Genomic DNA, 121,896 nt, shown 5'->3' with positions numbered 1-121,896 from the left:
TTTAATGTAGACATTCTTGTTAACAAATGTTGTGATAACCTTTTTGTGTGCTTTACTGGACAGTTATATATCTATTTTTAAAGAAGTTTAACTTCATATCTATTTTTCTCGTTGATGAATTTTTCTTCTTTAATTGTAAGAGTTTTTAAAATTATATTCTGGATGTAAATCCCATGTGAGATACAACAGAGTCTCTGCTTTTAACTACTCCTCTTCACTGGCGTCAGTGATATGGGAGTGGTGGTAAAAATGTAATTAGACCGCTGTCACCAAGGAGAAAGATGACTGTGTCCTAGACTGGGATAGGGATTCAAATGGAGCAAAATAGTTGGAAATTTTTAAATTACTTAAAAAAACACTTCAAGGGATTCTGGGTCTACTTGTTCCCTTCCATCTTTGGAATATTCATATATATTTATATATGTATATATATGTATATGAGGTTCTTATATATGTGTGTGTATTTATACTTAATATATTTTAAATTGAAAATGGACACAATGCCTTTATTTTATTCACTTATTTCCATGTGGTGCTGAGATCAAACCCAATGCTTCACACATGCTAGGCAAGTGCTCTACCACTGAGCCACGACCCAGCCCAGTTCTTAAATATATTTAAAAAGCGGAACAAACAAATCTTGTTATGGTTTGGATATGAGGTGTCCCCTAAAAGCTCCTGTGTGAGACAATGCAAGAATTTTCAGAAGTGAAACGATTGGGTTATGGGACCCTGAACCTAATCAGTAGATCAATCCAATGTGGATTAATTGGGTGGTATCTGTAGGCAAGCAGAGTGTGGCTGGAGGAAGAAGGTCGCTGGGGGCGTGCCTTTGGGCTTTATATTTTGTCCTTGGTGAGCTGAGCTCTCTTTCTCTCTGCTTTCCAATTGCCTTGTCCTGAGCTGCTTTCCTCTTCCATATTCTTCCACCATGATGTTCTGCCTCATCTTGGGCACAGAGCAATGGAGTTGGCCATCTATGGACTGAGCCCTCTGAAACCATGAGCACTAAATAAGCTTTCCTCCTCTAAAATTGTCCTTGTCAGGTCTTTTGGTCAATCACTTCTCTGCTGGTGTCGATTGGAGGAGGATGCCTCTGGAACCCGGGATGTCCTCCCTTCTCCTGGTCCTTTTTCTGAGTCACGGAGTAACAAGCCAGAGTGGTAAGTCTTGAGAGAGGAATCACCTTCTGTGGGTTCCATAAATCTTAGGGAATGTAATGGGCTAGATCAGTTTAGGTACGTGATGCCTGGGGGGTGAGTGTGCGCGTGCATTGTGTGTGTGTTTAAGATTCTCAGGGTTTTTCTAAAAGTGTTTTTCAAACCAGTTTTTTTTTTTTTTTTTTTTTCCACACTGGGCAGAGATATAATTAAAATTCAGTAAAAATTTCCTTCATGCCTGGCTCTTTTTTTCCTGGCCTCTTCTCCTAACCTATATTTGTATTTTTGAAGGTCATGCAATTCAATTCTAGTTACACATTCAATGGCTTTCTTACAGATTTGCATCCATTGTTGCAAAAGATGGCGGTGAGTGTTCCATTTTCTTTTAATCAGAATCCCCTCCACTGGAACTGCCAACTTTTGAATGTTATACTTGATGTTATCTCTTTGCCTTTTAGGAGGAAATAATAGAGGGAAGCTATCTGAATGGTAATGTCCCCACAACGTCTCCCGATCGCGTCTTCTAAGAATTTCAAACGGAATGTGGCTGTGATCTCTCTGGAAAGCTTCCTTTTAAAGTTGTCTTTTCGTTTATTCCCATTGTAGCGCTGCTGGATCTCATACAGTTTCAAAGGTAACCTGCCCTAACGGGGAGGGGAAGGGATGGAATAGGTTTAAAAAAAAATAATTTCTAAGGGAAGTCTTTTCATTGTCACATGTGATACGTGCCCACGGCAAAAAACTGTCAGCCAATGCGCAAGTGTTTTAAACGCCGCATGCTTGTCCCACAAACATTTATTTCTCCTCCTCTGTTGGAGCATAAGACCCAAACTGTTTCGAGTGCTTTCGACGTCGCAGGTACTGTCCTCACAGTGCCCTGTGAGGTAGGTCTGGTTGTTCTCCCAACTGGACAGAATGGAGAAACTGAGGCACAGGGAGGGTGAATAAGGCCACACAGCTGGGAAGTGGCGGGGAGGGAGGTGACCCCAGCATCGGGCTCCAGGGCCCTTCCCTTCACTGTCCTGCTGTGTGTGCTAAGCACTGGAGATACGGGCCTGGGAGTCAGATCGTGTTGGTAGAAGGTGAAAATTAATGAATAATTTTAATAGGTTGAGTCCTCAGAAGGAGAAGACAAGAGGGCCTTGGAGACTCACGACAGGGACCCTCATAGTGTTAAAGCGAATGATCCCCCCTAAACATTCCTCTCCCTAAGACAACTATCATTCATAATTCTGGATATATTCTCTCAGGCTAAAAATTTAATTAATTAATTGATTAATTTATCTGTCTGTTTATCCATAATAAAAATGGGATTATAGAAGGCTATTTGTGAGGTCCGGGGCGTAGCTCAGGAGTAGAGCTACAGGGTCCCCAGCACCAAAGCAACCACCACCACCACAAAAGACTGACCGTGAGCATTTCTTATGTGTGGGGCACTCTTTGAAGCACTTTATATGCATGAACAAATTGGATCCTCACACTCGTGAGCCATATTTCATGGAAAGGAAAGTTGGGGCGCCCCAGAGCCCAGGACACAAATCCAAGTGGGGAGCCTGCGCTCTGGACTCCGCCATTGCGGCCTCAGGGGGTACGCTCAGCCTCCGCTTTTTAAACCTAATGTAACAAAGAATCTCTCCCAGTTAATCTATTCAGACTGTAATCTGTCGAAGTGAATCGTTTTGGGAATTAGAATATTGCATACAACTCAGAAATTGGCAATCATCTCTGAGAGAATAAGATCCCAGCAGATTCCCAGAATTGGAAACTGCCAGATTAAAGCATCTGCTCCTTTCAAGCACAAAGCTCCTAGCATCCCTGGCTGGTTCCCACCGTCCTCTCTGAATGCCGGTCCCCAGGCACATGGCTGGTGCAGAGCTGCTTGTAGGGGCTCTAATTTTCTCCCATCTGTCTTTCACCGAAGCTCCCAAGCATGGACGGCAGACCTGTCCCACCAAGTGCTGGCCTATCTGAATTCGCGGAATGTTGCTTTCACCATCCCCAGCCTGCAGGTGTGTATCTGAGAGCCGTCTGTATACTCCGCTCTCAGTGCTCATTGCTTGCACACTCAGGGGCCAGGCAAGGTGGGGAAATGGGCCAGAGGTCAAGGCAGTCTTCACTTCCACAAGAAAAATGTTCTGTCCAGTTTTTCTTGAAGTGTAACACAAGCTCATTTGTCTTGCTTTCCCCTTCTCACCTTTGTTGGTGACGTGGTATCTTAGGGTGTAGGTTAATCTTCTGTAACAAGCAGACCCCACATTACGGCAGCTCAAACAATTTAGTTTTTTTTCTTTATAATATAATTTAGTTTATTTCTCCACAGCTAAGTGAGAGATTGAGAGAGGAGAGGCCACCAAGACCTCAAGCTCTTTTTGTCTTTTTGCTTGGTCATGCCCTAAGAAGTGGTTGCCCATGGTTTCCACCCCCAGGGAAGAGGGGTGGAAAGGGAAAGTGAAGGGTGAGCCTCTTCTTGTCTAAGGATGTGACTTGCAAGCTGTACAATTCCTTCTGCTTCTACTGCATTGGCTCACATGTCATAATCACATCTTCCTGGGAAGAAGTCATATACCCAGCTGAATCTTGAGGGATTCTATGGTTAAAAAGAATATGGAAGTGTATTAGTAAGCTTTCCATTACTATAACAAAATACCTGAAGTTGGGTACTTTATGAAGAGAAGAAGTCTGCTTTGCTCACAGTTTTAGTCTGAAAGTCCAAACAGCATGGTGTTGGATCTTGCAAGTGTCCCCCTGCCTGTGTCACCTCATAGTAGATGGCATCATGATGGCAGAAACATATAAGAGAGGGAGAGATCACGTGGTAAGACAGGGAGCCATGATTCAGGGGTTAGGCTCTCTCTCTTTTATAACAAGCCTTTTATTAGGATTAACAAGGGTCCCTTGAGAATGGCATCAGGTTTTTCTAAGGATAGTGCCCCAGTGACCTCCCCTATACTCTCCATCTTAAAGGTCCTACTACCTCTCAACCTTACTCCAATGGGGAAGAAATCATCCAACTCATGAATATTTGGGGGAAAAATCACAGCAGGGAGAATGGATATTTGGGTATAAGGATCAGGGGTCCAAGAAATAGTTCTTCCTTTTAAGTCTACTATATTGAAAGCAACCAACACCATCATGTTGATAGAAGCAGTGGCTATTTGCCTCAGGGAGCAATAGGGCATGGTGGAGACTGTGGAGAACTGTACGGCGTGGCATGAGCGTGAGCCCAGTGTGGTGTATTGGGTCTTCACCTTTGCACTGTGGATAGCACAAACTTGAGGAAGTATTCTTTCAGTATTCACAAACTCTCTCCCAGTGTAGCAAAGAAGTCACTCCTATCCTTGGCCAATGAATAAGTTTCCTTTCATCTTCATTGTTTCCATTTTGCTTGTTTTAAGAAAAATGAAAAAAATATCAATCAACTACATCCAGAGAGTGGGTGGTGAACTGTTGATGCTCAGATGTCATCTGCTTTTGTCAGACATGGCCACCGAGGAGAAGCCAGGTCTGCCTCCTTTCTCCTTGGCAATACTGTGCTCATGAGATGTATCTGTTTTACCCTAACTGATCCACGTATCACTTTTCTTTCCATGCACGTATTCTGTTGTTCCTTTAGTCTTCACTTAGCATCCTCTTCCTGCCAGGCTCTGTTTTAGACAGTGGATGCTCAGTGGAGAACGAGACAGTCATTTACCCCTGACGTGAGTCCTTCGTTCTAGGGGGAGAGATGCTAAATCAGTCGTTACTCAGTTCATTCCAGATTGAGAGCAGCAGTGAGCACTGTTGCGTGCTAGGTACTATTGAAAACACTTTACACACTTAATTTTAACAACCCACGTGGTAAGTCCTACTATGGTCTCTGTTTTCCAGATGAGAAAACTGAGGCCTAGAGGTAGTGTTGCTGATGGAGCAAACCCAAACACAGGGTGTCCAATGAAATCTGAGTTTCAGATAAATACTGAGTCATTTTAAAATGATAAGTATAGCCCATGCAGCTTTTGGGATATGCCTATACTAAAAAAAAAAAAAAAATTAATCCTTGTTTATCTGAAATTTAAATTTAACCGAGTATTCTGTTTTTCCCTGTGATCCTAATTAAGTAACTTACCCCAGGCCACACAACTAGGAGGGGTCCAGGGGGAGATTTGTATATGGGTTGTGGGGGTTTGGAGTCAAGTTCTTGTCTACATCACACATGCCCTTCCTAGAGTACCTCTGTTTAAAGGAGGTTTAGAAAATAATTCCCCCGATAGCACAGGAAATGTCATTCAGGACAGGCTGGTGGCCTCTCTCCTTGCCCTGGAGGGAACACCATGGAAGTTTGTTCACTGCCTGTTTCGCCCTGTGCTGCTGGCATGGGTTCGAGCAGCAGAGCATCTAGGGATACTCGACTTTATGAACAGACACCGGCTGCTCTGGACTCGAAACCTGGATCACCTGCAGGGACCAGGCAGGCCAGGAAGTGGGGAAATAGGGCTGGTGGGGCCTGTGTCCAGCAAGCAGCTGCCCAGGGTCTGCTGCTGGTCACCAGAGAGGGGATGTGAGCCCAGTGTTGCCTGATATTTGCACTTTCCAAGTGGAGTTGGAAATCTGGATTTGGGGAGGAAATTGCCTAACTTTTTTTTTTTTTTTTGGTACCAGGGATTGAACCAAGGGTTGCTTTACCACTGAACCACATTCCCAGCCCTTTTGATTTTGAAACTGGGTCTCACTAAGTTGCTTAGGGCCTGGGTAAGTTGCTGAGACTGACTTTGAACTTAGATCCTCTTGCCTCAGCCTCTCAAACGGCTGGGATTACAGGTGTACCCCCCAACATCCAAGCCTTCCTGACTTTTGGTTGTTTGTAGATAACAAGAAATTTTGGAGTTGAACAAATCAAACCCGTCTGTAGGAGGTCAGCTTGTGGACTTTGCAGGGAATCAGGGCAAAGAGGACTTTGCAAAGAGGGAATCAGCCTCTTCCAGGCTGGGCTGTTGGCCAAGGTGCTGACCAGGTGCTCCTGTCCATTGTCCTCACCAGCTTTCCTCCTAACTCTCCGTGTCCAGGCAGCCATGGAGAATTATCTGGAGCAGCGTTTGTACCAGCCCCAGAAACTACTGCAGGACCTGAGGAAGACTGATGGCCAGCAATTCCATACCGCCATGAAGTGTCTCTTAGAAGACAAGAAGGATCACTTGGTGAGTCGTCTTTGGCAGCCTGGAAGTGGAACTCCTGGGCCATTGTGATTTGTTGAGCTGAATGAAATTGAGCTGCCCCAGGTCTTGGCTGTCTTTATTTCTTCTTCCCTCCTGCCTCCTTCAACTCACTGGGAGCTTTAGGACCTAGGTCTTTTCACTTACTTTCCTCAGATGAAGAGTGTTATAAATCATATTCTTGTGCATGCTAAGAAATGAGGGGGTCCTTCTCAAAGTTCAGCTTGATAAACATCTGTGAGGAGTGACTACGCACCCGCGAACATAGAGATGAAAGGCTCTCCCTGTCCTGAAGCAGCTTTTTGTCTCTGGAGTGAAGACAAAATGCAGACACGCAATTTCCATAAAGCGAGGTTAGTGATCCGTGAGCATCACAGTAACAAGGCCCCTGAGACCCAGAGGGTTCTTTGGACCCCAAAAGATGACATGTAGCGTTTTCTTTATTGGAGACAGTTTAGTGTGGAACAGTGTTTCCCAAAAGGAGTTGAAGCCTTTCAACATTTTAATAATTACTCGTTGATTTAGTGGTGCTGGAGAAAGATCCCAGGGCTTCATGCATAATTCCTTGAGAAATGAATTTTAGCTTGAAAATACGCTATATAAAGGAATATTTGAAGTGTATCACAGTAAAGGCACCAGTGGGTTGGTGGTCCATGATATTGCTCAAAGTTTATTGAGGGATTTCTATGCGGGAGGTATCATTCTTTTTTTTTTTTTTTTTTTTTTTTGGGTGCTGGGGATCGAACCCAGGGCCTTGTGTGACTGAGCTATCTTCGAGCTATCTTCCCAGCCCTGGGAGGTATCATTCTAACGGGAGTTATCAGCAAACTTTCTGTAAGGAACTGGATAGGCAATCTTGAAGGCTTTGCAGGAAATACAAGCTCTGTCAACATTACTCAACTCTGCCATTGAAGAATGAAAGAAGTTATTAGAAATGAAGCTCTTAGAAATGGATGTGAACCTATTCCCTGAAAACCAACCACAGAAACAAGTAGTAGGCCTGTTTTGGCTTATGGGACAAATAACTTGCTGACCACCGCACTTTAAGGGTTTGACATACAGGGACGCATTGACTCCTCTCCAGGACCCTCTGAAGCAAGGTTCTAAGAATCTTGCCACTGTCGTATTCGGATGAGGAAACTGTGGAGAGGTCTAGCACTCTCAAATGACACAGCTTGGAAACAGGAAATCAGAGGTCCAAACCGTGGTTCCTAACTCCAGCTGAGAACCTTTCAAGCACCCAGAGAAGAACAAAATCCAGAGGATTACAAAGGAAGTAAATGCTATTGAAAAACATTGATCAAAATGGAAAATGCAGACACATTGGAGGACAGTCATTTTTATTTCTTTAACACATTCGATAACATGATTTAGCAGCAGATCTAATAACTTCCATGATTTTGTGTTGAGTGTAAACAAGATTTCGAGCTATCTGCAATAACTGTGATACTTGATGAAATGTGTCTGATTTCCATTGATGACAAAGTCAAAGATCCTGCTGCCACTGTGGCCTTGCTGCCTACATTTATCCCTGAAGGATATGCTACGTGTCAGTTTTGGGTTTGTGGAAATGAAGCTGCAATTTTCCCCACTGTTCACAGGTACCCTAAATTCTAACCACAGGCCCTTGGTCAAGAACCACTAAGTGGCTAGGCACAGTGGCACACACTTGTCATCCCAGAGGCTCGGGAGGCTGAGGCAGGAGGATTGCCAAGTTCAAAGCCAGCCTCAGCAACTTAGTGAGGCCCTAAGCAACTTACGAAGATCCTGTCTCAAAACAAAAACAAAAACATAAACACCACTAAGTGCACCCTTATCCACTATTCAGCCACCACAGCAAATGACTGAAGTCAGGAGGCAGTCAGTCAAGGTTCAAGTGTGGGTTTGGGCTCCAAGAAACACGTCAGATCCTAATTCTGTTGCATATTCTGTTTGCTTTTGTCACCTGTGTGATACTGAGGTGGTAACCCCGTATGGGAACCCGGTTGAGTGTTCACCAGCTTCCAGGCATTTTACATCTGCTGTCTTGCTCAGGTCTTACACAAAATCTGATACTATGTCCATTTTACAGAGGAGGAAACAGAGTTTTAAAAAGGTAAGCAATTTGCTCAGAGAAAAAGTGGGGGTCCTGGGATGTTCACCTAGGAATGCCTGACCCAAGGACCTTTGATGCTTATTCTGTAGGATCAGCATTTGATAAGGTGATGCCCTTTGGCTCCTTGCTTGGCACAGTGCCTGGCACATAGTCCGTGGTCAGCAAATGGTGGCTATTTTTGGAGGGTGCATGAGGTGATGGACAGAGGGATCCATCAGATTGGAAGGAATCCTTGTGAGCATTCCTGAGTTCTGTGACTTAAAGGATTTGTCCATGCATTTTGATAGACTGCTTTTCAGTATCTTCTAGGTCCTGGGCACTCCACTAGACACATGACCTTGGCCTCAAGGTCTTTCCTGGATCAGCCTTAGACACACATAAGGATCAAATGCCAGAGCTCCACTCCTGACCAAAAAAAATCAAACTATAGGTGGTGGTGCTGGAAATCAGTGCTTTTAAGTGTCCCTGGTGATTCTGATGTGCAGCCAGAGTTGAGAACTGTGGATTTGGAGGGAAGAGAGGCTAGCGGCATCTTTAATACATCATAGAGTCTGGTTCAAGATGCTCTGGAAGCACCCGGTGGAGGGAGATTTGACTTGAAGTAGGAAGTCGGAGGAGATCAGAGGAGACTCCGCCAAGGAGGTGATGACCGAGCTCTATCTTAAAGGATGAGCTGGATTTTGCTAGGGGAAGGGGGCGGGGAACTCCAGCTAGACTAAGGGACTGAGGTGTGACAGTCGTGGTGCATCTGGAGAGTGACAAATCACCTAGAGCAGGTGAAGCAGGTGACACCCTTGATTTTATTCTGTAGGTGATGGAAAGTTCTAGAAGCTTCCACATAGCAGCATGGTGTTTCCCCACTGTCATGGTGTGTGGTCCCCCCTAGGGCTTCTGAATCAAGAGGCCATCTCTCAAGACAACCCTGGCGTCTCTCATTGCTTTAGGACCTGAAGGACATCGTCATTGACTTGGGAGCGATTCGGGAACAAGCCTTGCAGAGCCCTGGCCTGAACCGCACCCTGTTTCTGGTCACGCTGGAGAGGTGTTTCCAGGTGTTGAACTCCCTGGAGTGTGTGGAGATCCTGGGCAGGGTACTGAGGGGCTCCTCAGGCAGTTTCCTCCAGCCGGACGTCACAGAGAGGCTGCCCCAGGACCTGCGCGAGGACACCTTTAAAAACCTGTGAGTCCTTCCTCCCGCCCTCTCACCTGCACCCTCAGGGGCTGTCCTGAGAATTCCGGGAGAGGGGAGAAGACAGGTGGACGCAGGTTGATACGTGCTTTCTGGAGCAGAGGCTTAAAAATCTGAGGAATAGGGGGGCTGGGGAGATGGCTCAGTCAGTAGAGTGCTTGCCTTGTAAGCATAAGGCCCTGGGTTCGATCCCCAGCACCCCCCCAAAAAAAAATCTGAGGAGCTGAGCTTTGATTTTAAACCTGTCTCTGAAATTTCAGTCATCTGAGTTCTCTCCCCGCCATCTTTGCCAGATCCACACCCTGCTTACCCTGATTCACTTTGCGTTTTTCTTTATAAGGTCTCATCTTTATTAATTGAAATATTTATTTTAAAAGTAAGTTTGATATCATTAGCATAAATGGGAATCCAGCATTCTTTGTCTTAAGTAATCATAAAGAGGGAATTGGATGAAAGCTACTTGTCACTGAGTCCTAGCCACGAATGTTGCTGTCCTGAGCATCTTAGTCGGTGTGGGTTGCTGTCACAGACTGGGTGACTCAGACACCAAATATATATTTCTCACAATTCTGGAGACTGGGAAGTCCACGTTCAAGGTATAGGCAGATTTGGTGTCATGTGAGGGTTTCTGGTTCCTAGAAGGCATTTTCTCTTCGTGTCCTTGCATGACAGAAGGGGCAAGGAAGCCCTCTGAAGTCTCCTTTAAAAGGGCACTAACCCTATTCATAAGGGCCCCACCTTGTGACTCTGAGGGGACCCCATGGGATTTGACTTAATCTGAATTTCACCTCAGTCTCTGGAACCCCAATTCTGCCTCTTCCCACTGCACCCTGCCATCCCTTTTCTCCTTGTGAGGATTAATTCCATCCCCATTTTCAGATGAGGAAACTGAGACTTAATGACTTAATGATTTGCCCCAGGTCAGACGAATAGGGAAGGAGACAGCATTTTTGCAAATGGACGATCTTCTCCTTAAATCATATTTGCCATTTTTTTAGTGGTAGATGGACACAATACCTTTATTTTATTTATTTATCTTTTTGTGGTGCTGAGGATCACAACAGGGCCTCGCATGTGCTAGGCAAGCACTCTACTTCTGGGCTACAACCCCAGCCCAGATATTTACCATTTAGAAAAAAGAATTTTGTCTTTCTACTGGCCCTATTCTTATACCTACTCTTGCTGGGGTTGAAGGGAAGAAAGGAAAAAAATATATAGGGAGAAGAGATTTAACTGGGTTTAAGGGAAAGTTTGCCTATTCACATATGAACTGGCTGGAGGAGTAACTGGGATGAAATTTAGGCTTGGAAAATGTTGGTGAACTGGTGGTTTGGTGAGTTGATACCCAGTGGTGGTGGGGAAAGAAGCTTCCAGGACATGGAGATCCAGCTGTTTTGCAGGTTGGGCAGGAGGCGTGATCAGTGCCAATTGCCACGAAGAGGTAAATCCTATTTAGCATGGTGAGAAGAAGGAGGTCATTGGCCTTGGGCCACGGGGGTGATGTGTACAGAAGAAACCAGATTATAATAGCTTAAAACATGGCCCAGAAGCTTCACACCCAACAGGTGGTCTTTGATCAAAATGTCAGAGAATGACAAGTGTCAAAAACGATGTGGAGAAGTCAGAATCCTCCTGCACTTGCTGGTGGTCTGTACAATGGCGCAGCTGCTTTGGAAATGATCTGGAGAGTCAAGAGGTTAAACAGATGGGCTAGGATGTAGCTCAGTGGTAGAGCCCGTGCTTAGCCTGTAGGAGATCCTGGATCCACTTCCCAGAAAGTGCAAGCCTGAGTGCAAGCGTGCGTGCGCGCGCGCACACACACGCGCGCGCGCGCACACACACACCAATTCCATACCTGGCTATACACCCAAGAGACCAGACTGAACACCTATGACATATGTCCATACAAAAATTTCACATGAATGTTTACTAATAAAAGACATTATTCATAAAAAGTTGTAAACCACCCAAATGTCCATCAACTAATGAATGTATAAAGAAAATGTGGTGAATCCCTACAATGGAATATTATTTGACCTTAAAAAGGAATGAAGGACTGACATACGCCAACCTTCAAAACATCAGGCCAAGTGCAAGAAGCCGGAGACACGACTGTATACTGTTGGCTTCCGTTTAGGTGACATGCTCAGAATAAGCAAATCTATAGAGACCAGAAGTAGATTAGTCTTTTCTAGGAACTGGGAGAATGAGGCGTGATAGCTCAGGATATGAAATTTCTTTTTGAGGTGCTTAAAATGTTCTAAAGTTGATTGTGGCGATGGTGTCACAGCTCAGGATGTACTGACAACCATTGAACAGTACACTTTGAGTGGGAGAATTATAGGGTATGTAAATAATATCTCAATAAAGCTGTAAGAACAGCACCTGAGTACCAGGAGGCGAGGAAGCAGACAGTGGGTGCAGACCACTCTTTGGACAGTGTGAAGCTGTGGAAGGGGAGCGGAGAGATGGGGAAAATAGCCACAGGTAGCCAGAGTGGGAAGGTTTCCTCACCAGACAGCCCTGGACACATTTACGGTTTTGATCCTCCTTCACAGCTCCGCCTGCCTGCTACTAATGGAGGCCCCGCATTTATGTCTTTTAGCTCCGCCGTGTTCAAAGATCTCTATGACCAAACCCCGGCTCGATCTCAGCGGGCGCTCTACTCCTGGATGACCGGGATCCTGCAGACGGCCTCCAACGCCACTGGTGAGTCTGTGCTTTGTGTGTGTGTGGGGTCTCTTGCTGGGGAGTCCATCTTCAAAAGTGGGGCTCTATTGCCCTGCTCTTGTGGTCTTTACCACCCTCCCCCCAACTTCCAGAAAGGGTTTAGTGAGGCTTAAGGTTAAAACAGCCCGTCTCATCAATCCGCTCGTCACCTTTTGAAGTCTCTGAAGTGAGGATGTCTCTGTATCTTATAATCAATGGTGTGTCCTAGCTTTATAGTGACAGAGCTGATGAGAATGGGGTTACAGGTTCAAAATCTGTGTAAAAAAAAAATCTGTGTTAAGGTGAGATAAGATATTATCATTAGACAATCTAAGCGATAGTGGGCCACGGTGGTCCATGCCTGTAATCCCAGCTACTTGGGAGGCTGAGGCAGGAGGATCACAAGTTTGAGGCCAGCCTGGGCAACTTATTAAGACTCTGTTTCAGAGTAGAGTTAAAAGGGCTGGAGGTGTAGTTCTGCAGTAGAACACCCCTGGGTGCAATCCCCAGTACTGTCCAAGAAAAAAAGAAAGAAAACAAATCTAGTCACATCAGTAAGGTACAGATTTAGCTTTCTGAGCTTCCTGGCAATCAAAGTGGAAATACGTCAGGATTATTTATTTGCATTGTTATTTATTAGAAACCTATTTATGTCCTAAGTAGTCAAACTTAAGAGTCAGGAACAGGAATGGTGGTCGAGTCTCAGTTTTCCAAGATGCAGAAAGTTCTGGATGTGGGCGGTGGAGTTGGGTGCACGCTGGGCATGTAAACTGGCCCTCTCCGTCTGTGGGTTCAATCAACTGTGAATGGAAACTATTTGAAAATAATGGTGTCTGTACTGAACATGTACATACGTTTTTCTTGTTATTTCCTGAACAATATGATGTAACAACTATTTCCATAGCACTTATATTGTATTAAGTATTATAAATAATCTAGAAATGAATTTAAGTTTTCAGGGAGGAGACGTGGGGGTTACATGCAAACTCTATGCCATTTCACATAAGGGATAAGAGTAGCCAAGGATTTGATATCTGTAGAGGGTCCTGGACCCAAACTCCTATGAATACTGAAGAACGTCTGTACTTAATGCCACTGAGCTGAACAATTCAAATGCTTAAGACGGTAAAATTTATGTTATGTGGATTTTACCACAATTGAAGAAAAAGATGTAGAAAAGAATGGTCATGTAGATTAGCAATTTCTCAGATGACTTCAACTTAGTAAATGCTCAGTGTCAGTACTGTAAGCAGCATTCGCTTTTAAATGCTCAAAAAAGAGCCTACTGTGTGTTGGCAGCTGAGGACATAGAGGAAAATAGGACAAAAATGTGTGCTCTCATGAATTGATTGTTTCACTGTGGGAGGATAGGTGGAGAAAATTTTTAAAGCAGGTGGAAGAGAGAGCAAAAGAGAAAGAGTGAAAGAGAGAGAGAGAGAGAGAGAGAGAGAGAGAGAGAGAGAGAGAGGAGAAGGAGCTGTTATGAGGAGAACTTCCCTGGGAAGGGTTACTACTTTAGAATAGGCCTTGGCAATGCTTTCTGTCAAGGGCATTTAAAAAGTGAGTAAATATTTTAGGCTTTGTGAGCCTGCAGCTTCTGACGCTACATTTCAATAACAGCCACAGAGGACAGATGAATGGGCAAGGCTGTGTTCGTTGACACTTTATTTATGGATGCTGGAATTTGAAAGTCAGAGGCTTTTCACATACCACCAGACACTAGTCTTCTTGGTTTTGAGGTTGAGTAAAAACAAGTCATGCCCTGGGGGTGATCCTTGGGCTGTAGTTTGCCAATCCCTGGATTAAGGGATCCAGGAAGACCTCTCCAGAGGGGGATCAAGATGAGGAAATGGAATCAGTCAGGCGAGGTCCTGCAGAGAGGGCATTCCAAGCTGAGGGATCAGCAAATACAAAGGCCCTGGGGTGGGAATGAGCATGGGGTGTTGGGGAACCCCAAGGAAGCCGGTGGGAGCCGAGCAGAGGGAATGCCAATCAATCTTCTTCCTGGAATTAAGCTCTGAGATTTGTGTGTAAGGAGCATTAACAAGAAAATAACAATGTCTTGGATGCGTAGCAGAATCCCCTCTTCCTGGTGGACAACTCTGACCTTCAGGAACCTGAATCTCACATTGAGTAACCCTGAGAAAATCACTTGATCTCTATACTTCCCTCAGACTTTATTGTCAGAGTTTAATCAGGGACAGATTTTCCTTCTAGAATTCCTATATGGTAAGTTTCATGATTAAACTACAGTGAATTAAAGATCATTCTATTTGGACCTCAAAAATCCTTTTTCCATGAAGGTCCTTGAGCTAACAGGAAATCCTCGGACTATTAAAGATGTCCCCAAATGAAATTGACCAAATTATGTTATGTGCAAGGACAAATATACCACAATGAATCCCATGATGATGTACAATTACAATGCACCAAAAAACTTAATCAAAATTATAATAATCCAAGCTTGGGGATCATTAGTCTGCAGAAATATAGTGCATGCTTAATAATTGTTAATTAATGAACAACTCAGCTTGGTTGCTGGTGAAATTTCCAGTTTCTTCCCGTTATCTATCCTCTGAGGTCACCCTTTTATTCACTAACCAAATCAGATGTCCAGAGTCCCCTGTGATCTACACATCTCTGATTCCTGGGTTCAGGGGGCACCCACATGTTCTCCTGAATGTGTTGGTGCAAAAGCTGACTTCTCCATCTCATTTATTTATTTATTCATTTACATGGTGCTGAGGATCAAACCCAGTGCCTCACACATGCCAGGCAAGCGCTCCACCACTGAGCCACGACCCCCAGTCCCGACTTTTCCATCTCATTTGGGCGTCAGTTGCCTTTCATACCTCCTGAAATAGCTCTTAGTGACTGATTCACAAGCTCTCCCTTCTTTCTTTCCCCAAAACACCACTAATACTATGTTGTTGTGTGTAAAAGTCCTCTACTGAAGGGCTGGGAACAATGGCGGCCAATTCCAACTCAGTGAAACTGGAAAAGTTGGATCCTGGACATGATTGTTCCTGAAGTCCCACTAACATGTCATGGTTGGGGAATTCTGAATGGTAGAACAAAATGACAGATAGTCTGGTGGGAATTTCAAGAAGGGAGCAATTACTTCCAGCTAAGGAGATAAGAGAATATTTTAAGGAAGAGGAAAAGTTTGAGTTCAATCTTTAAGGTGGAGATTTGGACACAGAAAGGTTAGGGAAAGGCATTTTGGGTAACCAGACTCTAGCAAGTAGAGATTTGGAGAACATCTGGGCTGTGTATGGGTAAGTAAGAGTGGTCTGAGTTGGTTCAAGTAGAGTGAACTGGTGAGAACTAATAAGGATGATAACCCATTAATGATGATAATTAAGTGGATTATAAAGGAGATAGTAATAAAAGAGAGTCAAACATATTTCAAGTTGCCAGATTATTTAGTCACTAATTGAACTAAAAAGAAATAAGTGTATTTTAAGGACTAACACATAGTCTGCACATCTAACAAGTTCCAGGTGATGCTGAGGCTGCTGGTCCAGGGACCACACTGTGGCATAGGGAAGTCTCAGGTGACCCAGGTCTGTGTGTAGCATAGTGTCTCACAGGTAGGCTCTTAATAAATGGTTGTTGAATGAATGAGTGAATGCAAGAAGGAGGTCCTGATGTCAAAGATGCTGTTCATCATCACACACCAGTGTGAAGACTTTGATTTATGTATTTACTTATTCATTCATTTATTTTTCGTAGATGACTCTGTTTCATGGGTCAGTGCAGAAAATTTATGGATTTTGGGCAGATACATGGTTCATCTATCATTTGAGGAAATTATGAAGATCAGTCCTGTCGAGGTAAGCTGAAAAAGTGTATTTAGATTTCCCCATTACTAATACACCTGGGGGAAGGTGTATGCTAAACCTCCTGTGACCAGTGGTCAGTCAAGTGTTCTGGAAATTGTACACCTGCCTCTGTTCAATTTATCTCTAGCTTCTAAAGAAGACTCTGGGAACAAGGCCTGAGGAGGGGGCAGTAGGATTGTGTGCTGCTATAGGAGAGTAATAGGGTAAAGGAACTGGGCAGAACTAAGGCAGCTTTGATGTGAACCATCATGAAGTGAGGGGAACGTTGGCTAGGAACCAAGAATCATTTGAAACTCAAAAGAGCCAAGGACAATAGCTATCAAGTTTCCAATCCTTGGAAGCATGAACTCAATCAAAGCCAAGCAACATGGATTAATAGCTGTTTATATTTACAGTGACTTCTATTAGAAATCTGAGCTCTTAGGGGAATTTCCAAGGTCAGGCATCCGTTGCAGGTTTTCATCATCTAAAAGGAGAGAGGGAAGGAGAAGGTACAGAGCATCAACACCAAGAGGGAGTTTTATATGGGTCGAGAGCAGAGGCCACAAGGGAGGGACAACTTTATGAGCCCCTTTAAACACAGAACGACAATGCATCAAAATAGAGAATGAGAAATCCATTAGAAATACAAGGAAAAAGATCTGAACCCTATGGTCGTAGAAGATACAACACCTTTGGAAATGTAGGCAAAGAGGGAACGAGAATACAGAGAATCCGAATAGTATATTTAACAAAGTTGAATAGATTGGGCACCAAATTTTGTATCTGACAAAGAGAACACACATTCTTTTTCTGTCACCAGAGACCCATTTCTAAACTCACTCTTCTATTAAAACATTCTGATTTCTCAATGCAGAAAATTCGTTCACCCTATTCTCTGACCTCAAAACCATTCTAGGAATCAATGTGTCAAAATTAGCTTACAAAGTTCAACCACTGGAATGTTAAATAATTCTTTTTTAAAAATTATTATTATTACTTGTATTTTATTCTTTTTTAAAATTTTGATTCATCATATATCAACATTTATAGCAGCTCAGTTCACAATAGCTAGATTGTGGAACCAACCTAGATGCCCCTCAATAGATGAATGGATAAAGAAACTGTGGTATATATATATACAATGGAATATTATTCAGCCATAAAGAAGAATAAAATTATAGCATTTGCAGATAAATGGATGGAGTTGAAGAATATCATGCTAAGTGAAATAAGCCAATCCCAAAAACACCAAAGGCCGAATGATTTCTCTGATGAGTGGAATGATTCTTAAATAACAGTTGGGTTGAAGAGGAAATCAAAGCAGCATTGCAGACCATGAAGAAATCCAGGAGAGGGCTGGGGATGAAGCTCAGTGGCAGAACACTTCCCAGCATGCACCATGCCTGGGGTTTGATCACCAGCCCTGGGGTGGCGGGGGAGTGGGGGGGGGGGAAATTGATGACAATAGGTGGCATACCCACGTGTCTGGGGTGGAGCACAGCAGGGTGGGACCACACGGGGCCACTACCACCCTCTCACTGATCTTCCGGTCCTTGTCCACCAGATTGGGCTGTTCATCAGTTACGACAATGCCACCAAGCAGTTGGACACGGTCTATGACATCACCCCCGAGCTGGCCCAGGTGTTTCTGCAGAGGATCAGCTCCTCGGGCTTTGACGTGAGGAACGTCTCCACCATCCACAGGCAAGGGGCGGCGGCACTGGGCCCTCCGAGCTCTCTCCCACCATGCAATCTTCTTTTCTCATAAGCAGATCTTTTTTCTCAGCATACTTTCAAATCCTTTCCCTGGACCTGGTTGCTTTCCTGTGTGCAGGTCCGAATGTCAATCTTTCTAGGAGGGTGGTGCCAGGTTGATTGGGTCAACCAGGTGCTCTGGCCTGGCTGAGGGGAGTAGTCTTCGTATGAACTCCAAAGTCATCCGCTAATGAAGGAGTACTCAGTATCCACCAGCACTGCTCCTCATTCGCTGTGCCTCTTCTCCTTTCACTTTCACGGTCATCCTTATTCCTTCATTCATCGTATTTATTTTGATATGCTATGATGAACAAAGCAAATCTCTCATTTATTAAAAATTCAATGAGGCAGGGCCACCCTGTACGGTAGTATAGAGTGTGCACTGCATAACTGTGTGCAGTAACCTTACAGAGAAGTGAAATAACTTACTGGAGATCAAATACCTGATTAGAATATGACTTGTAACTCCAGTTGCCTGAATGTATGCTCTTAACCACTGGATGTTTTGCTCCCGGTTAGACCAGGGTTGAATCCTTCTGCTCTACACTGTTCTGCCTGCCGGGTTTTTCTTTCTTTTTCTTTTCTTCTGAAATCTTTGTGACATCCCGGGAGGTAAGTAAGGATTTTGGAAACCGACCTCTCCTTTAGGGTGGATGAACCCTGTATGTCCTTGTGGAAAGCAGGCAGTTCTCGGTGGCTAATTCAGGAGGTGAGATGACTTAGTTGGATCTAGATTGAAGTCCCAGCTCCACTACTTGCCTTGGGCAAGTTGCCTATCTGAACCTCGGTTTGCCCGTCTGTGAGATGGGCTGATGAGAACTCCCGCCTGCAGGACTGTTGCCATGAGATGGCCCAGGTGAAGGCTCAGCCCGGCACCTGGTGAGCGGTAGCTGCAGGGATGCCGACCCTCCTGACCGGGACGGGGGTGGGCGTGGTTGCAGCCCCCCAGCGCTGAGCCGCCGCGAGCATCCCTGTCTTCTCACGCAGGTTGGGGCTGCTGGTTTGTTTCTATGATGACCTGGAGCTGCTGGACGCTGCCCTGGCCCAAGTCCTCCTGCATCAGATGATCAAGTGCAGCCACCTGCGGGGCTTCCAGGCCGAGGTTCAGAAGGTGCAGAGGGGACGCCAGGCCCTGGCCGCTGCCTCGATTTTACCAGCCAGGGGAAGGGGAGAACAGCCTCGCTGGGCCTTTGAGGGAAAACGGGTAGTGTTGTTAACCAGGATCTAAGTCCAGCCACTCAAATGGTGTCTCGCATCCCGGGATGAGCGTGACCTGGGCGGGAGTGACGTCAAACAGCAAGGGAAGAGCCTCGGAAGATGAATTCAATCCGAGCAGCCGCTCCGAGTCTGGCGGAAACGAGCTTAGAGATCACCTGGGGATCCGAGCTGCAGATCCTGGTTCAGGAGTCCTGGGGCGGGGCCTGCACTTCCACCCAACTTCCGGGCGACCCCGAGCTGCTGGAATGGATCTTGATGAGTGTCAGGCCTGCCAGGCTCCCCCCGGGGACTCTGAGGTTACCCGCCTGGGAAGGGGGTGCTTTCAAACTCTGCAGGCCATGCCAGCCCAGCTGGGATCAGGAGCGCTGGGTTAAGGGACTTTTATTTATTGAGCTCATAGACCAGGCTCAGGACAAATTAGCCAATGAGACCAGACTCGTTTCCTCTCCTCCCATCTCTCTCTTCTTTCATCCACTCAAATCTCAACCCTCTTCGCTTCCTTTGGTCCTTTCCAAATTTTGTTATTGAAAAAATGGCGTGAAAGCAATGTTTAAGAAATTTTTATCAAGCCACCAATAATTTTATATGGCAGTTTTCCACATAGGATCCTTTCAAAATCTCCAATCACATTTTTTTTTTTTTTTTTTTTTTTTTTTTTTTTTTGTGGTAGTAGGGACTGAACCCAGGGGTGCTCTATCACTGAGCTCTATCCCCAACTCTTCATTTATTTATTTTTTTTATTTTGAGACAGGGTCTCACTAGGTTGCCCTGGCTGGCCTCGAATTTGTGATCCTCCTGTCTGGGCCTCCTGAGTTGCTGGAATTACAGGCGTGGGTGTCCATGCCCCGCCCCGATCACATTTGACATGTTACATTATGATCATCAATCTTGGTCAATGTATATTTTTCCTTTCAAGGAAAAGAAATCCTCAAGCAAGCCCAAACAAAAATAAGTGTATTTTATGTCCACAGGGATAGTTGTGGCAGCCCTGACCAAGAAGAAAGTCAAATATATTTAGATATGGAGGAACACTTTGGGATCACCTAACTCTAGTTCTCAAACTCCAGGGTGTATCAGAGTTACTGGGCAGCTTGTTAAAGTACAGGTTGCTGGGTCCCATCCCCCGAGTCTGATTCAGCAGGTCTGGGAGTTTGCATTTCTGATTCCCGGTGCTGCTGCTATTGGCCAAGGACCACACTTTGAGAACCACTGCTGTTGTTCACCCTTCCTTTTACAGATGTGGTAACAGCTCTTGGGAAGCGGTGACCCGTTAAATGGAGAGAAGCCAGGCACTGCCACGGAGGTTTCTTCTACTTCACTCTGCTGCCCCCTAGTGGCCATTCCAATAGTGCACGGAACAGTCGTGTGCACCTGTTTGAAATGGAGAAATTGTTATAAATTCTGGTGTTACAGACTGCACCGTCCTGGTTTTCTGGCACAGAGGTTATGCTACAGTTGGCGAGTTTCCTTCTCAGAAGCAATTGAGGCACACACTTGACTATAACTAGGCAGGCATATTGCAATAAAATAATTATTAAAATGATCATACACACGTGCAAAGGTGTACAAGATATAATTTTAAGTGAAAAACATACAATAGAGAATTGCACTTCTGTTCGTATTATAGCTCTGTAAAAACTCTGTGCTGTCTTTATAAAGGCACAAGAAGACTCGGAGGGATACACACCTAGTTACTAATCATATTTTCCCACCTCCCTTCCATTCTTTCTTTTTCTGATCATGGGGATTGAACCCAGAACCTCGTATGCTTTGTACAAGTGCTGTACCACTGAGCCACGGGGTCCCTCCAGCCCCAGAGTTATTTTTACAAGGTAGGAGTTTCAGACCACTTTAACTTTCTTGTATTGTTGAGAATTATTTTGACACAGATTATATATCATTGTGAAAAAGGCCCCAGAGAGTTTACAAAAGAAAAACAGTCATATATATGGACGTAGAATTCAAGGTCAGAAAAGGAAAATAAAATCTGTAAGAATGCAGTGGAATCGTGAGGGAACAAAATTCCTTCCTGCTATGCTTTAAGGTTGATTTAATAACACATTAATATTTAAATGAAGCCCAAAGTGAATTTCCAGCACATTAAAGCCAGCACCAGTGAAGGGGTTCTCAGTGGGGTGAGGGGGATCACTGAACAGGGCAGGAGTCCCTTTTCCTCCTGGTCTCTGGATGCAGAGGCTTGGATGGGGCAGGATGGATGCAGTGTGTTGTGGACTCCGTACACCCAGGACGGAGGCTGAGGGAGCCCCTGTTTGCTGTCCATGCTCATTCCAGATTGTTCTCCTTCTAGCTCAAAGCTGACCTCCTGGACATCGCCACAGAGAACCAGACTCTCAACGAGACCCTGGGCTCTTTGTCGGATGCGGTTGTGGGTTTGACCTGCAGTCAACTGGAATCCCTCTCCCCAGAGGCTGTGCATAGTGCCATTGCCACCCTTAACCAGGTCTCAGGCTGGGCCAAGAGCCAGGTCATCATCTTGTCTGCCAAATACTTGGCTCATGAAAAGGTGAGCTGGAACTTCTAACGTTTCCTGAGAGCCCTAAGACCCACAAACTAGTGTATTTATCAGCTCAGGCTGCCATAACAAAATGCCAGAGTCTGGGGGACTTAAAAAACACAAATTCAGTTCTGGAGGCTGGGAAGTCCAAGATCCAGATGCAGGCAAGGTAGTTTTGTTCCAAGGCCTCCTCTCTTGGCTTGTGGGTGTCTGCCATCTTGCCATGTGTTCATATGACTTCCATGAGAGCAAGCTCTCTGGTGTACCTTGTTTGTTTCTGTGGCACTGGGGACTGAAATCACAGCCTCACACATGCTAGGCAGGCGCTCTACCACTGAGCCACTCTGACATTCTTTCTCATAAGGGCACTAATCCCATTGGTTCAGGGCCCCACCCAACTCTATTTCATCTAATCCCAGTTACCACCCAAGGGCCAACCACCCACTACCATCATTTTGGGGGTTATGGTTTCAACATATAAATTCTGGGGGGGACACAAACACTCTGCCCACAATAGCCAGTTATGTTGCACACATAGCAGGAACAACCGATCCGTGAGGGTGCTGAGGAGGTCCACTTGGGTTGGAATCCTCACTCTGCCACTTACTAGCACTGTGACATTGGGCAATTGCTTAACTTCACCTTGCCTCAGTTTCCTTACTTGTAAAACAGGGACAACAGTAGTGCCTACCCCACCGCATAGCTGCCAATGTTATGTGCCATGACTCACATACAGATGTTGGAACATCAGGTGGCATAAGGGGGTACGAGGTCGGTGAGTTAGCGATCACTGAGTTGTTGATCCTCCTCGTGGGATCAGGGATGAGCTTACTAAATTCTAGCTTTGGTCTGCAGAGAAGGAACTGTCAGGGCAGAAGGTCCTTTTGGGAGGGAATGGGAGTCTTGTCCATGCTTTAGTTGTGGACAATGGATCTTTTTGTTTTAGTTTTTTTCTGTATTTTTTATTGATGCATTATAGTTATAATAGTGGTGGGATTTGTTGCTGTGTATTTGTACATGAACCCCAAATAACAATACAATTTGGTCAATATGATTCCCCAGTATTTCCCCTTTCTCTCCCCTCGTCCCTCCCCTGCAGGGTCCCTAGTCTCTCTTCCATTTTCATGAGATCTGCCTTCCACCTTTCTTTTCTTTTTGCTCTCTAGCTTCCAACCTATGAGAGAAAACATGGCCCCTGACTTTCTGAGTTTGGCTTATTTCACTTAACATGAGTTAAGTTAACTTCTCCAGTTCCATCCATTTTCCTGCAAATGACATAATTTCATTCTTCTTTATGGCTGAATAAAACTCCATTATGTATATATGCCACGTTTTCTCTATCCATTCATCCACTGATGGACGTCCAGGTTGACACCATAGTTGGGTTATTGCGAATTGTGCTGCTCTAAACGTGGCTGAGCATGTATTCTACAGTATGCTGACCTCATTTCAGAAACGGAACTTTTTTTGGGAGGCGGGTTAGGGGTAATTAGTCTCCTCGTGCTGGGTCCAGTTGAAAGGGCTTCAGACTCCAGAGACTTTCAGAGAGCTTGAAAGGTCCTGCCTTCTTTGGAGGCAGGAAGAAACTTTCCGCAGAGAATGATGGAAGGAAACCACTTAGTGGTCTTTTCGCTAGGACCAAGGCATGTCTCTGATTATTTGGAAGAGCATCTAGTAGGTTCCCTCTGAGGAAGGGAGGAAGCAAGCATAATTTCTGTTAGGACGGGCAACTCTAGTTATATTTGCCATCAAACATCAGACTCGTATCCTGAAACTTTTTTTAAAAAAAATTCCAATTCAAAGCTTCTACACAGAGTTTGATGAGTCGGGGGCTTTGGCAAGGCAGATGCCTGTCAAGTGACATAAATAAGAACATGCACTGTGTCTCCAGCTCCTATGGCAGGGGGTAGGGACTGGGTAAAATGGAGAGCTCAGGACTCAAGGGACAGCTGCTCCTCTGCTCTTGATAATTGTGGCCAGGTAGAATGTCAGTCCCATATTGTCTGATGTTCAGATTTTTTTTTTCTTTAAAAAAAAAAATCCAAAGTTCAAATCTGAATTTATATGGGAGTTCTTAGAAATTTAACTCAAAAAATTAGAATCAATTTTTAAATGTTGTCAATTAGTTCAAATTAAGCACAGACACACAGCCTATTTATTTGTGCCATGGGTTTCAATAGCATAGTAATTCCCCTAGTGTAACCCTGATCACGTGCCTCATATTTTGTAAAAAAGTAATAAACGAATTAAAGTTGTTGTGGTACTGGAGATTGAACCCAGGGACACCACTGAGCTCTATTCCCAGGTTTTTAAAATTGTTATTTTATTTTACTTTGGTATTGGGGATCGAACTCAGGGACACTCGATCCCTGAGCCACATCCCCAGCCCTATTTTGTATTTTATTTAGAGACAGGGTCTCACTGAATTGCTTGGCAACTTGCTGTTGCTGAGGCTGGCTTTGAACTCGTGATCCTCCTGCCTCAGCCTCCCAAGCCGTTGGGTTTACAGGTGTGCTCCACTTGCCAGTGCTAAAAATTTTCTTTTGAGGCAGGATCTTGCTAAATTGCTGAGGCTGGCCTTGAACCTGTGATCCTCCTGCTGCAGCCTCCCGAGCAGCTGGGATTGCAGGTGCGGCCCACTCCACTGCCTCGTGTTTGGATATTTGCCTCTTTCTGGGTAGAAAGGGGGAAGGTCTGTGATCACAGCACCTGTCTTGCTCACCATGTGCCCCATGGGATTGCCCATCCCCATACCTGGCATGCAGATAGGTTGGGTGAGAGTCTGGGAGGTGAGAGGCCAGAGCAGAACCTCACCCTGGTGGCGGGTCCCCTGCCAGGTGCTGTCCTTCTACAACGTCAGCCAGATGGGCGTGCTGCTGGTGGGGGTCGGCACCCAGGCCTTCTACGGCATGGACCGCAAGGACCTCCTACAGGTCCTGAGAAGCACCATCTCCCAGCACCTGTCCAATCTGTCGCCTGCTCAGAAGCAAGGTGTCCTCAGCAAGGTGAGAGATGACAGATGTCTGCTCCTCCCGTCAGGGGACTCACAGAGGATGTGGTTTTGTGAGTGGGTTATGACTTTGGGCCATTCCTTCGGGGCTGGGATTATCTCATCCATTGGTGTATGGGGTCGTGCTGAACCCAGAGGACGCCTTCTGATGGCTGCTTCCCTCCTTCCTGGACCCGGCCCTGCTGGCCATGCTATGGTTCTTTCTGGACCCTTGTTCTCCCTAGTCTGTCCAACCCAGAAAATTTTTTTAAACCAGTTTCTTGATCTAATAATGTTTTAAAATTGGTTTTTCAAGCCAAAAAATGATGCCTGAAGTTTTGAGAGCTTCCGAAAGCCCTTTCCAGGGTCCAAAGTCATGTTGTTATGCCTTTCTCAACTGGCAGGAGGTCTTCAGAGGATCTTCTGGGCATCTTGCTCTATCAGACCTGCAGATCCAGTTGTGAAATCTGTTAAGAAACCCCAACTCCTTGCATATAGCAGAGGTATGCGTGGTTAAAGTAAAGAGTGGATTCTGGAATAGCACCAACTTGGACTTGAATCTCACCCACTTTCCACCAATCACTTCTAAGCCTCAGTCTTCCTACCTGTAAATGGGAATAGTGAAAGTTCCTACTTCATAGGGCTGCCAGCAGATCTGATGCATTTTATTGCCCATGAAGTTGGGTCCAGCTCGTACCCAAATCTCAGTGCATCTTTTATAAGATCATTCCTCTTTTTTCTCACTTTGGACAGATGATCGAAGTAGGCGACACCACCTCAGGCATTGTGGAAATACAAGGGACTCTCTTTAAGGAAGTGTCTCTCTTTGATTTACGGAAGGAATCCCGATTCAACTCTTCAGTTCTGAAAGAGAAGGAGCTTCGAAGGAGCCAGGTACCATATTTCACCACATAATCATCACCACCATATAATTGTCACCCCCTATTTTTTTCAGCCCCCAAATTGATTTATAACCTTTCATTACATAATCATTGCAGAGTATAATTCCATTCCTCATGCTGCTTAAAAGGTAAACAGAGCAGCAATGTATTCACCAGTAGCATATGGATGCACATTTGTCTTCCGGTGAACTGTGAGCTGCGAGCCTAGAATTCTCAGTGCATTGCATCGTTAGTACATTTCCAAAAGCTGACTTGCATAGTTTGTTTAAAGCCCTATAGTACTAAACACATAAAAGTTGCATACGGTCAACATAACTTGCGTGAGTGGTGTTGAGGCCGGTGAGTCAGGTAACGAAACCAACGTTAGTGGCGCAGAATCTTTGGACAGAGGATTAAAATTTGTGAGTCCATACTTTGCAACACTGTAGTAAATTTTCTCAAGTTTACTCTCTCAATGCTCATCAGTGCATATCAGTAGCAACAAATGTATTATCTTTTTAATATTTTCAGGTTGGAAAAAAGGTTCACTGATCTGTCACAAAGAAATGATGTGTGTTGATTTGGTCTATTCTATTTTACTGTCTATTCATGAATATTCTGTGCATCCTAATTTTGCACCAAAGACAGTTAAGTAATAAAGGATTTTTAGGTAATACCAGCACTGTTTTCTTATAAAGCTTCCCATAAAAGTTAAACCTTGCTTTTTTGCAAAAAAAAAAAAAAAAAGTTGGCATGAAATCTGTTATGATTATGCAGTAGCACATGTTATAACCACGGGTGCCTGCAGCTTGATTCTGTATTTGTGACTGTCCGTCTTGTGGGAGTGTTCTGTAATTTGGCAAAAGCAATTGATTTCTGTGGGATTCCACCCTGGAGGCACAATAGTGTAGTGTTAAGAAGTTAGACAAGATCTGAGCATGAATTCTGGATCCCATTTATTTATGAGCTTTGGGGAAACTACTTCTCTACAGCCTCAGTCTTCTCATGTGCAAAATGTGGATAATTTCTCATAAGGATCAGTGATACATGTCTCATGGCCCATAAGCAGTGTGCTGTAAATATTAGCAGACTTGCATGTGTTGTTCCACGCTGTGAACCCTGAGACCAGGAGGGGAGGATGGCACTATTGAGGGTCAGCTGTAGAACTTTCTCTGACTTCCTGCTTATTCACTCCTGAAAAGTTTATTGAGCACCTACTAACCACATGCCCGGTGCTACTCACAGCCCTGGGAGTACAGAAGTGAACAAAACAGATGAAAATCCCCATCAGTTCTGGGGGATCTTGCTCACATGTCCGGATGATATTATGGTGACCAATTGCTATGTATCGAACCGTTGCCAAATTCAGTGGCCAGGGCTCATTTTATTTTGGAAAATATAACCTGCCACAGGTACTTCAAGATATTTTTATCCCAGCAATGAGTTGATGGAGTTGTCATTTCCTGAAATGGGGGGTGGGATGGTAGGAGAGTCCTGAAAGCTGCTCTTGTGCCCTGGGAAATCTCTGGAACCACACACACACACACACACACACACACACACAGAGTCCAGAACTTTCCTCCGCCCCCGCTTCTTTCACCTGGGCCTTTAGGATACTTTAAGATCCTCAGCTGCCACGTCACAGAAGCCTCATCTGATGCTAGCTCATAATTTACTCTGTTTGGGGAATTATGCTCAAAGCTTCGGAGTCTATAAAATAGACAAATGTCATACTTGATCCTGTCTGCGAGTTAGGTATTCTGTAAAATTACATTTCGTAAAACAAATGGCTCCCCTGCCTGCTCTCCTGGAGTGCTCATCTGGGAGGGTTTCAGGCGAGCGTGTGCTGCCTGCGGTTCTTTATTGATGGCTCTTTCTGGCCCATGCTGGTCTATTCATCTGCTTTTGCTCTGGGGTGCCCTGTGCTCAGGACCAGCAGGTGGGCATGCAGAAAGGGACTAGAGCCTCCACTGGTCGGTGGCCTCCCTCTGCAGAGGAGGTAGGACTCCAGTCCTGCTCTGGATTCACCCTTCAAAGCATAAAGCATCGCGTGGAATGTGACAGCACATTCTCTGGAATTACTCTGACACCCTTTCAAATTCCCACCTGGCCACTCGCACTTGTGTGGTCCTGGGTGAGAGCCCTGTTCAGCCTCCGTTTCCCCATCTGCAGTGGTTCAGGGTGCCTTCCTACTGGGCCTCACGGTGCTGGGTTCCTTGAGTGCTTGTCTGTGTCTCTCTTCCCTCAGGCCTTGTTCCTGTATGAGCTTCTGTCAAGGACAACTGGGAGGCCTGAGGAGCTCCTGAGGTAGGGATGTAGCTCAGCCGAGGGCTGGGCGCCCCGGGAGCCTCCCACTGAGTAGCCGCCTTGCCCAGGAGGGCGAGCTGGACAGTGACATCTGCAGCTTGTGTCACGTGGAACCTGCCTTCTCTCTTTTTTTTATTCGTTCTTTTTAGTTAACATTGACAGTGGAATGTATTTTGGCATATTGTACATACATGGAGTAAAACTCATTCTAATTAGGATCCTATTCCTGTGGTTGTACATGATGCCGAGTTACCCTGGTTGTGTATTCCAATACGAGGCTAGGAAAATTACATCCATTTAATTCTACTGTCCTTCCTGTTGCCCTCCCCCTGCCCTTCCCTTCACTTCCCTTTGTCTAATCCAATGGATTTCTATTCTTTTCCTCCCTACCCTCCCTTGTTGTGGATTAGCATCCACATATCAAAAAGAACATTCAGCCTTTGTTTTTTTCGGATTGGCTTATTTCACTTAGCACGGTATTCTCCCATTCCATCCATTTACCAACAAATGCCATAATTTCATTGTTCTTTAAGGCGGAGTAATGTTCCATTTGTGTGTGTGTGTGTGTGTGTGTGTGTGTATGTGTGTGTGTGTGTATGTGTATATGTATATATATGTATATATCACATTTTCTTTATCCATTCATTTGTTGAAGGACACCTAGGTTGTTTCCATAGTTTGGCTGTTGTGAGTTGAGCTGCTATAAACATTGATGTGGCTGTGTCTCTGTAGTATGCTGATTTTAAGTCCTTTGGGTATAATCCTAGGAGTGGGATAGCTGGGTCAAATGGTGGTTCCATTCCAAGTTTTCTTAGGAATCTCCACACTGCTTTCCACAACGGTTGCACCATTTTGCATTCCCACCACCATGTATGAGTGTACCTTTTTCCCCACATCTTTGCCAACATTTGTTGGAACCTGCCTTCTCTTGCTTCTCTCAGTGGCCTGTTTCGTTTTCTAGTGCTGGACAGCTGATCAAAGGCGTGACGTGTTCTCACATTGACGGCCTGAGCGCTGACTCCTTCCTGGCCCATTTCCGGTATTTTGAGAACAACCTTTCCCTGCTTTCCCTGGATCAGGTACCACTCAAGATTGATCCTGCTTCTAATTCTCTCTCCATCCCCCAATCACTGGACACAGGTTGACGGTGGCATCTGAAGATATTAATGCCAAAATTATTCAGGTGTAAACAGTGACTTGGGGCTAAATATTGAGCCAGGTTTTCTCCAGTTTCCTTTTAAAAAACTCCCTCATCTGTTGCCAAAGTTTCCAGTTGGTTAATTCATACTGAAATGTGAACCTTAAAATGTGTTTGTAAGGTGGATGCTTTGCATGTTTATGGTCATGGCCTCTTGGGACCAGAGGCAATCCCTCGTCTAACATTCTTGTCTTTTCCAGGGAGAGCCACAAAAGGGAAACGATACTCCAAGTATTTTCTTTTTCATTTTCCAAAAGGTTATGGAGATGCTGTAACTCCTTAGGGAGACTAACGGCAGTAACTGACTCTTCACGGTAGCTAAGTTAGTAGCAACTGGCCTTGGGGACAGAGTTAAGGCTTTGAGTGTAAACTGTTGGCTGCAGAGAGTCCCAGGAGAGGCAGCAAGTGAATACACAAGGCATCTTCTCAACTCTGGTCTTGGGTTTCAGATCTGAATTAAAAATTTCCAAACAGTGAATTCTCCCCCCGAAGAATCGGGAAGCATGGGGCTTGGCGTATAATCCTCTGAGATCATTAGAGGAATATGCAAAGTTTTAACAAAGCCCTGGCATGCCCTTAGATTCTTTATTCCATCAGCGGTTTTGAAATGGGAGCTGGTATCAGCATTGCCTGGAAGGCTTGGGAAACACGGATGGGGTGCTGGGGTGTGGCCCTCTAGCAGAGCCGGTGCCTAGCATGCAGGTCCTGGGTTCCGTCTCCAGCTCTGCACACACACAGAAAAGATCGGGGTTCACCACAGAGTTTCCCATAGAATAGGTCTGGGGTGAAGCCTGAGAATTTGCCTTTCTGATTAGTTCCTTACCATCAAACCCTATTGAAAGTCCTGCTCAGACAGGGAAGCCATGAGGAAATGGATGGAGATTTCAGGAAGACCAGCATGTCTGAGAGAGCAGTCGCCACCCTAACGAGATGCTACTTAGATCCCAGCTTCTAGAACCTTCAAATTGCCAATTAGAAAAATTGCCCTTATTGTTTACATTTTATGTTGAAACTTATTTTATGAAATGAAAACAATACAGAGGAAGTAAAATCCCCCCAATTTGTCCTAGAGGAGTGGTTAATATTCTGCCCCAGGGCACTTGTGGTCATATCCAGAGGCACTTTTGGCCACAACTAGGGAGGTGGGATCTACTGGCATCTAGGGGGTGGAGCTGAGGGTCACACCCTACAGGGCACAGTCCCCGCAACCAAGAGGTATCTGGTCCAAAATGTCAGTAATCCTGAGGTGAGCAGCCACAGGTAGCTACAGGAAAAAACTTGCACAATGATTCCGAGAGTTTAAAAAAAAGTGTAAACATAATTACTTGTAATGTGAAAAACAAATGAGCTTATATTACCCATACTATTCTATGTGCATGTGTACAAACATGTATGCATAGATATCATATAATGTGTGTATGTATGTTATATATTATAAATACATATAATAGAATTTTATTGTCTGGACATACCAGAATTTATTTAGCCAGTTCCCTGCTGAGGGACATTAAGGTTAATAGCTCACTTTGTAGTTATACCAAGAACTGTGAGGAGCGTTCTCACACTTAAGTATTTGTGTTCATCTCAGTTTCCTCATCCATATCATGGCGCAGTAGTGGTGCCTACATTGTAGGGTCCTCCTTACCTAAGTGGACATGGATACAACACTGAGAACAGCACCCAGCACACAGATGGTGCCATCTGTGTTTGCTCTTATTATTATTGGACTAAATTCCTGAACCACTCGTCTTTCAGGTTAACTGTTTGGCATGGAAATACTGGGAAGTTTCCAGGCTGTCTATGCCGCCTTTCCTCTTGGCTGCACTCCCGTAAGTGAACGTGGGCCCCTCCCCCTTTCTGGCTCAGCAGCAAGATGGGTGGGTGGGGGGTCAGCTGGGCCCAAGTGGTTCTCTCCCCCTGGGTTTTCTTGAGGAAACAGGCAGCAAGAAGAGTACCTTAGATAACTAAGTCCTAGAGAAGCAGGAATTAAATTCTGAGCCCCACATAGATATTTTAGACAGACGCTCATGCTTTTTGTTTTATTTAAAAACCAAAGATAAAGCATCTTGACCCTGAAAAAAATATCATTGAACCAGGTCTCATCTGGGCTGACCTGACAGCTCTGTCCAGGTCCCAGGAGAATTAGACTTCTTGTGAGCAGTGGGGACTTCCTACTTTTCAAACATGGTCTGGACACTGTTTCTCTCCTTTCTTCCTTTGTTACTTCCCTCTACTTTCTTTTGCTGTTGTGTCTCATTCATTCAAAAAAATACTGAGTACTTGCCAGGCATGGTGGCACATGATTGTAATCTCAGCAGCTCGGGAGGCTGAGGCAGGAGGATCGCAAGTTCAAAGCCAGCCTCAGCAACAGAGAGGTGTTAAGCAACACAGTGAGACCCTGCTTCTAAAGAAAATACAAAAAAGAGTTGGAGATGTGGCTCAGTGGTTGAGTGCCCCTGAGTTCAATCCCTGGTACCCCCAAACCTCAAAATACTGAGTACTTACTGTGTGTGGGTTCTCAGAGATAGCTAAATATTCCCTTTGTAAGAGCTTACAATATTATAGGGGCAGTAGACAAATATGAAGTCAATTATAATATTAAGTTGATATCTGGTTGAAATTGACATAAACTAACTCAAATTGACTCAGGCAGTAAAAGGGAATTTTTGGTTCAGGTAATTGAAAAGTAGAGAGATGAACTTCAGGTGTGGCTGAATCTCGGGGCTCAAATGTCTCTTGGTCCAGTTTTACTCTGTTGGCTTAACTGTCAGGCAATTTTTTTCTCTCCTGCAGGCCCTGGAAAGTTCAAAGTTACATTTTCATGGTATCATAGTTAGGGAAAAGAGAAAGACTTTCTATTCCCATCATTCTCAATTAAAGTCCTGAGTTTGACTCATGTTAGCCTTAATAGGGCCAATTTGTTCTCCTTAAATCAACCAGTGGGATTGGAGGATGGATAACTTTAACTGGTCCCTTGAACTGGGGGTGAATCACAAGAACTTAGAGTGAAAGGGATGGTTTCCCAAGAAAGCCAGGTGCTGTTAGCATGGGAAGGGGTCATGGGCAGGCACAGGGAAGGGAATATCAGCTTCAGACTGAGAGTCTGGGATAGAAAGTTTAAGATGGACACTCTAGGCAAGGGCACAGGAATGTGCTGACCAGTGCAGGTAAGGCCAGCAAAGCGCTTTGAGGAACACATGGTGCATATCTGCAGAGTAGGGGGAGAGAGAAGGTAGAGAAGCAAGGGGCATCAGAATACGGAGAGCTTTGAGTGGCCCTGATGTGTTTCACTTGTATTCATGGTGCAACCATAGTTTTATGTTCCAGAAAGATCATCACCATCACCCAGGGTGGAACACAGGGGCCTGAGTGGAAGGAGAAAGCCAGTGGCAGCTTATTTCAGTAACCCAGATCTGCCTGTGTCTGACTCCAACAGTCCCACCTTAGAAGGGGCTCCTCTGAACCCCCAGCATTGTTCTCTATATTACAGAGCCTCCACATTTTCTTCTTACATTTATCATTAACTGAAATGACCTGTTTTCTTTCTGTTAAACCTGTTTGGTTCCTGTGTTTCTTCCCTCACCTAGAACTAAGCATCATGAAGTCTTCTTCATTTCTATATCGGGTGACAAGTTACAGTAATGACAGTTCCTGGCATGCAGTATGCTCTGTAGATACTGCTGAATGAATGAATGAATGATGGAGAAATAAAGAAGACTGTGGTCCTGGGAGTGGAAAGAAAAGAACAGATTGGAATAACATTAAGGATGTAGCAATGACAGGTTGGGGGTAAAGGGAAAGGGATCATGGGACAGCACAGAGGAGGAGGAACATGTTTGGAGGAAGATGTTGAGTCTTTTTTCATCATTGCCTGGTTACAGAGAAATTTTTAATTTTAATTTTTTATTAAAATTTCTTTTTAGTCATAGATGGACACAATACTTTTATTCTATTTTTTAATTTTTATGTGGTGCTATCAAACCCAGTGCCTCACACATGCCAGGCAAGTGCTCTGCCACTGAGCCACAACCCCAGCCCTAATTTTTCTTTAATGAGAGAAATTATATATTAAGGAAAAATATCTTATTGAGTGGAGTTGAGCTTTGGTGAGCCAAAAATCATTGTAACAACTAAGATTTCCCCCTGATCTATGGTCAAGAGCTTAGGGGAAGGCTCTGGAGTGGAGGTGATAGAATTGGAGTCATTTCTCTGACTCCTTCAATTCTCTTGTCTGTATTCCTCACTTTCTAATATATTCTATCTCTTCTTTGTCTCTTATGTTTACTTTTTCCCTTTCTCTTCATTTCCCCTCAGCCAGTCTTTGATTCAATAAATGTTCATGGAGAATCTATTCCCTATCAATGTTGATGGGCATAGGAGAGGAGCATGATGGGAAGTCCTCCCCTAGGAGAGAAACATCATGGGAAGTCTGTCCCCCACCCCAGGAGAAGAGCATGATGGGAACTCTGTGTGGTCCCTGCCCCACAAAAGAGGAGCATGATGGGAATTCTGTTTTTCTGCCCCTAGAAGAGAATGATGAAAATCTGCTTCCCTGCCCCTAGAAGAGGAGCATGATGGGAACTGTGTGTGTCCCCTCCACAAAAGAGGAGCATGATAGGAAGTGTGTTTCCCTGCCCCTAGAAGAAGAGCATGATGTGACCTCTATCCCTCCACCCCCAGGAGAGGAGCATGATGGGAATTCTGTTTTACCACACCTGAGGAGCATGACGGGAATTGTTTCCCCACCCCTAGAAGAAAAGCATGATGGGAACTCTGTCCCTCCCACTCCCAGGAGAGGAGCATGATGGGAATTCTGTGTTACCACACCTAGAAGAAGAGCATGATGGGAACTCTGTCCCTCCCACCCCCAAGAGATGCATGATGGGTAGGAGCTGCCTGCCCCAGGGAGCCACAGCGTCACTGGAAAGGACAAACATTAAAGAACACCCCCGTGATGAGCTCTAGGGCACGTGAACACTGATTTCAGGGGCTAGTGCAGAACAGCCACTGTTTTCCTCCCCTCCTTTCCCCATCTCTCTCCAGGGCCCGCTTCCTGGCTTCTGTCCCAGTGTCCCAGTGCGTGCCTTTTCTGATCAGCCTGGGGAAGAGTCAACTAGACTCCCTGGTTTTAGATTCCCGCAAAAAGGATTTGGTCCTCAGGAAAGTGCAACAGTGCCTGGTAAGGAACCTTCCTGGGCCACACTTTCATTGATGTCCCTCCCCTCTGGGTGTCTGTGGCCATCTTGGGGAAGACCTTGAGGGAATCTGGCTGGGATCTTGAGCCTCCTGTGATGCTGGGAGTCTGACTTGTGGGTCCCAAAGCTGACTCTCAGAGAACAGCGGTGCTGGTTGGAACAATCATGATGAATAGTTCTGGAGACGCCTGTCCTGGGGCCTGAATGGGGGGAGGCCACCCTGGAGGACTGGAAAGAGCACAGTGTACAGAGTTTGGGTTCCAGACATGTCCCTGCCCGCTATTGGTTTTAGGCACACCACTTCCCCTTCCTGAGCCTCCTTTCCTCATCTGTAAGGTGGGTATAATAGCACATCCCTCATGGTTTTCTCAAGGGTAGGAAATGGGCACTGAGTTTTTTTTATTTTTAGAATTTTTTTATTGGTTCTTTTTAGTTAGACATAGCATTAAGATTCATTTTGACATAATTATAAAAGCATGGAATGTAATTTATTCTAATTCAGCCCCCAGTACTTTCCCTTTCCCTCCTCTCCTCCCTCTTGTTCCCTTCCCTTTACTGATCTTGTGCTATTTACTTACAGTTTTGTTTTAAACCAGTGTCTTGTGGATGTACATGATAGTGAGGTTCACTGTGGTATATTCGTATATACACAGGAAAGTTAAGTCAGATTCATTCCACTGTCTTTCCCAACCCTGTCCCTCCTCCCTTCCCTTCATTCTCCTTTGTCTACTCCACTGATCTTTCTTATATTTTTTTATTCCCCCTTATTTTGGATTAGCTTCTGCATAACAGTGAAAACATTTGATATTTTGGGATTAGCTTATTTCACTTGGCATGATAGACTCCAGTTCCATCCATTCACTATTAAATGTCACAATTTCATTCCTCTTTATGGCCGAGTAATACTCCATTGCATATATGTACCACATTTTCTTTATCCATTCATCTGTTGAAGGTACCTAGCTTGGCTCCATAGCTTGACTATTGTGAATTGTGGGCACTGAATTGTTGAATACACAGGCCCTAAGACCAGAATGTCTGGGTAACTGGCAGTTTGTTTATGTTTAAAAAGTGGATTATGTCAGTGCTTATCTCTTATAGTTACTATGAAGATGAAATGGATTAAGATTTGTAGATGTTTAGAACTGTGCCTGGCACATAGTAAGCACATAATAAAGGTTAGCTATTTTTGTCATTTTGAGGAGGAGCTTGGAAAGCTTTCCAGTGCCATACAAATGTTGGAGTGCTGATTTTCTTGTTATATACTATTGTTATAATGGTCGTTGGACTCTGGAGGGTCCTTTGAGCAGTAACAATGACAAGAACACTCATTAGCTGAGTGCTCAGGACGTACCTCAGACTTCTGAGGCTGCCTCCCTGGGGGGAAATCAGGCCCTGCTCCATCTTTGGAGGTCCATGTCGAGGTGGGTGATTCACCCTGGAAGCTTTAAGAGGTTTGGAACTGGGAGCGTTTTTAAGGGATCATGACCTTGAATCCTACTGGACCTTCCAGCAGTTCCACTGGTTGCTTTCAGGATGATTCCCTTGCTGACGAGTACACTGTGGACATCGTGGGGAATCTGCTGTGTCATTTGCCAGCGACCATCATTGAAAGCAGGATCTCCCCCAGGGCCTGGGCCGCCGCTCTGCATGGCCTCAGAGACTGCTCAGACCTCAGCCCTGAGCAGCAGGCCGCGGTGAGGCTCAGGCTGCTGGAACAGTGCGGGTGAGAGGGGCAGGGGCTGGGTTTTGGGGGGAAGTTGTGCCAGGTGAAGGGACACCCATCTTGCCTCTCCTGCCCTCTCAAAGGAGATGGGTTCTAGTTAGGATAGGTCAGATGTGTCGTTAGGATAGTTCTGGAAATGTGACCTTTCTTCTTTTGACTTCAGGTTCCCTGTGAAGTGACAACAGTTGTAGCCCCCTGCAGGCTCACAGAGGTGTCACTGACTCACCTTGGCCTGTGCAAGGGAAGTGTTTTGAAAAGATGACACTTTAAAATGCAAGGTCTTGGTATCATGATTTTAAAGCCATTTTTTCTTTATTTTTTTGGTATTGGGGATTAAATCCAGGGGTGCTTAACTACTGAGCCATATCCCCAGCCATTTCAAAAAAATATTTTTATTTAGAGACCAGGTCTTGCTGAGTTGTTTAGGGCCTCACTAAGTTGCTGAGGCTGGCTTTGAACTTGTGATCCTCCTGCCTCAGCCTCCTGAGCTGCTAGGTTACAGGTGTGCACCACTGTACCTGGCTTTAAAGACTACTTTAAAAATTAGTTTGAGCTTCATAGCAAAATCGAGAGAAAGGTATTGAGATTTCTTATATATCACACCCCTGTTGCTTTCCCATTATCAATACCTCCATTTAGAGTAGTACATTTATTACAATTGTGAACCCATGTTGCCGTCACAATGTTGTCACTAAAATCCAATGTCCACGGTTACATTAGGGTTTATTCTTTTTTTAAAAATATTTTTAGTTGTAGGTGGACAAGATATCTTTATTTATATTTTATGTGGTGCTGAGAATCAAACCCAGGGCCTCACACGTGCTGGGAGAGTATCTACCACTGAGCCATAATCCCAGCCCCAGGGTTTATTCTTGGTGTTATGCATCTTCTGGGTTTGGATTCATGTATAATGATGCGTATTTACCATGGTAGTATCACACAGAGTGTTTTCATTGTCCTGAAAATCCTCTGTTCTGCCTACTCATTCCTTCCTTCCCCTCCTCCCTGGTCATCATTGATAGTTCTTCCAGAATGTCAAATAGTTGAATCATGTGGCCTTTCTAGACTGGCTTCTTTCACTTAATAACGTGTAGTTAAGGCTCCTTCATGTCTTTTATGGCCTGCCAGCTCGTTTCTGCTTAGCACTGAGTTATATCCCATTGTCTGGATACACAACAGTTTATTTATCCATTTGCTTGCTTGATTCTAAATTTTGACCATTTTAAATAAAGCTGCTATAAACATCCATGTGCAGATTTTTCTTGTGTGTGTGTGTAGAAACAAGTTCCCAGCTCCTTTGGGTAAATACCAAAGTGTGCAATTGCTGGATCATATTGTTAGAATGTACTCTGTTTTGTAGGAAACCACAAACTCTATTCAAGTGGGTGTTCCAGTTTGCATTCCCACCACCAATAAAAGAGATGAAAGAGAGTTCCTGTTTCTCAACATCGTAATTTTTGTAATAATAATAATAATGATGATGATAATGATAATAATAATAGGGGCACCATCACCTCCAGGTGAGTGGGAACTCGCTGGAGGAAAACAGCTCTGCTTTCCCACGGAGCGCTTTTTGAGTGAGGGCAGACATTTGAGTAGGACACAGCTGTCAGTCAGTGCTGAGATGACAAATGCTCTTTGAGTAATTATGGTGTCATGGGTATGGTACGATTATGTGGAGTTTAACAGCGTGGACTCGGGAGCCAGAGTATTTGTTCAGATTTTGCTCTTGTCATTTACTGTTCATGTAGCCTGTGAAAACATCATCGTTCTGCAGTTTAATTTTCACATTTGTAGAATGGGGACAGTAATCGTCCCCATCGGGTGGCTGTGATGATGAAGTGAGTTAATTTAGTGAAAGAATTCACAATACTGCTGGGCACGTAAGTGCCGAGTATGTGACCACTGTTTTACTGCTGGGACTGAGGGCACAGCTGCTGTTAGAATAGGCACAGGTCCTACTTTCATGGGGCTTATGGTCTAGTGGGATAATATTTTAAATATTTTTATCAAAGAAATAAGGGTGGGGACTCTTCTGCCAAAGGTGTTTGACCTTGGTACCAGAGGGGCTGTCCCTGCCCATTGGATAGATCTCCATGGACATTTACGTCTAGCTGAGAACAATGGTGGATTCTGAGTTAGTGCTATTATCCCGCCAAGTTCAAGAGAATTTTTTTTTCTTGCTGTAAGATAAAACTGTTATGTGACCTGTGGGTATAGCTCTGGGCTAGAGCACTTGCCTAGCATGTGAAAAGCACTGAGTTCAATCTCTAGCACCACAAGAACGAAAAAGGTGTTTACAATAATTTAAAAAGAACAACAATATCATTACTCTTCTTTGAGGAGGGGGAGGAAGGACACACTGGTGATATAAGTGACAAACTCAATAACTCAATTCAAACTAAAACAGTGGGAATTTATTGAGTTCAGAAATGGAATGCAATGAAAAACTCTGTGGGTGGACTTCAGGCACAACTGGATTCAGGGTGTCGATGTTGTCAGGAATCTGTTCCTCCCATCCCTCAGCTTGACATTCCTTGGAATAGCCCTTATTTTCTCCATTTGGTGACAGGATTGGCCTCCAATATCCTCTTTACTGGGAGCATTTCCAGAAAAGAGAGAGAGCACCCACTCTGGTAGGTCTATCAAAATTTCAAGGGATGACTCTGATTGGTCAGTCTGTATCACATGTCCCACCCCACCCACCTTCCTTTTGGTCAGAGAAGTGGGACTGTGTGATTGACAGTCTGTCCAGGTATTAAGGATGGTTCTGTTCTTGAAAGTAGAGGATGCTGGGGTGCAAGGATGTGCACAACAGTTGACCACAACAACGTGCTGTTTCATTTCCCTGCTTATTATCTCTTCTTAGACTTCCTCAGAACTGGACGGCTGAGACTACAAAGGACTTGGGACCTTTTCTAGTACTGTTCTCAGCAAATGAATTACGCCCTGTTGCCACAAAGGTACCTCTGTGCCTCATCTTAAGAAGGTTGAAGGAGTTCCAAGGGGAGAGAAAGTGTGGTCAGTCATACCCCATTGGGGTGCTCCAGTCTGCAGTTCTGGAAGATTCCTTTTTGCTGCAAAGAGCTTAGATGTTTCCAGCTTCACTCCGAGTTGCTCAGAGTTCAGGGAAAGGGAGTGAGGTGGGAGCTCAATGATCTGGTCCTTCCCCTGGCCCTCCAGGCAAATGCATGCAGTACGGGAGCCGCCATCTAGCTAGGGTCGTCCTATCTCATCTCACGCACGTGCTCATTCCAGGCCTTATTCCCTTCAGCCCCATATGCACATGCACAGGATGCCCGGGGTGTGCAGTCACACCCGCGGGCTTGATTACTCCAAAACCAAACCACTGGGCCTGACACTCCACGTGGAGTAACTGTCCAAGAGTTACACAGTTTAGGCCAAGAGACAAGTACCATTTAGTCTCCTTTTGCTGCATAACAAAGCTTCCTGGTCTCTCTGGCGTTTGGTCTGTGGGTTGCTGGGGCAGCCCTGCTCTGTAAGTCTGTCTTTGGGCCCTTCATGTTCTCCTCATGTATAGGTCTGGATAAGTATGTTCTTAAGGCCCAGGCTGGAAAATGGCTCGCTCTTTTCTGCCACATTCCAATGGCCGAGGCAATTCACATGACTAAGCCCCACCTGGATGGGCAGGAAGTAGTCTGTGGAGATGGAGGGTGGGGAAGGAGTGAATGGGCCTAGCAACAGTTGGACCTTCCACAAAGCACACCCACACTCCCTCAGACCGGTACCTGGACGCACAAGCTCACATTAGCATCTTAGCAGGTCTTGAGTACATGCACCTCGCCGGGGTCACGTGTGCACCCCTTACATTCTAATGTCCAGTCATAGCAAATCATCATCCAGGTGTCCAAACAGAATCATGAGCAGTAGATGCATAAATATTACATATCGATCTTGTCTTTTAAAAAATCAACTACTGAAATTGAAATTATCCTGTATCAACATGATATGATCTCAAAAAACAGCAGAGTTATGAACTATGAGTTGTAAAAGAACTGGTAGGATGCCAGGTACGTGATTAAATACTAGCTAAATTAATTATAAGCCCATGCACAACAAGTCTATGTGTCAGGTAAGTTTGAAAGTGGGCCTGAGGATGGTTAATGCCAAATTTAGGGTCACAGTTATTTCTGGGGAAGGAGAGAGGCTGAAGGCTAGGGAGGGACCCATCGATTATATCTGTGATGTCTTAAGTTGAATTGCAAGTACATGGGGTACATGGGTGTTTTGTTGTATTATTCCGTATGTCTTTTTCTTTTTTTTTTTTTTGATGCTGGATATGTTTAATAAAACAAGTAGTAGGCTCCTGGTTAAAAATCCCAACTGTTCCAGAGGCTATAGGATGAAAAGCAAGTCTTCCTCCCACCTCAGCCTTCCTCCACAGAGGGAACTGCTGTTTGCAGATTCTTATGCATCCTTTCAGAAAAATCCTACCACCCCCACACACAGGCTCCCTTTTAAAACTACAAAATGGAAAATACCAGCCTGCTGGTTATGCACTTGGCGTCTTTAGCAGTTAACCACAGTCATCCATTGCTTAATGATGGGGATAAGTTGGATGAAATGCATCATTGGGTGATTTCACCACTGTGCAAACCTCACAGAATGTACTTACACAAACCAAAGTCACTAGGTGATGCAATCCCGAGTCTGCCACCATATACGTGGCCTGCACTGACTGAAAATGTTAAGTGGCACTTGGTTGAGCTTTTGTATGACTGGCAGCACAGTGGATTTGTTGACCCCAGCATTACCACAAACGTGTGTGATGTGATAGGGTGACTGCGACATTATTAGACACCAGAGAATTTTCAGCTCCATTATAATCCTGTGGGACCACAGTCGAATATGCGGTCCATCATTGGCTGAAAGGTCATTACGTGGTGCTTGAGTGTCTCTTACAGCAGTTGCACATTAGAATCACCGGAGGACACTCTAAAAAGAACTGATCCATGGTCCCCACCCCACACCAACTGAGTCTCTGGAGGTGGGGCCTGGATATCTGTAGGACTCCCAGGTGTTTCTTACCTGCAGCTTACTTCACCAACTATGAATCTAATTCCGATGGTTCAGATAGAAAGAGGGACTATACAAACTGAGATGCTTTCTCTTTGGGAGTGCTGGGACACAGTGGTGTATGAGGGTATAGGAGCCTGATGAATCTCTGGGCTCATAGACAGGGCTCCCAAGCCTTGACAAAATATGACATAGTTCCAGATGGGAAATGAGACCTTCTTTGTGGTGGCCAAGTTCCCTCACTGCCAGTCTCCACCCAGAACCCACAGTAACCCTTCTCCACCTCTTTTTTATAATAAACATAAAGTTAAAAAATAGTATCCAACTGAAAAAGAGGAGGAGCCCCCACCCACATTTTTTGTAGATATTATCAGATTGCCCTGGTAACGAGGTGCCCTTTAACAGTTCCACAGAAAAACCAGCCTGCACTTCTCCTACATCTTGGCCAGCACTAAGTATTATCATTTTATTTTGTTTTTGGCAGTCTGATGGGTGAAAAGTGATGTGTACTTATGTTATTTAGCATTTGTTGATTCATAGGGAGGTTGGGTATCATTTTGTAGGATTCTTTATATGGACCATGTTACTTGGGCTAGGGATTAAATTGATATGAAAAGCTGCCATAAAGAAAAAGAAAACCAAGGCATTAAAGCAGTGTTACAGTTTGAACTCTGATTTATATATGTCTAATGTGCTTTTATTATTTTTTCTTTTTAACACACACAGTTTCCTGATATCCTTCAACAAACAGCCTTCAAGATGGCTGGGGTCCTGCTCCCTAAAGAATTCCTCTGGGCTGTCTTTGAATCTGTTCGGAACAGCAGTGAGGAGAGCCCCAGTTTTGACCCCAGCCCTGGTGAGTGCTTCCGGAGTATCTGATCCTGTGCCAGTGTCCCTGACATTAAGACATCTCCTTGTCCAGGAGACTGGATGAAATACTTACAAAGTGCTAGAATGGCAAAAATCCACAGGCCAGAGAACCACATCTTTGTAAAGTGATTTGAAATCATGTTCCACACTCCTTATTCAGGCTAGTAGGTTTAACGGGTAACTGTGTGTACGACATATTTCTATAGGATTGGCTTAAAAGACTAGCATGGTTTAGCAGCTAAATAGTGCAGTGATGGGGGCAGTTTGGCCAGATTTGAATCCTGAGTCTGTTACTTACTGGCTGTGTGACTTTGGGTAAGCCCTTTAACCTCTCTGTGCCTTAGTTTTTAACTTCTCTTAAAGTGACGATAAAGAAAGCCCTGTACCTCATTGGATTGTTGTGAAGATTAACAGGTTTAAATCTGGCTTATAGGAAATGTATTAGGCATTTTTATTATCTTTCCTGTGCACCTACTAAGTGCAGACTTGTGCCTGGGCACGAAGAGACAAAGTCGATCAGACCCAGTAATGATTGTAATACTCAAAGCGCACAGTCAGTCCTTACTTGCTCTCATTCACCCAACAGATATTTATTGAGAGCTGATTATGTATCAATTAAGAGAAAAATTCCCAGTTTTCACAAAGCTTATTTCCACATGGGACATAGCCCGACAATGAATTCCATACAGAAGTACAACATAAAGGCTGTTGTATGGTGAAAAGTACCAAGAAGCAAGGGAAAGCAGGGAGGCGGCCTGGGGGTGTCAGGTGGGGAAACTGGAGTTTTAAGATGAAATTCGACTCCCCGCTCTGTGGGTGGGTGGGGTCTGCACAAGCCAGGCCCCTGCAGCAGGGGAGTGCTGGGGCTCTTAGGGTGGGCCACGTCCTCCAGGGTGGCAGTCGACCCAGCAGCTCACTGGCGATTTCATCTTCTTCTTGGGTTCTTGTCTCGTTAACTCAAAAAATGAAATCCGCAGACCAGGAGGAGTGAGTGCAAGGGTGGGATTTGTTGAAGAACAGAAGCAGGAACACCTCTTGTGGTGCAAGAGGGGACCCAACAGAGGAGTTCTGGACCAAGTTTGCTAGTCTAGGGCTTTATATAGCTCTTGGGTCCCTGCTATCGGTCCAAACTCAGGCCATTTATGGTTTGGAAAAGTACTAATGGTTCAAACTCATGCTAAGTAGGGTCTGGAAAAGTCATTGGTGCTGTTGGTCATCCTGAATCCCATTCAGGTTTGCTTTACTTCCACTGTGTCCCCACTTCAGGAAGCAGGAGGTTGAAGTCCTGGAATGCGCGTGTGCAGTGGGGTGTCTGGAGGGGCAGCACTGGAATGTGCCTCTGCAGTGGGCCTCCCCACTGTGAGGCGGGGCTGCTGCAGGGTGACAGAGCAGCTTGCCCTGGCTCCCCTCCGTGCTGGACCCCTGCCCCTGAGGCCCACGCCACCATGCAGGCTCCTCACGGCAGCCCGTGCTTGCTGTCTGCACTTCAGTCCACCCCAGGGGCCACTGGCCTGCTGAAGGGAGTGACTATAGGACTTGGGAAATACCACTCCCTTGCTGCTTCTCGGCAGGGGCCCAGTGGCTGGCTGCATGGCTTGGTGTCTGGGGACCTATGTCAGTGGGAGATCACAATGTGGAAGCAGAACCATTGAGGAAGGTTGCTGAGAAGCTGATGTTTGAGTGAAGACCCGAGAGGCATGGGAGTGGACCACGTGGATTGTAATGTCCACAGCCCCGTTGCACCAGGGCAGTGGGCCAGGTTGCTGAGAGACCAAAGGAAACACCCAGAGGGCTGTAGGAGGCGTAGGGCTGTATTGAGAAATGCTTGTGGGAACGGTCCAGTGGCGACAGGCGGAACAGACACCTTCTCTCACCTCACTGTTTGCCAAGAGGTGCCTCCTTTTGCAATTTTGTGTCCTAGGATCTGGCTGGACGGGTGCCACATATCCTTTCCTCAGCACCCTCAGTTCCCCACTAGTCACTACCAAGAGAGGCTTTATATGTCAGGTTGCAGGAGCAGGGACATCACCAGCATGAGCTTGCTTAGACCGTTTGCCTGACCAGCATCCCAAGGAGCAAGAGAGCGGCTTCCTCCAGATAACCCTGACTGGCCCTGGTTCCAGTGTGCGTCCGAGAGACAGTGTCCTTCAGGACGTTCCTGCCCAGGCTTGCTCTCAGTGTTCCCTTAACTTGGCTAGGTTTTGGAGACTAGAAAGGGGCACTCAGGGGATGGTGTTTTACTGTCTCCTGTTTTCTTTGAGTTTTCCAGACAGAGGGGATGCAACAAAGTGGGAGGGATGGGAACTGAGAAGCCCGTGTCATTGGAGGAACAAGCCAGTCTTAAGGGCCTGATGAAGGAAACCCTAAGGACTTTGGCTTTTGCTCCAGGTGGAGGAGTCATGGGGCGTCAAGCGAGGAAGGGTCCCAGTCTGGCTTGTGTCCGTTATGTGTGGTCTTCTCACTGTAGGTGCTGTCTCGTTCTCACTTCTGTTCCGTGAGGTGCGCATTATGAGTCTCCCATTTTCTTGAGGAGGGAAACTGGGGTTCAGAGACATTAAAGAAGTTGGCCAAAGTCACAGAGTTAGTAAGAGGCAATTCTTGAACTTGTGCCCCAAGCTAGTGATGTTGACTGCAAGCTTCTGCAAGCTTCTGCTGCCCTCAAAGCCAGCAATCCTGGGGTCATACATCATGTGACTCTTACTATGATTCATGGGAAGCAAGACTTTTCACACTTGGAAAGGAAGCAGCTACCAGTGCATAGACAGAGCTTTCTTAGTTGGTTCTTGGTATTAACTGATGCTGTGATTTTAGTGATTAATAAATTGGCAGGATTACTACTTGGTTTAATTTGAGTTGATTCATGGGTGTGTTCATTCTCCAAATATTTGCTGAAAATCTGTGTGCTAGGTTCTACTCTAAACAGCTGGACGTACAGCTGTGATAAGACCAAGTACCATTCAGCCCTTCTGTTTCTCTCTAATTCTATGCTATCACTGATTCTGGGGAGTGAGGAGGGATGGGTCTGTAATCCCCTCCAAGTGTGATGTGAGGTAAAGATGTTGAGGATCACAAGTGACACCCTTGATCTGGTCTAGTTTAGCTTCTTGTTTGGAGTCCAATGAGTTTACATTAAAGATGCAAGAAGAGGGGAGTGACTATAGGGCTTGGGAAATACTCTGGTATCTGGTACTGCTGGTGAGTAGTCAGCATGAGTAGTGGTCAGCTGCTAAAATAAAAAGATCCAGCCTTGCTTTTAGAGAGCCTTGCGTTTCCTCCTAGGCCGGATGTACTGGAGCCAGGAAGGACAATATCTCATTTGTGCATTGGTAGGTAATTAGTTGTCCAGGTAAATCTCATCTGTTCAAAGACTGAAATGGATGGGTTTCTTTGTTGCCAAGGAAAATGCAGTGGGTCCCTTTCTCTTCCTTCCTGGGATCAGAAGGCCACAGCTCCAACTATGATTTTCATGGATAGAAGATCCATTTGAATGGAAAGTCTCCTTTTTCATTACCATGAAACGCTTAATGCTGGATTGCAAACTCCAATATATAGGGGGTCAGGTCAGTGACATAAATGATAATGATATCTAACATTTATTAAACACCTTCTGTATGCTTCTAAGTGCTTTCAGTTTTCTTAACCATTTTACAAAGTGATTTTATCCCCATATTGTAGACAAGGAAATGGAAGCACAAGGGGTTGAATAGCTTTGGGTTTGAACCTGAAGTTAGGACTGTTTACCAGCTCCTGTTGCTCTCCAGGGGATTGCAGTCCAGTTGTGATGTTGTAAAGCTGCTCCTTTGTCCATGTGGCTATACAAAATGCTGGCATTTCCAAGATTTGTCCACCAGGGAGTTAGCAAGAAATGGCAGAAGTGGGATTTCAGCTGGGCTCTGGGTCCCAGCCCAGCCTCTCCACTCTCCTGCCTCTTGTGAATGAATCTAACTGGTGAAGACTCTTATTCAATGGGGAAACTGACTGTCGTTTCCTAAAATCCTCTTTCCCCCATTCTTCCTGCATCTCCCCATTCTTCAGGTTGCCATGGAATCGCAGCTCCCTCCTCTGAGCACATCTTTAAGTTGGCTGAGGCCAATGCCTGCTGGACCCCCGAGGACCTCCTCTGCATGGAAGGAGGCACTTTCATCAGGAGCGTGGAGCTGCTGGGGGCTGTCAGGGGTTTCAGCCAGCCTCAGCTGTTGACCCTGAAGGAGAAGGCGATTCAGGCAAGCCGCCCCTCAGGGAGGAAGCTCAAGTGGAGGGACAGACCCCCCAAATCCCAGCCTTGCATTTCTCTGCCTGGACACCTCCCTGGGGAATCTGCAGTGACATTATCTTGTTGGAATTTCACTGCCTCTGCTCAGTGAGGTAGTTGTGATCTCCTCATCTGAGACGGGGAAACTTCTAGTTCCTCCCTCTTAGGGCAGTGGCAGAGAATGGACTGAGTGTGTTCTGTGTGTGTCCTGACCAAAACTCTTTCCAGGAATTCTGCCTATTCTCCCTCCACTGGGAGAACCCCAACTGCTGCCTGCAGCAGGTTTTATTAGCATCTGTTGCAAATCCATCTGAGAATAGCAGAAAGGAGTAAAAGAAAGAGCAGGAAGTAGTTTGCTATCTTTAAAAAGTTCCCTTTGAGTGGCTCATGTTAGCTGTTGGGATAGTTATGAATATCTAGTTACTCTCGTGGGGTTAAAAAATCACATTACTTAAAATTCTATTTACAGTCCTGATTTTTACACAAGAAATCCAAGTTTATTGTAGAAAAGCCAGAAAATAATAAAAAAGATAATCGGTCATAATCCTTTACCCTGGGATACACAAGGGTGATATTTGGGTATATTCACCTGAAGCTTCCTAGACTTGTGCAAGCATATGAAATAGAGTTGTAGATTTCATACATGTGTTTCCTTAATCCCCACAGGGTATTGGTTCCAGAATCTCCACATGTGCTAAAATCCATGGATGCTCAAGTTCCTTATATACAATAGCACAGTTTTTGTATAACCTACAATACTCAATACAGTATAAGTAGTTGTTTTACTATATTGTTTAGGGAATAATGACAAGAAGAAAAGTCTCTTCAACATAGATTCGATTTTTTTTTTCACTGCTGGGGATAGAACCCAGGGGCTCATGCAAGTTAGGCAAGTGTTCTACCACTGAACTACATACATCCCCAACCCAGATACACTTTTTTTTGAAGTTTTTTTTTTTTTGGTACTGGTCTTTGAACCCAGGGGTGGTTTACCCCTGAGCTACCTAAGTCTTTAAAAACATTTTTTTTTTTTTTAAAGACAGGGTCTCACTGAGTTGCTGAGGCTGGCCTTGAGCTTTCAATCCTCCTGCCTCAGCCTCTCATCACTAGGATTACGGGTGTGCACCACTGTGTTCTGCTCCTTAGAATATTTTTGATTTGTGGTTTGTTGAATCTGCAGATTGCAAAACATGCAGATGTAGAAAACTGACCTTATTCACATATAGATGTTACAAAAATGATATCACACACTTAATTCAATAACTTGTCTTATTTAATGTTTGACAGTTACAGGGTGCTTATTTTTCATATAAGAACTATAACTCTATGTCAGCATTTTATATAGCTCTATAATATTTCATTTTATGACTGACCTTTTTATTTAGCTAATTGTAAGGCTTTTAGATTATGTATTTTTAATGCCTCAAGGTGCTTCCTTGTAATGTCTTTGGGTACTTATGTCATAATTTTTTTAGGCTAACTTCCCAAAGGAGGAATTTCTTGGTGAAAGTGTAAATACCTAAAAAGCTTATGATCCATGTAGCCAAATGACCCTCTTGAAATTATGTACCAATTCATATTCTCAGTAACAACAAATGAGGGCATCTTTTACCTCAAGTCTCCACAACATCGGGGATCACCATTCTTTATACTCCTTGTCAAAAAGGCTATGAGCCAATGTAGCCTTTTTTGTTTGAAATGAGCATTTCTTTATTCATGACAGAGAATAAACGTCTTCCCATTTGTTTACCTCTTTTGCGAATCTCCTGTTACTGCCTTTGTCTTTTTTTAATAAAAACAAAATGAGGTCATTTTTGGTTATTGATTTATAAGAGATTTATATATTAAAGAGATCCTATGTCTATGTAAAATACTCTTTGTTCAGGCTGCTGTAAGAAAATATACAGGATAACTTGCCAAGAACAGAAATCTATTTTTCACAGTTCTGGGAACTGGGAAGTCCAAGATCAAGGCTCTGGAACATCCAGAGCCTGACAAGGGCTTGCTCCTCGTGGATGGCCTTTCCTCTCAGCAGCCTCACGAGTGGAAAGGCCTGGAGAGCTCTCGAGGGATCTTTTATAGAGGCACGAATCCCATTTGTGAGGGGGGGACGCTCATGTCCTGGTCAGCTCCCACAGGACGCCCTTCTGATATGGTCGCATTGGGGATCAGGTTTCAACAGAGGAGTTTGCAGGGACATAGCAATTAGACCTTAGCAAATGCTGTCACCACCGTTGCTTGAATTGTTTTCCCCTTCCATTCAAAGGTTTGGGACATGCCTTCCTCCTGGAGAGAGCACCATGTCGTCTCCCTGGGGCGCATCGCCCTGGCTCTTAATGCGAGCGAGTTGGAGCAGCTGGACCTCAGCTCCATAGACACTGTGGCTTCCCTGAGCCAGCAGACAGAATGGACCCCAGAACAGGTAGCTGGAAGCCACTGGGTCTCTTAAATATTATAGTTCTCTCTTAATTCTGCTTGTTTTCCCTTAGATCTTTGAACTTATTTATAGTGTTTATAATAGCTGCTTTCATATCCTGACTGCTAATTCTAACCATCATGGTTATTTCTGAGCCTGTTTCTGGGAACCAGTTGTTCTCCTAGTTATGTGGTATTTCCTTGCTTATTTGCAAGCCAAGTCATTTATTATTTTTGTTTTTTTTTTCATTTTTGTTGGTCCTTATGATTTATGCAGACTGGTGGGTTTCACTGTGGTATATTCATGTACACATGAAAGTTTAATTTGATCAATTTCATATGCCAGTGCGTCCCCTACCCCTTTCTTCCTCCCACTGGCTGCCTTCCTCTACGCTAATCGTCTTCCTTCTGCTTTCATGGCACCTATTTTGTCTCTGTTTTTTCCCTTTCCACAAATGAGAAAACATGCGACGCTGTTCTCTTTGAGTTGGACATTTTGCTCAAAATTATGGTTTCTGGTTCCATTCATTTTCCAGCACATGACACAATTTTGTTTTTCTTTAAGGCTGAATAAAATTCCATTTTGTATATAATTCCATTTTGTATTCCTTTATCCATTCATCTGCTGATGGACTCCTAGGCTGATTCCGTAACTCGGCTATGGTGAACTGTGCTGTGACAAATAGGTATGCATAGTATCTCTGAAGTACCTGACTTTAATTCTTTTGGATAGATACCAAGGAATGGTATAGCTGGATCATAAGGTAGTTGTATTTTTAACTTTGTGAGGAAACACCACACTGATTTCCATATTGGTTATACTAATTTACTAATTTCTGTCAACTGTATATAAGAGCTTGTATTTCTCTGTATCCTCACTAGCATTTATTGTTATTTGTATTCTTGATGATTGCCTTGCTAACTGGAGTCAGAGGGAACCTCAGTATAGTTTTGATTTGCATTTCTTTGACCTGCAAGCCTGTTAATTCTGACTGGTTGAATTATGAATTTTATGTTGTCGAGTGTTTGATTCAGTTGTATTCCTTTAAAGATTATTGGGCTTTGTTCTGGTTTATGCATTTCTTTGACCTGCAAGCCTGTTAATTTTGACTGGTTGAATTATGAATTTTATGTTGTCGAGTGTTTGATTCAGTTGTATTCCTTTAAAGATTATTGGGCTTTGTTCTGGTTTATGTTTAAGTTATTTTCCAGTCAGTTTGATCCTTTTGTTTCCTTCTGAGCTTTGGCACAGCAAGTCCAGAATGGCTTTTATTCTGTGGTTAATGTTCCCCATGATTCTTCTGTAGACTGCCTGGTCTGTTGTGTTTTTTAACATCTCCCCACCCTGGCTGGTAGAGATGCGAACTCTCTCCAACTCCATGTGAACCTTAGCCATTGCTCCTCCTGCTGTCTACTGGTGACTCTTTTCTTGCCTCTGTGGAATTTCATTCCTTACATGTGCAAATATCAACTCAGTCCTCAAACAGATATCTTTGTAGATTTCTAGAACTCTGTGTACTTTCCACTTCTCTAGTACTTTGCCCCACAAAGACCAGGAACCCTTGCTTCTCTGAACTTGGACCCCCCTCTCTCTCCTGTATAATTATTTATAGAACAATGCAGATTGACAGTTCTCTGAGGCTGCTTATATGTGCTTATATGGGCAGAAAACATTCTAAGAGTTTGATTTCATTTCCTCTGGGGCTACCTGTGATATTTATACTGGCTTAGAATTGAGCCTGGGCACAGAAATTGTATCTATAAAAGATGACTAGCACATGCTTTTCTTTAAAAAATATATGGTTAGACATGCATGTTTTATTACATAATAAATATTTACTGAATAAATGAATGCTAAAGCATTCTCTTCTTAGAGGGGTCAGTGGAGTGAATTGCTGCTTGTGAAGTGTTGAAGCGAATTGGTGAGGAAGAGTAATTTGCTGTGTTTGTTTTTTTGTGCCATTTTGACCTTGGATCTCTGTGTCAGCATGCTTGGACCTCTGGGCTTGTTTGGCTTCCTCCTCCTGCTCTGTGACCTGGAAAGTGCCTTTGGGCAGCGAGCCAGGGCAATTTCAGGGCTTGCTTTATTTGTTTTCCTTCTTTCAAGATTACCATCCTGTGCTCCCTATTGTCCAATATTGGAATATAGTTGTTTTATATATTTTGTTCGCTTTTCTAGTCATTTATAGTGAGAGGAGAATTCCTGTGGTCATTAATCCTTCAAGGGCTGAAGAAGACATCCTTGGCAGAATCCTAATTGTTTCAGGTGGGAGAGATGCGTAGGGTGTCTGACCCATGGGACTGCTGGGAAGGGAAGTCCTAGCTCCTCCGTGTTGTCCTCATTCTCAGGCAGGCCTCCCTTAGCAGGCTGTTCAGCACAAGGCTTAGACACTCCTCAGTTAGCAACCTCCTAAAAATGTGTCTCGTTTTCATTCATTTGTGAAAAAGTCCCACCATTAACTCGAGTCATGTGAAGAATCACTCTGGTCAGGGGTGGGGTGTGTGGATTGGCCAGGCCTGCATCAGGGAGTGGAATTCCTCTCCCCATGCCCACGTGAGCTGAGAGTGGGAAGGGACATGTGGAGGTTAAGGACCCCTTGGTCCTCCCAAAAGATGTCCACACTGAATCCCTGGAGCTGGTATGTTGTCTTATGGAGCAAAAGTGTCTTTGCAGATATGATTCATTTAAGGATCTTGAGATAGATGATCCTGGTGGTCTCAGTGTGATCAGAGGGGGCCTTGGAAGAGGGGCAGGAGACAGAAGCGCCGTAGCTATAGAAAGTGACCTGAGGAAGGAAGCAGAAGGAAACAGAGATGTGAGGGCGTTGGCTGTTGTTTTTGAAGATGGAGGAGGAACTGTAAATCAAGGAAGGCAGGTGGCCCCTAGGAGCGAGAAAAGGCAAGGAAATGATTTCTCTCCTTAGGGCCCTCAGGGGAGCATATTCTGCTGATTCACTGTAGGACTTGAGACCCCCCAAACTGTAAATGAATAAATTTGTGTCATTTTAAGTCACTAAGTTGGTGGTAATTTGTTTAGTAATAATAGGAAACTAGTGCGGAATAGTTCTTGAAAGGAAAATTGGAGTGGTGTTATTGAACAAAGAGATAATGGACGCCAGGCAGGCAAAAACCAACCCCTCTCAGGAGCACGGCATAATGGCAGTTGTCACATCCCATCATCAAGTGGCACCATTCAAACAGATCACAGTGTGAATGGCATCCCCCTGGGTCTGGGGAACCTGGAGGACCTGGACATGAGGCTTCAATGAGATAATAAATTAAAAAATTTTCAACAATGTCTAGAACGTGGAGGTCAATGTAGTTAACTGTTTTCTTTGGTGTTGCTGTCCTCATTGTCACCATCATTATTGTCACTGTCATCATCATGCTCCCTCCCCTGCATTAGTTTCTTTGTTTGCAGGATGAGAGGGTTAAACCCAGCAATCCAAAGTTCCTTTCACTCCAACATTCTATAATCTTATGATTCTGTGGCTCTAAAACTGGTTTTGACTCGTTCGAGAAGTGCCACATCACATAGCTGATATTAAAATCATTTCTATTTGCAGTCTGGGAGAAACAGAAAAATATATCCAACTTAGAAACTGGAGTATCTCTTTCCCTTTGCACCAATTTTAATTCCCATGGATGGCAGTGAGATTTATCAATATGTTTGAAGAGGATATGAAAATCTAACATTTGCATATATCATTTGCAGTCAGTTCCTCAACTTTAGCTCCCAATCAAACGCTTAAATGCATGTTTCTAGATTAATAGTCAGACCTGGAGGAACTACATTAACAGATAGTCAGCTTAAAAACCAATATAAGGGGGAAAAAACTATTATAGAAGCCAGAGGGATGAACAGAGAGATTGAAATCCTACAGCTCCTCATTTTTCAGCGGTTAATATTGCCTAAAAGTGTAGGTATTAATTGTCCTGGAATCATTATGTACACACCGGTCCAGTCATTCAGGGGAATGTATTTTGACTTATCACCTTGCAGGCTGAGTTTGCATTTCTGGGTTCCAGTGGCAAGGACAATTTAATACCACATCTTCAAAGTAATTTTATTTGAATTGTACTTTTGCACTTTCCTTTTAAATGAGCATGCCTGATACTCGCCGAGTCCAAATTGCTATGAGTCAACTAGTGAAACCTGATTGTGAAGACTTAATAAGAAAAATTGGAAAGCTAACGTGAATATTCATCTTTTCCCATGTTCAAATATCTTTACTGACTGAGGACAGGCTCTGGAGTCTGACCGACTGGGTTTTAATCCTAAAGCCATTATTTTCTAGCAGTGTGACGTTGACTTACATAACCTTTCTGTGCCTCAGTTGCTCATCTGTGAAGGAAGACTAATATTAATACTTAGCTAAGAGGGTTGTGGTGAGGAGTAGATGAGATGGTGTATGTAAAATAGTGCACACAGTAAGCGTTAAAAAATGTTGGTTACTGGTATTTTGGATGCACATTTCCATTCATCAGACATTTAAAGTCTAAGCACGTCTTCCATGAAACACCCCTAAAGTAGCATGAGCTTTGTAATCATTGAGGACAACTTAATGAAGACCCTGACCAGTCTGAATTGCACAAACATCAGAAATCTCTCTGAAACCAGTCCATCAAGTGAAGGCAGAAAAATGATACTGCTTCAAAGGAGCAGATATTGCCCATGACTTCAGTAGGTCACTCAGTCACTCAGATGTTCATTCATTCACTCATTCATTCATTTACTCAAACACGACTTATCGATTTCTCCTATTTCCAGGCGTTGTGCTAGAGTGCTTGGGATACAATAATGCACTCGTTGGATAGGGTGACCTTATCTTTGGGGAATATGCTGGTGTTAAAGACAAAATGAGTGATCAGGGTGAAAAGTTTTAAACATTATCATAAGTGATACAGAAAATGGACAAGGTGGGGCTGGGGAGATAGCTCAGTCGGTATAGTGCTTGCGTTGCAAGCACAAGGCCCTGGGTTCGATTCCCGGCACCGCTAAAAAAAAAAAAATGTGGATCATCTTCCAATATTAAAAAAAAAAAAAAAAAGAAAATGGACAAGGTGCTTATAAGAATAGTGTGTGTGCGGTTGGAGATGGGAGTCCAGCAGGTGGTCTTCTCCACGGAGGTGGCCCTTAAATAGACCTGAGGGATGGAAAGCAACAGCAGCCATGTGGACTTTGGGAGTGACATTGGTCAAATTACACTGTTCCTATGAGCTCCTCTCATCACTGAGATGATCTGTATTGTGTGGGAGGGGTGACAAACATTGAGGGAACGTGGAAGGTCAACTGTGTCCTTGTGGCCATTGCTTCCATCAAGGACATGTTCGTCTTTGGATGTCACTTCCTCCTCTTTGCCTTGTCATCTCTTGCAGTATGTTTTGCCCACTCCCATCCGCATCAGATGGTCCAGAATCCATTACATAGCTCATCTCAAAGGGATTTGTTTCCCTCCTGCCTCAGGCCCAACACAGGTGGATTAAATTTACTTACAAGTGGCAGCAAATGTGATACAAACTAGTTTGATCAAGAGAAACAATTTACTGATTCCCATAATAGAAAAGTTTAACTTTAGAGTTCAGGGTTAGCTGGACCCAGGAGCTTCAATGCTATTGTTGGGAATCTAACCCTCACCATTATGAGGGACTCTGCTCTCCTTTGTATTGCTTTCATTCAGAGGCAGGCTATCCATAAGGGGTTTCTAGCAGATCCATGTGCATATCTTTCCTAGGATCCCTGTGTTATCCTTTCAAGTTCAAGTCCAGTGTTAAGAAAGCACTTTTCTCCTAACTGCTCTGCCCAAGGTCTTGTTTAGCTCTGGCTGTATCATGGGCATAATCTAGAACCAATCACTGCAGCCAGGTTAAGAGATGACATGGTGACTAGAAATAGGTTATATGGAGCACAGGAGGCTTTTAACTTTGTCTGAAGCATATGGAGTAAGAGTGTATGTATGTGGTTTTCCAGGGGCAGTCACCAACAATGAATGGCAATTATGCTAGAATTTCAGGGACTCTACACATCAGCCTCCTTACATCAAAGTACATTGGAGATGCAATTTTAAATGCCAGCATATTTTATGTACTAGTCCCTGGAATTGAAGAGCAAGGGGGAAATATACTTCTGTAGAAAACAGAGGAAGAAAAATTCATTTGCCTGGTCAGGAAGAATTCCATGAAGAAGGCAATATTTGTTTTTTTTCCACATTTTTTATTGGTGCATTATAGTTGTACATAATGCACAATTAATAATGTATTGGTGCATTATAGTCATATACAATGATGGGATTTGCTGTTACATATTCATATGTGCAAAAATATAGCAGTATAATTTGGCCAATATCACTGCCCAGCACTCATTCCCTCCTCCCCTCCTTCCTCTCCTTAGTCTCTTTCCTCTACTGATCTCCCTTCAATTTCCATGAGACCTGCCCCCACGTCTCTTTTCCTTTTTTTCTGTCTAGTTTCCATCTATGAGAGAAAACATATGACCCTTGAATTTCTGAGTTTGGCTTATTTTGTTTAATATAATGATCTTTAGTTCCATCCATTTTCCTGCAAATGACATAATTTCATTCTTTTTTATGACTGAATAAAATTCCATTGTGTATATGTACCACATTTTCTTTATCCATTCATCCGTTGATGGACACCCAGGCTGCTTCCATAGTTTGGCTATTGTGAATTGTGCTGCTATAAACATTTGAATGCATGGATCACTATAGCATGGTGTCTTTAATTCTTTAGGATAAATACTGAGGAATAATATAGCTGGGTCACATGGTGGTTCCAGGCCTAGTCTTTTGCAGAACCTCTATATTATTTCCATCATGGCTGTACTAATTTACAATCTAACCAACATTGTAAATGTCCTTACATCCTCCCCAGCATTTATTATTATTTGTATTCTTTTTTTTTTTTTTTTTGGTCCCAGGGGTTGAACTCAGGGTCACTCAACCACGGAGCCACATCCCAGCCCTACTTTTTTTTTTATTTAGAGACAGAGTCTCACTAAGTTGCTTAGTACCTCGCTTTTGCTGAGACTGGCTTTGAACTCGAGATCCTCCTGCCTCAGCTTCCTGAGCCATTGGGATTACAGATGTGCAGCACGGCACGGGGCTATCATTTTTATTCTTGAAGACTACCATTCTGACTGGTGTGAGATGAAATCTCATTATAGTTTTGATTTGCGTTTCCTTAATTGCTAATGATGCTCAACACTTTTTCATGTATTTTTTGGCCATTTATATTGCTTCTTTTGAGACGATTCTGTTTAATTCATTTGCCCATGAATTAATTGGGTTCTTTGAGTTTTTGGTGTAGCATTTTTTGAGTTCTTTATATATTTTGGATATTAATCCTCTGCCAGAAGAATAGCTAGCAAAGGTTTTCTCTCATTCTGTGTTCTCTCTTCACATTCTGAATTTTTTCCTTTGCTGTGCAGAAGCTTTTTAATTTCATGCCATCCCATTTATTAACTCTTGGCATTATTTCCTGAGCTTTAGAGGTGGTATTGAGGAAATTGTTGCCTGTGCCTATATGATGGAGTGTTAACCCTTTGATTTCTTCTAGGAGTTGGAGAGTTTCTGTTCTCATTCCTAGGTCTTTGATCCACTGAGTTGATTTTTGTTCAGAGTGAAAGATAAGGGTCTCATTTCATTCTCCTACCTATGGATAAAGAGTTTTCCGAGAACCATTGTTTAAAAGGTTGTCTTTTGCCAGGCACAGTGGCGGATGCCTGTCATCTCAGTGATTTGGGAGGCTAAGGCAGGAGGATTCCAAGTTCAAAGCCAGCCTCAGCAACTTATGTGAGGCCTTAAGCAACTTAGTGAGACCCTGTCTCAAAATAAAAAATAAAATGGACTTGGAATATGGCCCAGTGATTAAGCACCCCTGCATTCAATACCCAGTTCAATACCCTGCCAAAAGACTGCCTTTTCTCCAGTGTATTTTTTTTGCATCTTTGTCAAGGATGAGATGACTGTAGATGTGTGGGTTTGTCTTTGTGTAGAAGGTGATATTTGAATTGGACTAAAAGGCAAAAGAATGAATTCTCACAATAGGGAATGCAGAAAAATATCTTAAATGAAGGGACTTTTTTTTTGGTCCTTGGGATTGAACCCATTGGGACACATTTTAATTTAATTTAATTTTAGTTTTTATTTTGAGACAGAGTCTCAATCTTTTTTATATTATTTTGAGACAGGGTCTCACAAAAGTTGCAGAGGTTGCCTTTGGACTTATGATCCTCCTGCCTCAGCCTCCTGAGTTGCTGGGATTACAGGCATGTTCCAATGAGCTGAGAAAGGGGCTGGTTTGAGCAAAGACAGAGAGATAGGAGATTATCAGGTTTGATGGAAAATTGTGGAAACAGATGCTGGAAATATTTGGATCCTGATGCAGAAGAATTTGAATGTCCAAACTATCTGAAGATCATAAGAGTTTCTGAAGAAGATAAGCCAGCAGATATTTCTTATTTTTTTTAATAGGCTAAATCCATTCTGCAAGGGTTCCTGGAGGATTCAGGCTATGGTGTCCAGGATCTGAAGAGCTTTCATTTAGTAGGGCTTGGTGCCATCCTGTGTGCTATGAATGTCACTGAAATTCCACTTATAAAGATCTCAGAATTCAGGTAACCCAAATACTGGTGTGCAAAATGGCAAATGATCCACCCACCCGGCCATCTGTCCATCCATCCATCCTGATGTTCTCCATTTTCTGATACTTTACCCTTTCCTGAACTAAAATGGGGAGTAGGGTTATCTGGGTCCTCTCTTGGTGCTGAGTTTATTTACCTTCTACACAATGTTTTTGACTGGAGAGGTCCCTACACTCACTATATCCCTTCTTCCTTAACCAGGGCGGTGGTGGCCAGAATTGGGACCCTGATCTGCAGCCCTCATGTCTTGGCTGAGTTCAAGAGGAAGGCAGAAGTAGTGTTTGGGGATCCCACGGAATGGACCAGCTCCGTCTTGCAGGAGCTTGGGACCATTGCAGGTAAGAGGCACCTTGAGTGTACCTTTCTCTTTTCTAACTTAAATCTGGGACTAAAGTAAAATGAAACAAAATTACATAATAATCCTTGGCCATATAGAGTAAACATCAGTGCAGTTACAATAGAACCGAGATTTTGAGGCTTGATGTTGCAGAGGGCAATATTTGGAAATCTGCTTTTTAAACAAGATCTCCTGACAATTCCTGTGCATGCTACAGTTTTATACAGAAAAACACTGGTATAGAACGTGATTTAATTGGTCTCTAAATAGATTTGTTCACCATCTTAAAGTGTGTAAATTGAAGCTCCTTCTGGGCATACATTTCACTACAGGAGGCAATCAGGGCTAATTTGACCCACATATTTTTTCTAGCTGATTAAGGAACTTGACTCCCTCATGTGATTTTTTCCAGGCCTTTTGTAAGGAATAATGCTTGCTTGGGACGTGCAGATTTGTGCATTATGCAGCACCATTAATAAAACAGTGGAGTTCTGATGGCTTGAACTAAACCCTCGTGATTCCTTTTCTTCCCCAGCTGGATTAACTAAGGCAGAACTCCAAACGCTTGACAAGGAATTGATGCGGTATTTCCAGCCATCAGCAATAAAATGCTTTCCTGATGAGATATTCAAAGTAGGTGCTCAGTTCTTCAAGGAGAAATGCAAGCTTGACCCCATTTTGGATCACATAGGGAAACAAGGTGATGAGTCCTGGATTCTTGGGGTGTGGAAACAGGCCTCTACTGATAGGACCAGAGAAGATCGAAACGCCAACAATGGAGGGTCACAAGATAATTTTAAGTGTTTTTTGAAAGTTTTTCTTAAATTTTAAATTTGTGTTTTAATTATTTTTATGGCTACCTTCTCTTCCCAGCAAGCGACAATAATTTTCTATTTATGGTGGTGTGACAGGTTCATAAAGCCTTCTTCAAAACTCTTGGGCACAGATGTAGTTTAGTGTTTGAAATCTTTCAGATTTTAGAAAGATCATCATGTGTTTGTACTAAATATACCTAATATTCTCAGCAGCATCAGGGGACGCACTTGTAAGCAAACATACTAAAAACATAATAATGTTTTTGTGAGGAAATAGTTGACAAGTCACACCGATTGGAATAAACAGAAGCTATAAATAGCCTCATATCAAGTTTTACTAGTAATTAAGTTGGTTTTAAACTTTGGAAAAAACTTTCAGTTTTCAGACTTTTTTGGACCTCAGATTTGCAGGTGAGAGAGTATGGAGCTAGATAACAGTTCTCTTTTTTTAAAATTATTTTTATTTTTACAGACTGCATTCTGATTCATTGTACACAAATGGGGTACATCTTTTCATTTCTATGGTTGTGCGTGATGTAGATTCACACCATTTGTGCAATCTACATATACATAGGGTAATGATGTCTGTCTCATTCCACCGTTTTTCATACCCCTCCCTCTCATTTCCCTCTATGTAATCTAAAGTTCCTCCATTCTTCTCTAACCCCCACCCCCACCCCCACCCCATTGTATATCATCATCCACTTATCAGGGAAAACATTTTGGCCTTTGGTTTCTTGAGATTGGTTTATTTCACTTAGCATGATATTCTTCAAAATAAGTTTAAGTAAAGATCTTTTAATTGATTTAAAGAAAACCTTAATAAGACAGATGATGAACTGCTATGGAAAAAATTGAGAGGTTGTGATTGGATCAGGTGAAGTAGGGCAGCGGGACTCCAGCAAGGGATCCTTCTTCCTGACCACGTACAAGATCGGTGGGGACGGGCTGCTCTGATGAGGAGGGAGGGACCCTGGTCTTCTTGCTTGCTGGGTAGTGTGGGCACACCTGGATAAGGCACGCAAATCAGACTGGACACCGTCCTGTGGTGCCACATTGCTGGTTCATATCAAGACCCACATCTGACCCAGGACCACTTCAGCACTGTGGACAGCTCCCAGCATAGCATGGGCACAATAGCCATTTTGGGGAAAATAAATACCATTCCGTGAGTCCTGAGTGAATTCCTGCTTCCCCTCCAGGATGCTCTGCATGGGATGGGCAGGTTTATCCTGGTATTTCACTAAGCATTTTCTCCTGGTCTCAACTGGAGAGCAGTTGTGGCTACTTCCTTGTTCAGGTGTTTCTATTTTGAACTCCTGTTTATCACTTGCAGTGTCCAAGTTAGGTCTACCTGGGATCTGGAGATTCACTGGGGAAGGGGTTATAAAACAGTACCTTCAGGGGCCAAGAAGGTAACATAAAGGAGTACAGCAGGCAGGGTGGGGACCAGTGTGAATTGGAGAGCCCTGTCTAAATGGGGCGGCTGCTTCCCATCTCAGGCACATTAATGCAGTGTGACCATGTGGACCCAGAATTGCTGGATCTTACTTTTTTTTTTTTTTTTTTTTTTTTTTTTTTTTTTTTTTTTTTTAGAAGCAGCCAGAAATCTTCATTTGCATGTGAAATCTCCTGATAATTAAATGTTGGCAGCCGATTTGAATTTATTTTTGAAAAAAAAAAAAAAAACCCAGTAAGCCTAGAGATTCAATCTGTCCCATGGGTCACAAGTCAGCAGCATTGGAAAAATAGATAATTTTTGTGATACAGACTCGGCGTTAATGGTAGACGTAGCCCGATGAGCACCTGCATGGGTGTGTGTGTGTGTGCATGTGTGCGCTTCCTGAGAAGGTAGGAGGCGATGCTGAATCTTGGAGGCCAGGCAGGCGAGGTGGAGAGGAAAGAGGAGCATTCCAGGCAGGGAGAACCCTGCTGCCTCCCGGGAGCTGTCAGTATGGAGGCTCCTTCTCCTGGGGTGAAGGGCGCCCGGGGTATGACTAGAAGGGTGGCAGGACCCAGGGCTTGAAGGAGCCGCTGCTGCGCTCAGGAGCTTGAGGTGTGTCCTGGAGGGGGCTGCAGAGCAAGCTGTAAGCAGAGCAGTGGGATTCCAGGGAAGCGGCTACCTGGGCAGGAGAGAAGAGGGTGACTAAGAAGAGGAAGGGAGGAAGGAGCACGACCATAGAATTCCTGATCCTTTGGGGCCCTAAAAAGAAGCAGGATGATGTTAGAGTTTCTTTTACAAAAGCAGAATCCTGCTACTCCATCTCATTCCAGTCCCACTGGAACCAGTCACCAAGTCCTTATTTAAAGCTGGGTGACTTCAGAAAACATTTTGTTCTGAGTTCTTAAAGACACAGGGTGCCCAGCAGAATTTTCTACTTTTGTTGTCTGTGGCCACATCACCAATAGATGACCATGTGTTCCCTCATCTGATGTCTTAACAGGACTCATCATGTGGTATTCAGGCAGTCATGCCAAAGGATCAGAATTGGCCCAGAAGACGAGTTCTCTGAGTTATTCCATAGCTAGTCTAAAAGCCCAGAGAGGCTATGTAACTTGCCCAAGGTCACACAGCTAGTAGGAGGCAGAGCTGGGGCTCGGATTCCAGGCTTTTGCATCCAGGCCTGTGATCTCTTTCCTACGTCCGTGTTTCCTCAGGTGGAGGACTGGAATGGCTGGAAAGGTATCTTCCAGCCATTGTCACAGTGAGAAATCATGACTCCCTTTCAATCCTCCTCTAATATTTTTAATACTTTAATACTCTCACTGACTACTTCAAGGAGACTCACTTTGGAGATAGGATGTCTTTAATACCTCTGGAACACTTATAATTTTGCCACCCTCTCTTTTTTAAGAGGCTAGGGGTTCAGATATTGTTGGCCACAATCTGGCTGAAATTAAAATATGGTGTTTTCTTTTGACTTCTATTGAATGTTTGCTTGTGGCAGTTCTACTGATCTTCCATTTTGGAAATTTCTATTTTAAAATACATTTGCTTAGTGAAAGTGTGATCTTAAAGAGGTGCACAAATGGCACATGGGCATGACAGAGTTGTGCAGCCTCTGGGAAGATGACCGAGGTTTGGGGAAAGTGGGAAGCCCCCTCCCCGCAGCTTTGCCCCCTATCCCTCCCGCAGGAGCTGTCCCCGGAGCAGATCGCTTCCTTGGGTCCGGAGAATGCCGCCGCGGTGACCCACGCCCAGCGCCTGCAGCTCAGCACGTCACAGCTGCAGAGCCTCCAGCGAGCACTAGATGGCGCCAAGGCTCACTCCTGGCAGGACGTGCCCGCCAGCGCCAGCCCCACCGGGACGTCCTCCGCAGGTTCTCCCCCAGGTGAGCAGGGCCGTGCCAGGGACCCACTCTTAGTCCCTTCCCTGTCCAGTGGTCTACCCTGCAGTCCCTGAGGGGCGGGGGGACGGTTCCTAAGATTCAGGGCGGGGTCTTTAACAGTCATTGAGGGTCTGCGCTCAGAGATAAACCTAAAGTGCTTCCCAAGCTTCCTCCTGACGGTTCTAGCAGCCTTTTGAAATCACCTGGAGAAGCTCACAAAACTTCCAGTTCCCGGGTTCTCTTGGGAATCCATTGAATCAGAATCTCCTCAGGACTGAGTAGGTTTCAGGGGCTCCTTTGCATCCTTTTTCCTCACTGTCCATGGTATTAATTCACGCCGTCTGCGTGGGCACCTTCTGTATTCCAGATCTGCCGTAGGGCTGGCAGTGGAGCGAGCAAGACAGACGAGGCTTTTTTGTAAATGAAGAGGATGATCTCAGATCTGATAAGATCAGGGAAGGAAATATGTGGGGAGAGGTGATGGTGACTGAGGCTGAGCCCTGTAGGGTCTGGGAGCCTTCTTAGGGAGTGGCATTCACCTGGGGATGTGGCTCTCCTGCCCTTCCCCCTCCCGCCTTCCTTACTCCTTTCCTCCCCCACCCCATCTTGGCGGTTCCCTCTGCCTTAGTGAGCACCACCTTTGGGCTAGGCACAGTGCTCCGCTTTAGGGAGACAATTGGCGAGACCATCCGTTGTCCTCGCTGAGCTGTGGGGTGAGGGAAGCATCTGTAACCAGGTGACCAGGCGGTATGGTGGAGACGCACAGACTCCGAGGGAATGTATGAGGATGGGCTGGGGGAGCCGAAAGGGCTCGTGGGATCCTCCTGAGACCCATTATGCCCCAGCCAAGGCACCAGATGTGGACAAGATGGACTTGGCCCGGTGGACTATATCCAGGTAGAGGGAGGAGCAAATGCTCACAGGAGAAAGAGAACTTGGGCTTAACTACCTCTTCACCACACCTGCTTTCCTTCCTTTTCCTAATGATCATCCATCAAGTCAACAGCCCCCACCTCCATGCCCCTTCTTCTTTCTCCGGATGGGAATTGGAGGCTTCCCACTTTCCATGGCCACAAGTGTCCAGAAGCCGTGCTTACAGATAGGGGCCGTGCCTTCCCCTGTATTATTTTTAATAAACTTTTCATTGAAATATAATTAAAATTATATATTATAATTATAATAATGAAATTATTTAAAAATGTTGTGGCATTTTGTATGAATAGATAATACACATAATAATGTACATGTTTAGAACATATGAGGGCAGAAAAGTTATGTAATAAAACCTCTCTGTCCTGTCTCCCAGCCACCCTTCTCTTCCCCAAAGGCCACCAGTCTTACCAGCCCTAGTGTATTTGTCCATAGGTATTCTATGCATATACAAGCAATCAGATATAGATTATTCCTGCGGTTTTACAAAGGCTTATTATAACCTTGTTCTGCACCCTGCATTTTTTAAATCTAACAGTATAATTGGGGACAGGAGCTGTGCAATTGTTGGTTTTTGGCTGTATCACAACAATATCTAACTAGATCTCTGTAGATGGGCATTTCAGTTGTTGCTTTTCTTCTTTTTTTACTGTTACAATGTTGCATTGTATAATTTACATATAACCTTGTATAATTTGCAAGTTCAGATATGTCTAGTATAAACTCTTCAAAGTGAGATCACTGGGTAGGAGAGTATGCGCATCTGTAATTTTGATAGACATTGTCGAATCCCCTGCAGAGTTGGGTACCAGTTTTCCCTTGAGCCAGCAGTGGGCAAGATCCTAGACACCCTTCTCCATTGGTCCAACAGGGGTGTCTAAGGAAGAGCTGCCCCTGGGTGAGCCCTTCCTGTGGCCAGAGGCTCCATCTCTGGTGTCCTAACCCTGCATTTAAAGTACAGATTCTCCCATCCAAGTACTAACCAGGCCTGACCCTGCTTAGCTTCCGAGATCAGACGAGATCAGGTGCGTTCAGGGCCTTTACTCTATGTACAAACAGAGAAACAACATGTATCCCATTTGTTTACAATTAAAAAAAAAAAGTACAGATTCTTAGGCCTCCTACAAGACTTACTGAATCAGAGTCTCTAGGGGAGCATCCTGGCATTTGCATTTTTAACGGGCTTCCCAGGTGACTCTTAGGATTAAGGCAGGTCTGGTATATTTAATTCGACTTGCTCTTTTCTTCCTCTTTGGAGCCCTTATTCCCATTTAAGAGATGAACAAAGAGAGCTTCCCAGTTAAGAGGTCCCAAGAGACTCAGGGAGCTGGCACGGGGCTTCTGCCCCAGCGGGCTTCGTGCCCTCATGAGCACCCTGCCTTGTGCTTGCTTTCAGGAGCGCCCATGGCCTGGGGTCTTTGGCTTGGGGCCCCCCTGCTGCCTCTAATGACTGACCCTCTGTGGTGAGTGGCCTGAGCACTTCCCTGTTGGTGTTCCGAGTAGCTGGCCAAGGCCTGTGGAGACAGGATGCCTCAGACTCTAGGAGACCCTCACCGGGACTCAGCACCTCAACTAGGACAAGGAGACCTTGGGCCCTTGACATTTAAAATGGAAAAAAATAAACCTAAAAATGATCCTGTGCATTTTGAGCCAGCCAGTCTCCCCGGCAGGGTGCCTTCCTCTGTCCGGTCTTAGCCTGTTTTGTGTTTTGGCTGGGAGACAGAGCCATGCGAGGGAGGGCGTCCTGTTTACAGCATGAAGACTTAACCTACGCGTCTCCACCCTCCCTCCCGAGATGGGGTGGTGGTGCAGGAAGAGGAACTCTCTAGCCAGTGCCTGATCTGGCTTCTGCTCTGGCTTAATTTCACTTCCTTGGAGCTACAGACTGCATCGGATTTCTCCTTCTCCGATACTTAGCAGAACTGAAATAAATGAATCCCTCAACGGAAGCCAATATTCCTGCCTGATTGCTGGGACTAATTGATGTTTTGGTGGGCATTGCATTGCTTGGAAATTAAAACATTTAGCATGGCTCAACGTTAAATCAATTTTTAAATACATTTTCCAGATGCCTTCTATTTCCTTGGGAATCAGCTGGATGGGTGACTATGGAGTTATCAGTTAAATGTTCAAAATATTCTTCTTCTTCCTTTTTTTTTTTTTTTTTTGCTGGAGATGGTGTCCTTCTGGTATTGAGTTGCTCTGCACTTCAGAGAATGGTTTGAAATAATAAAAAAAAAAAATTGGATAAGTCAGTTGTTAATGTGATTCTGTCACAGCCCAGCAAACTCAGCCCCCTGGTCCTATCCTTCTGGGATGAAGTTACTTCTGGGAATTGCTAGGATGCCCTTGGCCTTGGGTTCAGGAAGTCGGAGCTTGGGAAAGGGGACCAGCAGTGGAGTATCCAACCTCCAGGGGTCACACCTTCTCGGGGTAGCAATCAAAGCTGCCTGGCATGGCATCCCCTAGGCTCTCTTAGTTGCATACCACAGCAGACATCTCATCTAGAGATGGAAAGCCTGTGTGAGTTTCTGAAAATCTGCGGTGTTCCATAAGAGGTGGGTGGATTTTTACAAAGCACCATTGTTGTAGAGACTGTTGGATTTGCAGAGATGTCACCTGTGGTGATTATAGAAAATGAAAAGACTGTGGTGTGGATGGGATGACCCTGCAGGTGCCGTTCAGGGTCCCATTTGCTTTTATTTTCGTCCTGGCAGGAAAGTGGCAGCAAATGTTGCTTCCCAAGCACAGATCATTTATCTGGTTCCAAACAATAGCAGCCCCCAGTTCTGCTGGCCTGGACCAGCTGCTCGGAGAGGGAGCTGAACGAGAATGCACTGTGCAAAGTCCCACTGGACAGGTCATGGTGCTCAGTCTGTGTTCCCACTTCTGTGGCCTTGGATTATTCTGGACAACCCAAGTCTCTCTTTTGACTCAGATTTCACCCTGATAGAGCCTCGTGTTCTCTTTTGATCAGTAGTTTCTGATCCACTTCCTGGTCATCCCTGCCATCTGGGACAATAGCAGGGCTCCCCCCAGAGAGGGGTGACTGTGCCTGACTGCTCACAGGGCTATGACTGTACTGTGAGCTCCTTTTGTCACCATTAAGACCCTATCAGGTAGGTGCGGTGACAATTTCCCTTTCCCAGATGAGGGGACTGAGCCCTGGAGAGGGAGACCAGGTTAAGGAACTCTCGAGTATGGGCCTCCCACATCGTGGGGACTTGAATCCTGACTTCTTTATCTCTGAGCTGTGCTGCCTCCTGAACTGGTACCTTTAACTTCTCTAATAAGTCAGATCAGAGAGAGATTCTGTAAATCCCTTCACCTCCTCCTCTGGCGAGAGGCCAGCTTGCCTCACAGCACATATAATTGGTGATCGCCTCAGGCAGGAAGACAAATCTAGCTCATGCCCTGCAGGACCCCCAGGGTCTCAGGTTGAAATGCTCAGTCCCTTGCATGCAGGAAAGTGGCAGGTCATACTGGCAGGTGCTCTCCTGTCCACCTTTCAATGTCAGCCTTCCGGATGGATTCCCAGCCTCCATCTTCCTCAGCTTCTCCAGCTGGGTGCAGGGATCAAGGACGCTTGCAGGCAGGTTACAGTGTGCTGTTGTCCATAGTTCTGATAGGGTAGGACCTGCGTCATGCTGTTATTAAATGTTTTGGATATCGCCCCAGCTAGATCCTTGGTAGAAGCCCCACCTTTAGGCCCACTCTGATTGCTGCACCTGGCTCGATGGGGCAGCGAGGTTACCCCAGGCTGCCACCCAGTGAAGAGCAAATTCAGTTATTCTCTGTATTCCTGGTTTCCAGGGTTTCAGCCACCATTGCTAGTGACGCACTGGACTGCCAAAGAAAAGGTGGTTGTGTTTGCGTGTGTCTGTGCACTGTGTTTACCTGGCTTTACTGAAAAAATGTGCAGTGGAAGAGAGTTATAACTTGTGTGAAATATTTGGTCTTTCTCTTTTCTTTTCCAGTACTGGGGATTGAACCCAGAGGTGCTCTACCACTGAACTACATCCCCTTTTTATTTTTTCCTTTGAGACAGCATCTCGCTAGGTTGCCCAGCTTGGCTTGGAACTTTTGATCCTCCTGTCTTAGCCTCCAGAGTCACTAGGATTAAGGTGTGGGCCACCATGCTTGGCTCCAGCCTTGCCTCTTGGGGCCTTGAAAAACATCTATATTGTTTTCCTCCCATCTTATGTGTATGGGATGTGTGTGCTGAAACTTAAGCCTTGCAGAGTTCCCAGGCTATCAGTGTCCAGCTGGGACATTTGCAAAGTGTGTGTCCTGCAGTAGTCCTGAAGTAAGTTCCCTCTCTACAAATCCATTTAGGATGTCCAGTGATCCTGAGATTCTTCCGTCCCTCCGGGCAGTTCATTTTATACTTCTCTGCCTTCACTGTCCCAGTTACTGATTATTCTAGAAAAGGCTGTGGGCTCATCTGATCCATAGGGACATCTGCAGAGTTGAGCCATGGGGATATCAACAAGTGAAGTCCTTATTTGCTTTCACTTCTTTTTTGGCCTTTTATGAGGCAGACTAAATAGATGTTGATGGAAAATGGAGGGAGGGATTGGTGGGGACTGTACATTCCTGAGAGAACCCTGGCCCTGTGAAATTTCCTCCAGTCTCTGAGACCCTCCAGCACACCCCTATGTGTGGTGGACTAGGTGACTGCTCCCAACAATTCTGCTTACTGCCTTTATTAGGATTGTACATCCAAGCCATGGGACTTTGTACTGCATCTCAGTAGGTAGAGTTTGTTTCCCTACCTGCTAAATTTGGGCTTTGGTCATTGGAATATGAGCAGACATGAAATATCCCAGAAGTTTTAAATGTGCTTACATGATATGGCTTCACCTTGAGAAATAATTTCTTTCTTTTTTTAAATTATTTTTTTTGCGGTGCTGGGGATTGAACCCAGGACCTTGTGCTTGCAAGACAAGCACTCTACCAACTGAGCTATATCCCCAGCCCAAGAAATAATTTCTTTTTCATGTGAAGGGACCTGTGGATAGACCTGAACTTGACTCAAACCCTACAACCAAGCTGAGCTCAGCCAAACCCAGTGGAGCTTCAGTCAACTTGAAGACTCATAAGCAAGAAATAAATACGTGTTATGGAAATCCTCTGAGATTTAGGGATTGTTACTGTGGCAAATGCTGACATATACCTCATATCATCCACAGGCCTTCCTTGCTCAGTTCTGGTCCCATTCCACTGATAGGAAGATGCTATAGTTTATCTCTGATATCACCCTTCCCATCATCTACTGGGTTAAGCTCCTTTGCCTTCAAAGAGTGCCATGGTCCTTGGCAGCTGATAATGGCCCTTGCCTTCTGTCCTGCTCCCATTTATTTACCATCTCTAAGAGTCGTGGAAACCAGGTACCAGAGCAAAGCTGGGGGTCAGAGCTCATGCTCATAGCATGGTTGTTCTTCCTACTTTTCCACAAGGTACACTTTGTATCTAATGTTTCACTGAACTGCTTCATCTGAAGCATGGAATGTTCCAGTAGTTATTCCCTCCAATTCTACAGCTTAGCTGCACCTCTGGTGTGATCAAGGCCCTTTCATCCAGAGTTTCCCAGGATTTTTGGGTCAAGTAATAGCACATGGAATATGCTTTGGGCCATCCTTTAGGAAGAATGTTCCAGTTCACGTAGTATTCTGGTTCTCTCCCTGGGTGTGGTAATCTCCTCCACTCCTGCTAGAAGTTCCAGTGAAGTGACTGAGATTGACAAGTCTGACTTTGAGCTTCCCTTCCTCTGTGAATCTGCCTGATCTTTATCAATTCTTTGTCATATTGTGCCCACAGAAACTCCACTCTGCACCAGGTTCTTCTATGACCTTTCCTGGCATCCTGGGACAGGCAGCCTGAGACACTGATGGGCAGCCTGGTAGATTCCCACTGGTACCCAGTCCAGCTCCAAGATCTGTCACACTGGGAAGGGTTTGGCATTGGAGGAATGGAAGTGACAACTCACCAGTGTGTGTCTCACCATGTGATCTGTGGGCAGGAACCTTATCTGTCTTGTTCACTGCCAGATTCCCCCTGCCCAGCAACCCCCAGTAGACTAAGTCCTGGTTGATGTTCATTATGTATTTTTTGAATTGTGGGAGTGAATCCACTTCTTCCCTTGCACAAAACTGAACTCAGTGGAATTTCAATCAGAGAAGTTTGGAAAACTCAGCTCCACTCCAGGAGAGGGGAGGCATAGGATTGGAATATATCCATTCAATGAAAAATTATGGAAAGCTGACTTTTCTGGAGGCCTTGTGGTGGGTATGACAGAGAGAGCAGGGCACAAAGCCTCGACTTCAAGGAGCTTGCACTCCACTGGGGGCGGGAGAGGCAGACAATAAACATGTGCACACACCAGGCAGTAACGGAGCAAAAGAAACATGGCGGAAGAACTGGGAGCTCTGGGTAGTGGGGGTGGCAGAGGGCAAGCTTTGATTTGGAATCAAGGGGCTAGGGAAGGCCTTACTGAAAAGATGATAATGGAGCACATACTTAAGGACCGAAGGAGGACATGCGTACATATAGGGAAGATTCTAGGCAGAAAATGAGCAAGTGAAAAGTTGTAGATCAAAAAGTTGCAAGATCAAAGCTCAGGATGCTTGAGGACTGGGATGGTAACTACAGGCGGGGACTTGAGTGGGATTGGGGTGAGGGTATGGGTCAGAGGGGCAGGTCTGTGGGCACCACAGGGCTTGGTCCTGTGGCTCTGAATGAGGTGAAAGTGGGAGGAGGTGGAGCCACGGGGGTCTTCGCTCTTCACAGCTTTCTTCCCATGACACCAATGCAATTTAGAAAACATCACTGTGTGCTGGAATTCCTCTTGGTTCTGTCTCCTGTACCCTGCGAATTGGCTTCTGTTAGTTTCTATCCAGTTGCCTCCTCGAAAAGGCTATAGTTCAATCTGATGAAAACTGTTCCAAAAGGTTTTATTTGGCTTTGTATTTCCTGGCTCTTCCCTGTATCCTAAATAGAGTGAGGGAACAGAAGCTCATGCGTTGAAGCCTTGTCCCCAGCTGGTGGTGCTTTTGGGAGGTGGTAGAAACTTTAGGAGGTGGGACTAGTGAAATGGGGCTGGATTCACTGGGAGCATGCCCATGAAAGGTATCAGGACTCTGATCCCCTGCTCTGTTTCCCAGTCACCATGAGGTAAGCAGCTTTGCCCCATCACATACTCCCACCATGATGCTCTGCCTTGCCACAGGCACAAAGGCAAGAGGGCCAAGTGACCTTGGACTGAAACCTCTGCAACTATGAGGCAAAATAAATCTTGACTCTTTTTCTGTTGTTTATCTCAGGTATTTTGTTACAGCAACGGAAAGCTGACTAACACAGGACTTTGATCCTCTCAAGCCCATGGCCAGGGACCGCTTCTTCCTTTCCAGAGTAGACTTTCATTTTAAAAGTTATTTTGTGTTTCTCCATGTGAGTTTTGAATACCAGCTTCTGAGTCACTACATCTGTTCATTTCCAGGAGAATTTTTATGACTTCTGCCCTTTTAAAAGGCTTGTATCAACCTGCCTGGCCTTTTGTTTATGCTTTGGATACTTCCTGCCTGTCCCTCCAAATCTACACTCTTTTCAGCTCCACTCTGCCCACAGAGACTGATTAAATTACTTTGCCTCTAGCTTCCAGCTGGGATTGGCCAGTGGGGACTCAGCAGGAGCCTGAAGATGGAAGGAGAAGTCAGGGCATTTATTCCCCTGGCTCCTTTCCTCCAGACTGAGGGTTGGCAGTGGCACATGCCTCCTTGAAGGCCACCTCTCCTGTGAGTGGCTTTTTCTTACAGCTGAGCTGCCTCTGGATTCCAGGGATCTCTCTCCCTGCTTTCCTTTTAGACCTGGTGGATAGGCGCTTTCTGCTGCCGATAATTCCAGGGCAATTGACATCCCTTATTTTCTCTTAACCCTTCCCAAACTTCTGCATATAGTCTTTTTCCTAAACTGTTCTCAATTACCCAATTTGATTGTACCATCCATTTCTTGCCGGGACCTGAATTCTCTGGTTTATACATACATTATCAAAGAATGCACCTGTAAAGGCTGCACAGGAATCTGATAGAAATTTCCCTTTGATTTGAGGTGGTGACCCACTTGAGCATGCATAGCCTGAATCTGACCAATTAATGCTTCTTTTATCTGATCAAGTTAGCCACTGATGCTATGAAGGATACATAACTTTTTTTTCTGGTGTGGGAAGAGCTGGGTACTGCCCTTGCAGTTAAGGACTTTGGGCACAATTCTCAAGTTAACCTGAATGTCCGCTAAGATCATCTGCCAATGAGGAGGCCCTAATTCCAAGGCAAACGAAAACCCTCACCAGGTTTTCTGCAAATGACTGCCTAATGGCATGTCATTCATGTACCTCATTGTCCTAGGTGTGGATCCTCTCAAATAGTCTATTCATACAGAAATACTCGTGGCTAACTGTAGCAGGCACCCTCTAAGATGGCCCCCAAAGACTTCCGCCTCCTGGTGTTTGTGTCCTTGTATAACTTGCTCCCCTGCATATTGACGGGTCCTAGTGGCTTTTAATCCATAGAATACAGCGAAATAATGGGATGTCCCTTCTGAGAGTAGGTTTCACCAAAGACTGAGACTCCTGTCTTGCTGCTACACCGTCTTGCCTCTTGTTTGTTCACTCCGCTAAATCAAGTGACCATGTTGGGAGTTTCCCAGTGGAGAGGCCCACATAGCAAGGATCGGAGTGACCTCTGATTATCACCTTGTGAGAAACTGAATCCTGCCATGGTAACCTGAGAAATCTTAGGAGTGGATCCCTCTCAGCTGAGCCTTAAGATGAAGCCTGGCCTACCCCTCCCATAGCAACCTTGGGAGACCCTCAGCAGAGGACCTAGTTAACCTATCTTCAAAGTCCCGATCCTGCTATAAATTTTGGGATAATTCATTATACGACCACAGACAGTTAATGCAGCTGTGTAGATTTTACCTATGCTTCCAAAGGGAAGACCAAGGTGGAATTTACATCACTTACCTCACAACAAAAAACTAATGAACCAAACCACAGGCCTTTCTGTCCACCCTCAACTCTTTGAATGAGGAGAAGTCTTCTCTTGCTTCTCTCTTTCAATATCATTCTTTGGTTTTGCCATGTTTGGCTTCTTTGGGTTTCAATTCTTCATCCATTTGGCAGAGATTTTTAGTTCTTTCGAACTTCTACTCCCACACTTGAAAGACTCCTCAAGGAGGTGAAAGAAAATCATACCCTCTGTTAGCACAATACCCCTCTCCTGGGCAGCAGCTTAGGTTATAGACATGTAAAATACCACTTACATAAGTGTTTCAGCTTCTTCTTGCATGTATTGCTCCCCAGTGGCTTAAAGCTGTTGAAAAAAAACACATGCAAACAAAATTTTAACCTAACAAAGAAAATGCCTTTACAACGCTCAAATCCAGTTGTGTCATATATGAAGGAGAATATTCCATTGGTGAAAAGCTTTTTAAATCCTATGCTTTTTGACATTTCAACCAGTGTGTTAGATAAGAAGGCTGCTATGGAAGTATAGTGAGCAAAATTGCTGGAAAAATATAGGTTAGAAAAGAACTCAAGAATATGTATCCATTAAAGTTGATGAAATAATTTTAGAGACTGAGGCTGTAAATCTTTACAAGGGAACTATAGAGGCACCGGAGTGATCCAGTTTTGCAGATTTTGATGTGGTTGGTTCATGCAGGAAAATCCTGGGAGTTAGATAAATACCTAACACAGCAAGAAAGATAAATGGAGGTGTTTACATCAGAGTTTTAAACATGTGATCCAATAAGTCAGAAAAAAAAAATGCTGTGAAGTAATTATAGTACTGGTTAAAAAAAGAAAAAGAAGCAGGAAAAACAGCAGGAACACAAGTTGTATAAAAATACACAAAAATGTGGCCATTTCTGACTACCCCACCCAAGGGCCAGCTATCATCGCGCTCCTCTGGATTTCTGCAAGAACTTCCTGCTTGTTTTCCCTGACTCAGACTTGCTTCCTGCTATAGTTTGGAACTGAAATGTCTCCCAAAGGGCTTTGTACCCAATTTGGCACACTAGGCAGCAGTGGAAAGGATAAGTAAGGAACTTACTGGGAGGTCTTCTGGTCATTGAGAATGTGCCCTTGAAGGAGACAGTGCCTTCCCTTTTTCTCTTTCTGGACATGAACTGAACAGCTTCCTCTGATGTGCTCCTGTCATGATGTGCCACTTTGCTACAGGTCCCAAAGCAACAAGACCAATTGAGCATGAACTGAAGCCTCCATAATGGAGCCAAAACAAACCTTTTCTTTATAAGTTGATTATCTCAGGTATTTTGTTACAGTAACAGAAAGCTGACTGACATACCTAGAGTCTATTTCAATGAAGAAGCAGAATGATACTTAAAAAAAGGTAAGTCAGAGAGCATTAGATAGTCATAGCTAAAAGGTGGAAATAACCCAAATGTCCATCAACTGAATGGATTAACAAAATGGGATGTAGCTATACAATGAAATATTATCTGGCAGTTTTTAAAAAGGAATGAAGTTTCAGGTTCAGAGAGTCAGAAAGTGGAATGGTAGTTGCTAAGAGCTGAGGGGAGTGGGCAATGGAAGTTTATGGGTGCAGAGTTTCAGTTTTTGCAAGATGAAAGAGTTCTGGAGACAGAGGGTGGTGGTGATTACACAATCATATGAATGTATGGAATACTGCTGAACTGCACATTAGAAAGTGGTGATCTATTTTGAAAAAAGGAGTGAAGTAGTGATACATGCTACAGCACGGGTGGATCCTGGAACCTTATGCCAACGGAAAGAAGCCAGACGCAAAATGCCACATATGATATGATTCCATTTATAGGAAGTGTTTAAAATAGGGGAATCAATAGACACAAAAAGTGGATTAGTGACGGCCTGGGGCTGGTGGGAGGAGTTGGGAAAGTGGGCGAGTGACTGCCAGGGGGAGTGGGGATTCTTCGTGGGATGCTGAGAATGTTCTGGAACATCTTGGTGGTGTCTGCACTGGTCTGGGACGATACCAAGAACCTCTGAGTCCTGAACTTTAAATGGGGCAATTTTATTGTGTGTGAATGATCTTTCAATTAAGTCTGTTAAAACAGCAGACCTATAAGAAAGACTTGAGTTTGGGGGAGCTGTTTTCATCAAGTCTAACCCAGTGTGGGTGAGAACAGATTCTGCTGGGCAGCTGGACACTGAAGAGTCAATCATTCACAACACCCGGCAGGACTCCAGGGCTGTCCAAAGATAGGGACGGTGACAGGGTCAAAGAAAGACAGTCGGCCCAATGTATCTGGGGGTTCCACGTCTGCAGATCCAACCAACCATGGATTGAAAATATATTTAAAAATGGCATCTGTACCGAACATGTACAGATTTTTCCCTTGGCCTTATTCTCTAACAATGACGATGGCTTACAGAGCACTTACTTTATTTTAGGTACCATAGGACATCTGGAGCTGGGTTAAAGTACACAGAAAAATGTGCATAGGTCACATGCAAATACCATGCCCTTTTATAAAAGGGACTTGGCCCTCCTGGGATTTTGATTCCCAGGGTATCTTGGACTCAGTCTCCTGTGGCTACTAAGGGACCCCTGTTGTTTCAGGACATCTGGGGAAAAAGCATCTTCCTCTGCTTAAAACCTCCCCATGACTTCCTGTGTTATTCAGAGTCAAAACTCAGGTTCTTAAAACCACCTGCAAGACGTGGTTCCCTGTGTCTCCCACCCCTGCTGCCTGAACTTACCCGCTACTTCCTGCGGGCACTGCTCCTCGCTGCCCCTCAGGAGCCTGTGACCTCTGCTGTCCTCGTTGGCTGCTCTCTGACTCCAAGCCATCTCCACCAGATCCCCTCAGGGCTTGCTCCCTTTACATCCCTTGGCTCCGATGTCACTTCTTGGCCATCTCCCTGGTCCCTGCACTTGAAAGTGCATTCCTGACATTTTCTGTTTCTTGTCTCTGCTTTTTCTCCATAACTTGCCTGACCTGTTACATAGTTACTTTTTGTTCGTTGTCTGTCTCCCTATCCCCTCCCCAGAATGTCACCTTACATGGCTGGCTGGGACTTTTGTCCATTTTTGTGTATGCCGCACGCTCAGCACCTTGGACAGCGGCTGGCACATAGTAGGTACTCAGGAAATCTTTGTTGAATGGATGAATGAAAAGCTACCGCGTGTTCAAGAAGTCATTGCGTGTTACGTAGGAAAATAGCAGCTATTAAGGAGACACCAGCATCCGCCAAATGGTGTAGGAAAATGCCACACAACTTGTCAGGTTGATTTAAAAGGGTTCCTTTTACATTGCTGACTTCTGACTTAAACAAATAAGGGTAATCGTTCAGTTATTTGTACAATTTCCCCTTATTTTTCACTCCATCTCTTAGGCAATTGCTTGGAGAATTGTTAAACATCATTTAATAAGCGAGGCTTTGCGGAACTTCTCCCAGAATAGGATACATAGTGTTGCCCGTGGAAGAAGCAGGGGAAGTCCAAGTTGGCACGTGCAGTCGAGGGTGGCACCTATCCAGTGGACTGGCTTTCTCTATGGGCAGGGACTTGAGGGGTGTGGCGTGTCTCCTGATTGCAGTGAACTCTTGGGAAACTCCAGAGCATAACAGGTTATTTCTTTGTTTCTCTTAGCAGCCCCCAAAGTAAGTTCTCCATGTACAGGGTGGCCTACATTTTAGACCAAATCCATGGCAACCCCCCAACCTTGGTGACAATCTCCCCAGCTCTTTTCCTAGGCTACTGTAAGACAGAAACTTAATTTTCCTTACATGGAGGTTCTTGGCCACTCATCTGGACATCAGGCTACTCTCTCTGTGTGTTTATCTGTAAGATAACATTTTCTTCATCTCTGAGATGGATCACGTGGTTTAGCAACAATCTGTATATGTCAAGGGTTGAACATTCAGATACTTCAATTTCCCAGTAAAAGAAGAATTAGAAAGAATGGGTTCTGTACTGGCAATACCTGGAGCCAGAAATCGAGAGTCTAAAATATAGATGAAACCAAGAGACAATAGAAGCGAAGGAATCGGTCTGTGGAGGTCTGCGGACAAGCCTCTTTCTACCTGCAAGTAGAACGTGGATAGCCTCAGGTTGGCAGCCGACAGATGGGAGCCTTCCAGGGCCAGAGCTGGCACCTATGGTTCCGTTAGTGAATTATAAAATGGTACCACTTCGGCGTAGATGAATTTTAAAGAGACTCCTTTGGACGGGGTAAATGAATATCAAAGATATCCTTTCTTCTAGTCTGAGGACTTTTGGACCAGGCCAGATGGCTTGGACTGGCCAGTGAACAGAGCATGGATTGGATTTTTGTCCTCACTCATTTGGCCAGATGCCCTTGTACAGTGCACACATAGACCAACTGTGCTTGGAGACCCTCAGGGTACCCATATTTTTCTTCATTACAAAATTCAGCAACTCAACTGAGGGAAGCATTTTAAAATTTAAATGAAGTTGAGGTAAATTTGCATATAATGTATAAGAAATACCATCCCTAGTGAAAAGTTATATGGGATTGATAATATGTACCTGAATCAGAATCTAGAAGCTTGACTGGAGATTTCCTTGACTGACTACCTGGTTGCCTCCTTAGGGAAAGAATTAAATTGTTTAATGGATCCAACGGGAGCCTGTATGATATTTCAGTGGAATTTAATCGTGTATGTGTATATTCTAAGGCTGATTTGGAAATTGACACTTGAATATATGTAAGAGGAGCCAAGTTGGTTTGCAATGGTCTTTTTTATTCTTTTTGGTTTATTGGTAACTGCAAGTTGATTTATCCCTAAAATAGTTCAAAGCCTTTTCTGTTTTAGCTCTGGGAATAATGTTTTTCTTCATTTCAAAGATGTAATATTTCTGCTAACAGTACAGAAAGATAACAAAGATAAGAACCTTCAGGGCTCTTTGAAGACAAAATGGTATTCTGAATTGGATATTCATTAGCGCGAGGGGATAAATCTCTAAATCTGGGCTTTATGATTTTAGGTTTGTTTGTTTAATGGATTTCTTTGCTTAAACTTCAGGTGCATACATGATAATTTTGAAGAGTAGAGAGCAATGGACAAATGCTATTTGATTTGTGCATCTTTTCATAGGCATCTGAAAACTTGTTTCAGGTTTGGTTGGGCTTGTTTTTCACACTCAGTTGGAAGCAGGAGCAATTGTTCCCCTCCCTCTGTATCTCGAAAGATGGAGTGGTTTTTTATATATGTTCTTCAGCTTCAGAGGAGGAGGGACTGAGATTTCCCAGGAGGGGTTGGGGGTGAAGGTTGGGCTGGGGAGACAGGTCTAACTCATTTCAAAGCCAGAAAACTTTCAGAAGAGACCCTGGAACTTTAGATTACATAGAGGGAAAGGAGAGGGAGGAGGGGGCGGGGGTATGAAAGTTGGTGACTGAGACAGACACCGTGACCCTGTGTACTTGTATGATTACACGAATGGTGTGAATCTACATCGGGCACAACCATAGAAACGAAAAGCTGTACCCCATTTGTGTATAGTAAATCAAAATGCAGTCTGTAAAAATTAAAAAGAAATTAATGAATTAAAAATAAAAAGTGTCCCTGGTCCAGGATTGCTGACTTGAGTGAATTATTTGAACCAACTCTTGGTCAGTGTTGTAAGAATGAGGTGTGATGGTGATGTAAAGGCTTAGAAGTGCCCAATCGGCGCCAGCTGCTGTTGCCCTTCCCGTTATCTGCAGATGGGCTTGGTGGACATCCTTGAGGACCTTTGTGCCAAGGCTCACAGGAGAACCAACGTGTGGTCCACCATTTGGCCCAGTGGACTCTTCAGGACTTGAGCTGAGGAGGGCTGGGTGGACTGGCGGAGGACTCTCGCATTGCTGTCAAGAGCCCAGGGACGGGGGTGGCCTTCATCACGGGACCTGGGGACACCTGCCCCCACGTAGGCTTTCAGTGCAATGGCCTGGAGACTTGGTCTCTGTTGAGGGAGGTATTTCCATAGCATTGTGTTTGCTTTGCTTTTCACGTGGCTTGGATTCCATTTTTGCAGTTTTGACGACTTGTGAAGAAGCCATATGTCGCTTAGTATGATACCTTCCCAGAAACAAGTCACTAGGTGATTTCTGTGCTGGGGAAACGTCGTAGCACAGTACTTAACACAAACTAAGAGGGCTAAGGTGTCACTAGGTGCTATCACCCGGTCATGCATGTGGTCTGTCGTTGAAAGGAACATAGTTATTTGGAGCATGACTGTATTTTGTTCCTCTTCATAACTGAGGAACTATAGCCACTGAGTATATAAACCTTGGTTTGCTGTGACTGTTTGTAACATCATATTTGGTTTTAAAAATTATAACCTTTTATTGCAGATAGTTGAAGACTCATCAAAGTTACAAAAACAGTACAGAAATGTTCTCTCTGGCTTTCCCTTCCTTCCCTCAAGCATGTTTACATAACTCAGTTACATTGTCAAAACCCGGAAATGGGTGTCGGCTACTACTACTCCAATTGATTTCTAAGCTTTATTTATTTATTAATTCCTTAATTGATTTAACCGGAGATTTAACCCCCAGCAAACCTTGGATTTCCTGAAGAAGTTGCAATCAGTCTCCATGAAAAGAGCCAACAGATCCTAGTTTAGACATTTCCGTAGCATCCCCTGGTTGGGAGAGCCCTGGTGATCTGCTGCGCCATGACACCTCTTCCTTGAGAGTCGCGTGTGGGCAGTGAGAGCGTGGACCACAACCAAGTGCTTTGCTGGAGGACATTTTATTCTTTTTTTTTTTTTTTTTTTTTTTTTTAATGAGTCAAATGCACTGGCAACCATGATGGGGACCAGAAAAGTCATGACTTGCTGACCTAGTTGTCATAAAAAAAATAAGAAAAGATTGGGGACTGTGAAACAGACCATGGTAATGAAGAGACCTTCCAGCAGCAGGAGAGACCCAGCTCTCTGCCTGTGTTGCAGAAGAAATTACCTTGGATGAGAAGGTTGGGGGCTTATGGACGGAGAAGGGGCGACCTCAGTCGTGCACAGAGGACAAGAGAGGAGATGTGAGGGTGGGGGAGCCCATGGTAAGGACCCACCAATCTAGGCCACCCGAGGCATCAACACGGCCGCAAGGGGCAGGAGGAGAGCACCCGTGGAGAGGAGGCCACGGAAGGAGTGCCATCTTGGGCACTGCCTGTTGATGCAGTGGCCTCTGTCATCAGCACAGCGACCTTGCAAGGTAAGCAGGAGTCTCCTTGGTTCAGGAGAAGGCTGAGGCTTGGAGATCCTGACTTGGTCCTGGAAGACAGTTCTAGAAGGGCATGTGGTTGACTGACTGGCATTCTCCACAACCCCCTCTTCCTCACCCCTCTGCCCTTGAACATTGTGTCCTCTCTTTTCAAGAATTGCCTGTTGTACCTTCAAACACGCCTCCCATTCCTCCGCTTCTTTCTGTCTCCTCTCTCATCACTCTCGGTGTCTGTCACGTCTGTGGCGACAGACGTGACCTGATCTTCCTGCTTCCTCTTTTGCTTCCTGCCTAGTCTGTCCTTTCAACCAAAGCCAGAGAAGCCTCAAACAAATGTGTATCTGATAAAACTACGTTGCTCACTGGGACCCTCAAAAAGCCTCCCTTACAGAGACGATAAGGTCCCAAACTCTGATCACAGCCTCCGGGCCCAGCATGGTGTGGTCCCTGCCAGCCTCTCTGGTCACAGCGTCTTCACCGTCCTCAGTCACTGTACCCCAGCCGTGCTGCCCTTCTTTCCATCTTTAACTGCATCGTCCCCAGGTTTCTCCTCCACGGTCTTCACTCATGCAGTTGCAGCTGCTTAAAATCCTTTTCCTTCCACTTCACACCAGTGAAATCACTTCTCTTTCAGTTCTCATGCTGAATGGCACTTCTTTAGCTTTCCGGGTCAAGCTAAGCTTCCTCTGCTAACTTAGAGCAAAGAGCGGCGCTTTCTTTGGAACCAGTGCATAGCTGCGTATTTGTGTGATCCTCTTTTTCACATCCGGGTCTCCCTAGCAGATCATTAGTCCCGTGTGGTCAGGAGTTATTTGCTGTTGCACTGTTCACCCCTGAAGTGCCTGACATGTAAATAAACAGACTCTCGACAAGTATTTGCTGAACGAATGCGTGGAGGAAGAAAGAAATAAATGACACACAAGACTCCTGCAATTCTGGCTTTTGGGATTCAGTGTCATTGTCCATTTACTTTCTAAAGAGCAGCAGGTTTGACGTTATACCTTCACCTAGAGGGTATGGGTTTGAAGGAAGAACTTGACATTGGTGCCATGTGCCGGGTACTAGAGGGATGCCCCATTCGATGTCCCTGCCTTGCAACAGGACTTTGCCTCTGAGTTTGCAGCAGCGAACTTGACCACAGAGATGCTGAGCACACTGCCAACCACAACTAGCAATTGAGGAGTGAGCAGCAGTGTCAATCTTAAAAGCACAAGATATTCTTAGATGCTTATTTTTATAATTGGTTTTATTATGGAGTTGCTAAAACGGGCCCAAACCATATGTCTCTCCATCGAGAAAAGTCTGAACACCCTGACTACAGAAAACCAAACACTGGCAGAGATCTTGAAAAACTACTTGTGAGTCTTTGGAAGTAAAGCACTAGTGGGTTTTTTTTTTTTTTTTTTTTTTTTTCTTGTGCAAGCCCAAAGAAAATTCTGGACTTGGAGCAGTCCAATGAGCAGTCAAACACAGTTAAAAAAAATGTTTGTCTCTTCATTCAAGGTCACTTTAGAATCTCAGTGGAAGGTACATGCAATAATAGAAAACCTGGCGGAATCTGGAGCTGTAGAAAGCATTGAAATTATTTTGGGTCAAAAAGAAGCAGCCAAGTTGAAATAGTTGCCTTTATTGAGTGACACCATCCAAAGGGTTCAAAAGATGCACTTGAACGATTGGTGGAGAGACCCAGGGCAGCCGTCCTGCATGTATTGATGAAAGGGGAGAGCGTTGGTGTCTTGGCCATTTGCCAGCGTTAAAATAATACAGTCTATGAAGGTGTGCTAATTTGCCCAATGCTGAACGGTCCAGCAGCCCTTGGAGAGATTTTAATAAGATATACTTCTCTCCTTTTCTGGTAGGTTCTGATATTTGCCATTTAAGTTCCAGAAATTTATCACACCTGCGTTCCTGAAGTACTCTGACCCTGAGAGAGAGGACAGCGCTGAACCTGATAAATGACATCCCTGCACCTCGACAGAGGCTGAATTTCCTGAAACTGAGCAATCAATACCGCAGTGTCTTACTAATAATAGTCTTGCGGGGCATCTTCATTTATATTTCCTGATGGCAAGTAATTTATTCATCCGCCAGAACAATTAAACAACATCTTTAATGATGTTTTTTAAAGAGGGGGTGTAATTACATGCACATGGCAAAAAATTTGAGCAGCGTCAAGGGTGTTCAGTGGAAATGAAGTCTGCCTCCCGACTGGGGACCACAGGACTGGTGTCTGGTGGCTGCTTTCGGAGTGGCACCGTGCCTGTCTCTGTATGCGTGCCCATGAAAGCATTTTCTTTTCTTTCTTTCTTTCTTTTTTTTTTATCAACACGGATAGTAACACTCTGTATTCTCTACATTTTTAAAAAAATCAAGGTGAGATTCACATAAAATCAAGTATTTGAAAGTACACAATTCAGTGGCATTTAATATATTCACATTGTTATGTATTCAACTCTATTTGGTTCCCAAACACTGTGTTCTTTTAACTATTATTTTTTATTTCAATTCTTTTAGTTTGGATTAGTGTGTTCCCCAAAGATCTATGTGTCCCTAGGATGGTGCTATCGGGAGGTGGTGGAACCTAAGAAGATGGGGCACTGTGGACGGTCCTTAGATCACTGGGACTGTACCCTGGAGGGGGACTGTGGGACCCCAGTCTCTGTGTCAAACTCTGCTTCTTGACTCAGTGAGTGGTTTGCTTCCCCACAGGCTTCCTTTATGATGTGCTACCCCCACTAGAGGGCGAAAGCAACAAGGCAACTTGATCTTGAACTGGAACCTCCAGAACTATGAGCCAAAATAAACCTTTTCTCTTTTTAAAGAACTTGCTTCATGCATTTCATTATAATAACAGAAATCTGACTAATACAATGTATTGTGGAAGTTGTTTCATACTAGTACATGTGACCTTTGTGCCAGACCTGGAGAGGAGATGAGATGCTCCATTCAGCTTCTCCTGTAAGAAAGGTAAGGAGTAGGGAACTGCCTGCCTTCAGTTGGCAGCTCTTTCAGGGTTCTACCTAGCTGTAGAGTCATGGTCATGCTCCATGACTGAGCAAGGTAAAGGTACTAGGGCCCAGCTACTCCTCTAGCAAGCAATTTTTGCTACCTTCCAGAATGGCAGAGATTTCATTAACTATAAACTGAACTCTAATGGCCCCTCTTGTGCCCAATCCTGTTCCCTTCCTTCTCCTTCAGAGGTGTTACTCCTTAATGCACATGTTGTATTCTGTCACTGCATGTGCTTCACAGAGAACCCAACCAACACACACATAGTATCTCATGTATCCAGTTCTCTCTTGATGGCCCCTACTCTTTTGCTATACAGATAGTACTAGACACCAGTCTTTGCACATGAGTCTTTGCATGCATGCACAAGTATATCTAGAGCATAGATTCCTAAAGGTTGAATTTCAGATCAGTTAAAAATTTGCATTTAAAATTTCAAAACACCCCCTCCTTCCAAGAAGTTGCACCAGTTTATGATCCCACCCATCAGGGAAGAAGAGAAAATTGTTTTCTCACTCTTGCTAACAGAGCGTATTGTTATTTATAAAAAATGTTCTCAATTTCATAGGTGAAAAATATAATGTCATAGAAGTTTTAATTTTAATTCTTTTAAGTGAGATTGAATCTATTTTCAACTTCTTAAAAGTGATGACCAGCAAACAAAAATAGCATTTTATTTTACAAGTGGAGTGTAAACAACTCGCATTGGAATTTTAAAGGTATAGCACTTTAAAGAAATCTGCTTATAGAGGATTACTTTGTGCTAAATTCCAGACATCTTTGGGTACAAATGATCTCTTCTGTGCAGTTATGGAAACTGTGATAGAAAAGTTCAAAAAGTTCTATACATCGATCTGAGGGAGATTTTCTTAAAGTTGGGGAGAGTAGATATCTATCTGTATGAGGAGTTTCCTGAGTGCTAACTCTATTTAAGCTTAGACATTCAGTATATTTTAATTTATGTATAATGAGTTAAAGTGATTTTTTGGGGGGTAAATCATCATAGTTGGTGATAAGAATATTTAGTTCCTACCATTAGTTACAGTCTGTCAGCCTCAGCAAGATAGAGGTCATGCCAGAAAAAAATTATGTTTCCCTCTTCCTGAATGAGTCTTGGGCATTGCTGATGGCAGAAGCAAGATGGGAGTGGGTTGGGGTGGGAAGGAACATTGTAAGATTCTGAGCTCTAGTAACGGACCAAGACTGGCAGAGTTGATGGTCTGCATCCATTCCATTTGTATGATGTTCTGAGACTCATTATATTTCTCTGACTCTCCTAAGAACAGGAGATTGGGGGATGTGTATCAGTTAGACCACAGGGTAAGCTGGTGTAACAAAGATGCCCTAAAATTCAAAACTTCAGAAACATGATTACAGTTTATTTATTTTCCATATTACAGACCAGGTGGGCCCAGGGTTGAATAGGCAACTTGGTTTCATGAACTCATGTAGAGAATTGGGTTTCTTATATCTTACTGCTTAGATTCCCCTTGGGTTTTGCCTTTATTCATGTGATTAAAGCTAACTCATCAATACAACACATTGGTGGTCTAGCTGGTAGGAAGGGTGAAGGAGAGGAAGATGAGGATCAGCAATTTCCTTTTTAGGAAAGTTATGGAATGCTGACATGTTATCACTTGCACTCACATTCAATTGGTGAGAATTTGGTCACATGGCCACATCTAGTTGTATGGGAATCTGAGAAGTGAGATTCCAGTAGGGTGGCCACGTGCCTTGGTAAAACCCTATTGAAGAGTATAAATGGAGGAAGAGGGTTTAGATGTCAGAGGACAATCAGCTGTCTCTGCCACATGGATTCAGAACCTGGCAAAATCATAATCCAGGAAAGGCAGTAATTCCACATCACATCAGTCACATCCATTCCACGCATCCTGAATATATACCAGGAGTGGGCAAAATAGTGGGGAAAGAGGTACCACTTTCTTCTTTGGTCCTTCAAATAGGTCTCTTTTCTTTCTTTAAGAATCTGATATCAAGGAGGCTCAGTAATTTAACTTGGAAGACATTCAGTCATATAATGGAAAATTAATGAAGCACCTGCTATGTGCCAGACCCTGCCTTGATGCTGGGTACAAAGGGGTCTTCATGGATCTTCCAAGAGAGTGGAGGAAGCAGATATTAAACAAAAAACCCCATGGATACATAAGTAAGCATTATGATAAGAGTCTTGAAGGAAAGAATATCGGTTCTGTGGAAGAATATGAGATATGAATATAATTTATGTTAGAGAGAGGTCTTAAAGGAAGTAGTATTTAAGATGAGACCTGGGGGCTGGGGATATAGCTCAGTTGGAAGAGTGCCTGCCTCGCAAGCACAAGGCCCTGGGTTCAATCCTCAGCACCGCCAAAAAAAAAAAAAAAAAGATGAGACCTAAAATACTAAAGTTGGTTGGTGGATGGGGGAAGGAAGAGAGTGGTCCTGGTAGGCTGTTTTAGTCTGTTTAGGCTGCTATAACAAAATGCCATAAAAGAGTGGCTTATAAAAAAACCCAGAAATTTATTTCTCATAATTCTAGAGACTAGGAAATCCAAGATCAAGACAAAATAAATTCTTGTCCCATGAGGTAAAGGCATATTGATGTCTTCTTAATTGGTTGTCTTTTCACCGTATCTTAACATGGTAGAAGGGACAAATGAGTCCTCTGGAGTCTCTTTTGTAAGGGAAGTAATTCCATTCATTAATATCCACCATCATGCCGCAATCATTTTCCAGAGCCCCACCTCCTAATACCATCATCTTGGGTGTTGAAATTTCAACATGAGTTTTTTGGGGAGATACAGATGTTCCATAACAACACAGTCCCAGTACATAAGAACCAGTCCCACGGTGCCATGAGACCAAAGAAAGAGGATTCAGTATTGCACAGAGTGAAATTTATTGACAGTGTGGTCCTGGGTGGCAGCAAGTCCAGCTGGATCCCCGTAATGTTTCATAAAGTGAGGGGGTGTATATAATGGTCAGGACCAAAGTGACTTCACCCAGGGAAATGTACCTGGTTTATCTGAAGCTAATATTAAGCACACTCCTGATGATGGAGTTAGAGTCCACTGTAAAGCTCCACCTACCACTCTAATGTTTTTATTTATGCTGGGAAATAGTTATGGTTTGAATACTAGGTATCCTCCCAAAGCCTCTGTATTCATGTAGGAGTTTTCGAAGGTAAAATTCTTGGATTGTGAGAGCTGTAACCTAATCAGCCCATCCTATTTGAATGGACTGACTGGGTGGAAACTGTAGGCAGGTGGGGCACGGCTGGAGGAGGTGGGTCACTGGGGGTGTGCCCAGGAAAGGTGCTTTTTTTTTCTGTGGCCCCTTTTCCCCACCTCTCTCTGCTTCCTGACCCTGTTATGAGCTGACAGCTTTCCTCCACTGGACCCTTCTCCCATGATGCACTGTCTCACCTTGGGCCCAGAGCAATGGAGTTGGCCATCTATGGACTGGGAACTCTGAAACCTAGATTCCCAAAATAAACTTAACCTCCTCTAAGTTGTTCTTGTCTAGGATTTTGATCATAGTGATGAAAAGCTAACTAAAACAAAAACTGTATTTTCTTTCAGCAGTTGCCAAGTTTCTGGTCTAATTCTTTGGTCTTTGATTCACTTTGAGTTGCCTTTTGTGCAGGGTGAGAGATAGGGACCTAGTTTCATTCTTCTACATATGGATGCCCATTTTTCCCAGTACCATTTGTTAAAAAGACTACGTTTCCTCCAATGTATGTTTTTGGTAACTTTGTCAAATATCAGATGACTCTATTCCATTGGTCTTCATGTCTGTTTTGGTGCCAATACCATACTGTTTTGGTTACTGTAACTCTATAGTGTAATTTGAGGTATGGTATTGAGGCCTCCAGCATTGCCCTTCTTGCTTGGGTTGCTTTGGCTATTCTGAATCTCTTATTCTTCTAAATAATTTTAGAACTGTTTTTTTTCTGATTCTGTGCAGAATGTCATTGGTATTTTGATGGGGATTATGTTGAATCTATAAAAAGCTTTTGATAGTGTGGTCAGCTATCCCACTTGGTATTTATCCAAAAGAACTAAAATCAGCACATTGTAGTGTTACAGCCACATCAATATTTATAGCAGCTCAATTCACAATAGTCAAGTTATGGGATCAGCACAGATGCCTGTCGGCAGATGAATGGATAAAGAAAAATGTGGTATATGTATGCAATGGAGTTTTAGTCATTAAGAAGAATGAAATTATGACATTTGCTGGTAAATGGATGGAACTGGAGAACATCATGCTAAGTGAAATGAGCTGTACTCAGAAAGTCAACATTGAATATTTTCTCTCACATGTAGAAGCTAGATCAAAATAAGGGAAAAAAGGGGTGCAGAATCTCATGAAAGTAGAAGAGAGCTCAGTGGAGTAAAAGGAGGGAATTGAGGGGGGTGGGAGGAGGGACAGGAAATGGATGAAACAGTGAAATTGATCACACTATCCTATGTACACATATGAATAGACCACAGTGAATTTCACCTTCATGGACATGTATTTATAAAGTGCTAATTTAAAAAACAATAAGTAAATAGAGGAGGTGGGCGGAGGGGAAGGAGAGAGGAAGTAGTGGAGCTATATTCCCTGCTTGTGTAGTTATGTTAAAATGAATCTCAGTATTATGATACCTGTAATGCATCAATACAAAATTCTTTAAAACCCCCCAGAAATTATATGGAGAAAATGGACCAGAATTATTCAGGGACAATCATGACAGACTCAAGGGGACTGTGGTCATATCAAGCTGAATCCCTGCAACAGATCGTGAGGGGAAGAGAAATGAGTTTTCCTGCAACCTTGTAAGCCTATTTGCATCAGTTAGTTATTGCTGCATTGAAACTCCCCTAAAATATAGTTCATGGTTGGCAGTTCAGGCTGGACTCAGCTGAGAGGGTTTTGTGATCTAGGCTGAGTTCGCTTCAATGCACCTGCAGTCAGCTTGTGGTCCTCAGGGGTCTCTACTTTGGGGTGGGGCAGGTTGGCTGTTGGCGGGGGCCCTTCATCTCTCCTCAGTGTGGGTTCTCATCCTTCCCATCCGAGATTGGGTAGGCTTGCCCACAGAGTGGAAGGGTTCTAAGACAACGTGGGTGCATGCAGGGCCTCTTGAGACTTAGCTCAGTACTGACACTTCCTCGTTTCTACCACATTCTAAGGGCTGAAGCCAAGTCCCACAGCCAACTTAGACTCAAGTGGTATGGAGAAAGATTCCAGCTCTTGATGGGAGGAGCTGCAAATCATTGTAAAAAGCACCAGCGACAGAAGGAGGGGTAAATACTTGAGACAGTTTTGCAACTGTAAGAAATTTGTGTGATCAAACATCGTAGTAGACTTTTAAGGAGAAACTAGCAGTAACGGGGCACATGACCAAGGTCATTTATGCTGCACTGTGGTGGAAATTGTCAAGAGTTTATGTCTGAGGCAGGAGGATTGCAATTGTGAGGCCAGGGTATGCAACTTAGTAAGGCCCTGTCTCAAAATTAAAAAAAAAAAAAAAATTGAAAAGGACTGGGGAAGTAGCTCAGTGGTAAAGCATCCCTGGGTTCAATCCCCAGTATAAAAAACAAGAATTTATGTCTTCCTCTGCCATTTGGTGGTGAGCTCTTTGGTTGCAAGGTCTGTGGTGTCCTTTCCCGGGGCGGCTCTTGGTGCCCGTTTGCAAACTCACCCCTCTTGGTTGGAAATGAGAAAGCTCTGTTTTCAGTGCCTCCAGGTTTCCCAGTGAGGTGCTAGGGAGGGGGTTTTGCACAGTCAGCTTCACTTGTTTGGAGTTGCGAAGCTAATACCATCACCACAAGCTGAGCTGTGAAGAATTCCAGACTTGTCTAAATTATAATTTGTTTGTTGGGCCTTAAGGGGGTCTGGAAAGCCTGTTTGAAAAATTTCTCTCTCACAACACACAAGCATATTTTCCCAAACTTGCGTTTCTCTTCGGAGCATCTTTTATGGCAGTACTTTGTCAAGTGTGGCGCAGGGGTTATTAAGTCATTGCCTCTCAATTAACCCATCCTTTCGACTCTGATGCTGGGGCTGGGACTCTGGGTACCACCTTTCTGTTTTGTCAGTTGGATGCTCTGTTAATGGGGAGACTAGAAGGAAGAGGACAAGATTTTTATTTGCTTGCTCTTCTGATCGGCATCACCCCAACAATGGTCCTTTGACCTGGGCAGGGGCAGTTGATCACAAAAGTAATTGACTCAGCCCTTAGTTTCTTCCTCCATGCTTCTAGAACCATCCTCAGGAGCTCCTCAGAGACACCAGCACTGACAGGGCATTACCCCTGACAATGGGGGGCCTGAATCCCAGCTCTGAGTACTTCTCTCCAACTTCTAGGTCCTAGTAACCTCATGCTCTTCCCTTTGTTCCTCCAGGGTAGCAACTTCTTCATGCAGATATACCTCTGTGCTACCTCTGGTGTTCCCTTTTTACATTTTTAGTTCTCCTATAATGTTTAAAATTTTTTGATAAAATAAACTTGTGTAGTTATTGCTGCACTGCCCAAATCTTGACTGTTATTTATAGTATAAAAGATTATTTTATTTTATTTTTTTATTTTTATTTTTTGGGTGTGGGGGATCGAACCCAGGGCCTTGTGCTTACAACTACCAACTGAGCTATCTCCCCAGCCCCCTAAAAGATTATTTTAAATGGTAGCAAGTTCAACATTAAATAAAAGGAATGGGCAGTTATTCAGTATAGTGCCTATTATGGAAAATAAAACTAATACACCAAACTCATTATTTCTTGGACATTAATTTTTTTTAAACATTTTTTTAGATGTTGCTAGATCTTTATTTTTTATTCATTCATTTTATATGTGGTTCTGAGAATCGAACCCAGTGCCTCACACATGCTAGGTAAGTGCTCTACCACTGAGCCACAACCCCAGCCTGACATTATTGTTTAATATTAACAATGAATTAAGAATGATCTAATTTAAAGAACAATATTAAGCAAATGGTAAAGCAAATGGTACACAGTCAAAAATAGGATGGTAGGATGTAAATGGAATTTCAAAAGCACTCAGTTAAGGTGTGTCCACCCTGTGTATTACTCTACTAAAAGAAGCATTTTACCAGGAAAAGCCCCCTGATTCTAAAGAATAATAATGATAGAGGGAAGATGAGAAAAGCCCATTAAGTCTGATTTCCTACATCTCTTTGCATTCCCAGGCCCAGGGTGGGTTCCAAAGGTAGTAGCCAAACCTGGCCTTTCCCCAGCACCTGAACTCCAGCTATCGCTGACCATTTGTTGGATTTGGAGGATGAGCTTTACATATTCAGATCCATGAACAGGTGGCCGCCATTTTGGAAGGCATTCCCTCAGTGTTGTAGAGGGAGCCGCCCAAAAGAAACCAGTGTGACACTGGAGTTGGGGGTCCATATCCCTGTGCACCATCATCATGAAGTGGTTGAACTCTGAGTCCGTTTTCTGGTGGCAGTCTGGAGGTCAAATACTTGTGTAGCAAGTCCAAGACTGTGTAGCAAGGTCAGTAGTGGAGGCTGGGGGCTTGGGTAGGCTTGAAGAGCGCCCAAATGCCTCATCTGTAGCTGACAAGGAACAACCTGTAATGATGACCTGTTCTGAGATATATAATGCCATTTCTTCTTGCTTTGATGACAAGGAATTGAAGTGGTTATTTTTGTTCCAAGAAGTTCCAGGGAGAAGGAAGTCAACTTACACAGTCTGGAGGGGATACTAATCCTTCAAATAAGAGACTTCACAAGAGGCTACAGAGGAGGCTCAGCCTAATGAGATTACCCTGTGGAGATTGTGCACCTGAAATGTGACTTTTGACTATGTGCAAAAAATATAAAAGAACTGCCCACTAAGTGCAGAATTTGCATTCGATGGATATCTCTGGAAACACTTCAGCAAAGGCAAACTGGGGGACATATCCCTCCTTGAATGACAGTGTCATGGGTTTGAATTTTATTTCGCTTCTGAGAGAAAAGTTGACATAGGTGAGCTACGGACAGAAAGGAAAGGGATATGAAGAATGATTTCATTCATACCTGAATATGAGAGCATTAATAAAAAAGCTTTTCAATTTAGACATTCAGTCCTGTACAGAGATTTCTTAATCTTTAGAGAGATTCCAATGTGCTAAAATTTTCTGGTTGAACGTTTTCCTTTAGGAAACAACCCTTCAAGGAACAGAGGTCCAGAGTTAGAGGCAAAAGCAATTCAGAACCACAATTTTTCTAAGATAGTAACAGTTCCACTTGAAATGATCAATATGATAGAGAAAAGAATGGTTCCCTGGTTTCTGCACTCATTTTAATCTTTTCGGGATTCTTTTTCTACATAATGTCCTGAGAAGGACCAGCCTTGCTATTTATTGATAGGTCTTCCTGAATGTCTCACCAGTAAAACTTCTTTTAAACATTGTTTTCTTAATCACTAAAGTTTGGTGTTTTAGTCAGCTTTTCTCACTTCTGTGACTAAAGGATGCAACCAGAACAACTGTAAAGGAGGAAAGGTTTATTTAGGGGCTCACAGTTTCAGAGGTCTAAATCCACAGACAGCAGGCTTTATTCTTCAGGTCTCCAGGTGAGGCAGAATAACATGGCGGAAGAGGGAAGCAGAGAGAGAGACTGCACTCTCCAGATACAAAATATATACGCCCCCAATGAGCCTCTTCCTCTAGCCACACCCTACCTGCCTCTGGTTACCATTCAGTTAATCTCATCAGGGATTAATTCATTGATAAGGTTAAGGCTATAACACAGTCTTTCTCCTCCAAACCTTCTTGCATTGTCTCACATGTGAGTTTTTGAGGGATGCTTCACATCCAAACCATAACATTTGGCAAGTTGGAAGAAGCACATTGAGGCCACTTTCTTGTTTTTGATTTATCCATTATTTTCAACTTGTTTCTCTTCTCTGTCCTCAATCTAGTCAGTTCCAACTATTGCACACTGGGGCCATTCAAGAAAATGTTTATTGAGCATCCAATACGTGAAGGCTTCCTCTTTAACCTGGAGATATTTATCCTCTAAGTTTTCACTCACTGCTTTTTGTTGTGGATCCTTTGCATCCTGTGCCATGAGATAGCTCCCATTGGCACAGGAAGTAATCCGCCATCTTTAGCATCAATGATGTCACTTAGATTACACACATTGTCTCTTTTGTGTAAGCATAACTAGGATATCTATCAGATTTACATCGATACAGTCACTTAAATAAGGAAATAAAAAGTAATACCAATTTCCATCTATTAAACACATAATGTACCAAGTGCTATTGTGGTTACCCTACAAAGATGAATCGACCCCTCTACCCAAAATCCAAAATCTGGTTAAGATGTTGAGACCGATGATGCTACACATGCTCAAAAGAGTAGGAAGTGGGTCATTGCTCCTATAATGAGGCTTTTTGGGGAAAGCAGGGCAGTGTCCCAAGCAGGTCTGAAATTGACTTGAGAGAACAAGACAAAGAGACTGTTTTAGCATTGTTGGTGGTTAGGGGTGATGGGTCTCATGGGAGGCCAGGGCTTATGTGGTGTGAGCTTTCTGTTGGTGCCAAGGAGATAGCATCCAGGCTTTCTTAACTGCTCATCCAGATGGGGCAGGAGACACAGAGGGAGGGGTGAGTTTGGAAGATATCAGAAGTCCAACATTAGAAATGGAGGCTGACATCAAAGATTTTTTTGTGATGGTAGAATACACATAACAGATATATCTTCACCATTTTAAGCATACAGTTCCGTGGTATTCAATGAATTCATAATGTGCCACCACCATCACCATCCATCTCCATAGTTCTTTTTACCTTGTAGAATTGCAACTCTGTACCCACTAAACAATAACTCTGTATTCTCCCCTCCTCTCAGGCCTTAGAAACCACGATTCTACTTTCAGTTTGTCTGCGTTTGACTACTCTAGGTTCCTCTTGTAAGTAGACACAATACAGTATTTATAACTGACTTTTACTTCATTTAGTATTATGTCTTCAGGGTTTGTCTATGGGTAACATATTGCAGAATTATCTTCCTTTTTAGGACTGAATAATATTCCACCATGTGGTTGTACTCTGTTTTGCTTATTCATTCATCCATTGATGGACACTTGGGTTGCAACCACATTTTAGCTGTTGTGAATTGTGCCTCTATGAACATTGGTGTACAAATAGGTCTTCAAGATATTAAATTTGATTCTTTGGGATAATATGCCCAGAAGTGGAACTGCTGGACCATAATGGCATGTCTTTTATTACAATTTGCCCTTGATGTTTGACTGATGACTAAAAAGTGTGCCATGTTTCATTTAATTGAGTTTGAATTTGTTTAATTAAACCATTATGGTTTCCTAAGAGGTCTGTGCCCTGAGGCTGATAAGAGAGAACGAAGCCCCATCAAATGACTTATTCAGCAGGTCATCCTTGTGTATTTTGGAAAGTGAAATGAATGCTTTGGTCAGAACAGGGAAGGGTGTAAGAAGTATCTTGATGAGGCTTTGTACTGTGGCCTTAGTCTGTAAAGAGACATGTGTGATCTTAACTTATCATTTGGGTATCTGGGAGGCAAAAGATTCATGGAGTTCTTTACCCCAAAGGGAAAAACTCTGGATATGAAATTGTTGTTTCTGCCCTTGGTCAGACTAGTTGCCAGATCACTGGCAGCGATCCCTGAGTCCGTAAAGGTATGCAGATGGGGTCAATGATTGACAAGAGCTTTGGGTGCTAAGATGCTCTAAGTCCAGCAAATTGTGCTGACCTTAGGATCCTTCCTTTTTCGGGGACATCCTGGTTAGGGATGAAAGCAGGAGTTTTCTAGAAAGTTCCATCACATCGTGTGTGGTTATAACCTTCTCTGCAAAGACTGTGCACACTGGCGGGACTGTGGAGGTGCGTGGGCAAAGGTGTGTCCGGTACCTCTGATGGTGAGAGACCCTGGACAGAAGATGTGTAGCTGGATTTATGACTGCCAAGTATTTACCAGTCACTGATTGGACAGAGTCAGTAGTTTAAATAATATAGGGTATGGGGGCGGCGGGGACTCACTAGGTGGGGTTGTGACATTAAGATTGCAGTGACCATCCTGGGCCACTGTTTCCTTCTCCCAAGGTTAAGAACAGGCCAAATTGAACTATTATATGGAGAAATCCTGGGGATAAATCCCCCTTTAAAAATAGATCTTGCTTAATTGGCTTCAATCTAAAATGCCCATTGTGATGTATTGAGTCTTATTAAATATTCTAACAGAGTCAGGGAGGTCCATGGGGCCTTAAACCAATTGTAAGTATGAAATACTTGACTTAACTTTATCACATTTCGGGGTCAGAGAATCCATGTCTACTATGGGATATTTTAGGATAAAATGGGCATTTTTGACTATGGGGAATTTAGGAAGGCAATATTTCTGATGGTTAGGAAGAAACACACCTATTTGTCTTCTATTTTAATGTTCAGTAACCCCCAAAAGATTACAGGGAGTACCTTGTTTAAATTTAGTGGCATCCCCAGGTATAGCTATAATTTGAGACCCCATATAGATTGAGGCCACAAAAGTTTGTGCATCTCAGTACATGTTAAAGTTAATTCAGAATCAGTTCTGCAGAGCTATGACAGCCAATCTGTGCTCTCTTGTCTTTTTATTGTAGAAATGCTGTTAGTAAAGTTTGGATTCCCAGTTGAGCCAAATTGTGTATCTCTACTTCTTAAATTTTTCTCTTGTATACATATTATTATTATTATTGCTATTGGTGGTTACTAGGTGGACCCCCAAGGAGAAGGTTGCTACCTGGTTTTATAGTTAGGAAATTCTTCCTCCTCAGAGTCTCAAATTAATATAGTCAGGATTAGGGGTCTCGCCCATGGAAGGGTTGCTTTACTGGGGTTAAGGACTCAGGACTTCTGTTGTGTTTGAATTAGGCTTTTGACTGTGCCTTGGGGCACTTTCAGTATTTTTCCCTATAACTCTGAGGATTGATATCTTTATGAGGACTGAGGCATAGGCAGTAGCAGCGGTGAAGCCATTTTGTAGGGTCCCAGTGAGCTGTTGCCTCTAGAAATATGACTTCTGCCTGTTTTTCCATGCAAGGGACCTTGATGGTCACACTTGTTGAGGGCAGCAGTCTTTTCCTGAATACTTCAGAAAATAGGGACTAAAGTCACTTGAGACACACAGCCAATGGTAAGAGAGTCAAGACTCATTCTCCCGAATCACGGGGAGTAACAGGCTGGAATTGAGACACAGTTCAATCTGAGACACACAGATGGGTCCAGCCCAAGGCACGTGACCCAGTCCCGTTCCTAAATGCTACTTACTGAAACCTCTGACTTAGGTTGTTAAATGCAGAGTGGAGGTTTGAAACCTCAGCAAACGAAGCACAAGGCATCTCGACTCAGAGTGCGAGGTGGCAGCAGGCCGCAGCCTGACTCAGAGGGCCTGGAGCCCGGGGTGGCTCAGGGCACATGTCTCTCAGCAGAAGGTCGAGCGAGGGAAGACGAACCCCAGTGGCTGTGCTCACTGCCTCGACGTGCTCACGGCATTCATTGCCGAGGTCGTCCCAAGCGGGATGAACCATCACCCCAAATTTGGTTCCTATGCCACACACACACCCACACACCAAGAGGGGACGGCAGGGTTTATCACTCACATAGTAGGACTTTGCGGGGAGAACAGGAAAGTCTTTCCAAGCAGGTCCAAGATGGTTTGAGAGAACAAGGAAAAGAGGTTGGTTTGGGTTTCCTGGTGGCTGGGGTTGGGGCTGGGCTGAGGCTTCCTGCCTACACACCAAGGTTCAAATGACGTTGAACTTGCCATCACCAAAGGAGGGTTCACCAGGCTTTCTAATCAGCATGTTAGAAGTGTGGACAGAGGAAAGGATGGGGCTTAAAGCTGTTAGTAGTAAATATCAAATTAAAGTCAGACTGTATTACAGATACCTCGTCACTCCCATTTTGTAGATGGTAAATAGCCTTAGAAGGTTTAAACAGGTCACGTGACTATTAACCTGAGGCAGGGAGGGGCAGAGGTGGGTCCTAGGGATGAGCATCGAGGATTCTGGAAATTGGACCTTCCCCCTCCACACGTGGCTCTTCTCCCAGTTTTCCTTCTGACATTTTGAAGTCATCTCTGAAAAAAAAAATTCAGTATCAAATTATACAAAGAATGGATTGCTCCACTTCAAACGATAACGCTGTGGAATGGGATGCTTGCTTGGTGAGGTAAAATACATAAAGTTTATGGTCGTTGTATGTCAATGCTCAGATTAATTTATTGTTGATAGAAACTGCAGAAGATATACACTGTATAATTCGCCTTTGTTTATATCAAACTTGGCTCAGTTGGTGTTTCAGTCAAGAAAAAATTTTAGAGGAGGAACATTTACTTTGGCTCATGGTTTCAGAAGGCTCAGTCCATAGATGGCGGACTCCATAACTCTGGGCACTAGGTGAGGCAGAACATCATGGCAGAAGGGTGTGGCGGAGGAAGGCAGCTCAGGACATGGCAACAAAGAAGCAGAGAGACTGTTCCTCACCAGGGACAAAGTATATACCTCAAAGGCACGCCCCCAGTGACCCGCCTTCTACCTGCCTACACTTACTACCCAGTTAATCCCTAACAGTGCATCAAAGCACTGTAATTATGAGACCAAAGCTCTCATAACCCAATCCTTTCACTTCTGAATGTTCTAGGATTGTCTCACACATGAGCTTTTTTGGGAGACACCTCATATCTAACCTCTAACAGCTGGGAAGTATCAAGGAACAAAAGCATGTTACAACTTTCACATACCTGAGTTTCACTTTCATCACTGAACATAACAGGACACTAAAGCCACCATGGCTCTTGGGATGCAAATTACCTGTCAACCCGTGCAGAAAACAAGCCAAAGTGGAGGAGCCATTTCCATCTCAGCATCACAATATAGCATCCTGTGTTCCCTGAGAAGCAGCTTAGAATTGGAAAGGACGAAACTACACCTGAACTTGTCTTTATCCCCGGCCCAAAGCCATATCTCGTCTCTCAGAGTATCTGTACCTGAAGGGATGCCTGGGAAAGAAAATACCAGTACCCAAGCAATGATCAAGCTGGTTTATGCCTTGGAGCAGAGACATCAATAAAGCAGTACTTTTATCCAATAACCTCATCTAGTCTGAAAGATGAACACTTCCCCCTGATATTTTAAAGCGGGAATTGCAGCGATTCCTCTTTCCTTCGGTCGGTAACTGTGTGAAACTGCCGACACCTTTCAGTGTAAAGCTCCCTTCATCCGTCATGTGCATCCTGACGCCTTCAGAAGAAACATTTTCTTTTGGTGGGTCCCTTTGGAAGCATCAGTGACTGAAAAGTTTATTTTCTTCAGGCACAACTTTAACTGAAGGAAAAAAAAAAAATGTCTAGGCATGGAAGTCCGCATCTGGTGTGCTCAATAACACATATGGCTTCCTTGCTTTGGTGGAGACTCATTCGCACTTCATTACTTTCTACAATTGGCACAGAAACTCGGCCAAAATCCTGAAAGGAGTCTTATTTAGTGCCATGAAAGCTGGCCTTTTGAGGAGTTTTGTCACAGCATGAATGCTGAATATTATATTCTTGTTTACACACAAGGGTGCTGCCAGAAAACAAATCCCCACATTCTAGATCGAATATAGGGTGACATGTTCACCTGTATGAGAGAAGAAAAAACTCCCTTCCAGAACAATTTGGCAGGAAATTCTTTCACTACTGGGACTTATTTGGAAAAAAGAGTTATTGGTCACCCAAATGAAGTAAATGTTTCCACTCCAGCAGTTACCATTGTGGGTCATTGCAGAAAAACCATGAGCTCTTTTGGCCATGCAGGTATCCCGTAGGGGGACAACTCAAACTTCACAAAGCTGAAAGTGCTTCTGCAGATTGGAGTTGAGAATGAGAGGGCCTTATGCATTGTTTTTGGTGTGCTAACTCGGAAACACCTAGAAACACGAAAGGACTCATTTGAGGGTTCCTACCCCTCAGCTCACCTTCAGATCTAAGCATGGATTCTTCAATTCTGGGTTCTCACTGCCCCAGCCTCATTAACTTAAGTACAAAACAGATAACATGATAAATTTAACAAATTTTGGAGGATTTTGTGTTTACTAACATGACCCTTGCTCTGACCTGGCCAAGTGAGCTATGTAAGTATTAATTTTGTCTTTTCCTCTGCAGGGGTTCACCCTTGGTACTGTTTAAATGAAAATTTGAAATTGATACCAGAGAATGGCCCCACAATCCCAACATTTTATTTAAGCCAAACAATTACAGCATTCTCGTTAAAATGTGATTTTGAGAAGAATTAACATGTTTTGTTTTATTTACAATTTGGAATTGACTCCTACCATGTAAATAGACCTTGAATCTTGGGATAAGTTATAAATAATGACATCAAGACTTTGTCTTTATAAGATTGCTTTTAACTTCCACTTATGTGCAAAATGTCTATTTCCAATGTAAATTTAAATGCAGAAGTTTTGGTGTGTATATTTCTGTGCATTTTCTGAAAAGGAGGAGCATAGCTTCCTTTGGGTTTTCAAAGAAGCCTGAAATATTCATAAAGGAAAGAACTGCAGCATATGGGCAGGTGGGTTCCCTCGACCTCTGTTCCACCTGGTTCCAATTACTCCAATCATGGGCTTAGGCGACTGAGTCCTCAGCATGCCTTTGCCTCTCAGCCAACTACCCTTTAAAAACAAAAAACCCAGGAAGGTTAATCAGTCCGGTTCCTGGTCCTTAAATCAATCAGTACAGCATTGAAGTTATGCATGAATTTCCCAAAGGTAAACAGATTTCTATTTAAATGTTATTGCTCTCATTAGCATCAGCTGTTTTCATTATAAATATGCTGAGAAGTTCTTTTCTAATCTAGTTTATAAATTATGCTTATTACTTTCAGATGTTAAAAAGAATTTTTTTTTTGTTCCCAGTGTCCTTTTTCCTTTATGCCTCTATTTACTCTGTTCCTTTGTGATGAGCCACGAATCCATTACAACTTCCCTACCTGTCTCAATGGCTCCTTTGCCTGTTTCCCCTCATTCCCTGCTGTTATAAATCCTGCTGCTTCTGCCTCTGTTTCTTCTTTGACTCTCTCTGATAATCATAGTTTCATCTGTGTTTTATTGTTACTTTCCATCTACGGCCAGGAACTCTGGTTCCCAATGACATTAGCAATACAGTTTCCTATTTAAAAATGCATTCAAATTAACAAGCAAGTGGATTTAAAGCAGGGATTGACAAACTTTTTCTGTAAAGGGACCTTAAAGAGTACATATTTAAAAAAAAAAAAAAAGAGTACATATTTTCAGTTTTGTGAGCCAAGTTGTCTTTTGCAACTATTCTGCTGTCATAGTTCAAAGTAGCTTTGGACAATGCATACGCGAATGGGCATGGTCAAAGGTGGTCTTGGTTTGCTGACTCCTGATTTAAAGGAAACTATTATTAGAGGAAGAGTTTGGGTAGTCAGTGGATATGGCAGAAATCATAAAGCTGAAATGTAAATGCCTTTGGATTCAGAACTTTGCTTGGCATGATTGCTTTGTTCAACATGGGCTCCATTGCACGCACAGTCTTTCGGCACCAGCTCCATCCACATCCCCTTTCTTGAAGGAACCTGGTCTTTGCAGCGTCAGATAATTACAGTGTCCTACAAAAGTGGCCTGAGAGCACCACCAGACTAGTGTGTGTGTGTGTGTGTGTGTGTGTGTGTGTGTGTGTGTGTGTTTATTATGAACAGGTAGGGCGGGATTCTGTGTTGGTTCTGAAGAAACTGTCCTGCTGTCTCCAGATTATCCACCTATTATTGTGCACTTTGTTAGTCTTTGCTTATGTCACAGATGAGGAAACTGATGTCCAGTGAGGTTAAAATTGCTGAAGGTCACAGAGCTCTTAAGTAGAGGATTCGAACCAGACAGTCTGACTCCAAGAATCAGGCGCTTACCACGGTGCTACCTTTACCCCAGTGACATTGACCCAGAAGTCAATTCTTGCCCTCAGGATAATTCAGTACCACAGAAACCAGCCCAGTCTTTGAAAAGCTGCCCACCTATGCAAAGGCCCTTGGCATCCTCCCCATCCTAAGTTCTCTGTAAAAGTAACTCAAGTCCTGTTGGTGGGAGAACTTGGACTTTTCACCCGCTCCTGACCTGGACTGAGCACTGCTTGCCCATCTGAAGCTCCAGCTTCCTGTGAAGATGGCGGCAACAAGTCCATCCATTTGTTTGCTATTATTCAACAAAACAAGGGACATTTGCTTACTTGTGGGACAAAGCAATCACAGTGATGATGAGGATGATGATAATAATGAGTAATAAAAATCAAGCCCCGCCTACATATGCTTCACTAGTTGCAGACACCGCTATGCACTTCACGCACTGGGGTTGACTTCAACCTATTTTGGGGGTGTCAGGTAGGGGGGCACAATGCAACCCACATCAGGTGGGTACGATTATTGTTTCCATTTCACAAGTGGGAACCATACGGAACTGAGAGATCCAGAGTCTGTCCAGGGTCACACAGCTTTAGTAGCAGAGTCACTATTTGAACTCGGCTACTCTGGGAGTCTGTGCTGCATTAACTGATGCATGAACAAAGGCTTTGCTGGAGGAGTCGCCTGGCCCTCCCTTGGCGCCTGTGTTAACCAACAGGTGCTGCGTGGAGTGGTAACGTACCAAGTGTGCCTGCTTCATCAGGGCAGCTCCCAGGAGCCTGAGGACTGGCGAGGGCTTGGTTCTGTGTGTGTGTGTGTGTGCGCGCGCGCGCGCACGTGCTTATTTACCTGAACGGGAAACCAAGTTGGCAGTGTGACTGGGTGGGCACAGGACCAACTCCTACTGCCATCCGGGTAATTGGTTTTCAGTGTTCATTTCAATAATGAACAATATTAAAGGAGCCTGGAGATGCGATGGAGATAGAAGCATTGTGGAAGGAACAAAGAAATTGTAATGTGCTGAGTCTCAGGTCTGGGCAAGATGAGGGACATGATAATCGAGTATTAAAACCGAGGAGATTATATGGCAGCCCTCCTGCCATTCATCTTCACTCTCATCCTGGGCTGGTGGCAGAATTCAGAGTCTGAAGAGAGGGGAGCATTATCTCTGTGGTTTATTTACATCTCAAATCAGGTTGCTCTGACAGGAGAGAAAGGAATTCCAGAGAAGAAATGTAACTAAGTGATATATTTCCTACAGGAAGTGCAAACACAATATAGACTATCTGGTTAAATACATCATCCCAGAGATGATTTGACTGCTGAACGCTGAAGTCTACACTTTTCTGTATTTCTTCTCCCGGGGACCACCTTCCTTTCCTCTCTCTACCTTTCTTTTTTCTTTTTCTTTTTTTTTTTTGTGGTGCTGGGGATTGAACCCAGGGCCTTGTGCATGTGAGGCAAGCACTTTACCAAGTGAGCTACATCCCCAGCCCCTCTCTCTACCTTTCTGACCATTTCTTTACCACCTCTTCTGCCCAGACCCCCGTCTCCATCTTCCACAGTAGTTCCTTCTCTCTCCGCATCAGCCTGGACAAATCCCTCTGCTTCAGACTTCCCCTCTCGGCTGGCCTGTGCCGGTGAATCCCAAACTGTACCTTCCTAGGTGCCTGACACTTGTGTCCCCTCTTCTCACATATTTAAAATCTTTCAGAGTAGGCACAGACTGAGTATCCCTTATCCATAATGGAGACCCAAAGTGTTTTGAATAATTTTTCTTCCTGATTTTGGAATATTTGCACCCACATAATGAGATATCTTGGGGATAGGACTCAAGCCTCAACATACAATTAATATGTTTTGTATACATCATATATATATATGGCTGAAGGTAATTTTATGCCATATTTTAAATTTAATTGAATTTTGTGCATGAAGCAAAGTTTAAAAGTATGGAGTTTTCCTGTGGTATTATGTTGGGGCTCAAGAAGTTTCAGATTTTGGAGTGCTTCAGATTTGCAGGTTGGAGTTGCTCAACATGTACCTGTTCATGGTTCAAATGAAAGGTGTCCAGGTGGTATAAGCAGTCGGCTAAAATTCTCTATCCCTTTTTCACTTTGCATTTGCCCTGTTCCTATTTTCAAAGGAGACTGACTTCTTCCAGAGATTCTTTACACATGCACAAGAAAATACAAATAAAAATGGTAATTTCCCCCATTTCCCCTTAAATGTACCATGTTATGCACATACTCTGCACTTTGCTTTTTTCTCTTCAGTTCTTTCCATGACAGGCTATAGAGAACATCTGCCTTGATCCTTTTTTTTTTGTTTTGTTTTGTTTTCTTTTTCTTTTTTAAATTTATGACGGCACAGTGTCCCACTTTCTGGATGTCCCATAATCGATTTAACCAGTTTCCTCCTGATAGACGCTTGAGTTGTTTCCAGTCTCTGGCTGTGATGATTAATTTTATGCGTCAACTTTACTGGGCAACCGGCTGCCCAGTTATGTGGTTAAATTCTCTTCTGGGCTCTGTGTGTGAGGATGTTTGTGGATGAGATGAACATTTGATCTCCTGTGCTGAGTAAAGCTGGTCCCCCTTCCCAGGTGGGTGGGCCTCATCCAATCTGTAGAAGCCTGAATAGAAAAAGGAATGAGAAGAAATTCTTTTTCCTGGCCTGACTGACTTTGGGCTGGGCCATCAATCTTCCCCTATCTTCGGATAGGAATTTATACCATGGTCTCTCTTGGGTCTGGACTCCTTAGTCTCTATAATTGTGTGAAAGTCAATTCCTTATAATAAATCTCTCTCTGTCTCTGTCTCTGTCTCTCTCTCTCTCTACATACACACACACACACACATATATATATATATATATATATATCTTCACACACACACACACACACACACACACACACACACACAGAGTCATTCCATTACCCTCCATGGACACCAAAATCCATGGATGCTCAAGTCCCTTGTATGAAATTGCATAGTGTTTGCCATAATTATTAAAATTATATATAGGTTATATATTTTATATAATCATCCTAAGGATATGCATGTACATCCTCCTACTTTATCTCTAGATCACTTATAATACCTAATACAATGTAAATACTATGTCAATAATTGTTATAGTGTATTGCTTAGGGAACAATGAGAAGGAAAAAGTCTATATATTTTCAGTACAAAAAATGAAATTTTCCCAAGTGTTTTCTACCTGTGGATGTTTAAAACCACAGAAGTGGAACCTGTTGATTCAAAGGGCTGACTGTATGTGCTGTTGTATGTATGTATCTCTCTCTGTCTATCCACACTACTGGTCCTGCTTCTCCAGAAGCTTCCTGACATCTTGTATTGCAAACGATGTTGTCATGAGTAACTTGGTATTAATATTTTTTTGCACATGTGCATGCATATCTGTAGGATAAATTCACCAAAGTGGGATTTGGGGGACAAAGGAGATGTTCATTTGTAATTTTGTGAGAGTGCCAAATTGTTCTCCACAGTGATTATGTGAAATTAAATTCTCACCAGCAATGTGGGAGAGTTCTTGTTTCCCCACAGCCCTTATCAACAAAACGCATTATCAAATTTTTGGATTTTTTCCAATTTGATAGTTGAGAAATGGCATTCAGGTAGTCAACTTGCATTTCTCATATTATGAGGAAAATTGAAAGTCTGCTTGTATATTTAAGAGCTGTTATTTATCTTTTTCTGTGAACTGAATAATCATATCCTTTGCCCATTTTTTGATTTGGGTTTTTTTCTTGGGCTAAGCTCCAGATTTTTGCTTGGATATCTTCTATGTGGCTCAAATTTATCATAACCCCAAAGAGAACTTGCCTTTCTTCCGGCCCCAGCCAGGGATTCTTTTATTTTTTTTATTTTATTTTTATTTTTTTTTATTTCCCTGTTTTGGGTAATGAGAAATCTCAAAGCTATTCTAGCTTCTTCTCTTTTCCATTTGGTCAAACAGCACTGTAAAAATTTTTGACCCCAGCCAAGCCTGGTGGGGCACAACTGTAATCCCAGTAGCTTGGGAGGCTGAGGCAGGAGGATCACAAGTTCAAAGACAGCCTCAGCAGCTTAGCAAGATCCTGTCTCCAAATAAAAAATAAAAAGGGCTGGAGATGTGGCTCAGTGATTAAGCACCCTGGGGTTCCAATCCCTGGTACAAAAAAAAAAAAAAAAAAAAAAAAAATTCTGACCTAGCTTCTTGCCTGGAAGAGGTGTCTGGAGTTAAGCCTATTTTGGTACTATAGTTAAGAAGCAACAGTGTAGCGGAAAATGTGTGCTGAGCCACAGAATAAGAAATCCACAAAACTAGGGTATTACTACTCCAAAGAGGCTGGCTTACCTGGGGGGAGGGGACAGTAAATGAAATTCTGAAGAATGCTAAAGAGAGGAGTGCTTTCTCTCTCTCCCTCCCTCCTTCTGTGTGTGTGTGTGTGTGTGTGTGTGTGTGTGTGTGTAGTGTTACCTTAACGCTGTCATGTTGTTCTGCACGTTTTTCATTTACTTGCTGTCTAGTTGATGAATCAAAATTGTACCTATTCTGTGGTGTACAGTGTGATGTTTTGATTTATGTTGGGATTGTGAAATGGTTGTATCAAGCTAATGAACATATCCATTGCCTTGCATACTTATCAACTTTTCTGTGGGAATGGTTAAGATCTACTGTCAACAATTTTCAAGTATGCAATGCATCGTTAACTGTAGTCCCAGTATGGCACAATAGATCTCCCAAACGTATTCATCCTAACAAAAATTTTGTAACTGTTGACACATCTCTCTCCATTCTGAGTCCCTGGTAATCACCATTCCATACCTTTTGTCATGTACCAATAAGTCTTGGAGTTGTGCCTATGGTAGCAGACATAGATCTACCTCATTGTTTGCACTGCTGCATAATATTCCAAAGTACGAACATCTCATAGCTTCGTGATTTTATTAACGGACATTTTGGCTATTTCCAAGTTTTTTCCCCTCCAAAACAAACACACTTTCTTATATACCCTTCCATGTACACACACATGAGTGATTCTCTGTGGTTTATACCAAGACTGGAATTGCTTGACCATGAGGCGTGAGACAACTTTTAACTAAAATTTAAAATTTAGTTCTAATTTAAGTAGGCCATGCATTTATATGATGCACAAATTAAAAATGATATAGAAGATATACCTGTGAAGCCTCACCTTCACCTCTTTCCTAATCTATTTCCTCCCTCTTACCCTCATAGGTATTAATTTCTTATATATTCTTCTGCTGTTTCTTTATGAAAATAAAGCAAAGAGACATGTATTCTTATTTTTTCTCTTCTGACACAAGAGGTAGCCTACTGTATATATATTTTTCTTTACCTATTTTTTTCACTTGACAGAGTACCCTGGAGGTCCATCCCTAACTGTAACTCTTTCTATATAAATGTAAGGGGCATGTACTCACCCTTTCTACTTAGTCTTTAGTTTGTATAATATTTCTGTACATTGATGTATCATAGTTGATTTAATTAGTCCCTTAGAGAAGACTCATTTTTAAAAAATATTTTGCTACAACAAATAAAACTTGCATATTTTCAATTTCAAGGGGCTGTGTCCTTTGCATGGGTACATTTCAAAGGAATCAAAACAAAGTAGACACTTTCACTTTATGCTCCAGCAAGATGAAACTTCATGATTCCCAGAATATGACATCCTTTTCAAGTGTCCTTGCTGTTCCCTTTATTGAAACCCCACTTACTACATTGCCTTTGTCTAGCTAACCTCTTCCTCCAAGTTTCTTCCTGAAAATCTGCGACTCCGTCCCTACCTCCCATAGGTAGAGTTGATCATTCCCTCTCTGAGTCACCATGGAAGCTTGCCCACCTCTCTACTTCTGCTCTTGGTCACGTGGTTCGTTTTATTTCTTAACCAGTCTCGTCTCCCTTCATCGTGGACTTCTGGAAGGAAGAGGCCAGATCTGTATTCATCTTTGCATTCCTAAAGCCTAAGACAGTGCCTGTTTTGGAATAGCTGCTCAATAAATGTTGACTGAATGAATAAATTAACGAATAAATGATCTCTAAAAACAGAGACGAATGGATCAAATTGAATTTGGACAATGAATCCGAGGGTATGTTTATCCACTAGTTTGCCAATCATGCAGATGAGCTTATCTGCGTCTGCTGATGGAATTTCAATGCAATTTGCATGCTGGAGGGAGAGCCTGTCAATTCACAAAGGATTCTTCTAGGCATTTGTCATTCATTATAGAACATAAGCTTGCATTGGAGTTTATGCAGTACAGCATCAGCCAATTAGAGGAGATTGTAGCTTTGGAAACAAACATCTGCTCGATGCTGGGTAAATAATATTTAGAGTCTGGTGTTTTATGCCTGTCTGTGTGATTAATTTGAATTCCATATAATTTTGTATTTGACCATGTGGGACTTAAAGAAATCATTCCTATATCCCAAATCACAGCTACAAAAACCATATCTGTTTCCTGTCATTGGCCTCAGGTACCAGGAGATGGTTTCTGATTGGAGTGACTTCTGGGACTTGGAGTAAGAACCTATTCAGAGGTAGCCACATGACTTAAAGGGTAACAGAAAAGTTCCCCTATCTCCACATTCTCTCCTGGGTTACCCTTCTGTAGAAAATTCAGGCAGTGTCGGGAAAAGGTGAAGTTTCCTGTTGGCCTTTGCTAACTGGTTCTCCTCTTTCCAGGGGGAAGGAGGTTAAGAGAAATGTAGCAAGATCATTTATCAAGATCCTCTTCTATGGCAGATTCTTTCCCAGATGTTTTCTTCACATTTTTTTATTTCCCATTTGAAACTTCTAATACTATGGGGTTGATATTATCCATTTCTATTTTACAACAAAGAAACTAGGTCGGAGGGACTTATCCTGGGCTCCCAGCTTGCAGATGGCAGTACTGGGAGTTAAAAACCATCTGCCAAATCCTGTGCTCCTCCCAGGATACCACCCCTTCTTCCCAGAGGATGTGGGCAGTGGTGTTGCAGGAGCCATTGGCTGTGACATAGCTCGGATTCTCTGCAGATCGTGCTGGGTGGATTGGCTGTGAACTCTGTGTCTCCTCTGCTTCCAAATGAAATCATCAAATTCACTGGCATCCTTACTACAATGTTCTTTAAGAACACCATGCAAATGCTTTTGGTGGCAAGATGAGGGACCTGGTGAAGGGGCTGTTGCTGGTGGGTTTGGATGTACAGAAAATGACAAACAAGTGGCCGAGAGAGCACAGTATTTACTTAGCTGATAAGACTGCCTAGCTTCATGGCTACCATCAGAATTAACAAACAACGGGGCCACTGGGTTTCAACACAGTCACTTACGGAGCTTTAAAAAATATGCGTGTCTGGTCACCACCCACAGATATTCTGATTCCATGGGTATTTTAGACATACTTTCCATACTATTCTGATGCACAGACAGATTTTGAAATCTATGATCTAGTGTATGGATTATTTGAGTCATCAGACCTTGAATAAGAATTGCTTTCTTTGGACACATCTTTTCTTTATCATATCGAGTCTCTCTCTCTCTCTCTCTCTCTCTCTCTCTCTCTCTCTCTCTCTCTCTCTCTCTCCCCCCTTCCCTCTCTCTATCTCTCCCCCCACCCCTTTTCTCTCCTCCTGCCTTCCCTCTCCCTCTCTCTCTATAGCAGTCAGAAATTCTTAAAAGCTTTTTGTCACTAAACCATCTGCTGGAAAAATCTCCCACTAGGTTTCAAATGCCAAACCTTTTCCAGTAGCAATTTTCTTTATTATTTTGGGGGAAAAGAATGAATTACAATTTCTTCTCTCTGAAAGAAAATACTTTAAAAATGCAAAATGTTCATTATGGACCAGTAGCAGTTCCTTTTATTTTAAGAAAGAAATAGCTTTATTAGATGCACGTTCTGGGCGTTTACTTCCGGCTTTCTTCATAAGCTAGATTATGGCACCAAGGGTCGGAACTATGGTTGATTACAGTACCAAGATGTTCTGCTGGGCAGTGGCATTACATAGAATGGAGGCTGCTATAATATGAATGTTGAAAGTCCCCCAAAGATGCTTGTACTTAGGGCTTGGTCCCCAGGGTAGTGCTGTTGGGAAGTGCTGTGGAATTTCTGGAGGAGGGACCTGGGGGGAGGTCCTTAAGTTACTGGAGGTGTGCCCTTAAAAGAGATTGCAGTACCCTGGCCTGTCCTTTCTCACTTCTGCTTCTTGGCTCGGGAGGTGAGCAGATCGTTCCACCATGCACACCTGCCACGATTTGCTACCTTGACAGAGGCCCCAAACTATAGGGTCACTCCATTTTAAACTGGAACCTCCAGAAACATGAGCCCAAACAGCTTCTTTCTCTTTATAACTTAATTGCCTCAGGTATTTTGTAATAGTGACAGAAAACTGACTAATACAGAGCTAGATTTGGCTCAAAGCATAGTAAGATGTTTTATTTCCTTCTTGATGTGTACAGACTTAGGCCATATATATTGCTCCAGCCTAGCTTTAAAGTTCATGTGTGTTGTATCCTTGTCAGCCTGCGTAATTCTCTCCCTCTTTGAACTCTTTCCCCCTTAGCATAAAAACCCACATCCTGTGACAGGTAGCAGAAATATTAAGAGACTTGAGAAGAATAAATCTGAAAATGTCTTCTTTACCTCCATTAGGAGATAATTTTCCTACAGAATATTATATTTTCTATTTCATTGACTACAGTAGCTGTTGAGCTACCTACCCAAACTTCATGACTCCCTTTCTAGAGGTGCCTTTGGGAGGTAACTTCTCAGGTAGGGAGCACATTACCCAGCAACCCTTGCACCACTGTATGGTCATGGGATTAGTCCTTACCAATGGAACATGAGCAGAAATGATGTACGTCACTGCTGGGTAAGAGTTCTTTTAAGAAGTAGTGTCTTCTCTTCTCTGTCAGCTGGGTAGAGATAATTCCAAAGTTCTGTGGAAATAGCCTGGGTCCCTGAGTCACTGCATGGGAGAATGTTGCTTATTGACCAGAAATACCCGCACTGTTCTTTTGTGTGAGTGAGAAATAAGTTCTTATTGTGCTAATGCACTGGAATTTGGGGGTTTGCTTAGGACACTAGTGTGGATTACCCTCATTGACTATACACTGGCCAATCATCAGTGTACCAAAGCTGTTGACATCCTGACACAGAGATGCCAATAAGAATAATGACTACTTCTAGCATCCAGCATGGAGCATACAGGGTAGTTAATGATGACTTGTCTGCAAAAAACTTTCTTGAGGAAAAGGGAATGATATTTGTTATCAGATAACAGTAAAGACATTAAGAATAAGCAAGATCTGGTGGGGCTGGGCTGCGGCTCAGTGGTAGAGCGCTTGCCTAGCATGTGCGAGGCACTGCGTTTGCTCCTCAGCACCACATAAAAGATAAACAAATAAAATAAAGTTATTGAGTCCATCTACAACTAAAATATATATATATTTTTACAAGAGAGATCTATTAAGGAAATTCCCATAGGGACAGGTGGGCAGACAAATGATTTCTGCCCCTTAAGATGGAGAAAATATTTCTCACACCAGTCCTGTTTAAGGCTCTTGTAACAGACTTTGAATTCTCCGCAGTACAAACCATGTATAGACAGTTGTGGCCATAACCATGGTAAAGGACCACCTTGCAGATAAGATGGATCAATAGCAACAAATAACTCTGAAGTACTACCACAAACCAGGCAGTGGGCTAGGTACAGTGAGAATAACCAACTGGTCAAACTGTGTGTCTTCAGAGTGCTTACAAAGCAGTCAGGGTGACGGAGCATAATAACAAGAAAGACTAAGGGACAGAGGCTGACATGAAATGAACGGTAGACACAGGCCTGTGGAGGGGGTGGCCACACCGAGGGGCATCAGGCACAGCCCTGGGTCGAAATCCCACTTTGGCAGCTCACATCTGTGTGGAATGCAAATAAGAACAATTTTAAAAATTTGGGTGAGCCTAAGAGAGTGGGTCTTTTATGTAAATGTCATTTGACATGCGAGCTGGGACCACAATCAAAACTGCAGACTAGTGTTCTAAAATTCTTTCAGTGGGACAACTGTCATGCAATTCTGATTGGAGCCAACACTGTGCTTTTTAAAAAGAATGAATATAACTAATTTTTTTTTTTGTTTTGGAGTACAATAGATATTTTCAAAAGTAACAATTTTCTCAACTTGCCACATGACCCCATCAGAATGGACACCTGCCTTGGAGTTGCAGTAGGGAAATCAGAAGCTCTGTGCTATATTTGGTGTTAACTCTCAACCTGTGGGATCGTGGATGTATTGGCAAGGGTTCTTATGGAGTTTTGGATAATGGCTTTGCCAAGTGATAGGGAATTATTTAGTTATTTTAACAACTTGCACAACTGAACAACACATTGCATGCTGGCCAAACATCAATCCAGGGCAGAATCTGCCATGGTCTGAATGCTTGTGTCCCACCAATGTTTATATGTTGAAATGTAACCCACAAAGTGATAGTATGGGAGATCCTGGAGGTGGGGCCATTGGGAGGTGATTAGGTCATGAGGGTGGAACCCTAATGAATGGGATTAGTGCCCTTGTAAAAGAAGTTTCAGGAGCATATGTGCCCCTGTCAACATGTGAGGACACACAGCAGGTGCCACCTAGGAGGAAAGAGCCCTCAGCAGTCACTGAATCTGCTGATGCCTCCATTTGGACTCCCCAGCCTCCAGAGCTCTGAAAAATAAAAGTTTGTTATTCATAGGCTACCCCGTTTATGGTATTTTTGTTAGAGCAGCCTGAACAGACTAACACAGCATCATTATAAAAAATGAAAATACTACTGAGAAAGTGGAATCCTGCTGTCAGCCTACCTTTCAGAGATGACTACTGCTAACAGTTTAGGGTTTATTCTTCCAGACTTTAAAAAGCTTTTCGTTCAAACATAAACAAGATCAGACTATATATTCTGTACGGCAAGCTGTCCTTTCCTCCACTCTCAGAAAAAGAAAAGTATATTATGAACATTATGCTATATAAACACATAAAGAATTACTTCGTGTTTTTACTTTTTCTTTTATCTTCTAATTAGAAGCTTGGGACCTAAATCAATACCATTGTTGAAGTGTTGTTTTACACTTCCCAGCTGCATCCTTACGCTCAGTCTGCATTTTTAGTGTACACTGTTCTTCGGAGTTCCTGAAAGCTACATCAAGAGTCCTCTCCTGCGTCTCCTTTCTTCCCATTATCTCCCCTGGCCATTTCCCCCACTCTCTCTCACTTGGTATCCTGCAGAGCTCACTCTCATCTTGACTTCCCGAGTGAACTTGAGCCTTTGGAAGAGCCACTGAGCATCATTAATTCCTCTGCCAGTTCTCTTGCCTCTCTGCCTTCCTGCTTAGTGTGCTGCTCTCTTCTGTGCCGAATCAGACGATGTTGGAAAGATTTTCACTGGTCTCTTGTCCCTCTGTCTCCTTAGCTGGTCTTGTGGCATCTCACATCAAGAATCAGAGAGCGTCAGACTTTAGATCATGTTGTTTGGATTCCAGGTTGTAGGTAGTGAAAGTTGATGAGGGTTGGAGGATTCGAATGGGGCATCAAGATGCACAGTCGGTTGATTTACACCTGGATTTGGCAGGAGGGTGGCTGGGAGCTGTCCAAGGTGCTGCCAGAGGGTTGAGACATCGTGGGATATGCGATGTGTCCGTGAGTGTGTGTTTACCTGCAATGACTGAGGCATGAACAGAGCAGGACTCATAGGAAGGAAGTCCTCACACCCACATTTTGCCCTTGTTTTCTTTACATAAAGAAAGTCAGAAAAATAAATCACCAGTACAGAAGACTGGCTGAATTTTCCTTCGGGACATCTCCTCTTGAATGCCTTGCACTCATCTCAAGATCAGCACGACTGGAAGTGAACATCACCTTTACTCATCAAAGTAGCTCTTCCTCCACGTTTCCTAATCTCAAAAATGACACCATCATCCTTAAAAGGTAGATCAGTCCCCGCTCCCCGTTCTCTCTTATGCTCTCTCACCAGGTTTTGTTGCCTCTACCTAAAACATATCTAGGGAGTGATAGCGGCCAAATTATATTGTTATATTGTGTGCATGTAACAACAAATCCCATCATCATGTCCCACTGAATGCAGCAATAAAAATGCAGAAAAAATAAAAATTAAAAAAACATATCGAGACACCATCCTCTTCATTTCCACTGCCGCCATGATGGCCTTAGCCACCACCTGCTCCCTCTCACCTGGACCTCTGCCATGGACTGTAATACATCTTTTCTTTATTCTTGTGTAACCTTCCATTCATCTCATGCAGAATCAGAATTATTCTTTTAACATGCAAATCTAATCAGGTCATTTCTTTAACATGTAATCACTCTCCCCTGCCTTCAGGATGAAAAAGGGACTTCTTAAAATGACTCGTCAAGCCCCAGGTGATGTGGCATCTCTGCTTCATTTTACCTCACTCTCTTGTCCTGCAGTTTTTTCTTTCCTTCGAAGCTGCCTGTTCTATTCCGACTGGGACCACTTCCCTTGTTGTTCCTTCTGCCAGGAACAACTAGCTGATCTCCACCATCACTCAGGTAACACCTGCTTCATTTCTTAGCTCAAATACCATGTACTCCAGAGGATTCCTCACTGGTTCAGATCTACCTATTCTATGTTCCTGAAGTACTCTCTATCTTCCCAATAACGGGTGAACTTGTTCTAGGTTTGTTTTCCTTTCTAGACTGTTTCACGAGGGCAAAACTTCCATCTTTATCCATTGTATCATCAGTAATCATGACTAGCACTTAATAGTTGCTTAGTAAATATTTGTGGCATCAATAACCAGAAGTCCACGGATCCAGAATAGGTGGGGACTGAATACCCTAGGACCCAGCTTCCTGATTGTTCATGAGCCTGAAGTGACCCAAGAGACAAGGGGTACAAGTTTATAGCAGCTGGATATTGCAGAGAAAGGGCCAGCAGATGTTCTGACCCCTTCTAGATGTTTCTGGTAGTTTGGTAAATGGCATCGCATGGGGCTGCCAGCCAGGGCCTGCCATGTCAGGAGACCTTGGGGAGGGGGAAGGAGCAGATCTCAAGCTACAGCAGATGGTGAGTGCTGTCTTTAGTTTTTAACATTTAAGGAAAAGAACTGGGAATAGACATTCAGCTCACTTAGGATGCATTTAAATGAGCCTTGCAAATCATTTACAGAAATGCATATGCCTCCCAAGTTCTTCAGTGTCCATGGATTTTGTAGGAGCTTTCTCCTGTCCATCTTTGAATCCTCAACATGGAGCACAGTGTAGCATGGAGCCAGCCCTCGGTGTGGGGGAGCTGTCTGCTGAAGGACGACAAGACTGAGATGTACTGGCATTCGACTGGCCATGGGCAATTGATTGTCTTCCCAGAGAGAGTCATGCTCTCCAAATGCAGAGACCATGTCTTATGCCTTTCTTCCTTCCCTGGCTTAGTTTCCTTCTTCTACCCAAAACAAAGTTGGGGTAGGTGGGTAGATGCCACCTGCCCTGACTTTGTTCAGGTTGCTATAACAAAATACCAAAGACTGGGGGACTGAAATAATAGAACTTTATTTCTCCCAATTCTAGAAGCTGGGAAAAGTAAGATTAAGTACTGAACAATTTGGTTTCTGCTGAAGAGTTTCTTCTTGGTTTGCAAATGACCATCTTCTTTTATCCTCACGTAGGGTGGTGGGGTGGGAGAGAGACTGAGGAAGAATGTACTCTTTTCTCTCTTTTCTTCCTAAGGCTACTAATTGCATCAGAGGGCTCTGCCCTCATTCCCCAATCACTCCCAGAGGTCCTGTCTCCAAATACCATCACACTGGGGATCAGGGCTTCAACACATGAATTTTGTGAGGACACAAACACTCAGTTCGTAGCAATCCCTATCATATTTTCCTGGAGAACCACAATTTCTGAAAGAGAGAAATAGGGCCTGAGTATTTTAGTTCACTTCCGTCAGAAAACAGGAATGAGAATACCTACTTCATAGGATTATTGTAAAAATCAGATGAAATCACAAATGTAAAATGCCTCAGCCTATGCTTGACACAAGGCAAGTAGTTCAAAAATTCCAAATTTGGAGAGGCAGTATACCATAGTGTCTGTAATCATAAGGTCTTGGGCTTAAATCCTGCCTGTGACACTGATTAGCTCTAGAATCTTGATAACTTATTTAACTTTTCTAAGCTCCAGTGTCCTCACAGGGAAAATGGTGCTCAATAACAATGTCTAGCTCAACAAGTTGCCATAGGATTAAGAGCAATATGCATATAACAGTTTGCCATGTAGTAAGTGCTCAATAAAAAGATAGTAATTATGATTACTATCATTATGACTGGTCAGAGGGTGATAAATGGGGGATAAACTGGTTGACTGAAGTTGGGAACATTTGGGATTGGGTTGGTATAGAGCCTGCTTGAATTTCTGTTTGTTCAAGCTAAAAAGTTTGGAACTGTCCTTGAATCTTCTATTTTTCTTAATCCCCACGACCAGTCTACCAGGTATTCCTATTGGCTTTGCCTTCAAAATATATTTAGATTCCAGCTACATATTACCAGCGCCACTACTACCACTGGTTGCTGCTACAGCCTCCTAGTTAAAAGTCAAAGTAATTCCAATGACCCCTGAGTCCCGTTGGGCTCTGCTCCCTCCGTGGTTGCCCTTCCCCCCCACCTCCTCCCATCTCCCTCTCAATCCCTCCATTGTAGACATGACAGTTTAAGGACTGTTTCTTGGACACACCAGGTGTATTCCTTGGGGACTTTGCCTGGCTCTTCCTACTTTCTGCAAAGCTCCCTTAGATATTTGCACAGATCATTGCTTCTCTCCCTTTGAGACCTGCTCCAGTGTTACCTTCTCTGCCAGACCTTCCTCTACCACCATGTCTAAACAGCAATAGGCAAACCCTTTATGATCCCAACTCCCCTGGTCCCTCTGTGCTTTTCTGTCTCTTCTTAGCACTTAACCCATCTGATATACCATATGCTTTACTTATTGATTATGCTTATTGCTATTGTCAGTCTCTTCTGGCTAGAACATGAACTCCATAGGTCAGAAATCTTTATTTTGATCATTATTCTACCCCCAGTGACTAGAACAGTGCCTGGCCCATAGTAAGTATTTATTAGATATTTATTTAAGAAAAGAACAGACCAAAGGGAAGGAGCCACCTCAAAGATCTAGGAGGAAAATTTTAAATGAGAAATCTAAATATTGTCAGGTATTTAAAAATTAAAATTTTTTCTTACTAATGAAAAGAATTGGGCTTTTCAGATTATAATCTAAATTGAAAATTTCTAGTGAAGAATAAATGATCTGGCAACATTGTGCCCAGGTTCCTCTCCCCTGGTCATTGTGGATAGAGAAATGGTTGCCTCCTCTGAAACTTTCAGACCCTCATCGGTTTGCTGGAGGGTCAACCCAGCCCCCTTACCCCTTAGATTATCTTCCTGGTCTCTGAAGGCACCTGTTTTTACTTCCTTTGATACACTTTCCAGTAGCCAGAGTGGCTATGCTCCCAATTGTAAGGAAGAAGTTCTGCTCCCCGGAGACAGATCTCCTCCTCTGCCTGGACTCTCTATTCATGTTTTAAGTAATTAGATACTGGAGTGATTGACCACGGAAGATTGGTTCTCAATCACTCCTGAATGCATAAAAATATTCGTGAATACATGAAACGAAAATGTTTCTGTGCCGGGAACATTGATCAGAAGGGCGATGTTTATGTAGCTGTGTTAATTGGATTTCTACGGTGAGATGTTGGGTGGGGTGGGTTTCATCCGATGCAACTAGGCTGTGACAGCAGCTCCTGGTAATGACTCACAGTGGCTTCAAGGTCAGGGAACTGAGCAGCCTCTGACTGACTAGGGAGAGGAGGGAGGACTGCAGAGGCTCTTGGGAGGTCTGAGGTCCAAACTTCTTACCGGCAAGCTGTATGGAGAACACCATCTCTCAGATTTACCCACAATTTTAATGAATGTCGTGTTTGAGGTAATGACCTGTATCTGGACTTTCACAAAGCCCTGAAAATACTTCTACGAATTGTGTTTTATCTCAAGTACCACTGCCTGCAGCATCCAGCATTACCATTGATACTATCTATTGAGAACTCCTTCCCAGGTTCTTTATTAAGGTTTAATTAAATTTTATGTGTTATCAATTAGGATTAATCTACATTTAGTCTGAATTAGAGGGAGCCAATTATAAATAACACCACTTCTCATTTATTCCTGAATACAAAATGAAGGTTTTTAAACTTCCTTTGGGGGGGAAGACATACCCCACCCAAACCAACCGTGCTCTTGTAAAGAGTTTTATGCCCACGAGACCAAAAATTCTATAAAAATAAAGTGAAAAGGTGAGAATTCCTCTAGAAAGGGGATATGGATAGAAATGAGGTCAGTGAGGGAAGGAGAGGCGAGGCAGAAAGACTTTCAATTTTCAAGTTTTTATTTGGAACAACGGCAGAGGCAGAAATTGAGGATTCTTCAGTTATTACACCTCCGTTTCTAGAAAGAGGCCAGACCAGCTTGTGCTGTGGTTGCGTTTATTGCTATTAATGAAATGTTTTCAGTTCTCTTCTTTCTGGGCACAAGTGGGATTACAGTTTTCCCCTCTCCCCGCCTTGAAGTTGAATATGGATATGAGGCTGGTTTGGTTCATGAAATGAATAAAGCAGTCAGTGTCACGTCCAGATGAGAGCTTTAGGAGTCAGCTCTCTGTTTAGTGTTCCCTCCTCCTGGTGCTGTGATCCTGGAAACAGAGCTGAGAAGGACCCCACTGGGCCAAGATGAGCAGAGCCTGTGTTGGTCAGGTAGCACCATGGACAAGAACTAAGCTTCTGTTGTGTGCGGTCATTGAGCCGTGGAGATTTTGTTACTTCAGTCACACCTCATCCTGTCTGATAGGACCTCTGTGAGCTCCGATCTCTTTGAAGCTCTGGTACTTACCTTCTTAGATTTTTACATGAGTCAAAATAGGGAAATCATTTACAAAAAGTGTTTCATTCAGCGTTTGGCACATGACAGGTGTCCAGCAAATACTAGTTTTGGCCATTGTGGTTGTTGTAGTTGGAGATGTCTGCACGTTATGCCTAAAAGACCCTATTTGGGGTTTTCTGGTAGTAGGTCCAAAGTTTATTTGAACCCTTAGCACTTTGCTATCTTGCCCTATTATCTCTTCAGAATAGAAATCCCACATCAGACACTGTGAAGTTCCCTCAGTTAAAGAATTTACAAAGCGTTACAATTCATGAGCTGTTTACTTCATCCCTTCCCTTACAGCACTGTCTAAAAATCACAATTTAATAAAGGGCGAAAGTCGATCTTATGATAACAGCCCATTCAGGGAGGCGCTGTTGCCTAGTGGACATTTGGAGACCCGACCTGTCCTCTAGCATTCCTGTGGATTCAAGAACTTCTTTTTCACAAATACCCAACAGGTGTAATTATAAATTGTGATTTGTGACTTGGGTCTCTGCACATTTTCTTTTAGGCCTCATTTAAGTATGTCCAACCAACGTAGAGTGTGCCAACCATGCGATTTGTAGAGACTCAAGTTCCTTTTGGTGACTGATGTGACAGAGAAGACCTCTAAACTCTTTCCATGGGTTTGGAGTGCGACTGAGTCAGGAAACCTGTAGAGATTGCCAAGTAGCAGGAAACCTGGGAGATACCCAAGAACAATGATAAGACCCATTAGAATCTTACCTGAACCCAGAATTTAGAAAATTCATTTCTTTTGGATGCTAAGATCTTGTTCAAGAATCAGGGTATGGTCCCAGTGTGGGCAAACTCACTATATGTAGTCAGGAAGGTTTTGGTTGCAAGAGACAGAAACCCAACACAAACTAAAAAGGAAATCTATTGGCTCTTGTAACTGAGAAATTCAATGGCTAAATCCTTCCAACTTCAAGAATGGTTGTACCTAGGTATCCAAACAATGTCATTAGCTCTCTCTCTGCATTCTGACTTGTTTTATTTACAATTTTTTTTATCAGACTATCCATATGGTGACAAAATTGGCATCGGCACTTCTAGCCTTTCTCTTACACCAGTGATTCCCAACAAAACTACGGAGCCTCTTTTTGACAGATCCAGGAAAAGTACTAGAAGGGCTTCTGGGCTAATTTTTCTAATCTACAAAGACCTTCTGCAAATTGAAAAGATTTTAAAAAATACAATAAAGAAATATGCAAAGGATAGGAGTAGGCAATTCTCAAAAGAGGAAATGCAAATAGCCAATAAGCAAATTAAAATTCGCTCATTCTTATGGGGGAAGGGGAAATGCAAATAAAAATGACAATAAGATCACTTTGGAAATTCATCAGTTTGGCCAAAATTGAAATGATTTATAATCATGGCTTGTGATTGTATGAGGGAAAATAAAGACTCTCATACTTTGCCGGTATGAATAAGAATTGCCTTAGCCATTCAGAAGAAAAAAATCTGGAAGTAGCTACTGAAATTCAAAATATACTCACTTAAGCTCTTTTGGCAGACATAAATAAGAGTACCAATTCAGTAAAAAAAGTTGATTATAATATGTTGGATACTTGTAAAAATCTGGAAACAAAAAGAACGTCCAAAAATAGAGAATTACTGAGTAGATTATGTTATTTGATATTCTAGAATTTTATGCAGCTATTAAAAACAGATAAATGGAGGGATAGGTTTACTGTCTTATGTGAAAAGGCAAATTTGTATAATATGGTCCTACTTTTTGACTACAATGAAGAAAATCTCTCATGTGTCTTTTCATGGATAAATGTTTGCATGAACTTAGGAAAAATACCTACTAAATAGTTGACATGAGTTACTTTGAAGGAAAGGGCATATGATGTATTGCTCTTGTAGCCTGAAAGGAAAACTCATTGAAATATATAGAAAAAGGACAAATTGTATCTGTTTTCTTGAAAGAAGTTACAATGGACAGGGTGCAGAGTGACATCCTAAATCTTGTGATAGAGATATGTCAAAGGTCTATTTTCATGGAAAGTTGGTAAGAGCTCCATTGGCTAGTTCTACCTGTGATACTGTGAGGCGCCATGCTTGACCACGAAGGGATGGTATCATCCATTGATCTTGGCCAAGCTGGGCCTTCCTTCTGAAGTTTGGGTTTCCTGGATGCTCTAGGGAAAGGCATCTTCCACGTCAGCAATTTTATATGCTGTGCCTGCACTTTGCGGTTCGCTGAAGGATGATGGGGGATTTGGCTCTGATTGTCAGAAGATCTTTGCTGTTCAGTACATCTTGTGGCATCCTGTGGTTGGGGAAAGGCTCCTCTTGGATAATGCTCTCTATAAATACTATGTGGAGGCCTATTGTGAAATGAGCTAGAGAGCAAACTCCGCTTCCTTTCCACTTACTTTATGGTTATTATTTTAACGAAGGAGTCAACATTATTTCTCATAATTACCCAGCTTTATGTTCACATCACGATCAGTCAGCATATCCATCCAGCAAATGTTTATGGAGAGTTGGGTGCTGTGCTGGTCCTCTCTTGTCATCTGTGTGTCTCACATTTATACTGAATAGCTATTGCCATATGGAAATGGGGGTAAAAAGAACAATCTCCTAAGAAATTATGGAGTCAAAGGAGAAATAAAATACACAGAGACCATTTAGAGAAGAATGAGAATGTGAATAATACGTACGAAAACTTGCAGAATGTATCCAAAGCTCTTAAATTGCTTTTTATTGTTGAAAGTAAAAAATAAATGAGGTTAGCTTTAAAATCAAGAAGTATGAAAATTAGCAAAAAATTTAAATGGAATCAAGAAAAATAAATCCTTGAAATCCTCTAAAGAACAAAGCAAAAATCTATGGATTCTAAAACAGAAAAACTCAAGGTGTAATAAATGCATTCAAGAGGTAGCTGTGGGAAGAAAACTAATAATACAGATAAACCTCTGACAAATTGGTTCGAGAGCGGGAAAGCAAAACAAATAAAATTATAAATGATGAGGAGCTCTAAAAGGCATGTGAGAGATTAAAAAACCAAGATATCACCATGTACCACTCTTTGTAAAGACTTGAAAAAAAAATCTCAGTGATGTAGATTTGTTTTGCAAAATATGAATTACCAAAAATTGACTCATGAAAAGGGAATAAGTCTGAATGAAAAATAATTATATAATCATAAAAAATTTAAGCCTTGCTAAATGGTAACTCTAAAATAGGCTTTTTAAGCAGAGGTTTTTCTAACGGACTTTTTTTTTTCCTTCAAATTTTCTAGTAACAGATTATTTCTGTACTCGACTAATGGTTCCAGACTATAGAACAGCATAGAAAACCCTCTAAATCATTTTATGAGAATGGTACAACCCTGAAATCCAATCTTGAAGAATATAGGGACAAAAAAAGAGAGAGAGAGAGAAAAGAGACCAAGGCACTAGATGAGAACTATAAATAACATAATACCGAGCAGAATTCAATAAGACATTAACAGAATCATTCACCATGACCAAGTAGCTTGGGCCTAGGAATACAAACACTTCTGTTTTTCAGGTCATTTTATTAAAAAAGAAGTAAAATAAAACCTCATAAATGGATTGAGTCTCCTTCTTTGCACCCCTCCTGGGTCCGAATTTCTGTCTCCTTCCTCCTTCCCTCCCTCATCCTTTGCCAAAACTAGAAATAACTATTTTGAAGTTGGTATGTATCCTTCTAACCTGTTTCCTATCCCTAAAACTTTTATAAGTATTCATAAATATTCAGCTCCATATTATTGTATATCTCCTTAAAATTTCATAGCTGGTTTTAGTCTAAATGTGTCCCTCTGGAATTTGCTTTCATTCTTCCAGCATTATGTATTTGAGATTTATCTACATGGATGCAAGTAGATCTTGTGCATTCATTGTACACATGCATCATATTTGATTTATCTATTATTTTGTTTTACATGTGGACATTTGCTATGAACTGACTGTGTGTCCCTCAAATTCTTATGTTGAAGTCCCAACTCCCAGTGGGATGACATTAGAAGGTGGGGGCATTGGGAGGTTAGCAAGTCATGAGAGTGGAGTCCTCATGAATGGAATTAGTGCCCTCAAAAGGGACTTGGAAAGTTCTCCTCGATGTGGGGATATAATGAGGTGGCCATCTGCCATCTGGAAGCAGGTTCTCCCTGGAACCAAACCATACAGCCTTCCTGAGCTCAGACTTCCAAAACTGTGAGAGATAGATTTCTGCTGTTTATAAGCCACCCAGTTTATGGTATTGGTGATAGCAGCCTGAAGTAAGAGAAATTGAGATTGTTTCCATTTTTTAGTGGCTATTATAAACAATGCTAAAACAAACCCGATGTACATGTCCCCACTTGCCTGTGGGAATGAGGCTGTGGCTATCTACGCTCCTACCAGCAGGGTGTGAGAGTTCTGTCTTCCACATCCTTGCGAACTCTCGTGGGGGACGGGATTTTATTCCTGGTTTAATTTGCATTTCCCTGATTCCTCGTGAGATGGAGTTTTGTTCATTGGTCAGGAGCATTTCCTTTTTCATGAATTGTCTGCTTCAATCCTTTGTCTAATTTAGACTAGATTTAAAAGTCCTTTTCCTATTGATTTATAGGATTTCTTCAGATATTCTGAGTGTCCATCCAGAATTGTTTAATAACAGGAACTCTATTAATATATTATACCACTGAAAAAGATTAAAAATATTCTGCACGATTATGTCAGTGGATACCAAAAGACATTCAGTACACCTGAGATTCATTCCTAATAAAAAGTCCTTTGAGAATTGGGAAGAGAAGCATGATAAAAGTATCTCTCTTAAATCTAAGTACATATTGAACTTGCAGATGAGATGTCAGATATGGTTCCATTAGAGATGAGGATGCTCACCATTATGGGATCAACTGTGTTCTCTCAACATTCAAAGGTCCTGACCCCAAGGTAGCTCAGGAAGTAACTGGAGATGTATCTTAGAGTTTATGAAGTAAAACCCAAGATGTTAGGATGAGCTACAGACCCGTATGATGGATGTCTTTATAAGAATAGGAAATGAGGACACAAACACCCACAGAGGCAAGACCAGGCGGAGACACAGGGACGAGGAGGCCATCTCTAAGCCAAGGAGAGGGGAATCAGAGAAACTAACCCTATGACATCTCGATCTTGGACTTCCAGCCTCCATAACTGCAAAGTAAATTTTTTTGTGTGTGGTTTAAGTCACACAGTCTGTGCACTTTGTTAGGCAGCCATAGTAAAAGATTGTTTGTAAATAATTGCCTTCAGTTTGAGGGCTCTCCAGTGCCTGACTGTGGCCCTCCCATTTTCCCTTTGTCCTTGTTCCTGCTGGTTTGGGGGAGCAGGTGCTACAAGATGGCCAGAATCCTCACTTCCCCCTCCCTGGCTGTGTTAAGCTCTCCCTCAGGGAAAGACCACGCAATAGAAATCAGGCTTGAGCTCATAGGGGCCAGGACTTTGAACCATCTCCCTACATAACACTCGCATTTCTCAAAAACCGTGCCTGGGGAGAGTGTTCCCCTCAGGAGTCTCTGGCTCAGGCGCTCAGGTTGTAGAGTTGGTCTTGGAGGCACCAGGGACCTGGGTGTGCGGCTTCCTGTGTCTGATCTTCATCCCAGCCCTCCTCTCAACACCAGAGGAGGGCGAGGAGGAAGCTTGGCTGGGGTCTCGCCAGGCAAGCTGTGGGAGTAGGAGGCATCTGGGAAGTGGAAGGATCCTGGGTGTCTCATGGAATGATCAGGAATAGGTCTCCAACGTGTGAGTGGGGTGGATGGTGGAGAAGTGGCATGAAGGAGTGGGAGGATGAGTTCCAAGGAAACGTACCCGGTACAACGTCTGATTTGGAGCAGGAATTGGCAAACGTCTCCCACAAAGGGCCAGCTAGTAAATATTTTAGGCTCTCTGGGCCATATGGCTCCTGCTGCAACTTTTCAGTCCTGCCCTTGGAGTGCAAAAGAGCCATTGGTAGTAGAGGAATCAATGAGCATGTTTCGTGTTCCAATAAAACTTTATTTACAAAAACAAGGGTGAGTGGGATTTTGCCCACAGTTTGCAGATTCCTGGTGCAGAACCTGGTTTCCGAGTTGGACCCATCTCCACACTGGCAAATGACCTTATTTCTGGGGACTCCCTTTCCTCTTGTCTAAAACGGGGGTGATAATAGAT

General features: G+C 43.5%; 1 protein-coding gene across 1 annotated transcript; it reads left to right on the top strand.

The window, feature by feature from the left end:
- The first annotated feature begins 1,068 nt into the window (after window positions 1-1,068).
- Window positions 1,069-64,067, top strand: Otoa (otoancorin). The gene is made up of 28 exons (XM_047534035.1): window positions 1,069-1,163; window positions 1,498-1,526; window positions 1,619-1,649; window positions 1,767-1,794; window positions 3,082-3,169; window positions 6,203-6,334; window positions 9,389-9,624; window positions 12,239-12,342; window positions 16,078-16,178; window positions 17,734-17,873; window positions 18,912-19,035; window positions 21,451-21,666; window positions 24,495-24,662; window positions 25,400-25,540; window positions 27,776-27,834; window positions 28,796-28,913; window positions 30,788-30,861; window positions 34,076-34,211; window positions 35,763-35,953; window positions 38,823-38,916; window positions 41,717-41,846; window positions 45,896-46,083; window positions 48,379-48,534; window positions 57,020-57,162; window positions 57,391-57,527; window positions 58,062-58,159; window positions 61,478-61,673; window positions 63,997-64,067. The coding sequence occupies exons 1-28, from the start codon at window positions 1,091-1,093 to the stop codon at window positions 64,065-64,067; spliced, it is 3,402 nt and encodes a 1,133-aa protein (XP_047389991.1). The 5' UTR covers window positions 1,069-1,090.
- Window positions 64,068-121,896: the final 57,829 nt, after the last annotated feature.

This window comes from Sciurus carolinensis, chromosome 18, assembly GCF_902686445.1.
Source record: "Sciurus carolinensis chromosome 18, mSciCar1.2, whole genome shotgun sequence".
Taxonomy (NCBI): Eukaryota; Metazoa; Chordata; class Mammalia; order Rodentia; family Sciuridae; genus Sciurus; species Sciurus carolinensis.
This window is presented reverse-complemented; position numbering and strand designations above follow the sequence as displayed.

Bases quoted from the DNA above. Each gene is read 5' to 3' on its own strand.
- Otoa (XM_047534035.1), top strand. From the start codon at position 1,091: ATGCCTCTGGAACCCGGGATGTCCTCCCTTCTCCTGGTCCTTTTTCTG. The intron at 3,170-6,202 runs GTGTGTATCTGA...CTCCGTGTCCAG, and splicing joins TCACCATCCCCAGCCTGCAG to GCAGCCATGGAGAATTATCT. The intron at 48,535-57,019 runs GTAGCTGGAAGC...TTTTTTTAATAG, and splicing joins CAGAATGGACCCCAGAACAG to GCTAAATCCATTCTGCAAGG.